This window comes from Cavia porcellus, unplaced genomic scaffold (assembly GCF_034190915.1).
Source record: "Cavia porcellus strain 051 isolate PalLab524CR breed Dunkin Hartley unplaced genomic scaffold, mCavPor4.1 scaffold_32, whole genome shotgun sequence".
NCBI lineage: Eukaryota > Metazoa > Chordata > Mammalia > Rodentia > Caviidae > Cavia > Cavia porcellus.
The window spans coordinates 42,439,857-42,584,035 of record NW_026947515.1 but is presented as its reverse complement, the minus strand read 5'-3'; the positions used below and the strand labels follow the sequence as shown (position 1 = coordinate 42,584,035).

At 38.6% G+C, this 144,179-nt stretch overlaps 1 protein-coding gene and 1 non-coding gene across 2 annotated transcripts; both read left to right on the top strand.

Moving 5' to 3' along the window:
- Window positions 1-38,473: 38,473 nt before the first annotated feature.
- Window positions 38,474-139,764, top strand: Hs3st3a1 (heparan sulfate-glucosamine 3-sulfotransferase 3A1). Its single transcript, XM_003466211.5, has 2 exons — window positions 38,474-39,352; window positions 137,063-139,764. Exons 1-2 carry the CDS (start codon window positions 38,748-38,750, stop codon window positions 137,682-137,684), a joined length of 1,227 nt encoding a protein of 408 aa, XP_003466259.2. The 5' UTR covers window positions 38,474-38,747; the 3' UTR covers window positions 137,685-139,764.
- On the top strand, window positions 122,857-122,963 carry LOC111755762 (U6 spliceosomal RNA). Its single transcript, XR_002790324.2, has one exon. It is a non-coding gene; the product is annotated as a U6 spliceosomal RNA (small nuclear RNA).
- Window positions 139,765-144,179: the final 4,415 nt, after the last annotated feature.

Here is a 144,179-nt window from a genome sequence, read left to right as displayed (position 1 = left end):
CTTTTCCATGTGCATTGTTTCCATTCATGTTTCTCTTTTCTTCCATCCTTCTTAGATTTCATAGGTTTTCATAAAGCTCTCCCTTGCCTCTTCCTTAAATTCTCTTTTACTTCACACTATTAGTTTGTATAATTTCTCCTTGATTGGTCCCAAAGTTTGATCTATTTCGGCCTGCACGCGAGCACCTAAACATGGTGCAAGAAAATGTATCTGTATCCATTTGTTTTACTTTGAGTTCGTGACCACGGATGCCAGGCGAGCTATCTGTGTGCCCTGTTTCTTGGTAAATTTGCTCTCCCCCCAGCAGCGAACACAGTGTCTTGCCTTTTTCCCCCAATTTGTCTTCTTTACCAATCCACCCAGTCTGCATTGAGAAAAGAAAAAATGAGTAAAGAAAGAAAAAATGCAATGGAGACCCTGATGACAGATTAAAATGGTTTTACCTGAAAAAGTGAGTTTGAGTATAGAAATAGGTTAATGGTCAGAGAATAATCACTTGAAAAAAAATCTCACTAAGCTTCATCCTCCTTTAACTGAATATGAGGTTTCTTGTACCTGTTCCCAGACATTCTGCTTTAAGTTATGCTTCTGCTCAGTTCCTCCACATAGATACAAGACTCCTTCACCTCTCGCCAACACAAGGACTTGGTTCCTATAATTATTTCTCTCTCCTAAAGATTAAATCATACTCAAAAACATAAAATATACCTCTCTAATTTCACAAAAAACTTTCCTGCATCCCCCATCAATTTTCAGTCCATTTCTTTGCTCTCCATTGTTTGTTAAACTTTTCTTAAAGGTTACCTACATTTGTCTTCTGCACTGAATCATTTCCATCAACAAATAAACATATTACACATGCATACTTACCATCTGCAAAAGATAAAGCTTTCGCTGGGGCTCACCAGGAAACTGCAACTATTTTTGTCAAGTTCAAGACTTAATTACCTCTTGCCAAACTCTGGCCGATTCACACTCCTGCTTGATAAGATATTGATCAACAGCATTATTTTATCCAGGTAACACAACAGATTCATTTTGAAACAAGTTGTTCCTCCACCTCATTATGCTAGTGATTTTCCTCCAAGTTCACTGGCGGTTTCTTCCTGTGTGTCTTTTCCACCTCCACACTATGGTTCCAGTGATCTCCCTCAAACACCAGGCACTGCCAATATGAGAGTATCCAAAGGTAGAAACATTCCAACGTGATTAGGCTGTGAGGAGCTTCCTTCACGAATGGGATTAAGATCCTACTAAAAAGAATTCACACAGTATTTGAATGACTTTTCCCTCTATCTTGTCCAATGTGAGGACACAGTATTAATCTGGAGGATGAAGCATGTAATACACTGTCTTGGAAGCAGAGGTTGATGCTTGTCAAACGGGGACCCCTACCAGTGACTTGACCTCAGACTTCCTGGCTTCTAGAACTGTAACAAAGCATATCTAGTTTTCATAAATTACCCACTCACATATTTTGTTACAGCAGCACATACAGACTCAGATATTCTTCTTCTTTTTTCTCATCATAGTATGAAAATCTACTAGGTCTCTGAACTTGACCCCCTTCACTCTCATTTATTCTGTGTCCTCAAAACAAAACTAAAATTTTTTTCACATGTTAAATACATTCAGTTAGCTGGTAGATTCACATTTGCATCTCTAATCCCATTTCCACATAGAAATCTATCAAGCAAATTTAGTATGAGCAAAGACTCTATTTTGATTTGTGCTCCTCAGCTATTGTCTTCTAAGTCATTCATTACATTAGGCACTATGAGCTGACTAGCTCTCTGGGTTTCCCTAAATATGTTTATAGAAGACACAATCATTCTAATGAGTTGCTTAGTTCAAGCACTGGATCCATCCTCACTGATTATTTTACCTTTGTTCCTCACACTGGGTCCATCAGCAGATTCATTAGCTCTGTCTCCACAATACATCTCAAATATCTCTGGGGTTCTTTTTTGGGGGGGTGTAGGGCAGGGTCTTCTTATGTAGTTCATGCTAGTCTTGAACTCACTATGTAGCCCAAACTGATTTCAGACTCAAGGCAATTGTCCTGCCCCAGCCTCCTGAGGGCTGGGTTTACAGGCATGTACCATCACGCCTGGTTTATATATCTCTTTTTATCAGTACCTACATCACTTACAGGCCAGATCAGGAGAACATGGTTTCTCTTATGATGCATTCAACCGCCCTTTCACTGGTATCCCTCCACCTTCTGTCTCCATAGAGTTTATGCTCTATGCAACGCTACAATAAACTTTAAAGTATATAACATTAATTTTTTTTTCAAACTTCTTAAATGCTTTCCTGTCGCAGCTAAATGATCCCTATATTCTTTGTCTTGCTGGAGACTCTGAATGACCTAGCCTATGTTACATCAATGTCATACATGTTCAATGGATAAATGACTAACAGTAAGTGAATAAAAGTAATAGAACTTTAAACTCTGGTCCTATATGGCCTGGGGCATATTTTAAATCCACAAATAAATAGTTAATGTGACCTCCAAGATTCAACTCTCTAAAGATTGGATTCTAAGTGACAGGAAAACATCTCAACTTGCCTAAGTCAAAAATAAAACGTATTGGCTTACATAACCAGGAAACTTAGGGGATGATTCTGGTTTCATGAACTTTTTGCTATTGGTGCCTGGATGGTTTTACTAGGGATTCATTTTATTTGCTCCATAAATCATACCAAGTATCCACTGTTTGTCTCCCACCTTGGGCAAACACTATTTACGATAGTGAAAGGACTTTTGCCTCTGTTTTGTTTTATAAGTAGAGGTTCTATGGCAAATATTTTTGTTTGTTTATTTGTCTTTCCTATAAGTTTCAGCCAAAGTCTTATGGGGGACTTTAGTTGATTGTGTTTGAGTCACTTAACTTGTCTTGAACTAATCGGTGTGGCTAAGGAAAGATACTTTTGGTTCAGTATCCAGTCACCCTTGTAATCAGGCTGAAACCTTGATTCCCAAGCTGCAGTAGCTATCAGCAGAGGCTTGCTGACTCCATGAAGAGCTGTTAATAGTTCTGCTCATAGTTCTCTGAGCTGTCATGATGATTAAATGAGATGTTATGTATTGGGATCATGGCACAGAGCTTTGCATATATTTAGCAAATCATCCATTAGTATTAGTTAAATACACACAATGCAAAGAAAGGAATGGAGATGATTAAAGCTATATACTGATAGAAAGTTATAAACTTACAGGCTCCCAGCATTAAACAAAAAATAAAAATGAATATTCTTTTATTTTTCTTCAAATTCTAGGATTGCACAGCACAGTGCATCTGATGAAAGTAGAGAGAGAACATAGGGAAGCCAGAAGCCAAATAAATTAATAAACGAATTGGAATATAAGATGTTAGTTGTAATTCTCAGTTTCACTTTTGAACAAAATAAGTAAATAGCCACAATATTGGCATGGTCTTAAACACAAAGTAAAAAACCAATATAATAAGTAAGAATTGGAATTGCCATATAGATATGCATGTAATGCTTTTAAAATTATAATTGAACACCAATTGAATAGGCACACTTTCAATATTCATTAAGTAATTATTATACAAATTAAATATAGGTATACTATCACAGAAGAAAGTCAGACAGTTAATTACAGGAAAAAAAAGAATGCTCACCTTTCCATGCCCTGTCCCTTTTCACTCCTTAATGATCACCACTGCCAAGAGTTAAAGGTGCACTGCTTTTCTCTGTTTAGGTATTTACATAAGTGTGTATTTAAATCTTCCAAGTCACATGAGGAAGACCGATGTGTGAGGTCATTTGGCACACATTGCACACAAGCAAGTAAGTTGTTGATGAACCTCATTCAATTTTGTACCCTCACAGTTTTTCTCAGCAAGGCTGTGTTTCATATTATTTAACCTCTTTTTTGTTGTTGGATACTTAGGATTTCAGCAATTTTGTCACTGCAATTAACATGTAAACTGACCACATTTGTTTATACATTTTTGGAGGAAAAGTGTATTTCCCGTGTTAAGTTCCTGTAGGGATTTATCATTTCTGCGTTAGAGTGACAACTTATCATCCTAAAGGTCCTGAAAGGTTTTCTCCATGTTCTTAGAAATGTCCTCTAGTTACAGTCTTTTTGCTCTAGTTATGGAGGCTACCCAGAAATTTATTCACATATGTTACTGCTTTTCAGCAGCAATTTTTACTACCAATATTAAAACAGTCACACAATGCTCCTATGTTTTTTTTTGTTTCTCTAGACTAGGGAATCATAAAACTTCTCAGAAATTCTTCAGAATGTCTTTTGGAGATAGCATAATTCTACTCCTCTCTGATTAGATTAAATTTATCACTTTTTAAATTGATGGACTTTGGTATGGTAGTAAGTTGCCCATCTTTTTCTCTCATTGTGTCATATTGGACAAGATTTTCAATTAAGACATTGCAATTTTATGGTACATGTCTCTTTGATTATTTTTAGAAATATAGCATTCTCTTTACTTTCACCAATATGAATCCATCAGTTAACTTTCTGATTGCTAGGGCCATTTAAAGAGATGTGTTTTGTTTTGGCTCATGGTTTCAGTGGTTTCTGCCCATGGCTGTCTAGTTCCAAGCTGAAATGATGTGGTAGAAGTATCTGTCAGAAGAAAGCCATTTATCCTGTTTCGGCCAAGAAGCAGAGAGAGAAAGGAGGTGTCCAGGATGAGAAAACACTGGTCCTGTGTCATGCTCCCAGTGTTCCTACCTCTGAATATGAGAATTTCAGGAGACATTTTAGTTCTAAATTGTAATATTCAGCCTCGCAGCCCCAGATGGCTGATGCCCATTTCATTATGCAAGATACATTTAGACCATCTCTAAGAGTCCCCAAAATATTAAATCTTCCAGCTATGATGAAAGTCTACACTGAGACTCAAGGAAAACTCTCAACTGCAATCCTTTGTAAAAATCAGAAAGAAAGTTAAATGCTTCCATCATACAGTGGCACAAGATAAACATTCTAGTCTAAAAGGAAGGAATTCAGATATAGGAAGAAATGAACCAATATAAGACTCAAACCCAGCGGGGTAAACATTAAATCCTGTAGGTCTGTGTCAAGCACCCAGGGACAGGATGTGGCAAAGTATAAACTCCAAAGATCTTGAGTAGCCCCACCCCTATGGCTTGCTTGTGTAGCCCATATGACCTCTCTCTTGAGCTAACTCAATCCCTGCTTGTGGCTTTATTCAGCGTACATTCTGTGTTCCTGCCAACTCTAACTTTCTGGGTTCCCCCGCACCTTCACTCTCAGCCTCTTGTATTGCTTTCTAAGGGGCACATTTCATGGCCTTCTGGATCACCCTTTGAAATCTAGGTGGAATCAAAGAATGATACTTCAGCGCTTGCTTTTTGCATGCCTATAAAGCCAACACCACATGGATGGCACCAAAGTCTGCTGCCAGCTCAGGCAGTAGCATGGTCACCTTGGAACTTGGCTTTGGTCGCTTTGTAACTCTCAGATGATTTAACTTGTGGAAATATTTCACTCTGCAACCCTGAAGAAGAAGGGTGCCCTGGGACTTTCTTTTTAAAGCAAAGACTTTTGATTTCATTTACCTTTTATCACCCTTCCCTTGTGAAAAATGGGCTCTATACTATTCCTGAGATGCCTAAGTCATCTTTTCTATTGCAGGTACATGAAGTACTTGGCTCCTTTTTAATGATTATCTTTTCGGCAAAATTGCTTTCCTGGGAAACTGAAAACTTTTCAATCATTCAAGTATGGATGTTTATCTGATTGTAACTGTAGACCTGGTGAAAACCAGCCACAGTATCCATACCACAGCCTGGACATCGTACAGTTTTGAAATTTCTCCCATAAGGTTAATTTGTCCCTGGGCCTTAATTCAAGTCTCCTGCATTCTCAAGACATGGCACATGGAGGCAAATTTTCTATAAGAAGCTAACACATACGGATTGTAGTCCAACTACAAATGGAATATTTGTTCCCATTTGAAAGTTCATTTACTCTTTACATGCCTATCAGCATTCTGGACTTTTGAACTCCAATCAGAATTTTTCATCAAGTCTCCACTTACAGGAAGCTAGAATTTCTCTAGCCTATTTCCCCAAACTTTCTAAGCTCCTCTCACAAAGATACTCCAAAGGCTTCTAAACTTTTGGTCAGGTGTAGACACAGCAATGGCTTCATTTTTGGTATCAAATCCCCAACACTTGACATTTATGTTAGCCCACAGTTTCAGTTTATTTAGCCCATGGCTTGTTGGCTCTGGCAGAAATGGCATAGCAGAATGTATGGCAGAGAAAAATCTTCACTGCACAGTGGCAAAGAGGTAGACGGAGAAAGAAGGATCCATGGATAAAACTACACGCTTCTAAATTATCCCTCAGGAACATGTACCTTCTGATCAGGTTCCACCTCTGAACTTAAAACATTTGGTTGTCATTTTAGGTCTGAACCATAAACCAATTTTCCTTACTGGAGGTGTTTTCTGGTGATTTATCCTCTGTTACCTATTTTATCTACCAGTGCTCTTTTAATTTAATTAAATAGTGCTCTTTTAATTTAATTAAATATTTCTTGTGGAATAAAGATATGCTGCATGGATGTAATAACTATAAACACGATGTACTGCACACATGTACTAATAAACTAAAATTCAAAAAAATAAGTAGAGGGCTGGGGATATAGTTCAGCAGCATAAGTGCCTGCTTGGCAAGCTCAAGGTCCTGAGTTCAATTCTCAGTTCCAAAAAAGTAAAAAATCAAGAAAAAGTAGAACCAACTCTTATCACTGATATTTATTTTGTAATGGGCAAAATTTACAATTTCACATGGTTCACTCTACTATTTGGCATGTCTGATAATAACTTTCATTTTTCTACCTCTGCTTTTCTAGGGAATTTTGTCCGTGTGATAGGGCAGGATTTTTTTCAGGCTGAAGCCTATGGACCAGGATTTCTGAGGCTGTTTGTGACTGTGACACACAAACAGACAGGGCAGATGGAAGGGTCAAGGAAGAGAATTCAGCACCGCTTTCCAACTCATCATCTGGTGAAATATCTCTGTGCTTTCTCAACAGATTTCACCTATTAACTGTGGCATTGGAAAAATCTTGGGACCACTCTCAAGTCTAACATGGATTTCTCCTAGGCAGAAGTTACTCCAGATACCTAATTTATCCTTCTCTAATGCTAGAGTGCATTCTGCAACATTTCTAATCTACTTTTTTCTCATTTTTCTCTTTTTCACCATAACTTAATGTTTTCATGCAGAAAGGATGTGAACATAGATGAGTGCCTTGGTTCTCTCATTGCTGGAGTAAAATGCTAGGCACCCACCACTTAATTTATTTTGATTTATGTGTCAGTCCATGATCAACTAACTTCTATGCAGGAAGGCATGGCAGAGGGGCATGCTAGAAGCTGGTTCCTCAGTGTGGAGGACACAAAGCATGGAGAGCCAGTGGAGGAGACTGGGGGAGAGATGTAACCTTCTAGCTCATGGTCACAGTGACCTGCCACCTCTGAACTACTCCACCTTCTAAAAGGAAGTCAGCTCTAGCACCCCATAATCCAGTTACTTTTAAAAGCCCCACCTTTGAGTGCATGAGATTTTGGGAAGACATCTAGATATAAACTGTATCATTCCACCCCAGCCCCGCCAAAGACCTATGTGTCTCTTTATATTCAATATATGCTACTAATAATGTACTTGTTCAGCCTAACTTTAAGTGGGGCATTTATTTTTCTTTGTAATATGGAGTCTTTATCTTAGTAAGGAATTAGCTAACTTTATTTCTAGTATTTGCTTATTTTTTATTTTGATTTTTTATTTAAAAGAGAAAATAATAGACAATAAAAAAGACAAACAACAACAAACCAAAAACAATAGCAATATAGGCTTTCAGAACAAGGTGATAGGAATTTAACAATGGTTGTTATATTGTATATTGTTATCTTCAAGAGTTGCATAGATTACCAGATACAGATATGCAAAATTGATCCAATCATATGAGTATTAACTGTTCTTTTCCAAGAACTAATATAGTAGCATAGTCATCTATATATATATACATACACACACTTGTATATTTATATACACACACTTATATATTTTTCCTTCTTTCCTCCTTTCTCCTGTCCCAGTTACTTTTCCCTTTGAGTAGTTTCTTAACTCTCACACAATATTTACTGTAGATTTTGGAACTTACTCGCTTTTTCAGTTTCTTACACTAGGGAAGCAATGTGATATTTACACATGTGAGTTTGATTTATTTCATTTATGAGCATTGTCTTAAGTCACATCCATTTGTCTATAAAAGCCTCAATGCAATCCGTCCTTATAGCTGAGTAGCACTCCATTGTATAAAAATACCACATCTTTTTATCCATTATTCAGTTAATGGGCATTTGGGTTGTTTTCAAGATGTGGTTATTACAAATTGTGCTGCTATAAACAGAGGTGCACACATATCACGGTGATAGGATGTTTTCATTTCTTCTGAGAAAATGCCCAGAAGTGGGATAGATGGATCAAATAGAACCGTTCGTCCTAGGTTTTTGAGGAATCTCCATACTGATTTCCACAGTGGCTGTACCAGTCTACACTCCCACAACAGTGGAGAAGTGTTCCTTTTTCCCCACAGTCCCTCCAGCATGTCTATTGGTTGATTTCTTGATAATAGCCATTTTTTTCTGGAATGAGATAAAATCTTACTGTTGTTTAATTTGCATTTCTCTAATAGCCAAGAATGCTGACCATTTTTCATGCATTTATTTAACATTTCTAATGTTTAAAGCATGTATTTATAATAACTGATAATTGAGTTTTGTTAAAAAATTTTTACAAATACTAAAGGTCTTCTCATTTTTGTTTGTTTTCTGTGGTCTAATAATATTTTTATTACATCATTTTATTTTAATATTGAACTGTCTTTAAGATATCTATTTGGTTGTGTGGTACTATTATATTTTATTTGTTTATTAAATATATTTTATTATAAAATTTTTGTTTAAGGTAAATAAAAGAGAACTTAATGTGTATTCAATTATTGCAGTTTTTATTGCGATAAATACAAGTTTGTGAAATTATATGAAAACATTCAACTTTCTTTGTTATTGCTGGTTATATTTTTTCTTTTCTAATAGAGACTACAACTCTCAGATTATTCATGTCTTAAAAATTGTATCAAATTATGCATTAAAAATTCAGGCCTGGAAATTTAATTGGTCAAAAATATTCATTGATAGTTGACATTTTTATGATTATTATACATTTAGATTTTCTACTACTTCTCAAACAAACAATTATTTCTTTAAAACAATTCATGAAAAGTAAGAACAAGATGACAAACTGAACACACTCATCTTTATGGTTTGAATCTAAAATGTTGCCCAAATCTCGTCTTTCATAGGTAAGGGTTTTAAAAGGTGATTGGATTATTGGGGTTTAGAGATGGATTGCTACTAGGGGGCAAGGCATGGAAGAGACAGGTCAATGGGCACGTGGCCTGGAAGGGTTTCTAATCCTCCCTGCAGCTTTCTTTCATTGTCTCTACTGCCTGTCCACTATACCATGAGCAGCTCTTCTGCATCATGCCTGTGTGCCATCCCTTCCTACTTTGGACTAAAATAAGAGTGGAAATAAATGACCCTTCCTATTAAATTCCAGAGTTCAGTTATTTCATCCTAGTGATTATGAAATTAACTAAGATTCTCGAGAAACTTTCTGAACAAGTTCATGGGAGGGGTTTATAAAGGTTTAGAGATGCTAACTGGACAATCAGTCCTAGAATGCTATAAATTGAGCTTGATGAGAGATTCTAGTTGGGATTCAGAAGACCAGAATTTTGGTTTAAAATGTTATAAAGGCAAGGCTCATGAAGGTTCAGTTGAAAACAAGATCTCTATTGGCACTGGACTCCAGCCCACCCGTTTTTTGCTCTGGAAGAAAACTTTCTATATTTTACTTCTATCTAAATATTTTGTGGGAGACAGATTAAGTGTTTCAGTGAAGCTCAGCCTTCTTACTGTTTACTGCTTTTAATCAGATCTACTTTCACTGAAACCTTTGTAGCGTAAGACTAGTTTTGGCAGACCTACATTTATTCTTCCGAATATTTCTATTGATGAATCATTAATTTTAATTTTATGAGTTTAATTACACTAAACAATGATTACTTAACATGAACAGATATCACAAAAATACAGTATTGGATTTTTAATATTTATTGTTTATAAAAAAGCATTAAAATTTTCAACATTGAATGTTTTTTGGTGTACAAAGTCTAAAAAAGAGCATTAGAATTAAATTCTCAATTGAACTATAGTGAAAATATCAATATCACTCTAAATAAAATATCAATAGCACGCTAAATAAAAATTTTCCCATTACTTATAACTTCTAAGACAATCTGCACACAAGACAACAGCATATTTCATACATGTGCATCACTTATACAGACAACACATGTCTTTTGCTTTCTTGGTCTTTTTGTAGAACATACTTGACATCTCACTAGTTTTTCTGTTGTATTAGGGTTCTTACTATATTACAGTGTGTAGTTAGCAGGAATAGACAATGTTAATATAATAAATTATTAAATTCTTAATATGCATTGTGTGTTTAGAAGGTACCTCAGCTTTTTCACCTCAGCTGCGTACTTTCTTGCAAAAACCTAAAAGATAACATTGCAAGTAAATTCCTGTGAAAGACACCATGAAAATACCAATATAAGTCTACCACAACAGTAAGCTTTGCTTCAGTTGTCACATCCAAGGCGGTCTTCACACGTGACGATTACATGTTCCGTGCACACATCTTGCTTACATTGGAAGTATGTGTGCTTAGCTTTTCATTCCTCTGGGGCAGTCTTGCCACTTCTCTTCTCTGATTGTTTTGTCAGAAGCTTCCTACAACATGCATTTAGCAGGGAAATAAGATATGGATAGAAGCAAATATCAAATACGTAATGAATGCTTAGAACATACATCAAGAATTTCACATCAGCTGTTTACTCGCTTACAAAATCTAAAACATCAAAAATAAAACTACATGAATAATGTAAACACAAATCAAAGTCAAAATAGAAATAAGCTTGCCTTTAAATTTCACACCCAAGACAGTTTTCACCCATGACAACTGCATATTCCATACGCAGTTATCTTACACTAACAGTATACATGTTTTGTTTTTCTTTACTTTCTTGCATGGCACAGTTGAGATCTTTTGTGTTTCACTATTTTAGTAGTCTTTGTCATGATGTGCTTGCCTCTTCACCTATCAGCTTACCAGTGTTCTCCACAATATTCTGCATCATTGCCTGGGTGAAAACACTTTTTCCTCTGCTGTAATGATCATTACGAGTTCCAGTCCCAATACTCTAAGAAAATTTCTCCGTGATATTTTGAACTTGCTATTTTCTTTGTAAACAAACTATAGGATGTATGTTTAAGATCCAGTAAAATACAACCATTGGTCAATGGTTTGTGCTTCATGTGACATCATGGGTGATGCATAACTCATCAACATCATCTCCTGCATGTTTGTTTTTATTTTTAAAGTTTTCATCTCAGGCTTCCATTATTTCAAGGCTTTCCGATCAGTAGTTCCATCATGGTGCAATCTAGACATCAGAAGAAACAGTATGCTTTATTTTACCATATATGAAGCCAATGTTATAGCTTTCTGAAATTCAAAGATTGTACTATACAGTTCATGGTTTGAAATTGCAACTTTTCAAAATTTCTGTTTTGTTCCTGTGTACAGTTCTGTATTTGCCAACTTGTTCTCTGTTAGCAAGCATAATTTCAATTGAAAACTGGTAAACTCATAGTCAAATGTCATACTCCAATTAGTTTAGACCATGAGGACAATGAGTCTGTTCACATCATTTGGTATATTACTATTATAAGAACATCTGTAACTCCAACCACTATTTGATTTTTTTAGCCTTTTCTTTCCTTCAAATCCTATTCTTGAAAACTTCACTTATTTTATGACCAATGATTATAGTTAAGATGCTTAGTTAGCAGCCAGACTTCAAATAGTGAATAAACTTTGGCCAAACTCCCAAAAGGCCTCCTCCTTTCCCTTAATTGGCTATAAAAACCACAAAAAGGGAATAAATGGGTTTGTTCTCAAGGTGATTAAACTGCTTGGTGCCCACTTTCTGTGCGTCAATTAACTAGATGTGTAAGAAAGTTTTGTAACTTTCCAAAGCAATGATAGTGCTGTAAAAAGGTAGTATCCATGATAGCTCCCAACCGTGTGAATTTATACAGGAGTATATTAAAAAAAAAAAAAAAACAAATTGGTGCCAACCAGCCAGTATCAGAAATTTCAATGATCTACACTAAATGACTACTATGGCTTTAATAAACCTCACTTGTTTCTCAAATCTCTGTACCAAGGCTAAATTTCTTGAGTGCACCATTACATTTTAGAGGGCCCAGAGAGATTTATCCATGAGGACACCTTCATTTGAAGGGGCCCCAGGGTTTCCTTGCATGGCCACAAACTCCTGGGCAATAGAGTGCCCCAGCTGAGTTCAGCCAGCCTCTAAGGCTTGGTTGAAAGAATGGACACCTATGGCCATGAGACAGAAACAACAGTGCCTACCCTGATCAAAGTAAGTGCTCCTAATTTGATTTTGGCTTCCCAGTTAGGCAAAGAGCACTTATCACACTCAGGAATTTGTTTTATTCTGTGGTAGCATCTGGTTGTTTGCTGAACTTAGGGAAAGCCCCACATATCAGATGTGGTTTTTTGTTATTGTTTTGTTTTGTTTTCTTTTTGGCTTGTTAGAGAATTGCTACTCCCAGGACTGTGTGTTCTTTGGGTATGCCTCTGTGTCAAGTCCATGTTTTTCTAGCCAGCTTCCAGTGGAAGATGCTGTCACTATCCTTTCAAGCTTTTCTAGCCTTGAATTTTCACTTTTGTCTCTAGACAGTCTGGATGAGAGAAAAAAAGGAAGAGGAGAACACTGGCTACTACAGACTGCAGGATTCATGGGTCTGTTAGCATTGGTCATAATGGGATACACTGGCAGCCAACCAACTGTACTGGGATGCATGCTCAGCTATACTGATAAATTCAAGTGTGGTGGAGATTATAAGATTAAAATTTTTAAAAACTTCAGAACATTTTGTGAAATTAAGTGACCTACTCTTGAGGCTAGTGTAGGGAATACCCAACCTTCAAAGGGCCAAGAGGATATGAAATGTAGTTATCAGGAACCCAGGACATCCAGATCAATTTCTATATATTGATTCCTGGATATGAGTGGTTCAACTGTCCCCTCCTTGGCTTAAACTATGTGTTTGGAGTCTTCCTGAACAGGCACTGGTAATTCAACAAAAGCCATCTAAAGCAAAACCACCTGTATTGCCCCCATCCTCAGAGGAGGAACACTTGACACCTTCTGCACCACCTCTGCTTTGAAGGGCATCCTTCTGCCAACCTCTCCAGGGACCTGCACTGAAATGTGCAAGCCTGGATTCCAGAGGGGCTAAGTTCCTATTAGTGGGTCCTAATGTGTGAGAGAACATGGGCCCTACAGCAGGGGAAGACAGTACATCACCTGCTATAGAGGGAGTGTCATCTTCCTTCCCAGTTTCTGTTTTGTCTCTTCAGGAAACAGTGGTGCTAGGACCTGAAGGGACAATTCTGACCATTTTTGTACACACCTCTTTTAGCTCAAGTGACCTGTATAACTGAAAAACTCAAAATCCTCCATTCTCTGAACAGCTACACACTGATTAATTTGGGGCAATCAGTATGTAATATTTCTTGTCCCACTTGGATTGATGGTCAGCAATTGCTCTATACTTTATTTACATCAGATGAGAGAAAAAATGCATAAAAGATGTCAAACAATTGTGTGAAAACAAAGGTCTCCACAATAAACTACAAATATGATGAGATTTGTGCTGCCCCAGGAAGAGCCAAATTAGAATCCCAATTCAGACTATGGGATTAAGAGTTTAAATGATCACCATGTGGCTTTGTTAAAAAGGTTTGATGTGGCAGTATGACAACCTAGAAATTCACAAAGGGTAGCAGAGGTATGCCAGGTGGCCAGAGAGCCTCTCTGCTTTCCTCAAGTGCCTGTAAGAAGCTTAGTGCACATTCACACCATATCACCACCTACAGACTGGAAATGCTTGCATGGCTAACATGTCTTTTGTTAATCGATGCCAGATATTTTCTGTAAACTACAGAAGTCAGGTGGATTTGCTGAAATGACTATAACTCAGTTAGTAGAGGTGACTCAAAAGACTTTTAACAATTGAGAGGATGGAAAGTGAAGAGCTCAGGAGAAACAGATGAGGGTGGTGTTAGGACCTCATAAAAGAAAACACAGGTAGGGGCAAGAAATAAGAAGTAGGACAAGAAGTGGTCCCAACAGGGAGGAAGATGTGTTCCACTGGATCCAAATCAATGTGCCTGATGTGAGATGGGACACCTTAAGTAAGCATGCCCAAACTTTCTAAAGAAAAAGGGAAAAAAGTGAATGCAGGAAAAGTTTCAGACTAACAGGGTCATGGGTCCCTGTCTCTCCACCCTAGGGAATCCATGTTCACTGCTACTGTTAGGGGAAAGGCTGTTAAATTCCTCATGGATAAGGGAGCTGATGTATCCACAGTTACTCAGTCAATGATCCCACTTCTAAACAAAACAAACAAACAAATAGCATATACAGAGGGTAAGTGGCCAGATCTTTTCTTATTCTTTTTTTTTTTTTGCAAGCCTCAACACAACACACCTGGTTCAGACAGCAAATCACTCTTTTTTGATTATCCCTTCTGAGTTGAGACTTACTTCGCAAGCTCCAAGCTTGCAATTCCTTTCACCCTCTCGGAAACCATTCTGACTAAAACAGGAGAGCTTCCCTCTGTTGATGTTCATGTTTTGGTTGTACATTTACAGTATGAGAGTCACTTTATGGAGCTAGATAAAAAATGATCAGTGGGGGGCCATGAACGCTCCTCTTGCACTCACCAATTTCTTTGGTTTGAGCAGAAGACATCTTCCTGGGTTTGCTGCCTACATACATTCCCACAGTGGTAAAATTTGTGAACTATAGTAAACCATTGAACTTCAGATAACATCCTATGACATTGGAGACACAAAAGGGGATGAAATCCCATGCACAGAAGTTATTTGAGGCAAAAATATTAAAAGAATGTCAATACCTTTTTAATACACTTTTCCTGCTCGTCCAAAAGCTTGATAACAATGAATACAGACTGGTCCAGGATCTTAGGACTGTAAACAATGCAGTCAAAACTCTTTACCCTACTGTTCCAGTCTCCTTCTACCTAATTGAATTTGGTATACCATATTAGATTTGAAAGTGTCTTCTTTTGTATTCCTTTGTCAACAGGTTCCCCAAATATATTTGTTTTTGAAGAGGAGGAACCTGGGGGGGGGATGAAAATATCAGTTAACTTGGACAAGACTTCCCCACGGATTGAAGAACTCACCAACAATATTTGGGGAAGCCTAGTCGAGAGACTATCCCTTTCAGCCCAGAAAACCCTGAAGTCTCCCTATTATAGTTTGTAGATGACTTGTTTTTGGCTGTTAAAACATGAACTATGCTAAGAATGGACAACAAAGTTGCCAGAACTTCTCCAGGAAAAGAGGTAATGGATTTCAAAGAAAAAAGCTCAAATTTGTATACAAACTGTAAAATTTCTGGGGTTTATGTTAAATAATGAAACATGGGCCCTGTCAACTTCATGGATTCAGGCCATCCAGAGCCTGAAGGTACCCATTACCCAAAGGCAATTTAGGGCATACCTATCAGCTTTGGGTCCTTAATTTTGCAGCTATTGCAACTTAAAAGGCAGGACTACCCACTCAAGGAGATGAAAGCCTGAATGATGGGTGGCCTTATAGGACTTTAAAAAATAACTGAAAAGCACTTCTACCCCAGCACAGCCTGACATCACAAAACCTTTCCAGTTATTCATTCGTGAATAAATGGCATTGCTCAGGGGGGTTCTTATAAATTTTGGGATCTTGAAAGAGGCTTGTGGTATACTTGTCAAAAAGTCTGGACCCAGTATCAATAGAATGGCTCTTGTGTCTATGCTGCCACAGTGATACTAGTAATGAAAACAGACAAATTGACTCTGGGACAAAATTTGAATATATTTGTACCATATATAGAAGAGACTTTGCTAAGAGAGCTTGATGATAACTGGCTCTCGGGAACCAGATTAACTATCAGAGGGTCTTGTTAGAAGATCTTAGACTCATCGTTAGGATCATTCAAGCCATGAATCCTGCCTTTCTTTGGTCCTCCTCCTTGGAGTGCCCTGAGAATGACTGCATTAGAGTTGTAAAAATGGTACATTTGGCTCTGCCAAATCTATAAAATACCCCCCTCCAGGATTTCAATTAGACATTATTCTCTAATAGCAGCAGCATAATCAATGGGGTCAGAAGAGTGAAGGTAGCAATCATAACCTTGTATCAAATGGTCTGATCAGGGGCATTGCCCCCTGGGACTTCAGCACAATGGGCCAAGCTAATAGCACTTACATGTGCTTTGGAGGAAAGGTGAGACAAAAAGGTGAACATATACACGGACTCTCATTATGCATTTGCTACTTTACATGTGCATGACATGGTGGTGATACAGAGGGTCTATGGACAGCTTCCCTACATGTAAGGTACAAAAAAGGGCACTTATTAGATATAATCAAAATGGCGACATGGACCTGGTGGATTATATATGTGCCCAAAGTTACAAAAGAGAAATTGTAACAATAAAAAAGCACACTGTCCACACTGGAGTTGTGAGACCATAGGACTCTGGGAAAGATGTTATTATGCATCAGACTTAATAATTAGGAAAAAGATCCAAATTCTTTGACCCTCTGGTGGGCCCAGAATCATAATTTCATCCAGGTATATAGAGAAAAACAATAATGTTGTGAAACTGGTACTCACACAAGTTCTGTTTGCAGGTTAAAATCATCCTCAAGGATATTAATAATCTAGTTTGGGCAACAGGGCTTATTTGGGACATTCATGTGCACATGCAAAAGAGAGAGGTATAGATCACCCCAGGGATTCTTATCCACATATCAAGGATGAAACTAATGCCCTGGAAGACTGCTGTCCCTTTCTTGCCTGCTCCCATGAGCCGTATGGTTTGAAGCCCCAAGACCAAAGGTTTTGCCTAAGCCCCTCCAAAAAAATAATGTCTCATTCTTGGTAGAATTCAAATTGGTCTAGACAAGATAAGTATTAAACTCAGGAGTTACTAGATACATAAGGAGACTCACTACCTTCTAAATATGTCAGTTTCCACCATAATAAGTTGCTTTCAGGTGTGTATAATGTTGAGTCAATCTCTATATAGTTACAGCTTCCTCAACCATAGTTTTATCCAGTCAGACACTCTGCTCCACAGAAGAAGAAAATTCTCTACCTTTACTCATGATAGAGATTGTCTATGGACAGAGATTTTGTGTGGGACAGGGTAACAACCTGGTTGCATGCATCCAAAACAGGATTTCACCTATCAGGTACCTCAGGGGTTCTGGATTTTCTGTACTAGTGGATTATTCAAATGCCCAAAACATAGACAAAAATTTACTCAAATAGGCCCTTGCCTCCTGACTATGCTTATCCCCAGAGTGACAGCTATCCAGGGAGGACCCAAAGACCTGATGCCTATTGGTCAACCATCAGACATGACACAGGCAGGCTGCTGTCTTGCCAATGCTGACTGGGGCAAACATAGCCAAGGTGCTTGGGATGATTACAGGAGAAATAACCCACTCAGAAACAGGTTTCCAGAGGCTTCATAAAATAACCCACAACATAGAGCAGAGCATGATGGGGGTTTGGAAAGTAGTTAAACAACTTCGTAACCAGTGAACTCTCTGGAAAAAGTAGTTTAACAAAACAGAAGAAGACTTAAACTGTATTTCATAAAACAGGAAAGACTTTGTGCTATACTAGGAAAAGTGTTGCTTTATACAAGAAACTCAGGGGTGATCATAGAAATTCTAGACAAATTGAACAAAAAAAAAAACCAAACCAATGGGAATAATTAGATTATGATATTCAAAGATGACATGATAAACTATTCAATTGGAACCCAGGATCACAGGGCCGATAATCATGACATTTGTCCTCAGCTTTGGGCATGCCTGGTTAACTGGATAAGATATGAAATACAAAACATGTAAATCGGGTACAAATGATGATACTGGTTGACACTGTTACCAGTCAGCACAAATATGACCCACCACTTTTTGAAGTACTATATATCCTAGAGAGGAAAAATAAGACCTTTGGGGAGGGGGGATGTGGGGACACCCATAACCCCCATCATGATTTGATTCCTTTTCCTTTCCCCTTTTCTCCCTTTGGGGCTCCCAAACTTTAGTCTTGAAAACTTCACTGATTTTACAGCCTATAGGTTGTAATTTAGATGCTTAGCTAGCAGTTAGCCTTCAAACAGTGAGTAGATTTTGGTCTAACCCCCAAAAGGCTTTCTCTTCTCTCTTAATTGGCCATAATATGAAAATGGGAACACACTTTTATCTCAAGGTGACCAAACTGCCTGATACCCACATTCTGTGTATGAATTAACCAGATATGTAAGAAATTCTTGCAGCACTCACAATGATAGTTCTATAAGAAGGTGGTATCTGTGGTAACCCCTGATCTTGTGAACTCATACAGGAGTATATAAAAAATAGTACCAGCCAGCCAGTAGCCAGCAGTTTCAATGGCTTAAACTGACTGACCACAGCAGTTTTAATAAATCTAATTTTTTTTCGCAAATCTTGGTGTGCCAGGTGTAAATTTCATAAGCACAATGTGACACTATGTGAATAATAACCTAGTGACTCGGTTTGAGGATAAATGTGTAAATTGTAAGAACAATAAGTCTTTGTATCCAAAAGGGAATACATTTTTATGCCATATTTGGACCCATCGCTTTTCCATAAGTCTTTTACATTTCTTCAATCACCATGAGAAATCAGTGCTAAGCACAGCAGCCCTATGAATGTGTTCCATTCAGCAATTGAGATGCCATAATGAATACATTTTTATTATGGCTATTGGTGCATCCAGAATATTTTACTTGCATTTCAGCCTTTGTCTATTTCATAGCATCGTGTAACATTTTGTCTGTCACAATTTCCAGCACTGAATGGCAGTGTTGCCATTCTGTCTATTACATTTTACCCCTGCCAAACCCTCACTATATTTTAAGACCTACTTCTAACATTGGATTGTTCCATTTGGTTGAGTGGCCATTTTTCCACATTTTGATTAGTCAAATATGTACTCACGTTGCTGTTTTTATAATTAACTGAATCAAAGAGGCTGGCATTCTGTATGTCTGTATCAGTTAATTCTTGCTCCATTTCACTGTCACAAGAACTTTGACTCATCTGGCCAATGTCAAAGTCATCACCATCATCATCATCATCACCCACCTCCACCACGCTTCTGTTATGAATATGCATATTTTATCATAATTAAGCATCTTCATCATTCATGCATCAGGAATCTGATGATTCATTTTTTACCTCCTCCAAAACTTGCAAATCTGGTTTTGCATGTGCCATCGTACTAAATTTGGCTGCTACTACTACCAGAAAAATGAGAAGAAAATATGTTTTTTAACAAATGGAATGGCATGGTCTAAAAGGCCCCCTGTGGTGTTTGGGTAAACATATGCAAAAACAGTTAGATGAAGCATAAATGTAGGTCCAAATCCTGTATTTACACTTTTGCACACTCTTTAGTGCTCATCAGACTAAGTGGGTAAACACATAGATTGCTCCATTTAACCCTTATGGAAAGTACTGAGATATACAACTGATACTGTAACACTAAAATGCAAATTTACAGTAGAAAAATTAAGAAATGGGTCAACTGCACTGAGGCTTACACTCACTTAAAAGTTCTCAATTTTGCCAAAATATGTGACCACAAAGAGGGAGCAAAGAAGAGTAACACTATAAGACAGCCAGATACTTTGGATCAGAACACTAGGAAAAATGGCTTACAGGCATGCCAGGAATCTCCCTTTCAAGGCTCAAGGGAATGAAACTATAAAGCTTTCATTTGGAAAGAGAGCTCAGGAGTACCATGCAAAAGACGGATCGTACAACAAATTGGTTCCCCATAATTTGGCTCGCAGTGTTAGCCATCCAGGCACTCAAAGATCTCTGCAACCATAATTTAAAGTGGTTTGATTACTGCTAGAACTTCTGGAAGACCTTAGCATCGACCATAGAGTGCAGGTTTTAATACAGAATGATGGAACCATGAAAACCTTCACCTAGATTTCAGAAGAGGTACCGGGAGGCCAAGTAGTGTTCCTCTAAGAGGCAATGTGTGAAGCCATAAGAGTAAAATCAAAAATGCAGGGGAGAAAGCTGGTGAAGCTAGGAACATGTTATGTGTTGGGAAAGCTTCAAGGAATGAGAACACCATCCCAAGACAGAAGTCATGAGGACTGCAACCATCAGCCATGCCAATGTACTGGAGCCACCGAACGACTTTGAAATTTCCATCTGTTGACAGCTTGCCCTGGATGCAGTTCTCCAAGCTATAGAATTTAATTTTGGCCTTCCTGGATTTTGTCTTGCTTTGGTTCTATTGATTTCCATTTCCCTATTTCTCTATTTTAGAATGAGAATGGTTACCATGTGTCATGGTCAGTGATATTTAACTGTCCTTTTGATTTTTTACAGGAGCTCACAGCTAAGAGCTTGTCATAAGTCTCATGGAAAATTTCAGAATTTTCTGCAATGCCACAGCTCTTAGGATACTGGCAACCTATTTACTCTTGCTATACTTTGCATTATGTTCACATTTATAACTAATGTAGCATGACAAGAAAAATGACTGATTTTCACTTTTTTGGTAGAGTTTAAATTTCAGTCATATTTATAGGCTAGATGATTGTCTCTATAAAACAATGAAACTAATGTTAGTGCCTGGTAAGGTTGGTGGCTATTGAACATATAATGGAAAAGTTAATAACTTGCTTACCTGTCAGAGGAAATCATGAAAAATATCATGGAAAAGAGGTTCATTCACAACCAATCATATATATAGATCATTTAGGAATATCATAAGAAATGATACAGGAATCTTATGAAGACAGAAAAAGGTTCCCTCTGTGATAACACAGAAAAATCGAACAGGGAGAAAAAAATACCATGTTCTTGGAAAGGACTGTATAATAGATACATGAATTCCTCCCCAGCAATCAATAAATACAACAAAATTGAAATGAAAATGTAAATAGCTTATTTTGTGGTTATTGATCTAATATGACAAAAATTTCTGGGAAAATAACGTGAAAAAAGTTAAGTCGGTTTGAAGTGATTGTGTCTTAGTTCAGATTTATGCAATGAATGTTTACCTCTCACACGTCCAGAGTCAGAAAGTCCAAGTCAAGGGGCCTGCTTCCTAAGATTGCACCTCCTCCCCACCCGATCCTGCCAAAATTCAGGCCAAACAAGGAAATGAGCAGGCTACTCTGAACTCGGAAATCAGTCCCTATGTAATGTGTAACCACCCTGTTTCAGGGGCTGACACTCTGAATTCTGTGTTGGGCGTCATCTGCGGGCTAATAAAGCTTGTTTGCTTATTCCCAGCCTCCGTAGATGATTCTTCGAATGCACCACAGGGTCACGGGGCCTTGCCCTCAGAAAGGGGTTAATGTTGTCCTAGTATGTGCCAGCTATTTAACAAGCAGGTTGTATAAAGCACCTGACCCCCCGCCTCTTCTGTGTTTTGGTCATGCCCACTTGCCTGTCTGCTTTGTGAGTGAATTGCTACCTGAGCCCCTCATCCAAATTTAAGAAGATATCAGCAGCAAAATCCTAGCAGATACTCTTAGCCTTCCAGAAAAGGGAGCCCAGATAAACCTTTTGTCCTTTATAAAGTGCCCAGTTCCAGAGATTCTGTTTCCGTAACAAAAAATGAAGCAGGACTTTATTTGGAATCTGTCTCAATAACTATCCCTACCGTTTCTCCTTTTCTTGAATTGCTTAGTAATAATACTTGGATTTTTCTTGTTTATGACCAAAAAGGCCTAATTATATGTAAGTGAAGTAGGGAATTTTTTAAAGTAATAATACAACCTTGTCATAAAATGTTATTTTACCCTGTTAAGTGGCTTTTAAAAGTCACTTTCTTAAACAGTCTGTAGGTTCGAGTTATCCTGAGTCATTTAAAGTGTGAGGCTTGTGTCAGAGGTCAAGCTATAAAAGGCTGAAAGGTGAACTTGGGGTTTTAGTGCTTAATTAATAAAGTTAAGCATTATCTTCTTAGCCTCAGTAAACAGCATCCCAACAGTTAAATGACAGGACTCTAAAGAGCAGAGGCAATCAGATCACAGAAATGCAACTGTTTATTGAAAATAAAAAGGTATCTTTAGAGAAGTAACTGTCAAATCTCTTCTTCCTCGTCCTCTTTCTCTTCCTTTTTCTGTCTCTCCTTTCCTCCCTCCCTGCCTCCATCCCTCCTTCTTCTCCTCTTACTCATCCTCCCAAGTATTAAGAAAGATGGTCAACTCTAAAATAAACTAACTGCAAGTCTTTCTTAAGAAATGACAAAAGTAAGCATAAATATCATGGATATTTTTATGTCAGAGAACCCTCGTATTTGCTCTACAAATGCAAGATACAGGAAGGAACTGAAGATTGACTTGCAAAAGTGTGATTCATTAATGTTTAATAAAATTAGAGTGCGTTTTAAAAAGCTGTTTAGAGAGATGTCTAACATAATGGTTAAGTAAGGCCCTTGGCTTTGGAAACAGAACAAGGTGCAGAAGAGCTTGATCCCTGTCATTTACTAATTGTGCAATTCTGATCATGATTATATCCTCTTTAAGCCTCAATTTCCTTATCTGTCATTGGAATAATAAAACCTACTCTTATAAAGTCATACGAATACCGAATGAGACAGTTGTTTTGCACATAGTAAGAGCTAAAAGATATTTGATATTATTGCTAAGCTAATTACATGGATACATGTGTGTTATGGGTTCAATTTTGTCCTCTTAACACATAACCCTGAGTGCCTGTGAGCGCAAACTTACCTGGAAATATTGTCTTTGCAAATTAAGCTATAAACTAAAAATGAGGTTACACTGGAATAGGGTGAGCCCTACATCTAATCCCTGTGACCTTGTAAGAAGAGACCCAGATATCACCAACAGACCATTGGCATAGGAACCTGGAGATAGGAATTGGAGTGTTGCATCTGCAGGTGAAGAATTGGTAAGGGAATTCAACAGCTGTATGAAGCTTGGAGGAGGCAAGGAAATGCTGTTTGCTTAGGCCTGTGGAGCGGCACGGTCCTATCAACACCTGGATTTAGGGCTTTAAACCTCTAGATCGATGAGAAAATAAATTTCTTTTAAGTCACCCAGTGTGTTATAATTTGCTATGGCAGCTCTAAAGAAATTAATAAAAAATGTATTCAATCCTGCACTTTGAATTGTGACATAATATGCCTGAAAATTGTGTAGAAAATAAAAATCATACCTGAAAAATATGTAATTCTTTTTCTATTGTACTACCTCCTATAAGTCTTTATTTTTTTTAAGTAGCAAGTTGATGCAGTCATTCTGGATCAGAAGTTCTTTGAAATGGACAGCTTTTGGATCTTGATCTTTGACGACAAAAAATGCAATGGACAATGAGGGAAGGGAAGAGTTTGCTAAACAATATTGTAAGTGCACGTAAGTGAGTCTGTATCTGGGCTGGAAATATATCCAGGGTAGGGACAGAAAATAAAGTTCTTCTTGATAGACAGCCACTACATATTTTCTTTCAATTGTGTACCACACCATGCATTTTTTTGGTGATTTTTTCAGGTAACAGCAATAGTTTGTATTACCTCCATGTTTTCTGTGCTTTGTGAACTACGGTGCTGAAAATATATTAATACCTTGGATCCTGAATGCTTTCCAAAGTGTGTTAAAAGCTTATTCTTCATCAGGAAGTACAGTAGTGGGGGGGGTGGAGAAACCTTTAAAAGGTGGAGCCAAGTGCTAGGAATCTGGAATTATGATGGTCTCACCCTAGAAGGGATATTAAGATACCAGCCTCTTACCATCTCTCTGTTTCTCAGCTACTGCAAGGTGGATGGTTCTCCTCCTCTCCACACTTCTCCTGTGTTGCACTGTGCTGCTACAGGCCAAAAACAACCCAGCCAACCAACTTTTGAAAGTAAGAGCCCAAATAAACCTTTTTTCTTTTTTTAGTTAATTGTGTCAGCTGCTTTGTGACAGTCATGAAAAACTAAGGTAATTTGAAATTTGTTTAAGTGAAATACTGAGTGATCTGTGGAACGGGTTCTAATTCCAGTTAATATTCACACTCAGCTGTATTCATTATCTTTTCTGTTAAAAAATGAATCACCAGAAGTGGATCCTAAGAGGACAATCAGTCCAAATTTCTGGCAGTAAGTGTGAAGTCATATGTATGTGTATTTATTTGTATTTAAGTGTGTCTTTCTCCTTATACATGATGTGATCTGTTTGCTAGGTATTCCAGAGAATAATGAAAAGGAGATTATTTTGGCAGAGGGTAAAAGAGATCATTTGCCTTAGAAATATCTAAATTCTGCAAAGTCTATGATATTTAATAACATTATCAAATAAGAGCTAGACTGTAGATCAAACCATCCAAATTTTAATTTAACGTTATTAAACCCAGAAGTAATTAATCCTGAATTTTGTGTTTAAATAATATTGCTAAAATCTATACTGATGTAAAGAAAATAATAATCAGAAGTAAAAAATATTAAAATTATTAGGTGTTTGTTATGGTTTGTATCTACAACGTCCTCAAAGGATACCTGATGGGTTGTTGGGAAGTGATGAATCATGAGGATACTAACCTCATTGAGGGAGTAATCCATTGATAAGTTAGTGTTGTATGAAATATTAGGAGGTGGACATTAGTCAGAGGATGTTTTTCTATATATTCTTGACTGTTGCTCCCGCTTCCTGTCTCTATCACTGTCTGTCTCTGCCTCTCTCTGTCTCTCTGTCTCTCTCTCTCCTTCCTTCCCTCCAATTTACCACTATGCAAACTGGTTTGCTCCTCTGTGTGCTCCCTGATGTGGTGACTCTGCCTCACCACAGGACCAGAAGCACCTGAGCCAAGAATTCATGAACTGAAACCTCTCCAAGTAATGACAATAGATTCATGCTAAGGAGACAAAATAAACTTTTCCTCCTATAAGTTGATTTTCTTGAGTATTTTGTCACAGTGACAGAAAGTTGGCTAACACAGTAATGACAGATGTTTTAAGACACACTTTATAAATTTTCGTAACTAAACTCATTTAGTATACAACTTCCATGTTACAAAAATCTCAGGCTGGGTAACCAGATACACGAAAAACTATAGTTTTTTGAAGACTGAAATAAATTTACATTCTTTGGTCTTAAAATGACAATGTATTACTTCTCCTGGTGTATGTGTGTTGTTGTTGTTTCTTTATTAAATTCACAGAGTGGTACATCATCTGGCTCCAGTAAAATAGCAGTAGTAAGTCAAGTTTTCTGAATGATCTTTTAGACAGGGTGCCCAAACTAGACTCTATGCTCATCTCTGACCTCTCAGTGGGCGTAGCTGAAACATTTGGGGGATAGCTGGGTACCTCCTCTCTATACAGCCTCGCCATAGGCATCCTTAATCACAGAGATCTCATGGTTGTTGGACTTGATGAATGTTAACTGCCTCTGATCAAGAGTACTAAATTTCTACTTCGGGGGAATTCTATAATCCACTTTCTTTTGGTAAGTCGATTAATTTTTTAAAAGAAGTTTATTTTGGCTCAAGATTTTAGTCCAGGGGTTAAGGGCAAAATCTAGTGAAGCCCTTTTTGGCTGGCAGAGTTCCAATATGGAACAGAGCATCACATGGTAGAGAGAGGGAGAGAGAGAGAGAGAGAGAGAGAGAGAAGGAGGGAGGGAAGGAGAGAGAGAAGAGGTCACATGGCAAAAAAGAAAACAAAAAAAGAAGCTGAAAAGCTGAATTAGCCAAATTGCTTTTAAAATAACCTCTCTCACAGTAATTAATCCAATCCTCACTACTTGAGACAAGTATTAATTCCTCTTAAAAACCTGATCAGCTGTTTAAACAGATGCCACCTCCACACTGTTTGCTGAAGGATTAAGTCTCACCATGAGATTTGGTAGAAATAAACCACATTCCGAAAATAGCCAGAGCCCATTTTTCTTGGTTCATTTTGGGTCATCTTGACATCCATATTCCACTCAGTTTTACTCCCAGTGCTCTGGCAGTTCCGCTAAGTGGTCTAAGAGAGCATAAAGCATCCTAGACAGTGAGAGTTTTGGTCCTTGTTGTATATCCTTGGCACCTGATGAAGGGCACTCTGTCTTTTCTGGTCCTTGGTCATCTGTCCATAGCTCTGCCAGTCATGCTCACTGCAGATGCCCTGGGCTCTCTAGATGCCTTGATTTGTTCATCATTTCTGGCCTTGTTCTCATGTTTCTGGAGTTTTAAAGGATTCCTGGAGACTTGTTCCACGTTCTTCTTGCTGGGATCTTTTTCAAGCTTGCCCCTCCCTTGACCCTGTCTTGAGGTCCAAACACAGGTCTCACTCACTGTCAGATTCCCTCAGGCTCTCAGAGGGCCCATGCCTCTCCGTCTCCTGCTAGATTCCTGGCTTAAAGCAGTTCCAGCTCAGGATCCATCAAAAGCTCAGACTTTCTTACTTTTTAGGTTTATTATTTGTACCCCACATCCTTCAACAGTTGGCCTAAAAAATTAACTTTTTAATCTTCTGTCAAAAGTATATAATATCTTCGAAATAAAAAATACTATTACTATAGCAAAAAAGAGAATTATGGGCTGGGGATTTAGCTCAGTGGCACAGCACTGCTTGGCAAGCACAAAGTCCTTTAGTTCAACTTGATTCCTTGTATCCAAATAAATTAATTAATTAACAAATTAAAATATTTTTAAAAGACAGTTATGGGCTCAGTGTTTCCTCCTTTCAAAAAATAAACTAAGAAGAGAATAAATGAAAGAGCTACGCGATTGTAATTGGATCTATTTTTATCACCTGATGCCTATTATTTTTACCATAGTCAAATTTGAAAGCCTAGAATGAGTTACTAAAAATATATCTTGACTCACTTGCATGCTTATCCATTTCCTGAAAGGTGTCTTTCAAAAAACCTATAGGGCCTTTTGACTGTCACAGAGTATAAAAGAATTGAATCAGAAAGCAGAAATAAACATGTGGAAATCTCTGTGTAATTATCAACCTTTCCAATTATTTTGGCTGAATCAATAATTCATGAAAATTACCATTTGTCGAGCTCTTAGTTAAGGACCATTCCCTTGAGGGAAGTTGTTCCCCAGATACATAACAGAACAAAGAAAATCCTAGGTACTTGGTAAAATATTCCCACCTGGTATCAAACTAAACCAAACCTTCACTTTTTGCAGCTGGGGCTCCAATATGTTTAGAAACATTTATCCTCTGAGGTCCTGACAATAGCAAGTCCTCCATTGCTTAGGCACATGTTCTGTGCTCCTCAGAACGATGGGTATTACTAGATAAGCCATCAGTGAAGGGAATCTGTAGTTCAAAGGCTTAGAAAACAGCATCAAGCAAAAGATAATTTCTTTACCACAGTGTCATCTCAGAGAGCATCATATGCTAATCTTTATCAGGAATATTAAACTCGTAGGGCTTGATTTCCCAAATTTATTTTAGTGCAGAATATTGTTTGTTGGATGTTTCCCAGTATGAGAATTACATCTGGGAAGCTGTAATCTCGTCAAATATGGGAAAATGGCAATAAAAGACCAGCACATTCACTAAGAGAGAATTGCTGAGAACAACTGATGGTACTTAACATAATCTATAGCCTTCTATGAATATCAGCCCTTTGATGATTCTCTCCTGCTCATCTTTTCTCCTCCAACTACAAAGAACTTTGCTCACAAATACTGCTAAAACTCTTATAATTGTCTTGCAAATTTTTTGTTGATTTCTCAATCTAGAACACCCACCCACTCATTTCTATCTCCCCAAATTTTATTTCTACAGGGTCCTAAATTTCATTTATTTTGGGGATCTATTTTTTAACTTATTCTTTGTTATGGTTTGTGTCTGGATGTACCCCCAAAGCCTCATGTCACCACAGGTGGGGATTTTTCAGAGGTATCTCTATCTAAAACATGTGTTGCTGGGATTAGGGTGTGAGTGGTTACTATACAAGCCAGCTGATTGGTTTGGCATAGTTCTGAGTGTGGATAACAGAAAGGCCTGCCACGGGCGCGAGTGCTACCTGCCCCAAAGCCACGTGGCCTGCAGAGAATACCAGAGGCAAAAAGAGGGCTGCTGTGGCTGCCAGCTCCTGGCTTCCTCGCTACTTTGGTGCTTTGATGACTTCCTGTTTTATGCCTGCCACAAAGTATTTTCCTCTAGTGCCCTTCGGCAGAGGGGCCACCCTGCCTTGGAGCTAGCCAGCTGTGAAATGAAACCTCCACAAGCTGTGAACTCAATAAACCTTTCCTCCCTTAACTTGGGGGCTTGAGGCATTTTGTCTTAGCAATGAGAACAGTAACTAGGACACTCTTTGTAAGTTATGGTGTAGCAGTGAGAACATTTTCAATCCCCATCTCATCTAAGATAAGAAAACACTTTGTCTCCCAACACGGAATTAGAATTGAGTATGGTTTACATAGTGTTTGAAACAGTCACTGAGCCTTTTAATAGATCTGTTTTGTATGGTGGTGAGAACTAACTTGCAACCAAGACTGTAGCTTCAAGACTGATAGTGACTTGGCCCAGATCTGTCCTTGCTTAGCTACTTATGTGCTATCCATGAGCCTCCTGGTCCAGTCCTGCAGGAATGTCTACAAGATGGTTAGAGCAGGGCACCATCATGCCTGTTTGCAAAAATAGTTGCCAAAATCAAGCTCACACCAGACCAGCTGTGGAACGACCAATGAACTTTTTCTTCGCCTGCTATATCTACCCAATCTAAATGTTTTCTGTTTACAACTTCTATTTATAACTTCTTTACAACCTATCTTTGATTTGTCTCTGTTTGTTCCCTCTCCTAACACTGTTATTTGAGATCATATGATTTCACGGCTGGCATCTAACTTTAGCTTTACCACTGAGTGGTCCACTTTAAGCTTTTCTAATCTACGGAGCATATGCTTCTCCAAGCAATTTTGTAAAATTCTGTTTTGATGTTCCTAACACTGAGAACAAGAGATCAGACACTTGAAGATTCTAATTGTTTTATCTGATTGTTTTTGTTGCTCTTACCTATAAATACTTGCTTTGAGAACAAGTAGCTTTATATTCAAGAAGAAAGGGAACAGAATCCTGATTTCTTAATTCTGCTGTAACTGAAATAAATTCAGAAAAGCAAATATTTTGCATTCATGAGTAATAAGGCATTTAAAGATATACTGGAGTAATATGCACACTAATTCAAAGTGTATTTGCTGTATAGGAATAATCAATTGGGTTACAAAAGCAAAGGCTTTCATTATAATAAATAATTTCGTTGTGTGTTAAACCCTTCATAGAATAAATGGGAAGGCAGTTCACAGTGTCAAAATTAACTATTTTCATTTGGGCTGGGTTCTCTCTAATCAGGTGGCTAGATTTCAGGTCGGGTTGGTGTGCTGGAGGACGGAGCAGAGAGACAAACAGGTAAGAGCAGCTGGCTCCTGGGGAGTAGAAAGCAGTGTAGGGTGATATCATTAATAAGGTCACAGCAGGAGTATCTTCCCAGGCAGGCAAGGAAGCCCAAGTGTGGAACAGAAAACTATATCTGATGAAAATAAAGAGACACGACATTCTAGTATCCTAATAAATACTGAAACACACATGCACACACATACACACACACACACACACACACACACACACAATGACAACAGGATTTATCAGTGTGCGTGTGCTTCCAGATAGAAATTATCCCAGGGCCACAGATCAAATTTCTTTGAGTTTCTCTTTCTGCCTTGCTCATCTCTTCATGCCTGTATTGACTCGGTCACCAAGGAAAGTACGACTTTCAGCACTCAAGCATATATCCCACCAGCCTGGCACATCTAGGGAAAAGAGCACATTTTTTCCAGCAGTTCCAGGAAAATTCTGTAATTGAATTTCTGGTTTTATATACTTGTATATTGTAAACCAGGAAGAGAGACTATTCTGAAACCTAATGCCAAAAAGTAGCATTATTAGGAATTTGTGTTAGGAGTGTGGTAAAGAATGGATGCCTAGAAGAAAATCTGGATGTTGGTATGAGAAGGAGAGGAGATAAAAACTAAAGATCTTCACTGTAACAATTTTCTATCCCTGTCCTTTGTCTCAACACATAGCAGAAAGGACCTTGTCCTCGGGGCCCTCACACTTGTCAGGGGTAAACATCATCTAGGAAGGTGTTAGATACCTTGTGAGTCTGCCCTTCAGCACTGTGCAAATTAGATCAAGGTGCTGCCTCCTCAAAACATTTTACTGCCGTCTGACAGTAAATTCTCAACAGATTTCTGAACATTAGAAACGTGCAATAGCTACTCTATGGTTTGTAAGTTTGTTTCCCGAACTCATGTGTTGGACACTGAACACCCAAATTCACACATTAATAGTATTTGAGGTAATTACTAACTGGGATCTCATCTTGTTAAAAAGTATTTGCATGTCAAAACACATCTCCAGCAGAGTGAAAAGAAAACCAATGAATTGGGAAAATATGTTAGTCAATTGTCTTTCAGATAAAGGACTTCTATCTAGAACATATAAAGAATTTTTAAAAAATCAGGCCCCCCAAATTGAAAGACTTAATCCAAAAATGGACATCTGAGATGAATACGTATTTTTAGATGAAGAAATACAAATAGCAAATAAATATATGAAAAAAAGGTTCAACATCAATGGTCATTTGAGAAATGCAAATTAAAACAACACTAAGATTTCATCTCACTCCAGAAAATGGCCAAGATCAAGAAATAAACCAATAACAAATGCTGGAGGGGTTGTGGGGAAAAAGGAACTCTTTTCCATTGTTGGTGGGAGTGTAGGCTGGTGCAACCACTGTGGAAATCAGTTTGGAGATTCCTCAAAAAGCTAAGATTACAGATTCCATTTGACCCAATCATTCCCCTTCTGGAAAAATAGAAAACATCATACCACAGTGATATATGTGCATTCATGTTTATAGCAGCACAATTTGTAACAGTGAAGTTCTGGAAACAACCCAAGTGCCCATCACCTGAGGAATGGATAAAAAAGATTTGCTATTTTTATACAATGGAGTACTACTCAGCTATAAAGACAGATTGCATTGAGACTTTTATAAGTAAATGGGTGCAACTTGAGACCATACTCATAAGTGAAATAACTCAAACTACTATATTGTCTCCCTAGTATAAGAGACTGAAAGAGTATATATGATCCAAAATCTACAATAAATACTGTGCGAGGTAAGAAACTGCTCAAAGATGCAAAGTAACTGGGATGGAGGAAAGAAGGAAGGGAAAAGGAAAAAGACATAAATTTAGAGAGCTAAAATTTGTACTAATGGTAAGAGAATAATTGTCTTAGAGAACTTCTCACAAAGCAAGTTACACAAGCTATTGAAAGAATTAGGTGTGGGCAGTGTCCTAGGTACCTCTGGTTGTAACAATAACAGTGAACCTACTTAGTACAACAGTGAAGTTCCTTGCTGCAAGAGTATCTCCCTGCCTATTTCCTGTGGTCACACAGTCAATAAAATTATCTGTAAATTTCCTTGGACACTTATTAAAAAGGGAATCACTATGTGGTATCTTTTGACTTTTTTCACTTATCATAATAATTTTAAATTTATTAATACAAATAGCATGTATCAGTACTTAATTCGTTCTATAGCCAGAAAATATCCAATTGTATGGATACATCACATTTTGTTTTTCCACACATCTCCTTAACAAAACAGTGGAAGTGGCACAGGACTTCAAAACAGGATAATAGGGAATCAACAATGGCTACCGTAATGCCGCTTATCATCATTAAAATAGCCGCCCATATCATCAGATATAATAAAATCAAACAAAACAGAACAAAATAAAACCAATCAAAACAGAATATTGAATAAAACAAAACAATAAAATGAAACACAAAAAAGTGAGGACAGTATTAGATTTCAAAAATAAGACAGAAGGAAATCCCCCATATTTGCTGTATTGCATGCTGCTATCCTCTTAATAGAGGCTCAGACTATGGCGTCAGACCTGAAAATCAATCAAACAGTACAAGCATTAAGTCACTGTTGTACCTCAGTTGCTACCAACTCAGCCTGCCCTCCACTTTCCTATGGGGTGGTGGGGGTGGGCGTGTTTTGTCTCACAGGCAGCACACTGGTCACCTCCCAAGAGGGGTGAATTGGCTGCTTGTTTCTCCTCCCAGCCCAGCATGGCTTCCACTGACCCAGGAGGGGTGAATTGGCTTGCTTCTCCCGCTGAGCCCTGCATGGCTTGCCCTGGCTCATGAGAAGGGTAAATTGGCTTGTTGTTACTCTTTCCAGGCCTGGTACAGCTTCTACTGACTCATGGGGAGGGCAAATTGGCTTGATTCTCCTCTTAGACCCAGGATAGCTTCCACCAACTCACAGGAAGGGGGAATTGGCTTGCTTCTCCTCCTGAAGCCTGTATGGTTTGTGCTGGCTCATAAAGGGTGAACTGGCTTTTTCTTACTTCTCTCAGGCCCTTTGTGGCTTGCCCTGGCTCACAGGAAGGGCCTCTTTTTCTCTCTCCCACTGAAATTCTCCACTTTTCCAGCTCTTTTCCTGCTCCATTATTCATTTGTCACATTTTTATTGAACATTTGGTTGCATCAGGTAATATCCTAGATCTTCCAAGTGCACCAATCAATGACGAATGTGGGCCCCTTGGGATGCTTGTAGTCTAAGAGGGATGCATAGCTCTACAATTATGAACTCTCACTGAAGTTATGTACTAGCAGCTTTCATCCAATATAGGCAGAAAGTGAACAGGGATGTTATTATTGAAGATGAGTTCTGAGCTGGTATTTGTAGAACAGGCTGAGAAGGGTACATCTTAGGTTAAAAAACAAAACAAAACTATATGTCTAGACACAGGGAAGAATAGGATACATCTGACCATGGAATGTTGAACCCAAAGTCTTGTAATTGGTTGACTATAATATGAATTGGAATTTTCAAATAGCATGTGTATATTTTGGCTCATTAAGATTATAAACTCTTAAAACTTATGTTTCCCCATACTGTTTGCACGCCCAGATCTACTTTCCTCCCATTCCTTTTGCAATTTGTTGGTATGGTATCAGTGGACTCCTGAGTACTCTGGCTTCCATGTTGGCTTAGCCAGTGGAGCGCCCTGGTTAAGAGACTAAGGCAGTGGTGAAACTAGGGGACAGGTGTAAGAACAGCACAGCAGAGGACCATGACATTTGTTTCTACAGTATACTAGTCTCTTGGCAAAAGGAGAAATGAACAATCTCAATGAAGCATTATAAATTTTTTCAACAAAATTATCTAACTACCTCTATATTTTTCTATATTTCTTTCTCTCTGTGTAGGTCTTTCTATTATATATATATATATATATATATATATATATATATATATATCATATATCAATTTCTATCTTACACATACAGCAATGCACATGGCTATACACACATATATTTAATTTAAAGGTAACTAATCAACACATTACGTGGTTTTCTTTGGACTATGAAATTCATGCTATAAAAAGTTTTATTATTTATATGCTATCATATATAAGCCTGTTGTCATTGCTGTTGGTATGATGGACATGAATTATTGGTATTTGGTGTTGCAGTTTGGATCCAGAATGTGCTGAAGACATAGTTCCCAGTATAACAATGTTTGGGCACTCTGGAGGAGTGACTGGATCACAAGGACTCTGACTTCATCAATGGGTTGAACTATTGATGGGTCCAAATTTGATGGACTGTTTGACAGTGATGGAAACAGGATGTGGGGTGTCGTTGAAGGGACTGGGTTCTGCAGGAACTATATCTTATTGTTAGCCACTTCTTGTCGCTGGCTCTGTTCACAGATTGCCGTGAGGTGAGCAACTTTGCTCAAGTACATGCTACCACCATGATGATTCTGCCTCCTGAAGAACAAGAGTCTTCATGGAAACAACAGTCTATGATCATGGAGTGAATCCTCTGAAACCTTAAGCCAAAATAAATCCTCCTCTTTTTAAGTTATTTTCCTTAGGTATTTGGTCAAAGTAATGGAAATCTGGGGAACATACTTAGACAGTTGGGAAATTTAAAAATTATTTTTGCAATGTAAACCCCATGTGGTAGGATATAACAAAATATAAGGAGTACTGCAACGATTTAGAAGATCTAGACCTAGGAAAAAATAGGCATTTAAATGACTTGGCGAACACATAGTGGCATCTCAAGTGTCAGCATTGTATTAAAGGAAGAGGGTATGAGAGCAAATCCACAGGTCACTGAACACAGATGATACTTGACTTACCAAGGAGTGGAAGACCTAATTCTATAATAACAAAAGAAATCTAGAGCTTTGCCTAGGCAATGCCTTCCAGGACTGATACATATTTTAACACGGGATGACAGAGAAAAGGAGACAGGGAAATAAATTGTAATAAACTGGATTTTACTATCTGATATTTGAGTAAGCAAATACTACTGTGAAATTTTTTTTTCACAGTGCTCTAAGGATTTTAAGTCTACTGTGATTCTATTCTAATCAATGCTTGGAAAGTATCATTTTTCTAGATAATGGCTTAACAATTCAATTCCTAGTATAATCATAAAACTTTAACCATGCTTCTTGGCTTTTGTCATGCTTAGATGGAATGCCATACTCCTATCCCCTACTATCTTGTCAGTAACGTTAATTTTCCCAACTCATTCCCTCGGAGGTTGACTTGGATGGTATCTTATTTTCCCCTCACTGGACAAAATACCAAATACCCACAATTTAAAAAAGAAATGTTTATTTTTGGCTCATGTCTTCAGTCCATGATCAGCTGGTTCCAAGGCAGGAAACAGCATGGCCGAACAATATGGTGGAGGAAAACTGTTCAACCATGATGGACAAAGAGCAGAGAAAGAAGGGAGGAGCTGGGGAGAAAATACACCCCCAAACCAGCTCCTCAAACCAGGTCCCACCTCCTAGAAGCACACTGAGGTATGACCTCATCAGTGGATGGATCCACCAATGAATATAGCACCCCCATAGCCCAGTTACCTTCCAAACACATGAGGCATTGCAGATATTCTAGATCTGAGCCATAATGAGCAGGTTGTGTCTTACTAGTAAAGTATACTGCCTCTTTCCTCTTCCTCTATTTTTATAATTTTCCCTTTCTCTCATTCTACTAAATGCAAGACTGTTAACTCCTCCAATGCTATTAGCCTAGTATTACTGCATCATGCTCAGCCTTTATCTATTACTCTTTTGTAAGCAAATTGTCCACCAATTATGCTGATTTGTTTATTCAGTGTGGCTCCTGTAGAGGCCCTAACAGATATATGCCTCGCACCAAAACAACATGCTCATATATGCTGTCTTCTGTGACACTACTGCCCACAAGTAGGTATTGAGCATCTGAAATGTTCAAAGTATAAAATGCATATTGGAATCCACAGGTTTGGGATGAAAAGAAAGAATGTGTCTTGTCCACTGTCAAAATGGGTTTGAATCATGGTTTTGGAGACTGGAAAGTCCAATTGCATGCGTGAGTGAAGGTGAGTGCTCAGCTGGAGAGAGACGGGACCTAATGTCCCCTTTTACAATTAAAAGTTCTTATTCATTCACAAAGGCAGAATCCCATGATGTACTCATCTCCTAAAGATTCTACCTCCTAATGCTGTCACAATGGTGATTAAATTTTAACATGGGGTTTGGAGAGGACAGTCAAAACATAGCAGAACACAAATGACCTCAATAATTTTTAGACTGATCACATTTTTAAAAATCACAGTTTTAGATATATTGGAGTGTCACAAAAACATAATTTTATCTGTTCTTTTTTTAAACTTGTTTTTGTGATTCAGTTTAATTAAACTATACAGGGTTGCGGTGGGAGGATTTTTGTTTTTCCTACTTTTGATGTCAATACTCACATACAAGAAATATTTAAGTTTTCCAGGAGAAAGCACAAAGTGGACTCTCCTAGCTTAGTGGAGCTAGAAGTGAGCTTGAACCTTAACATTTTCCAAATGAAGAAACTGAGGCATGTTTGCAAGCATTTATGGGATTGCATGCTCATAACATCTTGAAAAGTCTTTAGATAGTTTTCCTTCTGCAAACCACACTGAAACACTTAGAAAAGTTTTGAAGTATATTAAACTTTTAAATTAGTATTAAAGTTCAACTGATGGGTCAATATTCGACTTCAGGGCATAGAGGGGCATTAAAGCCTGTCCACTCTTGCAGTTGATCTTTGTGAAAATCTAGAGCTTTATGGCATCAGAATCTGACAACCTTTTTATTGGTTATAGAATCAGCTAGGATTGTTAGTTTATAAACATGAAACCTTTCCCAGCAGTACTTATTTAATAGGGCTTAAATACATCAATTTGGTCCAAACACAGAGTTAGAACTACTCTGTCCCCTTTGGAAGCCAAAAAAGGGGCTTCCCTGACCTTCACTCCCAAAGGCACAGGAGCGAAAGACCAAGGGAAACTTCAAGCCTTGACCCTGGGCTCTAGCCATTCCTAGTGTATTTCCAGGGACATAAACACTGCGTCTGCTATAGGCCCTTGTTAGTATCCTCAGCGGACTGATGTAGCTGCCAGGCCACCTCCCACATTGCCAGAAGTCCTGTGGAGACAATGAAACCCAGAAATAAGAGATAAATAGGACAGGAACAAAATACCACCTCATGCAGGTTCCACGGGCCACCTCCCACCATTAAACAGCAAGGCAGGTTTGTATCCCTTCCTGACCTGCTCTCCAGGGAGCTCATGGAGAGGCTATAAGGTCAGGGAAAGCAAGGGGAAGAGGAAATCGCTGTTTATAAAGGGACACTTAACCCCTTGGAGTGCGCCTAGGCGCATACACGGACAGGGTACGCGCGCGAGGACACACACACACACACATACACGCGTGCGCGCGAGTACAAACATTAAAACACTTGAGAAGCCGGGCATGTGGATTTGGAGTCTGAGCTGAATTTTCTTACATTTTTAATTTGTGTGTTTGATTTATTTATTGGCTCATTTCCTAAGAAGTTATTTCTTTCTAGGCCCTGGGGGGCTCTTGATCATTCTAAACAAATTTAAGGGAAACCATAAGAAGAAGAAAAATCTGTACGGGAAGAAAGGGCTTCGCTCCAGGGCCAGCGACTGGCTGCAGGCGGTGGAAGTCAGAGCCCCTTCGCGGAATTCCGTCGCTGCAGACAAACGGGGGCGTGGCGGGCAGCGCGTTGCTGGGAACCGCTGTAAACTAAACTTCCGAGGGCTCGGGGGTGGGAACGAGGTTCCAGGCAAAGCGAGAAGTGGGGAACAATGTGGAAGCGGAGACAGCAGAGGAGGAGAAGACAGAGGTCATGGAAGGGGTCAAGGCTGCCAAGGCATGACCCGAACTGGCGAGGTCTGGGCGTCCCTAAAGGAGCGAGGGGCTCCCCAGCTCTCCAAGATCCGGCGGACCCTGCGTGCAGACCAGGAGCCGCAGCTGCAGCTCCGGGATCTGCGCGTCCGGGGCGAGGCGACCGGGAGGGAGGGGAAGAGTGGGGAAGGGGCGTCGCCCTGCCACCCCCGCCCTCTCCAGTGCCATTGGGCCGCGGCTGCAGCTCCCGCGCCACCTTTCCTCCATCGCACCCCGCCCGCGCGCTGGCCCGGCCCCTGCGCCCTGCGGGTCCGCGCCCCGCCGAGCTGGTCCCCGCGCTGGTCCGGCCCGGGCCGTTGACGTCACCGCCAAGTTTGCTGCCCTCGGCGGCCCACGTGTGGCAGCGCTGCCCAGGAGGCGGCGGGGGAGCCGGGGAGCTGCGCGGCGGGTGACAGGTCTCCAGCCCGGCGCCGCCACGCCGCTCACAGGTGGGGCCGGGGAACAGTTTGGGATCGCCCCAAGAGGGGTGGCGGCGACTCGGGGTGCGGCTTTCTGGGTCCCACTTGGACGGAAAACCAGGAGGGCGCCTCGTACAGCGGCCGAGAGGATCTGAGTCCGGACGGAGAGGGCGCACCGGGAGGGCACCGCCGCTCGCGGCTGCCTGGAGCGCACACAGCTGAGCCGCCCCGCAGCCGCGCGTCCCCGCCACCGGGACGACACGGCCATGCAGGGTCACTGAGACGGGATCGGCGACGAGCCGACGCTCGGGCCCGGGGCTGAGCAGCCCAGCTTTGCACCGCCACCGAGAGTCCCAGTCCGGTGACTCTTGGGGAACTGGGGCACAGGGGGCTGCCCGCAGGCTGAGGTCTTGAGCGACTCCAAGACCTAAGACGATGGTTTCTTAAGCACGGCACCGCGTCCCCTTTCTCGACCCTTGACTGCAGGCTGGGATTCGGCACAGGGGTCCCGGGACTCCGTCCCCTGGAGGAGTCCCAGCCGCCACCTCCCGGGGAAGCTTGCACCGTTGCAGGGGCGCACGGGCCATGTGGCCACCGTCCGGCGCGCTGGTCCGCCCAGAGGACATGGTGGCACCTGGCGGAGTCCTGGCCTAGCATGGCCCGAGCTCGGACGGACGTCGCCTCCGGCTAGGATGGCCCCTCCGGACCCGGCTGGTGCGCACCCCACCTCGGCCGAGCCGCTGTCCCGCAGCATCTTCCGGAAGTTCCTGCTGATGCTCTGCTCGCTGCTCACGTCCCTGTACGTCTTCTACTGCCTGGCCGAGCGCTGTCAGACCCTGTCCGGCCCCGCCGTGGTCGTGGGGCTGTCGGGTGGCGGCGAGGAGGCGGGGACCCCGAGTCGCGGCGTCCTGGCCGGTGGCCCGAGCGAGCTGGCCGAGTGGCCCGCGGCGGCGCGGAGAAAGCGGCTTCTGCAGTCGCAGCAGTGGAGGAGGCACCGGCCACCCACCCCGAGCAACGACGGTGACCAGGCGGCCTGGGAAGAGGACACCCTGGGCCTGGCCGCGGGACTTGGCGGCTCCGGGGCTGGCAGCAGCGTGGCCGAGGCCCCGCCGGGGACCCTGGCCCTGCTCCTGGACGAAGGCAGCAAGCAGCTGCCGCAGGCCATCATCATCGGCGTGAAGAAGGGCGGCACGCGGGCGCTGCTGGAGTTCCTGCGCGTGCACCCCGACGTGCGCGCCGTGGGCGCGGAGCCCCACTTCTTCGACCGCAGCTACGACAAGGGCCTCGCCTGGTACCGGTGAGCGGGTGCGGGTCTGGGTGGGGGCAGCCACATCCTGGAGTGCAGGGCAAGGGGACCCTTGGCAGAGACCTTGGTGATGACCCTTAGTCCCCTCCCTCAAAGGCCAAGCGTCATCAGCAACTTGGTCCCTAACTTGAGAAGTTTTTGTTTCCAACTGTGCCTTCTCTTGGGGGGAAGAGGTCATGCTTAGGAACGCGGAGTGGGAGGGAATTTTTTGTTTTAATGATTTTAGTCCTTGGGATTTTCTTTCTCAGCAACAACCAGCCTCATCCCTTTTTCTTACCCTGGGAAGGTACTCAGTATTCAGCTAAAAGTGGAGAAGGGTCACATCTCCTAAATTAGAACCCATTTATCATGACCAGGTTACCTCTCCTCAGGAAACCTGTTTTTCTTTCTTCTTTATCTTTTAGGCGATTCCCTGGCTAACACAGTCTTTGCCATCAGGTATTTATTTACCTTGAAGCTTTGCCAAATAGTTGTCCTAGGTGGTACTGTAGAGACTGAGAAAAGTGGCAAGCCAGAACCTGGGGAGTTTGAATAATTTTCCAACAAACAGACACCACACTTTAAAGAATGCTTTTTGGTAAGAAGTTGTGACTGGGTGAAGGAATGGATTTGGTAAAGTGCTTTTGATACTTGCAAGGAGAAAATTTTATGTCTGCACTGACCAACTTTTTAAAAGATCTTTGTGCAATCTTCTTTACAAAAGAAGGTAGCTCATTTTTTTTTTTAAGAGAAAAATGAAGAGGGAGAAAATCCACAGTTCAGGAATTGAGACTCATTTAGATGTTAATCTTAAACTTGTCAGTCTCAAAGGCAGGACACATTTAGTAATGGAATGGGCTACACTCTAATAAATTCTGTTGTTTGCTGTTTGCCATAAAATACTGACTTTTTCTTTCTTCCAAGTGCAGTGGAAAATCATGTGAGTGTAACTTTCCATTTTATAGTTTATCATGTTTTTCAAATATTAATTCTATTATTTGCAGTGAAACAATATCATAAAAGTTACAACATAATTGAAATAGACCACAAAAACTGAATAAATCAACCATTTATTTCTGAAACAGAGATAGAACGTAATTCGACAAGTTTATTTACTTGAGAGGTCAAGCATGACCATTGGTTGATTTTGGGACCCAAATTTATAGTAATTCAACTCAGAAGGAAAAGTTTGGCCCTAAAAACCTAATTCAAACATTAAACACTTTAAAAACAATAATTCACCATTGGTTGGAAAGAAAAACAAACAACCTTCCCTTAATATAAAATATGTAACATTTAAAATCATCAGCCACTTAAAATATCCCCATGTGTTTCTGTCATGTATGTTATGTCTTCTGGGAAGTTCTTATAAAAATGACCTGTTGAATCTGGAAACAACAGGTCCTTCTTTTTAGCACAAAGGGAGTTCTGTTTTTTTCATCAAGGACACAAGAAAGAAGTGATTAAGGACCCCTAAAACTCTTATCTATAGGGGCTTGCATTGAATTCGGCCTCCATACAGTGCTAGAAGGGAACACATTTCAAGCTGTCTGTCTGAATTATCTAAGGCAACCCTGGGCTCTGAGGTGCTATTAAATGTGGTGAAATATTTAGTACTAAAATCTTTTATTTCTGTTTTGCCATATAAACTTTATTTTCACAAAGTAAGATTGTTTCTTCTTATTTCTGCAGTAAGTATTTGAGGGCATAATATCTGCGGACCTGGATCTTATTTTCTCTGGAACTTTCTGAACTCATGCAAGAACAGAATAGGTTAATAGGTTTCAAGGTAACTAGAAACACAAGGAGAGAGAGAGAGACAGAGAGGGAGAGAGAGACAGACAGACAGACAGAGAGACAGAGAGACAGAGACAGACAGAGACAGAGACAGCCAGACGGGGGGGGGGAGGGAGAGAGAGAGAAGAGAGAGAGAGAGAGAGAGAGAGAGAGAGAGAGAGAGAGAGAGAGAGAGAGAGAAAGAGAACTATAAACTTTTAGAGACCACTCTCTGTTTTGGAAGCTGGATGCATGCTGTAAAGTAAATCTCTCTCTGGATTGTTTACTCCGGCAGAGGAGTTTCTATAAAACAATTTATGGTGGTTACAAAAATAACTGCACAGTAGACTTCATGGTTTGGTGAATTTAATTTTCTAAGTGTTGGAGCAATATCTTTGTTTTACCATTTGCAGTGTGTTTTTTTAATTAAATGCATAAATTTAAGCTTAACTCAATTACGTAGAAAACTTTTTATTAAAAAAATCCAACCTATGGAGCCTGGGTTATGTGATCATTTAATGAAATTTCCCCACAGTTCTCTTTTATCTTGGCTCTGAACTTGGGAGTTTGATGTTTGTTAGAGAGACTGAAGATTTCAATATATGTGTATTTCAAAGCCCACACAGAATACCTCTTTCGTATTGAGTGCATATTAGATACTTGTATTAGCTAAAGTCCTAGAACAGAAGATTCTTTTTGGCTTTCCTCCATGGCCTAAAAATTGCAATATAGGATTTCTGCCATAAGCTTAAGACCACACACACACACACACACACACACACACACAAAGACACACCAAAAAAACCCAGTGTTTGTACCTCAAAGTGAATTATGGAAGAAAAAAATCTGTTAAGTATTTTTAGGTGCTCTTTAATGTAGGAAAATCCTATGTCTAGCCTTGTGGAGTTTTGCTTTTTTCTTTTCTTTTTTTTTTTCCTCCTTTTTTTTTCTTAATAGACACTCTTTTTTGCTTTAATAGTTTTCTGTGCCAGTGCCCCCTACTGTCTTAACAAAGGGAGAAATCTGTTGCTGTTAGTAGTTTGAAGAAAATCTCTTAGAGTGTGTCTGACAGAAACGTCTGTTGCTAAGATATTCCAATACATTGCCCCAGCTAACATGACATAAAATTTTGCACAAACTAAATCTCAAGTGTAAAATAATAAACCTTCGTTTAAATAAATTTGGAAAAACGATACAATGAAGTTGGCATTCAAAATCTCTAAAATTTTCTTGTTGATTTAAAATGTTTTAATATCTTTAACAAACCTCCTGGCCAATTTTTATATGTGGAGATTTGTTCATAATTCTGGACCTTTCAGTGGAGTTCACTGGATAGGCAACTGCACCCTGATGGGGTTTAGAAACATTCCGCATTACTTAATTTAGCAGACAGGGTATCAGGACAACAAATGTTTGCAGCTCTTGTGTTGTGAGAGAACAATCCTTTGCAGTGAATCGTCTCTAGTTCCATTGTATGTAAGCTGAGTTCATAAAGGAAAATGGAAAATTGTTTCTCCAGCTTCAAATTGTTGGAATCTTCATTGGCAGTCCAGACTAATTGAATTTAGTTCAAAGTTTAACACGAAGTCCCTTTCTCTATGACAAAAGACATCTCTATTTCTAAGGTATAGTATTTGAATAAAAATATTAAGATAAATAAAAGGAATATATATATATATATATATATATATATATATATATATATGCAGTCAATTGTCCCTTGATATCTATGAGGGACTGATCCACAGGACCTGTTTAGATCAAATTACTCAGACACACAAATCTCTTCTATAAAATGGTATAATATACTTTCCAGGAGCATATGTTTCGGTTATATGTGAATATCATGCTATTTTATAATCCTAACACTCTGGGAGGCTGAGGCAGAGGGATTTCAAATTTGAACCCAGCCTGACCAATTTATCAATTTCGTGAGATCTTGTCCCAAAATAAAAAGGCTGGGGATATAGATCGGTGTGAAGATTCTGGGTTATATCTATCAATGTAAATGCAATATAAATAATTGTACTATATAGTTTAGGGAATATTTATATATAGAAACACACATATATAAGTGGTTTCTGTACTTCAGTTTTGTATTTTGATACAAAATAGGAAGCACTCCAGTCTCTTACGTTTGCATGTCTATTTCCTACATCTTCATTCCTTTCTTTAATCAATTTGGACAGTTTCAGCAGAAAAGAGTGTTACTAGAATCACTTTATAATATACAGAAAGATCAAAGTTACAGAGCTTAGAGTTTTGGAGTTAGTACTATCCTGACCATCAAAATTTGATATTTTTTAATCTTTAATGATTATGGCCTTGTTTTTCTGGGTCATGCAAAGGCAGACTGAACAGTGGTGCTTTCGGTTCTTGGGAGGAGGAATCTGCGTTCCAGAGCAGCTGGGAGCAGCTGCAGGGTACCTCCATGAGCAGAGCAGTTTCCCAGCCTCCTGCGCTGGGAGCTCCTTCTGCGTGATGGGTTTGAAATGAAATCTGAGCCAAGGGAACTGCAGAGCCTGGCCACCCATGCAAGGTCACAAAGACTCAAGTCCAAAGGCTCTATCCTTACAGCCAGCGAGCAACATTGGAAGCCATGAGGCCTGAGGACAGAGTGGGCAGAAGTTGCTTTAGGGCTTGAATCTACAATCCTTGTCTATGGAGAAGGAGGGCGCACTGCTTTTCATGTGTATAGTCCCCAGGAGCTGAAAGACTGGAAACTTCTCACCTAGTGAGAAGTTAAGGAGCCAAAGTGCTGTCATTTTGTTTGCTGAATGTCTGAACTCTGGACTTATTCCCAACAGATGGCACCAGCAATGCAAGTCAGTTGGCCTAGTGCCTCTCCCTGTGTGTGTGTGTGAGCCCTGACACACATGCACGTGTGTGTAAGAGGAGATGACCAGTAGGTAGGGTGCAACGTGAGGTTCCAGTGACAAGAGGAAAGTAGTTAAGGAGCTGGGAAACTTCTGAGCCAATTCAGACACGATGGCTATGGGACAGGCTTTAAGCACCAGTTTGGGTGACTCTTGGAATAGATTGTGAGACCAACGTGCTGATATATGAAAATGCACAGCAGTCCACGCACAGCAGTCCACTGAGACGCTGTGATCTGTCTGCTCCTTACAACAAAACACTGGACAAAGTATTTGCCTCACATAGCATAAATCTCTTGATTGGCTCAGAAAGAATAAGTGCCAAATTTGTATTTCTGAACTGCAATTACTGACAACAGAGTCTAACCTTACATAGAACAGATGCTCGTCATGAGGGGAAGAGTGTCAGTCTCAGAGCAAACAAACCCCCTTGATATAAACAACAAAAAGGGCTCCGTATCTCCACGGGACACATTTGAACAACTGCAAATTGCAGTTATCAGTCCAATTGCTTGGTCATTTGAAAACTTCGCTTTTTTCCTTCTGGGGAGATCTTCTTCCACCAAATAATAATAACCTGGCTGATTAAAAACAACTGTATTTTCTTCTTCAGTGTTTCTAAGTGACATTTGAGCCCAAGGTATTAGAAAAGTTGTTTCTGCTTAAGTGATAAGTTGTAATTGAAGATCTAAAATTTTTTAAATCAAATACATGCCTTCCATAGGTAATCAGAGGAAATTGTACCAAAGTAATAAGTAATTGAAACACAATTCTCTAGTGTTTATGGGTAAGAGTGCCCTAAAATATTTGCCAGTACTTTTAAACCTTTGTTAATTTAAAACAGTTCAAACATCTTTATGGGGGATATTAAGATAGTAAATAAATAAACGTTGCCAAAACGTAGAAACTGAGAGAACCCTGAGTTCAGTGATTCAGGGAATCTCTCCTAATTTTCTCTTCCAATGATTCCATCCTTGGATGTTTATATTTCTCATTACTCTTCAGCTGACCTGAAAATTTACAAGTAGACCTCAGGTGACTTCAGTACCCTTGTATATCTGCATTCAGATTTGCCCTGTTTCAGAAGTTGTACGATGACAATAAACTTGAAAAAAAAAGAAGGGTAAATGTTTATGAAGGATGCTTTTAAGTATTTGCCATTAGGATTGCACGACAGATTTTGACACAGTTTATAAACATAATCCCAATATTGAACACAACCTCCTTCCACTGCGATGTGTAGCACCACCTAGTGGTAGAAGATGCTGTAAAGCCCTCCCCCACATAATTTTGAATTCCTCCTCCTGATATTTGCAGTGTCATTAACAACAACAACCACAAAAAGAAAATAATAACAAGAAACTGTGCCTACGTAGCTGATGACTGTGTGACTTGTAGAAAGTTCACTTCTTTTAGGGAGTTTATTCTTTGGAGAGAAATAAAAGACACGACTTTGACAATAAACCTGAAAACCAAGATATAAGTGATTAGAGGATTTGTATTAGAAAAGTATATGACTAACAGGAATGCCATATGCCCCAGATTACTTCTGTTAGTGTGTTTTGCCTCTGTTTCTGAAAGCCGGCTTCAGATGAAAATACTTCCAGATGATTTTATTCTGACATCAGTAATGCAGGCTTACTCTTTCCCCTGTGTGGTACAGGCTTTGGAGGATGGTCCAGTCCCTGGATTCTTACAGGAAACACACCAAAGGCTGTTTAACCCTTAACGCTCCTAGATAGACTTGGTACATCCTGCCCACCACGCACAGGACCGCTTGCAGGAAGCTCTCAGAGTTGGTCCAGCGTCTGTGTCTGCAGAAGGGTGGACAGATGATAGGCTGGGGACAACTTAAAGGCAAGAAGAAAGGGATACTTTACTTTGGGGAAACCTGCTGGGCATCACTTACTAATTTATCAAGGTTAATGTCTCCTTGTTTTGCTGAGATCATGTTCCCTGACAATGCTGTGAAAATCATAACTCCTCTGCTGGGTATTCTTTACCCAAATACAAAATCCTAGTCCAACCATTAGAAACATTAGAAAATTCGAGAAGTATTGTACAACGTTATAAGCAGTACACTTTAAAAATATTAAGATTAAGCAAAATGAAAGTTAGGTTGATAAACTGCTAGGCATGGGAGGAGACAAAGCGAATTCATCACTAATAAAAATAAATTGAGGGAGTACTTTTTTTTTCTTGTGCAGATCTTTAGAGAAAGAGAAAAAAGGGGGTTTGTGAAAACACTGGGGAAATGGGAATAATGCATATTTTTATTGAGAACACTTGACAGTAGTCTCTTTCTATCTGAGGCTCTGTTATCCAAGGTTTCAGTTCTCTATTGTCAACGACAGTGTGAAAATATTAAGTGTAAAGTTCCAGCAGTAAACAATTCCTAAGTTTAATCACATACAGTTCTGAGTAGTATGGTGAAACCTACTGATGTCCCCCATAGGATGTGCCTCCCCCCTTATCCAGCATGGCCATGTTTATATGCTGCCCATCCATTGGTCACTCGCTTCTCAGTTCCACTGGGAAAGAGCTGGTGTTCAAATACCCCTTAGTAACTTAAAAGTGGCCCCAAGTACATGAACAGTGGCAGTGGCAGTTTGGATATGCCAAAAAAAGTAGCCATAAAGTAATTAAGTTAGAAGTTCAAGTGTTTCAACTTAATTTTTGAAAAATTATATATGTGACTGGCTAAGATCTGGGGTAAGAACAGAGCTTCCATCTGTGAAATTGTGAAAAAAGAGAAGAATGAAGAATTCATGCTAGTTTTTCTGTCATTCCTTAAACTTCAAGGTATGGCCATGGTATGTATGAACTCCTGGCTAACATGAAAAAATCTTTAAATTTGTGTGTACATGTGTAGGGAGAAATATATATGTACAAGGATTTGATACCAGCTATGGTATCAGCATCTGCTGGGGATACTGGAACTTAGCCCTCATGGACAAGGACAGAGAGACTATTACCAAAGTTCTGATTTCTTGGTTTTGATCATTACATTTACCAAGTCCTAGAGGATTCTGGGTAAAGGGGGTATGACCATTTGATGTGCTGTTTTTTGGTAATTTTAATACCTAAAGTTCTTCTAAAACTAAAAAGGAAAACATGACACAAACCATGAAGAGTGCAACGGCTTCAGAAAAGGAGGGCATCTCTTCCTCTCCCGACAGTATTTGGTGCTCTGGGCACGCTGACTCTGTCTTTCATAATGAAAATGGCTCCTGGTTTCCCTTTTACGTTTTTGTTCCTGAATCAGTAGAGACAACTTTGTTATCCTTTCTTCTCCTTTCCACGGCTGGTAAAATGAAGTGAAAGGTCCACATCCCTGAAGAAAATCATCCTGAGCTAGACAACAAAGATCTGGATGTAAATGGCAGGTCTTGGAGGATAGAAGGAGCTGGCTAGGAGTCAGAGGAAAGGGGATGCTTATGGATGAAGAGGTGGGACATAATTGTAGGTGCTCCTCTGACAGCATGGCCTAGGTTTTCCAGATCAGTCTCAGTGTACTGTTGCATTACTGGCCCTGATGTTTCTTTTTGTATTTTTGTATTTTTACCGGTACCAGGGATCGAACTCACAACCACACGCTTAAAGGCAGGCGATTATGCCGCTGAGCTAAATCCCCAACCCCAACTGGCCCTGATGTTTAATCTTTGGTATATGCATTGTACTTCACAGTACCAGCTGGAGTAACAAAACAGACCTGTAGTAATTAGTATTATTAGTGTGAAGAGGGAAGAAGTCCCAGGTCTCAAGTCCCCAGGATTGGCACATCCTGTAACTCGGAGTGGTTTGTCCCACTGGAACTGCTATCCCAACTGCCAGCACTGGCGACTCAAATTGCTGTCTAGGTGGCCTGGCATGATGGAATTTGCTGCTTCTCTTTTTAAACACACACTTTCATATCTGGAGTTCTGGTTTAATAGAGTAGTGAAAATCTCTCTCGAAACATTTCTCCTTTGATATTTATAACAACTGTAAAAACAGTTTTACCTACATTATGTTTTTACTTAAGCAAAAACAAAACAATAACCAATCCATCTGGAGACTCCAAGGAGCTAGCAATATTTCCTTTTATTAGTTGATTCGCTTATCTTTATTGAATCTGTTTTATAAATCTCTTTCATGCAAGGAATAGGCTGTGAATGCTTATGTAGCTCAAATAATTTCTGTGTCTAATACTACCCTGCACTTACTGTTGGCATTTCTTTCCACTTTAGTGAATATATAGTTTTCTTTGTACATTTTGAACCATTCTTAAAACACAAAAATATTTGAACCGTGTAATATACATTTGCTAAAATCCATCATTTTAGAAGTAAAGTGATAATAACTAAATGTGTGGACCCAGCACAGCATGCTGAAAGCCACTGAATGGTCTTCTGGGCATAATCTGAAAGACATTAGTAGTGGTATTAATATTTTGAGTAGATTCTATTATTTTCTGCAATTTCCATCAGAAATCAGAAACTCTGAAAGGTAAAGTAGTTTGTTCAAAGTAAGTTGACCACAGAGCTAAGTAAATAGGGCTGGTGCATAAACTCAGTCTCCCCCCTGTAATGTGCCAGTGCTTCCCCGGTACAGTAATAAGGTTCTCTGACAGATTTGCCTTTACACAGTTCCTGCCAAGTACCAGGCCATCTGGTAGCTACTGAAGCCTTCCTTGGGCCGGAGAGTGACTGGAACATGCACCCTTCTGATCTCTGCACCTTTAGTTAGAGAACTGAGCTGCACAACAATTCTAGTTTCAAAAGTCAGCTTTAGAAAGCTATTTAAATATCTATTTTAATCTCTTTGTTTATAATGGGATAACTGAAGCCACCTCTGTTTGTAATTCATTGTGTGTCCTATTCCCATGCCCCCATCTATTCACACAGTGCATCTTATTGAGCACATCAGAAATCTTAGGCCATCAACTTTCTCTTACTGCACACACACACACACACACACACACACACACACACACACACACACATTAATGCACTGAAAAAACTCTTCTATAAAACGAATGAACAATTTTATTGTGCTTCACATGAGGAAGCCCAAGTACTGTCAGAAATTGAAAGTTGCGTGCTGCTCCTGCCACTGGCCAATGTGAGTTGGTAGCCTGTGTCCAGTGGCCGCTAACACCAAGCAATCCTGTGGTCCCATTGGCCCTTTAGGGATTTGGCAACCGGGCATTCTCCTAGTATATTGCAGAGTCATTGTCAAAGGCTGTCTTTCTCTTTTGTATATTTTCTTTTTTGGGTTTTAATTGTCATTATTAATTAATTCTTAATTATTAATTAATTTTAATTATTCTTTAGGTATGCGAGCATCCACACTCATAGCACGATTCAGTTGTTATGTCAGGCACTGTTCTGTCTTCTTTATGACTGTTATCAATAATGCTCACTTAAGTGATTTCCTACTAGCTGATCATTATTAACAACAAATTCATACCATGGTGACCAGAGACACATCCTGGCTACTGATGTCAACTTCCCTTAGTGAGATAAAAGTACACACAGGTAGGATGTCGGAAGCAATAAGTTTCCTAAAGACTGACTTTCGCATATGGAGAGAGGAATGCCTTGCCAAAGCTCAAAAGACTGAGCTTGAGAATGTAATTTGGGAAAAAAAATTGCATCTGTAAATTATATACACTTAGTTTTGGAGGATTGTTGCAATCATAGAAATATTCCTTGAATGGAACCAGTTGTAGTATTTTTTTTTTCTGCTCTCAGAACTGTGAATTAAACTGAATTGAATTGAATCTATTTGTGTTTAGATTTCTGCTCTTTGTCTCCGATGTTTTCCTAGATATTTTGATGCCTATAGATTTTGGGACACAGCTAGTCTGATTGGTCTTTGGATCCTTGTAAGTAATTTGTGTTTTATGGTTGTTGCCTGCTTGTAAAAGATTAGTGGGAGAAATCTGAGTACAGACAGGAAAAAGTTTGCTTTTATTCTCTTGAGTGTTCAGAGTAGGAAGTAATCAATCAAATTAGAGGAATAAAATTCTTTTTCCCTTTTCAGAGTTCTTACTTGGATTAGATCTCTTTCACTAGGAAATATCAAAGTTGCCAGGCTGGTTTGAATGACTAAGTAAAAAATGATGTGTTTGTTACGGTCATAAATCTCTGCAGATTCTCATTAAGTTCAGGTATTTAACAAAGAGAACTGGATCAAGCCACAACTAAAATTACATCCCAGAGTTAACTGCTCCCCTCATCACCTTTCCTAGTTGAGACATGTTTGCACTAACTTCATGTTTTGAAGTGTCCTGTCTGCAGTGATTTTATGTCACAAACAAAGCTTTCATGTAAACAAAAACTAACACATGTTTTCTCTTCTTTTTTAAAAATAATTTCCCAATGGACTCTAATTATCCTTGTAGTTTCTTTCATCAAATGTTGTGGGTTTGCTTTTTCTTCTTTCTATGAAATAAAGTCCATTTGTTTTTCTTTCTTACGGGGTCTTACTTCATCTCTTTGGTGTAAGAAACCTTGAAATTACAGTAGTATCTGTCAAACAGGCTTTTTCTGAAGCCATAGGCTTTACTCCAATGCCCTGCAAAAGATTTAATGATGGAAAAAAAAAAAACAAGTGGATCTGTTTTATATTTGTATTGAGGGAGAAGATCATAGGGAACTAATTTCTGTGAAGAAAATTCTTGGGATTTTCAGGTGCAATTGCCCTGTGGTGAGTAGTGGCAATTTATATAGCAAGTGTTGGAGAAATCACTTCTCAGCTCCACCTGATCAGTGCCAGGTAGAAAAGTGAACTCATGTGCTCTGATTGTTTAAAACATGTCACAAAATAGCATATATAGTAAAAACCAAAGTGTAACCTAAGCAAAATCAAATTCAACATAGATGGAGCAAATTCATGTCAAGTGAAACATTGCAAAACCTGTGACTTATGAGAAAACCAGATTTAGACAGTAAATAGCTATCATCTACCCACAGATTTTCAACTGTGAATCATTAAACATTATTGTTTAATAAAATGAGACTAATTCTCAGATGAAACTACCGCACAGACAAAATGGACCATAAAAGGATAAGCATAGAACCCAAGTAGTAAGCAAGACAAGCATTATTTTGGCACCTGAGTTCTGTTTGTTTCTGCTCATATAGTGTCCAAGAAAATGTAAAAGGTACTTGTTACAGTAGATATTAATTTGGAAAAAAAATTGAAAAATTCTGGTTATTGTAAATAAAACTTCTGATTGTGGGACAAAGATGAATGCACTTCAAGGTCCCTTGAGTGTCTAAGTATGAGTGTTCTATAGGATGGAGACATTTTTTTCACACTTACATGTCCAGAGACTGCAACTATACTATTTGTTTCATGATAGGTTCAATACTTTTTTAATGAAAAGTAAATTTAAAAATGAGCCCTTAGGCCAGGAATCACCATTTTTTCATTTTCTGGAAAGGGCCATGTAGTCAACACTTTGGGCTGTGTGGGTGTTTCTGTCTAGTCTCTGGCATAACCACACAAGCACAAAAGCATCCATATAATGTAGAAATGAATGGTGTGGCTGTATTCCAGTAAAGCTTTGTATATAAAATGATAAAACCACTTGCTGTACTTTGCAGATCTCTGGGCTAATCTTGAGGATCCACAAGACCCATTCAGGGGAGCTGTGACAAATGATTCCTTTGTAGTTCAAGATCCAGCCTCGTCACAGCAGAACTCCCTGCTGCTGTGCAAAAGTTGGAATCCTCCATCCTGGAACTGCAGGACAGTAGAGTAGGGGAACTTCTTGAACAGCAAAGTTGTTTGAGATGATGCTGTTTTCTAGAAATGTAAATACTGGCTCAGCTATAAACATTCTAATATTTTAGTAGAAACATATAATCACCAAAATAGTTGGTGCTTGTTTCTTTGGACAGCTTAGTAACCCCATTTTTAGCTTTCCTTGACTTGATACTTGGGTGTTTTTAGTGTAAAATCTTTCCCTATTCTTTTCCTATTTTTCATGTTTATTTATTTACTTATGAATGCCCGGGCATCATAGAAAGCATTTAGGAGAAATAAAGAATACAAGGAGGTGCTACTCACTGTCACCTGACTTCGCTGCTGAGAAACAAGGCCACAGTGTGGTTTAATTCAGCACCCTGTCCCTGTGGGGGATGACATGTTAAGTTAGGAACAGAGGTTGGGGATTATTAGATGACGCATTTGAGGAGTTTGGACTTTATCATAAGGTGACATTATCATAGAGAAACACATAAATGTAACTTGAAGATTTCTAACACAAAGTAATGATGCATGTTTAAGGAACTGGGAAGCTTATTTGGATCATTACACATGGTACAAAGTTTCAGATCATTACACTGTGTTTCTCAAATATTACAATTATTGTATGAATAAAAACGTTTCAAAAAGTAATGTAATGGAAAATACACATGTAAATTTCAACTTTCTAGTAGCCACCATAAGATGGTAAGAATAAAGAAGTGAAATTGATTTTAGCAATATTATCTTTTAAGCGAGTATGTCTAAAATATAATTCTATATACAATCAAAATAAAATGCAATTAATGAAATAGCTTGCATTTTTATACTAAGCCTTAAGAATCAATTATGCATTTTACATTTGCAACACATCCCAGTTCAAATTAGCAACCTTTTAAGATCTCGGTAGTCCTATGAGGGTCAACTGCTACTGTGTATTTACTGCAGCTTCAGAGACAGGGTTAAGGGAGAGGAGATTGAAGGCTTTCAGTGGAAGATTGATTGCACAAATGTCTTCTGTTCATCTTTGGAAACTTATCTGCAGACAGTGGTGTAAGTCAGGTGGGTGGTTTTGAGATAGCTGGAGAACATATATTGGAGCAGTTCAGTGGCCGGAGGACATCAGGAAATATTCGGTAGATGCTCTGTTAGTGGGAATACTATATCTTTATGTGGGATGGTAATAGATATGAGGGAAAAGAGCGAAAATGTAGACTATTTGATGATTTTTATTTTGGGAGTAAATACAACTGTGCTTGTGAGCATAGAAGAATAACATATCAGAAAGAAAAAAGTCAACTTCATTGAGACATGATAAAAAGTGCTAGGGGTGCTCTGGAGTTCATGAATAGGGTCAGACATGGGAGCCATTCTCAGGGCACAACCCACCAACTTGTGCCAATCAGCACAGCTAGGAAGTGAACATATGTCATCTGGAGAAGAAAAAAGACTTCATATCTGGCTTCTGAGAGGGTTAATTTCTGCAGTTAGTGTCACGCATGCAGAATTGTTTAAAAGGAACTGTGCTGTTGACTGTAATTTGGTTTGAAACGCATCATTTTTAAGAAAATGAATGGGTGGGTTTCTTGAAAATTTTTGATAGAAGAATGGATAGTTATGTGTCAATTAAAGGCAAAATGCAGATTTAGAATTCAGTTCATGGGTAGAGGAGTTTTGGTGTTCAATCCTCTCGAGATTCAACTATAATTAAAATTTTATAGTTAAATATTTTTATATTGGTTTCAGGTTCAGCAACATCAAATGATATTTAAAAAGTTGAATAGAAGTTTGAGGGGGATTTGGTTAGTTGCTTAGAAAGTCAGGCCAGGTGGGCTTTTGTGAGCCCACCTGGCCTGACTTTCTAAGTCAGTGAGAAATGAGACCGCCCTGAGTTGGTTGATAAGCAAATAGAAATCCATCATAAGAGACACAGAATGTAATGAACTTCACCCACCTATCGGTCTAATATCTGGCTCCTCTCTTCTGTCTTGGACTTGAGTTGACAATGAGGTTTTTTTTTTTTTTTTTTTTTAACTTGGTTTCATGACTATTCATCCATGGAAATCAAACTCCTCGAGTTGAAAGAGGTTTGAAATACATTTGGTGTTTCCATACTGGTTGCTTCACTGATGTGGTTACTAATGCCTGGTGATTTAATCAGCAGTTATTAGAAGATTTTAACTAGGTCTTTCTAAGATCATGGGTTTTTCTCTTTGAATGAATGCTCTTGGTTTTCACTATTGATTATTGAACACATGATAGATCTGATATGCCTATATAATTTTCATGAATATTGTTGTAGAATGATAGCAGATGCTTTTCCAAGCTTTGATACATGAGACTGTCCTAAACTTCATTGGCAAGTATGAAAAGAAAAATCAACTTTCTTTAAGAATCTTCAACTTTTAAATGCTCACTTCAGAGTTCCATGAAATAATGAAGCTTAAATATTTTATGTTTTCTGTCACCAACACTTGAAAAAAAAACCTCTGTTCAAGTTTCAGCCATTAACTATTTTTGTGTAAGTTATAAATTTTTATTTCTTCAATATGAATACCAGATATCAGACAACATTTAGAACTTTTCTGATAATTCTTTTGTCTCTTCTGAATGATGATGGTGAAGATCAGAAAACATTTAACACAAAAAGAAAACAAACGTAAAAAAAAACCTGAGCGTAAGGACACCAAGGCAATTTATTTCTTTGTCATCTGACTCACAAATATGTTGCTTGTAACCAAAACAAAAACTTTGTCATAGTGTTTAATTTCCGACTTAACTGATGATGCTGACTTCTCCTAGAGGAACAGAGGAAAAACTGGAAAAATATTCCAGGCTGAGCATTGTTTAAACCAACTGGAGTTGTCATGTATAAATTCAGCAATTTTTCCACAATATCTCTCTCGATTTAATATGGAATGGTGCAAATAAGTATTTTAGTATTTCACCATGAGTGCTCTTCTAGCCTTAGAAATCTATGGGGGTTCTGTTACCAAGTTAAGGACAGAATAAATAGAATTTACTACTAGATAAGGGAGTTGGGAAGGAGGCAGTTTAAGGGAAAGATGTAGAAAATAGAAGAAATAAGAACCTGATGGCTTAAATTTAAAATAAGTTCATCTCTACTTCCCAAATATCACGATGAAAATAAAACCAGCCAGCGTGTGACCGTGTGTGTGTATGTGACAAGACTTTAAAGTTTTCATTGCATGCATGTTATAGTTGGAGTAGAGGAGAATGCCAAAACCTAGAAAAGCGGAGAAAAGAGAAAGTAGCTTGAATCAGGTGCTTCACAGTCACCCTGTGAAAGGGCAAAGAGGTTCGCGTGAAGGGGAATTGGCTTAAAAGCAGTTTCGGATTTTCTTATTGGTCAACCTGGATATTTTCAAGAGATAACTGCAGAGACTTTTATGAGCCCTGACGTCTGCAGTTGTTAAGATGTGTATGCTTGGTCCACCTGGTCTTCCCGGTCTCATGCATCTCTGTAATCATGGGTTTTAGTAAATGTCTTCATACTTTTTATTAACTTTTCAGTTTCTACTGTAATTTTATTGATAAACAAGCATTTCCCCCATTTCTGAAGAATGAATGGCTGTTGTATCTGCACAGGAATTCAAATGCTTTACCATTTGGATAATGCATAAAATTAACAAATGGCTGAATCGTATAAATTGTGCAGGCTACTTACACAAATGCAAATGCCAGTCTGTGAGTACCAAGATTACCCTGCTAGATTGTGTTTTAGAAAGACATGACAGTACTTCAGATCTGGTTTTAGTGGGTTATTGATTTGTCATGGAAATCATTCATCAAACTATGTAGTGAATGAGACAGAAGTGCTTTGCAATATAAACACATTTTATGAAATGTTTATAAATGCATAGGATAGGAAATTATTTTTCTATTTGCAATTCTTTATTCCTTTAATAATAATGAATACCTTGCATTTTGCATCCATTTTTGCAAGCATGTTTCCTTTTTGTTTATAAAAAAATAATAGCTCATTTAAACAGCATTATGTATATATTGATTTAGATATCTTATGTGTATATATTTATTATCATAATATACTATCACAGTTTTAATAGTTTGAGCAAAATCCTTGGCCTTTAAAATTGACAGTTCCAAAAATAAATGAACAATTGGATATTTAAGCAACTTCAATATATTGATTTGGACATCTGGCTGGTACTGTTATCATACTTTTAGTGTTATCAGAATTTTTATAGAGTAAGCTAGCTCAGGTTTGAAGGTTCAGGCAAAATAATTTTCCTTGAAAACAGAAAGTTCTTTTACTTCCTCCCCAAGGCCTCTAAACATTTGAACTGTTGAACTCAGATTTGAGTGATGATGCACTATACTTTGCCATGTGAGTTGTTTCCCCTTTTCTAACATCTATCACGAAAAATAGGAAGTGTTTAGTTGGACTATTTCCCAGGAAAGAGTCTTTTCGTGTTTGTTTATTTAAGTTAAGGTAATTTTAAAATGTGAAGAACACTTCACACTATCTTCTCAGGTAACATTTAGGTCACAAAAGGTATGAGTCCGTGGATTATGTTTCATTGGCCCAGAAATGCCCTGACAATAGTTCAAGAAAATAGATGTCCCCTCTAGAAAGAAAAAAAAAAAAAGTATCCTTTTTAATAGCAGTAAAGAAGTAATGGTAGAAATAAAAGATGTTTTACATATTTGCAGAATTTTTCATACAAGAACAAACTGTAAAGCAGCACATTTTAAACTTCTCTCTGTAAATCAGAAATATTTAAGTTCACAATAATGTGAATGAGCTTAATCGTATTATATTTAATTCCTATTTGAAAAGTCACAGTTTGTACTACATCTCCCAGTTCCTCTGGGGACTGAAGTCTTGATTAGCATTTGAAATGACCTCGGGGTCATTTAGTCTAATACTTATCTGATAGATCAAAGTTTATTAAAACAGCTCCATAGCTATTCCAGCCATCAAACGATGTCTTTAAGGGAAGTTGTCAAAATACCGATCGAATATAACTAACTCTGATAGTAGGGCATTTATTTGGTCCACTGCCTGTTTCCCCTGCTTATGTCAAGCAGATTCTTTATTGATGGGACTAGCTGTTTTGAGATGATAACAGTCTGTAACTACACTGTTGTGTTTGGGGACAATTTTAGAAGTATTATTTTATTAACTCATATTGCATTTAATTTATTGCTGGCATTGCGGCACACACCTATGATCTCAGCAATTGGAAGGTTGAGGCTGGACGATCAAAAGCTCAATCAAGGTCAGCCTGTGAAAACTGGTGGCTTAGTGAGACCCTGTTTCAAATGGAACACAAAAAGATCTGGGGACACAGCTCCATGCATAGGTCCGAGATTCCATCAGCAAGATTAAAAACAAGAAAGTTTTACATTTGTTGATGTTCATGTTTGCTTCCAGCACAGACTAGATGAATACAGAGAACTGCAGCCAGGTAAATGTAGCCACACAGAACACACAAACAAAATCTAGGTGCCTCAGCCGCTGCCTCATTTCCTTCCATGATGCTACAATCACTCCACAAGCTTCCACAACAAAATACGAGGGCTTTTTGAAAAGTACGGTGTCATACTTATTTATAGATTTCTTAACCATTTGACATGTAAAATCTGCTGCCATTACTAATAAACATTTTTGCCAAGGATTTAGCTCAGCGACATAAGCACCTGCCTGGTAAGCATGTGGTCGTGAGTTCGATCCTCGGTACCAAAACAAAACAAACAAACAAACAAAAAACTATTAGATATTTTTGTTTGCTTTTAGTGTGCCCGTGAAGAAATTTTTTGAGTGTCTTACTCTAGTTGTATTTTCCCCTATAGGCTCTGTATTTCGGAGGCAATAATTTTATGCATCAGTGATTTTAAGAATGAGTGTGTTGGCATTGTCACAAAACTGATTGTATTTGCTCAGCTTTTACTGTGGCAAATACAAAATAAGACAACCTTTGCAACAACTTTAATTTAGTTCCTCCCAAGCATTTTAGTATGTACCTTGTTGTGTGTTTGTGTGTGTCTATGGTATATTTAACGTAACTAAAATAATATCATGAGTACAATCATTTACAGTGATTTTATCATTTAAGGGTGGAACACAAATATTTCTATTTCTTTATGAACACTGTCATGACTTTTAAATACCCTTTTCAGTACATATCGTAATTTACCATTAGGATATTTCATAATTTGGAGCTACTATATATAGTACTTTTGTTGGAAATCTTTGTTTGTAATGCTGCTTCTAATACTGGATTGATTAGAAGGTATTTCTAGAAGTATAACCATGAGGTCAAGGCTGAGAACATTTGACACATAGTGCTAAATGTATTTTCCAAATGATTTTATAAATTTTCATTCCCGTGTGTTATACAAGTGAGAGTTTTCATGTCTTTATGCTGTAAAAACAGCAAAGATGAAAAGTTTCACTTGGACAGAATGAGTCTAAAAATGAGTCTAATTATAAGAATGTTTTAATTATCTTTTAAAAAAGAAGATATATTAGGCATCCAGATACTTTAAAAAACACATGTAGCTGTATCAAAAATGTTATCAATTAATAAAAATATTTTTCTAGATATCTGGACATCAGTCAGCTACTAATTGCTTGCCTATGTTGTATATTCTTACAAATAACAAATTTGTATTTAGCTAGCAATGGGTGGTCAGTGTCTGTTTTCAACATGTGAAATAATTTAAGTTCGAATAACTGTCACATTTACAAATAGTTGTTTATAATGACAGTCTCTGTATTTCCTCTTAGTCAGGTAAGATTGCTATTAGATACATCTGATATCATACTAAGAATCTATCATTTGTTTATTCTTTCATTAGACACAATCAGCTCCACTTCTTGTTTTAAAAAATTTTTTTTTATTTTAAAGAGAATAAAAAACAAAACAGAACAAAGCAAATCAGAACAGAACAATGCAAGCAACACAGGACTTCACAACAAGACACCAGGACATCAACGGTGGCTACCATAATGTTCCTTGTTTTCTTTGAAATACTTGACCATACCTGTAGGGAGCCGAGTGACAGGCATTGCTGCCTCCATGCCTCTCTCTATGGGCACTGCGTCTGCCTACATTAACCATAATCCTCTCCTGCTTACGTCACATATCCGGATGTGACGGTGACCCTGTTGTAGATCACATACCTTCACATACATTAATATCAAACATAACAAAACAGTATAAAACCAATCAAAAGAATAAAATTGAGATGAGTTATACTTCTAGAAATACATTCTAGAATACAGGACTTCAAAACCAGATAATAAGAAATGAATAATGGCTACTATAATATCTCATTTTTCTCAAAAACGTTGTCCATATCATTACACATAATATAATCAAATAAAACACAACAGGATAGAACCAATCAAAACAGAAGAACAAAAGCATGATAGGAATTCAAAACAAAATGATAGGAAATCATCCATGGCTACCATAATGTCTCGTTTTCTTCGAAATAGCTGTTCATATTGTCACACGTAATAAAATCAAACTAAACAGGTGAAAACTACTGTTAATTTCTTATTGTCTTGTCTTGAATTTTTGTATTGTTTTCATATTTTTGTTAGGTTTGCCTTCATTTGGTCTTGTTTTGTTATATTTTGCTCTGTCAGATGGTAGGGGAAGCTATTTTGAATATAATGTGATACATTATGGTAATCATGGTTTCCTATTATATTGTTTTGAAGTCTTATAACGTTTTCATTCATTTGTTTAATTGGCTTTATCTACTTTTGTTTAAAGTACTAAGATATGCTTAGAAGGAGACACCGAGGGGCCCAGCCTCCAGATTGTGTTAAGTAAACCTTTAAGCACCTCTGTGAAAATAGATTTTAAAGATTTATTTTTAAAAAATTTAAATATCACATTGATTATCATGTGCTATAAATCGCTTCAGTAATCCTTACAGGTCAACCTTTAACTTTATTCCAGTATTTCATGATGACAGATAAAACTGTAGTGGACTCCTTGTAATTGAATCTTTGGTGTTCACCCAGGTTTATTTTCTTACAGTAATGTTTCAGGAGAAAAATGGTTGATGAAAATTATACATACATCTTCAAGTCTTTTGTCAGATGCTGCAAAATAGCTCTTTGGAAAAGTTCTATCAAATTCTCACTGGCATTGTGAGAAAGGGCATATGACTGGGTTCTAGATGAGCTAATTCTGAGACCACATGGGTGTGTGTGTGTGTGTGTGTGTGTGGTGTACCTGCCTCCTCAGAGCATCTGTATGTGTGCACCACACTTACCATGTCTGACTTGTCCTTTTTTACTTTACAATACTGAAAAGGTAACTGGCACTTAGGAGGATCTGTACTTTGCATTGTGAATTTATATCTGTTTCCAGGCTTGATATATGTGGTTTGATCCTTTCCTGTAAGGCTGTGCAGCAGCCGTAAGCCACAGTCCCAGCAGCTCTGGATTGAGGTAGGGGAAACTCAGGAGACTACCACCTCATGTCTGAAAAATGCTCATCTGTCCATGCAAGAGATATCCGCCATGCTCTTGTAAAATGGCCTTGTTGATTCTGCTTAATCAGCCTCATGTATCTTGAGTATCTTAAATATAGTGTATCAGGTAGGTAAAGCTTTGATGTTTGGTAGGTTAGGTATATTCAATGCATTTTTGATTGACCTTAGATTTAATTTATGATAGGTATATTAGGACATAACTCTTTCATAAGTTGAGAAGAATCTATATGTATTGTATATTTGGTTATAAAATCTATAACAAGAACTGCTATCAAAAGTGTTGATTCCCTTAGGTTGGTCATCACATAAAGTTTGGAACTTGTCTGAACTTGATGCAAAGCTCAGGCATCTTGATTGTGGCTGTAGAGTACTTTCTACTAAGGATCTAAGCCCGGCTCTGTCATAAGTTATTAAGACAAAGCATGAGATCTTTCTTTGACTGAATTTTTTATTTTTATTTTTTGTTTTTGATCTTCCAAATAAGATAGCCAAATCTGGTGATTTCTGATGGTTCCCTCTAAGCCTGAGATTGTACTGTTTTATATGCATTCTGTATTGGGCTGAAGGAATATGGATTAAGAAAAGTGTGCATGTGACTGTGATTGAGAAACCTCAACCTCTCATTCTTGTTCTATCCCAAGAAGTAGAGTTAGTTTTGTGGGTTCTTTGCCAGGCCTAAAGGCTTGACAGACTGGAAAAGTCTCTAGTGAGGCCGATAGAAAACAACACCAGGAGCCTGTAGACAACTGAGAAGTGATAGTCATGAACAAGGTTAAGGCTGTCATACAATAAATTTATAGAAACCTTATTTCCATGAATTAACATCATACTGGATAGGTCATCATGCAAAACGCATACCTGTTCTACTATTAATGCTAGGAATGAACATTGTAATTAATGCATCAATCTACTAGCCAAAATGAACAATTCTTTAGTTATTTGTACCAGGAACAAAGAACTAATTTTGAGGATGTCTCCTGCTCTCTTATGGTGTGGAGATGTTAATTAAAAAGGAACAGTTCAAGTTCTGAGTGATATTAAAGGTTCTAGGACACCCTCAACACTACCCTGGTGGTTTTAAGGATATGTGACATGTCAATAGATTACTTGCTACACCTTATTTCAAGAGGTGAAGCTTAATCTTCCTCTTCTTACCTGTGTGCTGAACCTAGTGACCTTAATAAAAAATTAAATATGGCAGAAGTGATGGAATATTTATTTCCAGGATGGCTAATAATGTAGTAGGGTCTTGGTTATAGTTCTGTCTTGGGATACCCAAAGAGGGGGGAATAAGGTGCTGTATTTTCTGAGCAGCTCAAGGGGGGGCCCAACTAAGCCTCCTCCCAGGATCCCGTGTGTGAGCTAGAGTGGAAGTCACACTTTCATGTGACCGAACCCCAGCTGGCAACTCTACTAGAATCTCAAGACATACACTGAGCCAGAATTCCTCATACTCCACAATGGTAGAACATAATGTTTGTGCAAGTTATTAAGATTTAGTTTTTTCCTGTATCTTTTGATATATCCACCCCATCATTTACTCACACCGTGGTTATCAAAGCTTAGTGTGCACCTGAATTACCTATAGTCCTCACTAAGGTACAGATTTCTGGAACTTATCCCCAGAGATCCTGATTCAGAGGCTTCAGGTGAGGCATGGGTGTCTGCATCTCGAGCAGGCTCCCAAGTGACCCTGGTGCTGATAGTTTGGGGACCATCTTGTGAGTGTTAAATCCTTTATCTGCTTCCTGGAAAATGTTACTACGAATATGCTCTCCATAGAAGGTAAAGCTTTTACATGGAACTTTCCTGGGAAATTTTTCTAGCTTTCCCAGGTCACTTTAGAGCTTTTGTTTGCTGTCCAGCATCAAAGGGAACGTTGTGTAAGGTGAGAGTGGATAGTTCTGTGACATTCAAACCTACTGGGTTTTTGATAGCTATTCCATTGACGAGTTTATTTTACCCTTATTCTTTATCAATAAAATTCTCTTTTCTACCTCTTCAGCTTCTGTTGACTGACTTCTTGTTAACTTTTTGCATCATCTTATGATGTCTTGGAATCTCTTAGACAAGCACAAAAAAGTCTAATACTTTTGAGTGATAAGAAAGGTGTAAGAGCTTTATAAGACAGGTATAATAACTGGAAGCTGAATAGTTTTCCCTTTTTTTCTGATAAACATCATCACAGCTAGAATTGATATAAAAAATTCTAGATGGAAATAAGAGTCAACAGCATAGAGACTTGTGAGTCCTGAGTCCATCTAGTTTCTTCAAATAATATTTGCTTTTATGTGACTAGTGAAATCTCATTTACAATGTCTTATAAACCTGGAAATTACGGAGTTCCAATAGGATCTGAGAATTTCATTCCTTGTTAACTTCAAACATCAGCTTTAAAGCCTCTAAAAGGCATGTTTTTCCTTTTTACATAGTGTAGGAGCTTGTAATTTACAGAGGGATCTGGGAAGAATTTAGTGTAGAGGAACGTGTAATGTCAGGTAATGGGTATAGATCAGATCAGGAAATTTCAAAAGTAAGATAGCCTGGAAAGGACTGAGCAATTTGGGGAGAAGCATTCTATAGAAATAAAGTCCTTAAAGATGGACAAGAGTTAGACAGATATTGGGAAGAAATTCCAGATGATAAAATTGCAAAATCATAGGAAGGGCAGGGGATGATAAAGAATTAATTTGACTATAATGGATATTTTTTCTATGAGGAATTTTCAAGATAAAATAAGGAAGTCAGTTTACGATGTTTAGAATTTTTCTTTGGAAATGAAACCACACACATGTAATTGTAGAGTCTGAGATACATCAGATGTGTCAGAAGATCTGGTCAGATAAGGGCACAGCTCTTGTTTTCAACCTTTACCTTCTCTATGTGGTCTCACATGAACACAAAGAAAGCAATACTTAAGCTCCAGTCCTCACACACCTATCCATGACCTTACCAAAGTATAATTACAGTGGCTTGCAAAGACTCAGCCTCCTGACTCTATCATATTGAGGCTTAGACATTCGTACATATGCATTTGGGGGAATGCAACTATTGGATAGCAACTGGACAGGCATTGGGTTTAAGGGTGGGGTGTGCCAATGGTGGGTGCTCCACTCAGGGGAGGACAACAATCTTTTTGGCTTGAGGTAATGAAGATCTGGATCAGGAAAGATTAGACAGAGGAAACTCATCAGATGTGGGTGTCTGGCTTGGAAAAATAAAGGGAAGTTTTTGGTGTGTGAGTGTGGAAACGAGTGAGATTGAAGGGTTACAGAGATGTGGTGGCTCTTGATGGAGAGACAGGATGTTGTGGTTGATGATGAGCTCCAGGTAGAACCTCCCATCACATAGGCAGAGGACCACACATGTCTTAGCGTGATCTTGAAAGGGAGAGGAAAACCCACCGAAGAACAATTTTAAAAGTTGAAAAGTAAAAGGCCTTGGGAGAAACCTTGTATTTTTTAAATAAATTCAGTTAAATTGAATGAGAAACATGGCTGCTGTAATGCCATGGAGGTAAAGGCAGTGTCTTCCCTAAATATGAACAGAAAGGAAGTTGGAGACAACCAGGAACATTAAAAATAAGAACAGACTTGGCAGTTTGGAAGTCAGAGTGAACGATCTCATGGATGTTCCATGTTTTGACTGAAATCTAAATACAAGAGCAAAACGCTTCAGTGGATTTGATTGCAGTATTTCTCTAGGATCTCAACGAGTCCTTTCTGGCTATTGGGATCAAGCTATTAAATAAGCAGGATCTTAAGGTTAGGAAAGGTCATCTGTTTTTACCAACTCAATATACACAAATTTAACTTATTTTCATGTCTCCCATATTCCTAATGGGATGCCTCGTTCCTTGAGTCTGGGTTTTGCACATTTTTTTTTTTTATTTTCCTGTGGTTTCTGGCACAGTGCCTTACACATGGTGGAAACTTAGAAAATAACTGTTGAATTCCCCATATCCTTAATCCTGTAAAAAAAAAGTTTGAGTCTGAAGATCAGGCAGGGAAAATGACCTTAGCAAATTAAAATCCAACCAGGACTCCTCCTCTGGGGAGCCCAGCCTCTGTGAAAAGAAGCCAGAGATTCAACAACAGCCAATTCAGAGACCAGCTCTGTGGCATCCTCAGGTTTTAACCCCTGTAGCAGGTCTCACAGCTTCTGTTCTGTTCGCCTCAAGACTATTCTTTACTCAGAATCTTCAACATCAAAATTAGTTCAGAATGTCCACTTCAGATTTACAAGTGCAGAAATTGCCTAGACTTTTCAGGTAAGGTCACAGATGAAAGGGATTCAAGAAGGAATAGGTCTTGGATCTGAATCTCGGAGTCAAGGGGCTGAACTTCTGCTCTGAACCTGCCATGTGAGCACTCAACTTAGAGCAAGTCAGCTGCTTTGTTCAGGAATCAAGTTTGCCATCTCAGATGGATTGACTCCATGTTTTCTGACCACATTCCAACATGTTTAGAGAAACATGCCTGAGCAATTCACAGAGGTAAAAAGATTACAGCAAGAGCTGAGATGAAGTCAAAAAAGGGAAAGAATCTATCTAGGAGCATTTTGTTACTCAGAAAAGCATTCTCCTTTAGAGTCTCTTTCTGTTGTTTCTTTAAAACTACTACTTTGAAAATTTCATTATGTAGAAAAGGTGAAATAATTTTGTATGAACACCCATGTACCCATTTCCTAGATTCTATTATTAAATACATTTTGTTCACTCTTTTCTTTCTTTCTTTCTTTCTTTCTATACCTTCCCATCTGGTCATCTTCCATCCGGGGTGAATTCTCTTGTTTTCTTCATCCCTTCGAACATTTCCCCCTCAGACACCACAGAGAATGTTACCATTTATTCATTGAGACAATAGCAAATTCGGAATCCACGCCGACTTCTGAGTGGGATTGTATTCCTACAGTATTGAAATAGATTATCTTCAAAAAGCTTATATCCACTAAATAATGTAAAGTATTAAAAGAGAAAGATGGAATCAAAAAAACAAAGCGTTTGTGGATTCAGATCAATGATATCCACCGAAGTAGTCTCTGGCAGAGGTTTATGCTTATTTCCTATTGTTATCGCAATAGTATTTGGGGGATATTTTTCTTCTAGAATTTCCCTCAGAAGTGTGTCACAAGAAAACAGGCGGCCTTGCTCCTGGACAGGCCACACACTGATCGGACTTGTCATCAACACTTCTCAAGGCCACCTTCTCCCACCTTTCTCCAGTCATTGCATCTGTGCTCTATTTTTACCAGCCACGAGTTTGTGTGGGCTGAAGCAGCAGGTGTGGATTCTCTGGGGTTGCAGATGTTTAAGAAGAGACTGTCAGTGACCACCAGCTTTTCCTGTCTCACTCTGTGGCGCCGAGCAGCTCACTGGCAGGTACCCTGCCTCAGTTTCCTCTTCTGGAAAACATGGTCAAGCATTTTACCCTGTTGTGAACTTTTGTGATTAAAGTGAAAGAGAAGAGAGAAAGAGAGAGAGTGAAAAAGGAGGAGGAGTAAAAAAGGAAGAAAAGGAGGAGAGAAAGGGAGAAGAGAAGGGAGGGAAGGAAGGGGAGGAGAAGAGAGGAGAGGAGGGGAGGGGAGGGGAGGGGAGGGGAGAGGAGAGGAGGGGAGGGGAGGAGAGGGGAGAGGAGAGGAGGGGAGGGGAGGGGAGGGGAGAGGAGGGGAGGGGAGGGGAGGGGAGGGAAGGAAAGGAAAATGACAGGGGGATCTTTAAGAATATAAAACCCTTGTAAATACTGTATATGAAATAGGTGGGCAGTATGATTCTAACTATGTTTAAATAAAAAGTAAAAGAAAAAGACCAGAAAGTAGTGCATTAAAGCAGTAGTCTACTGCAATTATAATTACATAATTTATTTTTCTTGTTTCCAAAGTCTTTTATAATATAATATTATCTTTATCATGGAAGAGTGTGTTGGAACTGAGAATTTCGTGTTTTTATAATTTTAGGACAGAAAGCAAGAAGTAGGGTTTTTTGGGGGGTTGTTTTGTTTTGTTTTTGTTTTTGTCTTTTTGAGACTGTTTTTCACTATATAGTTTAGGTCTTGAACTCACTTTGTAGCCCAAACTGGTCTTGAACTAGAAGCGATCCTGCTGCTTCAGCCTCCTGAGAGCTGGGGTTACAAGTGTGTGCCATCACTCCTGGAGTCAAGAAACAGTTTTTGAAGTACTTGATTGAAGCAATAGACAGCCAGCCATTTGGGAGAGAATAGAAAATATCATGAGATGTGATGCTGTTTCTAATAGTACAGCTGAGTCTTGATCTCTACCCCCCCTACCCTAAGATCACTCAGTCACTTTGCATCTCTGGGTAACAGCTGGGATTTCTCCGATGTAGTGAGGCTATCTAAATGTCAATGATTCTTGATGATCTTATCACATTTGAGCTATAGAAGATTTCAGGAGGTTGGAACGACTGTTTGTCAACCTGCTAACACCTATCATCAGCACAGTGCCCTCTCCCCGCAGGATTAATGGTGAGTCCCAGAATAGAATTTCCAGCCTACACATGGAGGACGCAGCTTATTTGAGCAGGAAAGTGGGTGGAGGGTGGAATGGCAAGAGACCCAGTTTAAACGAACAGAGAGGTCACAGCCAGTGTTGACGATAAGCAAGCTCCAAAATGACGCAGCTATTAGACGCTTTGGCTGAGTTACATGTTTCTCTTTTAACATTTTTCTCCACTACCCTTTTGCATGGATTGAATATAACGTGGGAATTTTATTTCTAAGCTAGTTCTCCTACAAGAAAGTTTCAGAATTTGATAGTTATAAGAAATGAGTATCTTAGAAATTGTTTGGACCAAGTCACAGGAGTGGAGCAAGCTGGCAGATCTTGGCTTGGGGACCCTGGTAATGAAACACCACCTGTTTCATTCAGTTTTGTGCACTTATAATATCATGGCACACTCCTCTGTGTGTATTGACTGTCTCTTAACAGCAATCCATGGAGTGCCGAATGCTTACCTGCTAGAAGCATGTGATGTGGTACCAGTGCAGGCTCATGCTAAAACTTTTATTTCATGTCGGTGTCGCTCCCGGCCGGCAGGAAGAACACGCGACAGGGTTTCGTGGTGGACAAGCTTTTCTTTATTTGTCTTCCTCACAGTCTGCCCCGGGATCCTACCCGGCCGAAGCCTCAACCGGTCCGCTCCCCGCGGCTCCTTCTGTGCTTCTCCCTCTGGCGGGAGAGGCACTCACTTTTATAAGGTTACAGTGGCCAATCAGTTCAAAGCGCGTGATGCGGGCTGATTGGCTAACATCAGTTGTTGCTAGGCAGACTATCTTACAGAGCGGGTTGTTTACCAAGCAGGAAGCAGGAGACAAGCGCCATCTTAGCACACTCGATGGGAGGGGTAATCTAGCTCAGGCTTTGCTTTTTCCTACAGGCCTCACTTCCGCCAAGTAAGGCGACCGGGCTCGGCCGCGGCTCCCAACAATTTCAGAAATATGTCCAGCAATGATATGGACCAAGGCTGAAGAAAGAAGTGATCTGCCCCCTCTCTCCCTCTGCTTACTCACAATAAGCATCTAGGAATAAGTACTCCTAGCCAGCCAAAAAGAAAAAAGATCAATAGGGCGCTGACTGGAGACTGAGGCAGCACAGCCCACAAAGGGTGACTGAGACCAACAGTCTGGGGCTGGAGCCTGGAGTCCTGGATTATCTACAGCCTACCTTGGTCCCGAGTGACAGAACAGTCCTCTTCCCCTGCCCAGGCATAAAGACAAATGCTTTGACAAATCCCATGCTGCTTGACCTCGCAGATTAGAAAACTCTACTTCTCAGATTTAGAAAATGTTTAAAGGAAACTTGCCTTCCCTGTAGATTTTTGGACAAAACAGAACAAAAAGTCACCCACAGGAATGCAAACCGCAGGTCTGAGCTGTGTGCTTGCGTGTGGCTTCAGTTCATGCTTCCTGCAAGTGTGTGATAACCACAAGCTAGGAACTCAACTTAAGAACTAGCCTCGGGATCACTGAAACCCTTGGTGTCCTTGGCAGAGGGAAAACTCAAAATGCTTGGGATGAATTTTCACAACTTAGTTCTCAGGAGACTTCACCAGAATGATCCACCACAGCCGAGGACAAGCTCACAACTAGACATTTCAATCATGTGCGGAAAGGCACCAACCATAAGAGAGAATCAGCCGACCCAGCAAACCCCAAGGCAGACCTCAGAAACACAACACTTTGAAAGACACTCAAATGTTTGTTTAAATTTCTGAAGAAATAAAATCTGAAACTCATAGTGAAGAAGCAGGGGTGCATTTAAAAGATTTGAGAATGAACTAGAAATAGAACACATACAATGCTGAAATTGAAAACTCAGTAGATGGAATAAACTGCAGATTAAAATAGCAGCATAATCTAGCAAGATCTGAGGAGTAGGTGATTGTTATGGTTTATGTCTAGAGCTGCCCCTAAAGTCTCATGTGCTTATTGGTGGGGCTTTAGGGAGGTTGGGGCTGGGGGCTAAATGACAGTTGGCAGGTGGAACCTGGTCAGAGGAAGTGGGTCACTAGGGCTGAGATATAACTGCCTTTTATCTTCTGCTATCTTGTGTTCTTGCTTGAAGATGCTTTTCCTCTATCATGCTGCACTGTCTTGGAGCTGCAGACCATGGACTGTAACCTCCACAAACATAGAACCAAAATAAACTTCCCTCTCCTCCTTTAAATTGAGGGTGTAGGGTATTTCGTGCTGGAAACAGGGAAAGTCTCACCAAAAAGCAGAGCAACACAGCTGAAGATGAAAGACAGTAAGATTTGAGAAACTTACCAAAGAGATAAAGACATAGAAACTATACAGGGCTGATTTGGATATAGAGAAAATGGGCAAACTAGATCCAGGGTGTGCTTACTAAGACTTCCAAAGCACAGAACACGGAGACCTTTTAGATACATAGAAGAGAAAATTAACTACACTCGACCTTACTGAAACAACTACTAAATGATATGCTATAGCAGAAACAGTTCACTCCAGAAGGAAAGTGTGATGTGATGAAAGCAAATTTGGGCCAAGGAATTGGGGAACATGCTCATAGATCTAAATAAGCAGTTGTGATAAAATTAATAAAAGTAATATGTTAGCTGGATTAACACCAACCTTATTGGTGGTAAAATTAAAATCAGAGAAAAATGAGGTAGAAGCTTTTCAACCCTTAAGTTGACAGGAGCATTTTAACATTAATCTCAGATTTTCTTAAGCTGATTATCATGCCAAAAATGCAGATGTAACCACTTAAAAGAATAAGGTAATTTCTAAGCTGGAGGCTAATTAATACAAAATGGAAATAAATTTGATCACTCCCATGGAAGAAACAAAGAAACAAACACAAAAAAGAAGCATCAAATAAGGTGATAGGAAACATGGTCATAGTAATAAATAATCAAGATATTGTAAGTGCAGTAAAATCCAGTATTAAATTATTCTAACCTTATGTAATTTTTCTGAGAAAATAAATACTTATCCAAAGTACTTATCTGAACCTCTTGAAAACCTGCCTTCAAACCTCTTCAAGACAGATCATTTCTGTTATCTTTTAAATTAATCAGTAAAATGTTGCTGTGGCCAGGGAGAAGAAAATTCAGTGTGTATAAAAACTATTTTAATCCACGTCATGGGGCACTGCTGATGGAAGTGAAAATATTTTCTTGGATTAAGAGGAAAGACTTGCTAAAAGTTATCTAAGCCTTTTAGATTTCCAAAAAAAGCAATGGTAATTCAATTTTGGGGTCCATGGGATTAATTCAAATGTTTTATTGTGTAATTGGCCAACTCATGCAACAATTATTAAGAAAAAATTTATGCCTGGCACCAGTCATAGTTGCAATTTTCTGTTCTTGAAGTCACACTCTCATAGCTACTTAGCAGTGTAAAAAGTGACGTGCCTGTAGTCCCTGTTACCCAGAGGCTGAGCCTAAGTCCCAGCTTGAAGAGGATCCGCTAAGTCCAAGGACTCAAGATCAGCCTGGGCAACACTATGAGACTGTCTCAAGAGACATAAATAACCAAACCAAAGCAGTGTTCAGGAGCATGCACTGGGAGAAAAAAGACCTGTATAAACAAATTTCATTGCCCCAAAGAGCGGGAAGAGCAGCCGTCAGTCCTGTGTTTGGGATTTGTGACCCTCGCCTGGGTTTTGGTACTTTGACGAACTTCTCTGTCCACTGCTGTCCATCCATTTAGTGATTGCTAGAGTCAGAATGTCAGAGCTGAAAGAACTGGCGGGCTTTCCAACCCATCAAACAGTTGTTGAGGCCACAGTAACTAACTGCCCCCCACGCACACCTGGGGGCCAGCCTTACAGAGTCGCAGGACATTGCTAACATTTTCTCAGTCTCCCTATATTCCTAATCATGGGTTACCTACAGAAATTCTATTCCATTTCTCCTGGCCCCGGCTGACTTAGAGTCCACATGCATGATTTAAGTGAGATGAAACACAGGCAGCAGTGCACACAAGGGCCCTTCAGGTGACCGGAAGCAGAAAAATAGTCCTCAGGGTCCCCCTGGCTCTCAGCGGCAGGGAGTTCTCTGTTAAATCTCTCCACACATGTGCACGCCCAATTCAGTTTCCTTCAATCTGAAGAGGAGATTTTGCCCTTCCCAAGTATGTGATGGGACATTTGAGAGCCCCATCCTTTCCTCCTTTCTAAGTGGGATTGCCTATCCTCAGAAAGCAGGATCTGAGGAGGTCAGACAACATGTTGCTTCATCCCATCTGAGACATATAAGATAACAGCTACGTGTTTTTTCCACCTTGAAGTGCACCCCTAAGCATCTATGGGATCCTTTTTAGTGACCCTTTAGGTATGACTGAATGCTTTTAGCCCAAAATAGGGAATGTACGGCAGTTGGCTGACCTGGTTTTTCAGATTTTGCATCTGGATCGGATACACAATCCCCTTGTAAAAAAGAAGCCAGGGCCTTTCAGGCAACTCAAGTTAGACAAAAATCATCTTTTTATGAACTCAAATACTATGCTGTCATAGTAAATATAAGGTGGTTTACGGTCACAGGGCACATGGATTGGCTTCATAAATGCAGACTCCTGGAGCTCAGCTGGGTGCCTTGATATTTGACTCTTTGGATGGAGTTTGGCCCCGTGGAAGTGTTCGCCAGTGATTTCCATCAGTGTAGAAAAACAGGACTTACAGCTCATAAATTCTCTCCATGGCCATGTGTGGGAGTCTCAGGCAGCTATGGTAGGATCTGGGGGAAGGGCCAGAAGACACAGGGCAGAGGATGCTAAAGGATTTCCATCAGGATAATGTTTCTTCGGTTTTCGAATCTGTCTTTCACACTGGACATTTTTATAGGGGCATTCGATCCCAGGATGTAATGGAGATCAGAGCTGGGAAGGAGAAGGCTGCCATGTCAGGAATTGGATAGGGTTACTGTCCCCCTCCTCCCACTGTCCCTCATGTGTGCTCTGGCGCCCAAGCCGGTGACAGGATGTGAAATGTTTGCAGGATAGACCAGGTTGTTTGCTTATAGAAAACACGTTTGTCTTTGCCTCCTCTGTCCTGTCCAGCTGAGGCCATGTCTGACACGTCACCTTGAGCAGGACAGGAGCTCAGTAAACATGCAAGTGGCAGGAGCTCCTTTTTTACTAGAGACAGAGCCAAAGTTACCACTTATTTCCAGAAACAAAGGGTGGGAAAGGTTAATGAAGAAAAGGGAAAGGGTGAAGTCAAATCTGTTATTAATTTGAATTTTTAGGTATTTTGAAAAGGTACAAACAATGGTTTTTTCTGGAGGATTTACTGTTGGTAAGGACATTTGCAGCGTAAGTTTGTCAGCTGTGGGCTTCTCCTGCAGCTGAGCTCTCTGTCCCAGTGAGAGCTCATGCCCCTGAGCTCTGCTTCAGAGGTAACCGCCTTCCTTTGTCACTATCCAGACAGGGTAACCACATCCTCTTTGTGCTCTCTGTGCACCCTCTCCCCAGCCCCACTGGAGACGGTCAGACTGGCAAAGTTCACAGCTCTGTCTTTCTGCTGCTTGCATGAGTGAAATGCCTGCTTTTTGATGTAGTTTCCCCTCTTCTGTCGGAATTCTTCAGTGGCTCCAAGCTGGTGGGGTGTCTGATATGATGTAGCTAATGCATTGGGAAATGATTCTGGTCTGGCTGATTCTCAAGGAGAAAACTTGAAAGAAAATTAACCCCAGAGGAAAAGAACGTTGCAGTCTAGTGTTACCTCCCAAGACTGCTTGAAGAAACATACAGCTGCACCCCAAGTTCAACCTTCCCTGCAAGAGGGCAATGGGTCCCCATGTTGGCTGCTCATTAGAATTATCTGGGGAGCTTGTAAATACCACTGAGCCTCCTTAGTCCCCTGAGATTTGTATTTTATTGGCCTAAAGTGGGATCCAAGGCATCTGTGCATCATTTAAAAGCTCCCAAGATGATTCTATGGCACATGGAGAAACGGGCACCTCTGTCTGAGATATGTTATAAGCAGGAATGGAGGAGAGAAAAGCAATTTGGTTTTAGTTTCTTAGTTGGTCTTTTATATCTCTCCCTTACCTCCATGGTCTAAACATTTTACGGTTTTGTACTTTACTGGATAACGTGAGTAGAACTGAAGTTTGAATTTCATTCATATTTCCTTGGGGTATAAATGTGAGAACTATTTTTTACTTTTGGTTTCTCTATCTTACAAGAAAATATTTTAAAATGGGTTCCTGAGGTGCTAAGTTATTTTAGCTTAAAACTGTATTTTACAGTAGGCAATTATACTTTGAATAGAGTAGAAATATAATATCTAGTTATTTAATGATACTTTTCAGGATATTTAGCAATGCAGTTATACTGTTGTTTTTCCCAAACAAAGCCAGTTCACTTCATAATGGGCATAATCTGCAAGTGGACACCCGTGTTGCAATAAAAAACATTTTTTCGTCTCATTGTTAAGAGTCCTGAGTGCGATCATTGTATCATGACTATTAGGAGGATGTTTGCTCTAGGGAAAAATACCCATGGAGGTATTTAGGGGTGAGAGGTCACTCCACCTCCCTCTGAAGTTCTTTAAGAGGACTATCTGTGCACAGAAGCAAAAGCAGCAAAACTGGGATTCTTGGTAAAGAATATCCTATTGCGAGTGTGACTTTACTGTCACTTTGAAGTTGTTCAAAATAAGAATTTAAGGACATAGAGAAATACTAAGGAAAAAGTTGGCAGTCAAGCTGTAAGAAACTAACAAACAGCTCTGAGCACAGGAGAACAGCACGCCTGTAATGCTAGGCTACTAAGAACCCTGCAGGAGGATCCTAAGTTTGAGCCAGGACTGGTCAATTTAACAAGACTCTTTGTCAAAATAAGGAATAAGGGCTAGGGATGTAATTCAGTGGTAGAGTACCTTTGGGTTCAATCCCCAGGATGAATGAACAAGAAGCACTCAATGGTCCGGAGAACATTAATTGCAAGAGAGCTACACTAGCCTTCATTCCTATGGGAAACCTACCAGGGAACTGAGAGTTAAAGCTCTGGTCTTCAAGGCTGTGGAATGAGGAGAAGACACCTGGAAACAGGGAGATGAGGAGTCAGCTCACCCGTCAGACTATATGGATGTGCCAGGGCCAAATAACAATAAGACAAAAATCAAGATTCCTTAAATTAAAACCCAAAGAGTGATCTGTCCAGTTCCAAAATCCCATTAGAAATTCTCCCAAATGATAAAGGCAAATTGAGATGGCGAGAGACAAACATAGGTATAGAATAGTCACTAAAATAGCATATAAATTGCACTATTAGCATGGTGAAATCACACCCTGAGGTGGAGGTGTAACTCCGCGATGAGAATGGGTGCATGAAGACACCCAATCAAGTCAGCCATTGCAGCTAAAACCACCTCTGCATCTGATGACCCTGACAGACACACTCCATGAAAGTGACATAAAACTTGAACCCCTTTATCCATTATTTGATCAGCCTTCCATTCCTGTCTTTTACAGCTTTTTCCTTTGTGCTCCAGAATAAGAACAGCAGGCTTATTTTCTGTGCCATGATGTTTGTGATGACACAAGAACTCACCGTGTTGGTAACAGTTGTGCAACCCCAGCCAAAATCGATCAATCAATCAATTTCCATATTGTCACTCAGTTTCAATTACTTGTTTTTGTGTTGTTGTTGTTTTTGGTTGTTTTGTTTGTTTTTGCAGTCCTGGGGGTTGAACTCAGTGCCCTCATACTGAGCTACATGCCCAGTCTGTTTTTTAATTTAACACAAGGTCTCATAAAGTTTCCCAAGCTGGGCTTAAGTTTGCAATCTCCCTGCCTTAGATGCACATCTTCAGAATGTGGAGAGTAAAACACTAGTTGCTGTCAGCTGTGTATTGAAATTGTTAATGGATCATTTTAGAATTTTATAGAGAAGGATGTCTTAAAGACGATACATGGCTTAAGATTTTAATAATAATTTTAAATGTTCAATAAAAGTTTAAAACTATATAATAAATATAAAAGTATAAATAAAATGCTATTGTTTATATTATATAGTAACATATCAAATACATAATTATGTTTTGTATTTTTTTTGTTTCAATTTTAAGTGTAGTCTGTAAAGTCTGAGCATATATATGTTCAAATTCCTAGGTGATTTGGGAGCAACAGTTTTTTCTAGGAAGGGGCCTATATTACATCCTGCCCTGAGACCTCTGCATTGCCCACAGGTTGGGAAATTTTTCAGTTTCGCATAAAAGAAAAGTAAGAATTTTTGACCCACATTCTTATTTAATGTCTTTAACCATACATTTTCTTTTGTTTTCTTTTAGTGGTATTCTTGTTTTTATTAAAAAAATTAAAAGAAAGAAGGAGATTAAGATAAAAGAGGACATAACAACATAGTAACACAGGTCAGAACAGAACAATTTAAGCAACATAGTGTTTCACCACACGATAACCCAACATAACAGTAGCCAGCATAGTGTGTCTTTCCTTGAAATATTTGAGTATAACTTCGTATATTATAGCATCAAACACAACATGACAGTGTAAAGCCATTCAAGAGAATGAAAGTATTACAGGGTATTTAGAACCAACTTACAGAAAGCGAACAATGGTTTCTATATTATCTCCTGGTCTATAAAAAATTTTGTTTGTACTGTCACATATAATAAAATCCAGTAATATACAACATGTTAAGACTGATGGAGACAGAAGAACAAAAGCTTGATGGGACTTCACAACAAGATGACATTAAATCAGCACTAGCTATTATAGTGTCTTGTTTTCTTCAAAATAACCGTTCATACCATCACAGACAATAAAATCAAACAATCCATTATAAAACCATCCAAATAATGAATGAAAACATTATAAGACTTCAAACCAATATAATGGGGAATCATGTTTACCACATTCTTTTATGTACTCTTATCATTTCTTACACTAGGGAAACTATTCGGTATTTATACATGTGAGTTTGATTTATTTCACTTATGAATATGGTCTCAAGCTGCACCCATTTACTGATAAATATCTCAATGTGATCATTCTTTATAGCTGAGTAGTACTCAATTGTATAAAAATACCACAACTTTTTTATCCATTCCTCAGTTGATGGACACTTAGGTTGTTTCCAAGATCTGGCAATTACAAATTGTGTTGCTATAAACATAGTTGAGCATATATTACTGTGGTATGATATTTTCAGTTTTTCTGGGAATATGCCTAGAAGTGGAATAGCTGGAACAAATGGGACTTTCAATCCCAGCTTTTTGAGAAATCTCCAGACTGACCTCCACAATGGTTGCACCAGTCTACACTCCCACCAACAGTGCAGGAGAGTTTCTTTTTCCCCACAGCCTCTCCAGCATTTGTTGTTGGTAGTTTTCTTGATCTTGACCATTCGTTCAGGAGTGAGATGAAATCTCAATGTGGTTTTAATTTGCATTTCTCTAGTGAGTAATGATGATGAACATTTTTTATGTATCTATTTGCCATTTGTATTTCTTCATCTGAGAAATGTGTATTCATCTCAGATGCCCATTTTTGGATTGGATCTTTGAATTTTGGGGGTCTGATTTTTCAATTCTTTATATGTTTTAGATAGAAGTCCTTTGTCTGAGGGACAGTTCACTAAGATTTTTTTCCCAGTTTGTGGGTTTTCTTTTCGCTATGCTGGAGATTCCTTATGACATGCAGAAACTTTTTAGTAAGAGGTGATGCCAGTTATTGATTCTGGGAAGTATTTCCCATGTGGTTTGATTCCCGTTGATGAATTCTCTACTTACCCCTATGTCTTCAAGGTTTTTACCCAATTTCTCTCCCAATAAATTTAGTGTTTCTGTTTTAATATTCATATCTTTGATCCATTTAGATTTTAATTTAGTGTATGGTGATAGGCATGGGTCTAGTTTTAGTTTTTGGCATGTGGACTTTGAGTGGTATATTCTTACATTTTTTTAACTCATATTTTGCTTGTCCAACTTTTACTCATTAGTTTGTGTTTTGAAAAAAATTTTTATTTTGAAGGTAGTAAAATACATCAAAACAAGACAGACAATGCAGTGAAATTGGTACAGAAGTCCTGGGCAGGGTACTGGGAAAACAGTAATAGGTTCCATAGTTTATCTCGTTATCTTCACAATAGTTGTCCATTCAATCAGGTTTAGCAAAATCACACCAAATACAGAACAACATAAAACCTATCAAAATACAGTATTGAATACAGCAAAACACTGAAAACAACATTTGCCTTCAAACAGAAGATAGAGGGAAATCCCCCATATTTGCTGTATTGCGTAGCAAATCCCAAGAAATGCTCAGACCTCTGGCCCCAGCTCAGCATAATCAACCTAGCAATACAAGCATTTAGTCGCTTTATGTGCCTTAGTTGCTATCAACTCGGGCTGTCCTTGACACCATCCTGTTGGCTAATGGACGGAGGGAAAATTGGGAATGGGGTTTTTGATTCTTAGCCCCGAGAGCTCATGGGAGACACAGACTTTCTCTGCCTGGCCTGGTGTGCCTGCTGCTTATCAGGAAGGAGGGCGTGTCACTTTCTTGTTCATCCCACCAAATTCCAACATTTTATTTTATTTTGGCTTTTTGAGACAGGGTCTTTCTATGCAGTTCAAGCTGAATTTGAGCTCACTTTGTAGCCCACGCTGGTCTTAAACTCATAGTCATAGCACTGAAATTATAGGTGTGTGCCCCCAACCCCAGCCTTATAACTTTTTAAAACTACTCAAGGATATCTTATCGGTCAGGTCTCCACAAAGGAGCATGCTGTTGGATTTGTATATACTACTCTGATGGGTTCAATCTCTCATAGATGAAGTTCAAACTTCATCTATGTCCCTGTAAGTGATATATTTTGTCAGCTATCATACTTTATGGCTTTGTTGTTATTTGTTAAAAAAAATTTTCCTCTTACATTTCTACATATATGTATGATATTGTTAAGCAAAGGTTTCACTTCCCAGTGAATTGTGATTAAATACTAAAAATGCTTCCTAAGCTCTGTGAGTACATGGATAAAATAAAAATTTCAAACGCTTTATTTAACAATTAAAGTCAAGTGCAGAAGTTAGTAATGAAAAATCCAAGCGTGCACCTAAACGGTTAAGAACAAAAAGCAAGTTCAGGACAGTGGTCACCATGAAGGGAGGAGAGAAGGATAGAGAGGATCCTAAGAAGACTTTCTTATAATGATAGCAATTTCTTCATTTAACAGATATCTCCGTCTAACTGCATGTGTGTCTGAAGTCAATATGGAAGAATATCGAGTCTAGTACGTAAGAGGTTATCGATATCATTTGTTTGATGGATATATCACACATATATCTAGAAATGCAAGAGAGGGAAAAAGTTTTAACCTCTCAAGGATCTGCCTTTCAGCCCATCCTTACCCTTAGTATTATCTGCAATTTCATCTCTGATTTCAGAAAGCACATGCTTTGGTTTTATGAGCATGTCAGACAAGTATTTCTTAAAACGTACTTGAGATTTTGTTTGTTTAACTTTTCCTCCAAAATAAGCCTTTGTCATCTCTTCCTATTTAGGGCCTATTCATTTTCTTTAATTGTTTGGTGTTATTTTAGAAATGATGCTGATTGTTTTCTGTTGACTCATTCTTGAGGGTTCCAGGTTTTACTTGGGCTTTTAATTTGCTGAAAAATGAGTGTCTGACTCACCTCGAAGAAACAGGAGGTCCAGCTAATGAAAAATCCATTCAAATTAAGTGATTCAGCAACTTTCGGAGAGGAGAGAGGTCAGATCTCAGTGTACCCACTGGGGAAACATTTTTGGGCAACCTCTGACCCCTGCTCACTCTTGCAAATGTGCTAGGTTACCTGGCTGCTTCCTAAGCACGCTTTTGTTTGTCGGGAGTTTCTTGCGTTTGATTGTTTTAGCTTGGGTTAGCAATGCCCTTGCTTTGGATATGCCATTTATATCTGACTTACCGTTTACACTGCTGCCTTTCTTTGAGGGAGAATTAGCATGTCCTGTGTGTTTTCCACGGATGCAAACATGGCTGTGATTGACTTTCTCAGAGGTTATCATTGTGTTCCATGATTTTTATTTTCCCTAAATCTTAGGAGATTTAAATTCTGATGTGCCTCTGGTTCATCATACCACACTATTTTAAGAAACTTACCTATTTTATATCCCTAGTTACCACCCCTTAATAGGAGTCATATTTTCTATATCCACCATAGTATCTGGAACCAGAACCTGCCTGTCACTCTCACTCATGACCCTTGCTGAAGGAAGGCTTCCCATTTCTTCCTCTTGGGATCATTTTGCATGAGATTACAGAATGGACATGAGAAGGAGGAAGTCTAACAAAGACAAAGGCATTGTTTACTTTGTCATTTCACCCTTGACTTTTATGCTTATTAAATACCTCTGTGTTAATTACTATTACGTATCTGGCTCTGTTTTCTGCAGCACATTTAACTCTTTATAGATCTAAATCTACTGCAGACCCTAGTTTCAACAGTGACACTTTGCTTACCTCAGTTAAATGTTTGTTGCAGCACCTTGTGCTGAATGTAAATATATTTCTTGTTTTCATCTTTTTTCTGTAAAGTTACTATATTTATTGGTAGAAGAATCATGTCTTGTTTGATGGCAGGCCAGAAAAATCCATGTCTCACTCTGTGTTCTGTTACAATAATAAAATACCCGACTGAGTGACTTATAAAGAATAGAGATTTATTTAGCTCATAGTGCTGGAGCTGGAAACCCAGGATTGATGACACCAGCATCTGCTTAGAATCTGATAAGTTATCGATGTAACAGGAGACAGAGGATATCATAGAATGAGACACACCAAGCCAACTAGGTCAGGCCTGTCTTTTTATAAAGCCACCAATGTCATTACAGGGCCTTACACCCATGACCTCATATAATCCTAACTATGTCCTAAAGACCTCAACTTAAATACAGCCCACATACAAACTTGAAGATTAACTTTCTACTGTAGGAAACTTGGGGAGACATATTCAAACCATTGCAGTCCACCTGTAAGTAAGTTCTCATATAGTCAACCATCAACCTTAGAAATCTTTTAATAAGATCTAGAGTACTTTGAGCTAAGACGCTTCCTGTGTGAAATGCATGAACAGGAAGGAGACAGGAAAATCTTAGGGAACACGCCATCAGGCAAACACCAGACACATAGCCTACACTCTTCCTCTTGAGCTCTTTTCTCTCAGTCGTCAAGCAAAATCTGTGTAAGTGAAGTGAATTTAGAGTTTAATGAGACGCCCCTCTAAACAGAGCAGGTTAGGTTTCTCATTGCCTCTCTTTGTGAACCACATGGGGGGTTTCTATGAGCCAAGGGTTTGGGTCTGTCTTCCTGGAGTACAGTGAAGACAAAATAAGGCAGACAGCAGGCCCAGTAAAGAGACACAAGGATTCATTCTGTGCTCAGGAAGCCGTAAGTGTTTTGGATCAGCAGCAGTGCAGATCACAAGCTGGGGAGATGTGGACGATGATGATGGAGAGGCAGGTACCCCGAGACCAATTGAAGATAGCTGAGAATTCCAGACTGCAACATTTGTACATTATTTGCAGAGCAGCTGGGTGCCATTGAACGGATTTAAGTAACGCTGCTTCATGGGCCTTGGAGAAGAGGAATTTGGCACACTCAGAAGCAGGATGACATGGAGCAGGGAAAGATTATTTATGAGGATGTTTCCACAGGTTAGTTTCAAGAGAATAAAGTGCAGAGGAGATGCAAGTGGAAAGGATGGTGCAGGAAGTGTCTTTTGTACATTCCAACAGATTTTGAAAATCTGAATCAGCATTTTATTTTCCTACATGAAAAACAAAACCATTCCCTTTGGAGAGAAGGCTGAGCGTGGTTCTAAGTAGATTTCCCTAGAAGGTTTGGGAACTTGACAGTTCCTAAGCCAGCCCCCCTCGGTGCGGAAGCCAGTAATCAGCTCTGTGCCACACGGGGGTTTGCACAGATCCACAGTGAGCAGCCATCCTGTGACAGCGTCACAGAGATAACAGCACTACACAGGGCTTGGTGGCTGTCAAATGTCAGCTTCGATAATGACTGTATCTTGTAAAACTTCGCAAATGTTCTGTTCCCCTTGTGAGGACTTCTATTTTCTCATGTTTTATTTCTTAATAAGCTTGGTACATTATAAGTTGCTCATTTGCTACTAAAATTGGAACCAGAAGAGCGATAACTGGCAATTACCTCCCCAGTGCTATGAATTTTCCTGCTACTTTTCTGGAACTGGTGGAAACCTCACAGCTTTTCAAACCAAGCAGACTTTGGCCTGGAACTTTCAACTGGACTGACAGATTGCTAAGCCTCTGTCTGTTTTGGCGCGTAGTCTGGCCACTCAATAGAAACTCTCAGGAAAGTAAAAACAATCCTGTGGTCAACTTCTCATAATTTCCTGTTTATGAAGATTCATTTTCTTTTGAACCTGATTTTTCTTTGTGCTTTCATATATCCTGGTGATGATATCGGTGGCCCTGCTCCTTTAGGTTGTTGACTAATTTTTTTTAATTTTAGGCTCCTCTCTGGAGCTCTGAAATTCCTACCTATAAGGGATATCAAGGGAATAAAATTCTTTCTAAATATCATTTTAGGGAAGCTGGTAAAATGCAATGAAGCCAGCAGCCAACTAAGAGTTTCAAAGGGATGTATCTGAGAGAGCGAAAGAAGTTAAGAATGAAGAACCTTCAAGTGAATAACCACTGTCTCTGCCCTCTCTGATGACTCCTTCACATTCTGTTTCATTCTTTCCTGTGTCCTCTAGTTTCCCAAAACTTGGGTGATCATCCTTTGACCTCCAGCCTTGGCTCAACTATATCTGCTCTTATGCATCACTTTAACCTGTCCCTTACCCATCTTAACCCCCCCTACCCTCCCAGAAGGGTAAAATCAATCCACTAAGGGGAAAGTCACTGCACACAGGTGCGCAGCACATGTTCTGTGTGGTCACATAATTTTAGAGTTTGCTCCTGTGGGCAGAAGTTGCAGGTTTAATGGTCACCATAGTTTGTCAGTAGTTAAGCTGTACTTGAAAGTATTGTTATTACTGAATGTACTCCTTTAACCAGATGTCACGTGTTATAAACAGTTTCTTCCTCCTCCACCCCCCAAGAAAATGAAGAACTTCAAAACTGATTTTGAGAACTTAGTATTATTTCATGTGTCTAGGTCAAATTCTAGAAGTAGTGACAAAGGAGTCAAATAGTTGGTCAGGTATATGTTGAAAGAAAATTATTTAAAGCAAGGAGTTATGTGCAAAAGTATGAGGGGAATTTGAACATTCATTCACAATTTTAAGATATAGATTTTAAGATCTATAATGTGATCTGATCTGTACATGTTTAGAGAACTCTGAACGAGCCAAGGGTACAGAAGATCTTAGGCTTTTTTTGACCAAGAGAGAAAGCAAAATAGTGTCACCACGATGGTGCTTGTGATGCCATTGTGAGGCCCACTGATACGCTGTGCATCATGAGTGAGCACACTTTGGAGATGCACACTTCCCTTCCCTGTGGGTTCTTTCAAAGTGATGTCCTTGACCATCCTAGTGCCACGTCTGTCACCTGCTCAGCATGTTCCTTGCTGCTAAGGCATTACAAGCAGAAGCTACTCTAGGTCCAAGCTCGAAGTCCATCAACCTAGTCCTGTATTTCAAAGGAACCAAAGCAGGTGTGTGCAAAATCTGCTTCTCGTGCCTAAAGCTTTCATTCCTTGTCTTCATCATAATTTACCCTTGTCAGTTAAGGGCTGTCTTCCTCACCACTGTGACAAGACACCTGACACCCTTAAAAAAATCTGATACCCAAAGTTAAAGGAGGAAAGGTTTATTTGGCTCATAGTTTGTACAGGTTTCAGCGCATTGGTGGCTGCCTCCAAGGCAGGATGACATGGCACAGGGGTATCACAGAGAAAAAACAGTTCATGGCAGGCAGAAGGCAGAAAGCATCAAGCAACCAGCAGAGACCTTCTTTCTGTCACTTGTATCCTCTCCAGGCTACCCAGTGACAGGGCATAGAGCATCTATACCCAGGGCAGGGCAGCCTTAATTTTAGTGTCACACTGTAAACCAACCCCAGCATAACATCCTTGATCTCAGGATCACATACCCTAGATCTTTCCACCTCCAAAAAGCCCCCTTTTGGCTGTAGGAACCTTTGAGGGGATATCTGGACACAAGCCATAGCAAGGGCCAAAGATCTGTTTCATTTAACTTTACCAATAAGATCTATATTACCTATATTTAGTATTTCCTTTGAAAGTCCCTTTTTCCTTATTATCTAATTTAAAGATTCCTATGCACCATTGCAGGTATCAGACTTGTCTACCCAACTCAGCTGCATGCTTTGCCAAAGTAGAAATTCTATCTTAATCTTCTTTTTATTTATATGCACAAAGGAACCGGTTGATGGGCACTTATGATTCATTTATACTTAATTTTACTGCTGTCTCATTGGCACTTGCTGTATTATGTTCTTAATAATTTAAATTTTCCTTCGGCTGACCAAGGCACTTATAAACTAAGCAGCATGCCTGGGGTGGCAAAATATCATTGCAGCATCCACCATCCTGGCTTCTTTCCGAAAGCATTTTCAAGGCAATGCATGTCAAAAATGGTTTAGAGAGGCTCTCTGCTACTTCGGTCTCAGTGGTTATTTTTTATATTCTTACCTCCTCAGTAAATTTATTTGTAAATACAGTCCCAATCTATAAATTATTGAAACGTATCATCTCTGCAGTAGTCTACCTGTTGGTTAAAGAAACAGTGCTAAACCCAAATGAGTCCATCAGGGAGATCTAAGGAGCTTTTCCAAGTATAAACAGAGACAGGGAAAGGTACAACTCACACTTCTCCTCACCCTGCATCAAACACTGTTGTGTTTGAGAAGCAAAATTGGATGCAGTGGATTGGGCTAAACGTTTCCAGTTCTTTACATTTGTCTTTGCCTGAAAAGAATTTTTGCATTGAGCAAACCTAGTCAGAGTCTCTCTGTTTTTGGAAGGTAACCTATAGTTTTTCCCTTTAGCAGCAAAGAGGATTAGAATAAATTGCCTTTCTAGACAAAGAGCCTGTTAGTGCCATGTGGATTTCTGGTCCTCTGGGTCCAGTGTTGGTTCCTTGTTTTTCTTTTTCTTTTTTTTTCTTCTCTCTCTCTCTCTCTCTCTTTTTTTTTTGTAGTACCAGGATCGAACTTGCCAGGCAGACACTGTGCTGCTTGAGCTATATTCCCTGGTTTAGTTCCTGATTTTTCTTTCTTTCTTTCTTTCTTTCTTTCTTTCTTTCTTTCTTTCTTTCTTTCTTTCATTCTTCCTTTCTTTCTTTCTTTCTTTCTTTCTTTCTTTCTTTCTTTCTTTCTTTCTTTCTTTCTTTCTCTTCTTTCTTTCTTTCCCAGAAATCGAACTCAGGACCTCATGCTTGCCAGGCAGGCGCTTATCCCATGAGCTAAATCCCCAGCCATAGTTCCTGATTTTTCTATGGTCAAATAAATTTAAATTACATAAAGCCATCAGTGTGGGGCTCTCCGATGACATTGGTGGCTTTAAAAGAAGAAAAGAGGTCTGAGCTCTGTAGCTGTGTAGCTCACTTGCTCTGTCTCCTCTGTGATGCTCTCTGCCCCGTGACAATGCAGTGAGGACTTCACTGGGTTCTAAAATAATTTATTCAACAAAACATTTTTTAAACTAGCACTTTCCCCCCTATAGAATGAAATTATTTTTAGAGGGAAAATAGTTTGCACCCTGGAATTAAAAGGCTCTGGCGGAGCAGTTTAGAGTCATTAAGGTCTTTTCAGCAGAGCACAATGCAATGCCAGGAGGGTTAATCTACTGCCATGTGCATGACACAACCTCTGCCAGTTTGGATATGGCTTCAGTAGAAAACAGCTGCTTAGCTTGTGTGTGTCTAATACACTGGTGATGGACTTTTTCTGTATTTATTTGGATTTTAAAATTATTTCATGACTTTCTGTGCTCATTTTGACTTTGGCAAAGAGCCGGGAGTTAGATAGCACCAGGTCTAATGAATGAGTGGATGAGGACCTCAGTCTTTTCCAAACCTTCCCCTCTGTGTGAGGGCTCTGCAGCAACACTCACCCTGATTTTGATCATACCTCATAAAGACAAGAGTTCCTGGATTTCTTCAGAAAGTGACAAGAATGATAGGATACGTGTTAACCAGAGAAAGAGAATGTTCTGAGGGGATTCAAGGCATTGTGTCTTCACAGCAATAACTTTTAAAAGTTAAACATTCACCTTGTATTTTGATTACAGCATGTATCTATGAACATGGAATCTCTTTGCATTGACCATCAAGTAATATCCTGTGGGGATGATGGAAAATTATAGATATAAAGGAAAGGGAAACTGTGAGGTCAATAACAAATGAGTAAAGGGTCCTGTGAGTAGTTGTTAATAATTCAGTTATGTAAGTTAGAGTGGAGACCATTAATGGAGCCTAGAAATAAGATAGACTGAAAGTCAAATTTATTTGTTATTCTCAATTTTATCCAGACTACTAAGAAGATCAATGGGTATACACTGTGGACTAAATGTTTGCTCCCCTCAATTCTTAAGTTTGAATCCTTGATCTCTAGTATGACTGTATTTAGAGGGGGGGCTTTGGGAGATAATTAGGTTAAAGTAAGAATGGAGGACTAGAGCTCTTATGATGAGATTAATGCCCTCATAACAAGAGGACGTGACCAGAGTTTTCTCTGTCCCCTTCTATGAGGACACCTCAACCAGAAAGCTATCTGCAAACCACAAAGAGGCAGTGAATTTGGCCATACTATGATCTTGGGTCTCCTACATTCCAGAACTATGAGAAATAAATGTTGTCTAAATCACCCAATCTGTGGTATCTTGCTACAGCTACTCAAACTATAACAATATAAAAGGCATTAAATGTACAAAAGCCCAGTATACCTATAAAGTTACTAAGAACAATAAAAGTGGTTACTATAAAGCATAACTTCAGTGATGTGTTTACCTGACACATGACATTAATACATGTCATTTTTTTCTTACAATAACCAATTCTCCAGCTTTCTCAGCACCAACTAAGTGTCCTACAACTTCATCCAATTCTGGTATCTTCTGCTTGAGGTTAGTATTAGACCTCAGGAGTTGAGGGCTCAGTCCAAAAGAACGTTCCCACTACACATATAAACTGCAAGTTGTAGGCATCCTGTATTTGTTACAAGGATTTTGTGACTCCTTTCTTAAGGCTCAGTAATATGCTAGAACAATGCACAGGACTCAGGAGAAATCTTTACTGATCAATACAAGTTTATTTTAATGGCTATGCTTCAGGAGCAGCCAAATGAAAGAGATGCTCAAAACAAGGCAGGAGGGAGAAAGGATACATGCTACTGCCAGGGCCTCAATATGTTCACCATATCATGAGAAAGCTCTCCAAACCTTAGCTTAGAGATTCTTTTTTTGTTGTTAATGGTAGTTTCATTATGCAGACATGATTTAGTAAATTATTGGTCTTTGGCATTTAATTAAGTCTCCAGCTCCTCTCCTCTCCCCAAGGTTGGAAAGTAGGGCTGAAAGATCCAACACTCTAATCATGCCTCGGTGTTTCTGATAGCCAGCTCCATTCTGAAACTACCCAGCAGCCTCAGTCAAATCATCCTATTAGTGCATCAAAGACACTGTCTTCATTCCAGAGCTTCCAAGGAATTTAGAACTGCATGCCAGGAAGAGCAGATAAAGACCAAATATTTATTTTTTAAAGATAATGGGACTTCCAAAGACAAGCCCCAGTGCTCTATTAGATGCTAGGGGAAGACATCAAGTTGAGGACACTTTTTTCCCCCTGAGATACATGGGCGTGAGGGCCTCCGTATAAGAAACACAGTCATAGAATTTAATAACCAGAAGAAAATTTACTGATCATTATGTCTATTGTACATTCTGTGTGAGATTCATAGGTAACCTGCAAAACATGAATTCCATGGCTAAATAAGTCTGTTCAGTGTCACATCCCATATAGTCTTGAGGTTTCATATTGCTTGTTAGCACATTAGAGATATGAAGAGTAACAATTAATCACATTTGACTCCTTTGAAAAGTTGTCTACAGAATTTATTTTTTCAGGTCCATATATTTTCACACATACAACAAATATTTTTTGAACAACCACCACTTGGCACTGTAATAGGAAAGGTTATTACTTAAGAGAAAACACAATTTGAGAACTGATGACCTTGCCAAACATCTTCTCTTTCCATGTGAAGAAATTAAGCTTACAAATCATCAGATTTCAGGAAATAAGAGAAGATCAAAGGGGGGTGAAAAGAGGGTGGCATGACTTGTATCCAGGTATCTCCCCAAAGCCTTCTGTGGTCATAGGTGAAGTTGCTTGGAGGTGATTAGATCTAGGGTGTGGAGTGCTAGGATCAAGGATATAATGCTGGGATTGACTCATGGTGTCATGCCAGGATTAAAACTGCCCTACCCTGGACTTGAAAGCTCCTCACCCTGAGCCTGGGAAGCGTGGATAGGACCAAAGGACAGAATGGAGTTCTTTCCTGGTCATTTCTCACTTTCTGCTTTCTGTCTTCTGCTTGCCATGAACTATTTCTCCTCTATGATGCTCCTCTGCCATATGCCACCCTGCCTTGGAGGCATCCAACTTTGAACTGAAATTTCTACAGACTGTGAACTGAGTAAACCTGTTCTCTTTTGACTTTGGGTTCAAGTATTTTGTTTCAGCAACAAGAAAAATAGCCAACACAGAGGGTATCATCTCCTTAGAGAGATCTATGGGGGAAATCCACTGCCGCAGAGACGTAGCTTCATATTCCAGCAACCCCTAAAACTAGCAAGAGGCAAGAGATAAAGATACACCAGCTACAGTTTGAGTGTTGTGCTGAGTGTTCTGGGATGCAGTTTATGAGCAACCCAGTTTTCTTCCATGGCATCATTGGAAGAGGTGGTGTGCTCTCTGCTCCAGGGCTCACAATTATTCATGTTCCAAGGCCAGTTGAGTTATTTCAGAGATCATATTACTAAAACCCAATGGAATGTGACAGAACCTCTTCCTTACAGAGAGGTACTTGTCTCCCAAGTATTGCCAGGGAAAGGGAAGAGAAGGCTTCTTAGATGAAGATGGAAGGTCATTGGAACAGAAAAAGCTCTAGCATGATGATAACAAATTCTGCAGCAAGTTGTTTGGGGAAATGGTCCTAAGAGGGAGCGTTGATATCTCCATTCATTGGGCACACACACCGCTCTCAGGCTTTCATTACTTGAACACTATCTGGTGTCATTAAGATATCAATTTTATTTAGGTATATCTGCATTGGCAGTTTAATTATGTCTGGGCAAAGCTCTCAGTATTTATTCATGGGCGATCTTCGGTAGTTGTCAGACACCAGCCTGGAGATAAAGGCGTAGTGCCTGAGGAATGCTAATGCTCCCCCGCCTGCCACTCGACAAACACACATGCCAGTTATTACCACACTGATTATTTCAATCATTAACAACACATCCATCAGCCTCCTTCACCCGAGATGGCCACATGCATTCGTCTTTTCATAAACAATTATCTGACAAGGGCACTGAGAATTGATGTTCTTGGGGGAATTGCTCCACTTGGGTTAGCCACAGGATTCAGCAAGCTGAACAGCCTGGATTAGCATCACCATTTCATTAATCAGATTAGGACAATCACTCGGCCAGTGAGTACCATGTTTATAAACAATAACCACTCAGGATGCATTTGTGTTGGGCAAGGCTGTCTTCATTTCTCTCCATAAGATGCTGTTTTGTAGATCCTCCTGCAAAACCTGGATCTTTGCTCAGCCTATCACCCATCCCATTTATAATAATCACATATTCCAAGCAGCAGCGTGTATGAGAGCCTGTGCCTTTGTGAAGGCACCATCTGCTCTTTACAGCTCACCTGAGTCACAGCCTCCTGACATTACTTCTCCACAGTAACGGGAGCCATACTGAGCTCACAAAGGCTGGGCTGCACTGGAGCTCACAGGCCTGAAAAGTGAGGGATGAAAGGAATGGGAGGATTCCTCTTTGGCCAAGATCCCTTTTTCCAAGGCAAACACAGAAATGGCAGCTTCATCTCAGTTAGAAAGGGCTTTCCAACCCTTAGATGGAAGGGATGGCTTGTGATTTGGGGCTTGTTCTGGTATTATCTAACTCATTTTGAAAAAGAGAACCAACCCTCTGTCCAACTTCTTTCAGACTTTGTGTCGCTCTTTTGTTGTGCAAACTTAGAGTTTGAGTTTTGAATGATTCTATGTGATTGCCTTTTCAAGTGGCACAAATTTGTATTGATATTTTTAAATCAAACCCAAACTAAAAAGAAATACTACTTATATATTTTCACTGTATGAGTGGAAATTGTCTTATAGGGGAAACTGTAGATATTTTAATCTTTGGGATGTTTCCATCTGATGCCGAACAGAAACAGAGCGTGATTGTGACAATAAGCATGCTGATGCAGATGATGGTGATGGTGACAATAGAGATAATGGCATTGCGGAGATGATCACAGTGAGAGTGACAGTGGCAATGACAGTGATGGTGATGCTTCTTCATAGAATACTTAGCTAATGCATTATTTTTTGACTTTCACAATAATGATGCTTTAAAGAAGGATTTTGAAAACTGAGACTCAAGAGATTTTATATAATTTGTCAAAGATTCAAAGATCAAGACCTGGTTAATAGTAACCCTCTGTAAAATGTCTCCTTAATCTTACTTTTACACCTTAAAATCTTCATAGAGGCACAGTACCCTAAAATTCCACTCGATGTCTCAAAATCCTGACAAATGGTTATATATCTGAGAGGATCATTGTTTCGTATGTAATTCATTTTCATTCTGATTTGGAAAGCTCCAACACTCTGTGTGTTTTATAATTGGACCAAGATAACTATATTTATAATTTCCAACCTGTTCTAGATTTCCTTCTAGATATACACAGAACAAATATAATTCTCCATGAAGCATCCTCTATTTTCAGATATTTAAAGACATCCATAATATCTCCTGGAAACTTCAGACTAATTTCAGATATCTAAGCTATGCGATGATATTGTTAGACAATTAGGTCCGTACACGCAGGTTCACCTGCTGGCTTCTGGAAAACAAGAATTTAACCAAAGCTAGATCTGAAAAGTTGGCAAGGGCTTCGTCATCCAAATTACACATGTGTGTTAGAATCTTTTACAGTAAGGAACAGTGTGGGGAGGAATACAGTGGGATAAGAAGCATGTTCAGGTTTGCTTCCTGCCTTCCTGGACTCGGATCTCACCTCTCTTCTCTGTGGAAATGAAGCTGAATTTGACCTTGTGGTGCCAACCTCTGCATATTCTATTGGTTCATCTGGGCAGAGGAGAGACAAAGGAGGAATTTTATACTCTGGGTCTGAAGAGGATGGAGGACCCACTCGTCTTTAAAGAAAAGAATTTTAGGCTGGGGATGTAGCTCAGTGGCACAGTGGCTGCCTGGGAAGTTTGACTCCCAGTGCCAAATAAATAAATAAGTAAATAAATAACTGTATGAGATAAGAAAAAAATCTGAATTTTATAGATCCATTTTGCAGACCAGTCATACTAATGCATTAGTCTTCTCAGACTCTGTTAGGAGGAACACAGTAGCTTTTTGTCTGTAGTCTCACACTATACTCAGTGCTTCGGACACTAAATTCTCCAGCCAACCCCAGCTGAATGCTTTTTTAGTCAACTCATTTTTGATGGTGTCTACCTGAAGATAGCATCGGACCCCAGAAATTAAGTGTGCAGTACCTTACAAGTCACCCTGTTCCCTCCGCACCTCAGATGCCAGGCTTCAGTAGTGGTATAGGTTGTCACTACACTTCTGACCCTAGCGCTATGAAGAGAGGTTTCCCGTTGCCCCATTTATGGGTTCAATTAATTTTTTTCATGGAACTCTGAATTACCATTTCTCTTTAACCCTCTGTTATAACGGATGTTACAGAAGATCTAGAAGAATGGCCAGATGGAAGAGATGTACAGGAAAAAGTATGGAAGGAAATGAAGTTCCTCTGTCCATGCTAGGTGTGCCATGCCCCAGGCATCCCCATATCTTTGAACCTAGTTGTTATGCTTTTATAGGGATTTCATTATGTAGGTGTGGCTGATTACATTATTAGCTATTGCTGAAGAGCTCATCTCTCAGCTCTTCTCCCTTCCCTGGTAAGGTGTGTGTGTTTTGGAGTGAGACAGTGAAAGAGTTGACCCTGAGATCATATGATTTGTTCTTCTAGCAAACAGCCTCCACATCCTGAGGCCATCTAGGCTCTCCAGCCAATAGTCTTCTCATGAGTACACAAAATGACACATCCCTTTAGAGCTTCCAAGGGTTTGGGGAACTGTGACCTAAAAATAAGAGTGTATTTCAATAATAAAATGCTGTAAACTCAGTGATGTAAGCAACAGAAATCCATTTTGTTGCAATTTTGAGGGCAGAAAATCCATGATCAGGGTTCCAGAGGTTGGTCTTTCTTGTCTACTCTTTCCTTGGTTTGCAGATGATCATCTTTGTGCTGTGTGACCTCATGGCCTTTGCTCCGAGCATGTGGGCATGGTGTTTCTTCCTCTGAGACAAGCTTCATTTTCATTGAATTAGTATCTTAGTCTTAGGACTTAATTTGACCATCACTTTTAAGACCTTACATTAAATACAGTCACATTGGGATGATAGTGAAGGAGATGGGGCTTAAATATATCAAATTGGGGAGGCACACTTTGTCTGTGACAGGTACCCAGAAAGTTAAGGTCTCCATTCTTTCAGAACACTTTATTAACTGTCCAGAAAATGGACAAAGTCAATACCATTCCCAGGTATGAGAAGTTGAGGATATGCATGTGAATTCTGACTCCTTTTTTTTTTTTTTAAGTGGCTGGTCGGGATGTATGTCCTCGGAATAAAGTCTGTACAAACAGTAAGGAGATGATTCTTTAGCAAGGATGTATAAAGGCATTACCACAAATGACATTGAAAACTGCAAAGCCAAAGGCCAGGAATCTGATCCAATTAAAGAGAGTTCTTCAGGGGCACAAGTCTCTTGGAACTGACTATTCTACAGCATAAATTGTAATGCCCCTTAAAATCTCAGAGAAACTGGACTCAGGATTTGTTCACTTAGAATATGGTTGCAAGTGGAGATGGTGATTATACAAACCAGCCCTCGCATTTCCAACGTGTATACCAAGAACAAGAGAGACAGTGATGAATTACCCAGGATGAGGTTAGAATAATTTAATAAAAAGAGGTGAAAATGGGGTCTTTAATTCCTAACCTTTGGAGTTGTGGCTAAATCCATTAATAGAACATGAATTAAGAAATCCAAAGTAAGATTACTCAGCATCACCTGCCAGTGAATCACCCAGGCACTTGGGTCAGAATTAATATCTGTGAATTCTTTGAAACTTTATTGCTGAGAATTTCCCCTACTCTGGTTCACTTTCTTAGATTCTTTAGCCCAGAAGGTAGGAAACCTTTGGCATCTACTCAAAACTCATTCAAACCACAGGTTAGGACCTTACCGGGGACCTTTGGGGAGAAACAGGGTCAGTCTGAATAGCTTATATCATAACTTTCAGTTTTAAAAAATTCCTTTGCAGTAGGGAGAATTATATCACAACCAATCAGTAGGGAGAATTATATCACAACCAATAAACAGATTTAGTGGGATTTATAAATCCATATGTGGTCCTGTAAGCAGTAGTTTTCAAACATTTGCTGACCTTAGAACTCTTAGTTCAAATTAAATTTTACACTAAAGTAAAAATGAACAAGACTGATAAAAGGGGGTTGGTCTGTTTAAATAAGAATGTGGGGGTCATTGTGACCCCTGTCTTTTCATTTCATTCACTGGAGTACCCCTTCAGGAGAATGAATGCCTGCTCTTCCTAGAAGATATATTGAATGCTTTCCCCCCCCAGGAGTCTGATCTTCTATAGTACATTTCTCTCAATGACTACAGAAATGTTTGAATGAAAGCTGGTGGTAAATAGAAGTCCACTGCTCATGATGTTTTGAAAACTATTTTGAAAATGGCACGTTGTTTTCCAGTATAAATCAGACAAAAGGATGCGGAGTTTTCTTCCCAGAGGAGCATGTAAAACTCTCTGTTTAAAACGAGCTGTTGAATAAAGTGTATTTTATTAGTACAGCATGCATTTTTAATCCTTCGCCCCATATCATGTTGAACATGGGATGGATCTTGGAAATTGAAATTAAAAAGTTCTTTATGACCTATTAAATATTTTACAAGATTAGACATTGACGATGATAATGTGCAACTCTTTGTTTTAGCAAGAGCCCATTACTGTGCCTTTAAATTTCAACCCTAAACACTTTATTAGGAACTCTGAAAATGAAAAACTACCTGTCTCTGTGTCAAGCGATTAACGAGTGACAATTTTAACAGTAGAACATCACAGAATGTTGCCTGAAGATCCTACTATCAGATATAAAAGCCTGGTAATCAGAGATCAATTAAAAATGAAAAAGAAATGCTACATATTTTTCTTGTATAAAAACATGGTTCATCTATATCTAAACTGACTCCAAAGAAATATTTTTTGTTAGAACTTAAAGAATATATCTATCAGGCTAGGCCTGCAAGCCTAAAAGACAGTTTTTGGAGAGAATTTAGGTTTATTTACTAAGCTAGCCCAAACTGAGAAGCAGAGCACACTATATTTTATTTACTTATTTTAGTGTATTTTATTTTATTTTAAAGAAAAAAAAAACAACAACAATCAAAGCAACATAGGATTTCAAAACAAAGTGGTAGGGAGTTAACAATGGTTATTATATTGCATATTGTTATTTTCAAAATAGCTGCTCAGATTACCAGAAATAGGCATGCAAAATTGATCACACAACATAAGTACTAACTGCTCCTGCTCCATCCCATGAACTACTAGAATTCGTAGTATAATTATGTTAGCTGTCTCATACATGTGATGTATATCTATATATATGTATATAATTATACTATATGACATATATATACATATTGTACATATTTGTACATATTGACATATATGTCCATATTTGTACATAATTGTACATATATATGTTAAAGAAGCAAAGAGAAAAAAGAATAAAAATAAACATAACCATAAAACCAAGTTTCAAAACAGGTTAGTTGGATCATAGCAACAGTTAATACAGTATGTATTGTCTTCGTAGTTGCTGTTCAGAGTATAAGATATAGGCATGAGATCTTGTCCTGACAATATTAGCACAAACCATTCTTTCAAGGAACTAAAATAAGCTAGTTGTAGAAGTATCTTAATATCTTGTGTATGCATGTATTTTTCCTCTTCCCTTTCTTCTTTTTCCTTTTCCCCATCATAGGTTTTTTTTAATATATATATATATATATATATATATATATATATATATATAATGGAGTACTACTCAACCATAAAGAAAGATAAACTTGAGACTTTTTAGGTAAATGGATGCAACTTGAGACCATTTTCGTAAATGACATTAATCAGACCAATATGTGTAAATATAGTGTCTCATTAGTATGAAAAATGTCCAAGTAAATAGGGTGTAAATGTACAAAAGATATTCTGAATTGGGAAGAAACTATTCAAAAGAAAAGACAAACTGATGGAGACACTCTATAACATTACACTAGTAAGTTTGGGTCATTACAGAGTGCAAGCTCATCTTATATGGTTGGTGAGTAACTTTTGAAATTAGGATAGTCAGGCACGGTGGCATATGCCTTTAAGCCCAGCACTTTGTGAAGCTATGGCAGAGGATTATAAATTCAAGTCCTCTCCAAGCCTTAGTAAGATCCTGTCTCAAAAGAGAATAAAGCACCAGCTCTGGGGTACAGTGACAGAACATCCTGGGTTTGATCCCCGGTGCCACAGTGATAACAATTCATTAACTGATAAAATAATAAAGTAGAATCAGACATCTGGGTCTGGTGCACACCTGTAATCCAGCCCTAGGGAGACTGAGGCAGGAGGATTCCCATGAGTTCCAGACCAGCCTCGGCTATATAGTGAGTGCAAAATCAGCCTGAACTGCTTAGTGAAACCCTGTCTCAAAAAACCAATTCCCAAATGAAACCGCCCCCAGTGAGCACGCAGACATAATCAAACAGAAGGTAAAGATCATGCAAGATGAATCCTTCAGAAGCTCAGAAGCTTAAAGAAAAAAATTACATACTAATAGAAATTTGTCTAATGTATTTCTATTGTTTTGGTATCAGAAGCAAAAGACCTTTTGAATTAAGGGCAGCATAAACAAGGGAGAATTTTGTCTTTTTTGAGTTTGACAGATTAGCTGTATTGCAGAATTATATGTGATGGATTCCTATACAAGTTACCTGTTTTATCTGCAGCTGATTCATCGTGGTAGTACACACTTGAAACTCAGATCAATTTAAAATGAGGATATAATAACAAATATGTAGTGATGCCTACAAGAAAGAGATGTTTTTCAATCACTCTAACTTGTGTTGTTAAGTAATGGAAGATGACTGCTAGCTTGTCAAACTGAGCATTAGTACTTGCATCCATGCTAGAATTTGAGATAGAAAGATATGGAGAGTTATTCTGGCTGACTTCCCCCCACGCCCCAACCACACAAAGAAGATTATTCAACAGTTTCTCCTATCTATACCTGCACACTCCACTTCTCCCATTAGGATACAGGACCTAATTATCCCCCCTTCCCTTGCATCTGAGGTAGACTGTCACTTGTGTTGGTTAGTAGGTTGCAGCAGAGTTGTTATTGTGACTTTTCCAGATTTAGGGCTTTAGAAGCTTGACAGCTTCTGCTGTGGCTCCTTGGGAATCCTGAGCCACTGTGTAAGGAGTCTAACAACATTGTTGAAGCAGTAGGCTTTCCCAGTCTCCTGATGTGTACTCACTAAAGCTGACTACCTAGGTGTGTGAGTGAAGCCACTCTGGTTGGTCCAGCCTAAAGCTGAGCTCTCAGCCAGATAATCAAGAGAGTGACAGAGTCCAGCTCACATCCCAGGGAACAGAACACTTAACTAAATCCTTTCTACATTTCTGAGTCATGCACAAGTAAATGCTTTGTACTTTCTTAAGCATTAGTTTTGGGGGCTTTGCTATATACAGAGCATTAACTAGAAGAGTTCTAATAGGTTCTGTTTCTTCCAAATAGCCTCTTCTGCTTGAAATCCCCTGGTATTACCCAGAAAGTTGATTTAGAAAATAGAAAAAGAAAAAAACCAGAGGCTTCCTCAGGGTTAGACTCTCAATACAGTTACTGTTCCTGAATGAGTAATTATCCGGAGGAACTGGCCTAAGTCTCTTGATTCAGTTCTTGATTTTGCAGAAGTGGTCACGAATGCATATAATGATTCACCAATTTCATGTTTCAGAATATTTCACTATTGTTTGGTTTTCAAGTCCCATTATGAAGAAAGACAGTGCTAGATGGCACATAATTGCTTTCCAAAGGATTCAGAGCCACGGGGAGAAAGGCACAGTGGTAAGAATCAGAAATTGGAGATGAAACAATTAGAAGCTAAACAAAGTAAACAAATAAATTACCGTGACAAATAGCAAGCTACAATTTCCAAGACTAGCAAAATGTCGGGTGCACTTCTGCGGAAAATGTGGGTGGCTTAGAGTCAGCAATAAAGCCATTTCTGTCGACTGTAAAATAAATCTGTTTAGAAAAATTAAATCTTGGTCTTTATTTTGTATGATTTTATATTTTATATGTTCTTAGAGTCAGCAATAAAGCCATGTCTGTCACTTTTATATTTTATATAGCCCTATGTGATTCATAGGACTGCCGTTGATCATGCAAAGCATATTTTGCCATCTAGTCCCATCGTGAACTTCATTCCCTGAAACACAGTTGCTGAATGTAATTGTGGCCATGGAGTGATAAGTTCTACCTCTGGTGGTCTGAAAACCACTACTAAAGTTGTAGATCAGTGAAAATACACAAATGCATCCCTGACAGACTAAATAGATATTTCTTGACCGAAATCACCTTCTAAAACCTTGGCAAGGCAAAACATTCTTCTAAAGATTATTTATTGTATGAGTTGAAAACTAAATTCAGTGACATTGTTACCTAAGCCCATATTCTAACTTTACACAAATATCAATAGCGTAGAGCAGAAGCGGATAAAATAAAGAATTTTTATTGCTTTTGGTGCTTTGAAATAACCTTCTATCGGTGCACTATAGGAAAATACTTTGCCGTTACCATCTCCTGCCCTCCCCTGCTCTAACAAATCTTGTCAAGAGTCTGGTAGAAATTTTATAAGAGTTCTCACAGAGACATCAGTTGTCTTTAATACTTGAAAGAAAATTGAATGGAAGGATTCAATTACTCATGTGAAAAATGAACCGTCTACCCAAGGTTTAGCCACTGTTACTATCCTTGTTTTAAAACTGAATTATAGTAGCAATGCATTTGCTAGAGACAGGAGCATTAATTTCTCTCAAACCATTCAAGATTGGGAGGACAGAGTAGGAGACAGCAGGGAGAAAATAAGATAATAAGAGCTTCATGTTGATTTATTCACCTTGTGCAAAGCCATGGGGACAGGCAGGAGAAGGATGCCTCGGAGACCCTGAAGGGAAAGATCGCAGGGCAGCCTTCCAAGTGCAAAGTTAGACCGTTGTTCCTAGATGATATAAGATCACTTTGTTTTTCTAACTGTTTGTACAAACACACGTGCAGAAAGTATGCCACATGATTCATCAAGAATGAGTGAAGGCCACTCTGTTTATTCAGGAAAGGGTTAGTCCTGTCTAGATGTTAGCTCATTCCATGAGTAAAGGTAAACTGAACCTGTGCATCATGAAGCCGACACTATAATTCCAGCATGTTTGATTCTGGTAGTGTGTGAGTGATTGGCTGACAGCCTGCCTCGGCAGATGGATGAATCTGGGGGTGCAAGACTGACCGCACACAGAAGTCTGTGTACATGAGCTATCAAAGTTCCGAGGGAGATCCTGTCTCTTACAGATGTAGTGTCAGGTCATTTAGTATAGAAGAATTGAATGGAGAATCTATGTAATCTACCATGAGGTCATAATGAGCTCCATTGAGATCAGGATAATAATTTCAGGATGCAGTGCAGTGTCCTAAAACTTTTCTTGATTTATTGATTGTAAGCAAGAAAGTTGTGTGTGTGTGTGTGTGTGTGTGTGTGCGCGTGCGTGTGCGTGTGTGTGTGTGTGTGTGTGCATGTGCATGTGCGTGTGTGTGTGTGTGTGTGTGTGTTAAAATAAGCCAAGTGATCAGCTCCTTTTGATCTAGAGGTATGAAGTATTAGTGGGGCCAGTTAACAATGCTGTTGATAAAACTGAACTTTCTTCATATTGTGGAATTGGACCTTAATTCCACAATTCTTCCATTCCTACGTTTGGAACCATGAATCTGTATGAAGAGGATCATGTCCCACTTTTCGTACCAGCAGGTGGAGAACAGAAATCTCCTGGCTGTTCTTTCATGGAGCAAAAGAAAAGTTATATTAAAAAGAAAGAATAGATTTTCCCTTATCTACAGTAGGGAATCAGGTCCTTTCTGTACATTATGAATTAGTCATTGTATCTTCCTGTCCATAAGTAAAAATTTTTTTAAAAAAATAGTATAACCTTATTCATTTAGGTTTTGAAATGCAACTTCTAGGAGAACAAGTCCCAGGCATATCACTTTGGCTCATAACTTCTGAAAAATATAACTCTCTGGTCAACAGCTCCAAAATGTATGACTTTGGTTCTCTGTATCATTTAGCAAAGATCCTCAAGTTCCCAGAGAAACTTGCTGATATTATATTTTTCTGGTCTAAAGGAGAGAATCTAGTATAATCCTATAAATTTTCTCTTTTACCTTTATATCTGGCCCAAGGAGAAACCAGTGCATCAGGAAACCTAGAACCATTCATTAGCACAGAGAAATACAAGAACTAGACATTTTTCATTGACCTACTGTCCTGGCTTGTGTCTGGATGTCCTCCCAAAGCCTCAAGTGATCATAGGTGAGGTTTTTTCACAGGTGGCTGAATCTAGAGTGTGTATTGCTGGGATTAAGGGTGTGTGATTATTAAATTAACCCACTGATTGGCTAAGCCTGGTTCTGAGCATGGATAATGGGAAGCCCTGCACCAGATAAGAGTGTTACCAGACCTAAGGGCATGAAGACTGGGCATAATAAAGGGACAGAAACAGGGCTACTGTGGTCACTGGCTCCTTCTTCACTGCTTTGCTCCTTGGCTGCTTTCTGCCTGGACTATTTCTCCTCACTGATGCTCTTCTGCTGTGCCCATCTGTCTTGGAATCAGCTGACTATGGACTGAGAGAACTCTGAGGCACCTGATCCTATGGGAGCAACGGTTCAATATTCCACAGTTAAAGACTGATGTGACTTTACAGTCTTACAAGATACAGACGTGTTACTTTCATGGAAACACTTTCTTAAACCTTGTTTAGGGTCTATATTTGCTAAAACAGTATAATAACAACCCAACAAAAACAAAATCAACCCCAACATTGTATTTATTGCAGTACACGGTCGTAGGGTATAAAGTTCTTTTCTTGCTCACTTAAAATTGCTGCCTTTTATTTAAAGCAACAAAACAAAAGGCTGAACACATTAAGGACTGTAAATACCAGAAGAGCTGGTATGAGAGCATTTCTAAAGATGTCTTGAAGCAAGTTAAAAAAAGTAATTTGAGTACACTTGAGAAAACTATCTAAGTACATTTTCCTCCCGAATTCATTAGACCCAGAGACAATCACATGCATTAGTCTTGTTATGAATACCAGCACACATTCTTCTTGATTGTGTGTATAAAAGAGCACAAAGATGGATGTGGTGGTGTGGGCTGCACAAAGCACAGTTGAATCCTGGCTGTGGTGCGTGGTTGTTCTAACTTAGGTCTTTGTATCTATAAACAGGGTTTACATCTGACTTAGAGAGTTGTTGAGAGAATTAGAACATAGAAAACATGGAGTATGCACTCAAAATGTATTATAAAACCATTTCTCAAAGAGATAATATATTCTCCTGAGCTTCAGATTCCGGGGGTTTCGAGCAGAGTGGATTCCAACATATAAGGTCTGTTCTAGCTGGTTACGTTCCATAAAGCCACACCAATCTTTAACTGTGGAATACTGAACCAATGCCCTCATAGGATTCTCTTATTTTTCCTTATTCTGATTTAAACTGTTTGGCAGAGATTAGCCATGTTAAATGGCAGATACAGTACATACATGTTGCCATGAAAGCAACTTTTCAGTTTATAAGAATTTTGTGTGTATTTTTTTTTGTTGTCTTCTCTTTAAAGATCCGAGAATTCTAAACCAGTGTCTGTGTTGTAGCCCTTTTCTTCAAAGCAGAGCTTAAGACAGTAATTATTTTCTCCCATTCTTTTACGTTTGCTGTGAGGATAAAGAGAGATCATTCATAAAACTCACCCTAAGCAATATCTGGATTGTAGCAGATACTCGTTAAATATCAATTCCTTTCTATTCCCCTTATAAAGAAGTTTAATTTTTGTTTAGTTCTTTAGGCCATTTATAAAGTTACTATATAAATGAGGAAGTCTGACTTGTATAGACATTACTATATATAATAATCTTATTACTGTAGAATTCTTTACAGTTTATAGAGCCTCCAATCTATTTTATTCAAATTAATCCTTATGAAAAGTACATACTAAACACTACTGGCTTTTGTGTGTGTTTGTGTGTGTGTGTGTGTGTGTGTGTGTGTGTGTGTGTGTGTGTATAAGACGGTGAAATTAACTTTTGGAGGCAATGATATAATTTAGTAATCAATAAAGAAGTTAGCTATATTTACTAGATGGATTCTTTTTGGCTCTGAATGTGTGTTCATATATATAATGCTATAGTATAAAGTACACATACACATAATGTTTTATGTATGATATATGTATTTATTATATATGTATGCTTTGACTAATGATAAAAATAGAGGAAATAAAATAGGTTATATTGCTTGGAAATACTCAACAGAGATGATTACACACACACACACACACACACACACACACACACACACACACACACCCTAGAACACCAGATCCTGGCTTCTGTATGCTGCCTTAAAATGATTCTATTTCAAATTTTCACCTGATAAGACTGTAGACAGTGGTTGCTTTTCCCATACTGGTGTTCTATCAACAGATATGAAAGACCTTTTGCAAACTCCAAAATGCAAATTCTTGTTCTGTATTGATCTTTTTTTTCTTTATTTTACTTCCATTCAGAGACCCTTCAGTCCTTGGATTCTTTTGGAAAACTTAGTTATGCCTCTGTTGTTTGGATCTCCTTACCAGATCTTAGCTTGCTCCTGAAGAGCTGGACTTTATGTTCTGATTTCTGGAACCTGACTTCCTCTTTTGAACTTGTTTATTGCTCTTGTCAATTTTAGGATTGTTCTTCCCAGTGTGAACCCTGAACACCCCGTTGGCCAAGCCCCGAACTTCCCAGTGTACCTCAGCTAATCAGGATGACTCTGTGATCCTTTGTGTTCATGGCAACAATCACTTTTCAAATGCAATTGAAAATGAACAAGTGTGCAGCCAGTACTTAGGAGGCCCTGAGAGGTCTCTCTGTGTGCAAGGGATCCTATGTTGGAGATTAATGGCTCTTTCCTTACCCTTAATAGCAGTTGCCAGTGAAGTCTCTAATAATCTACGTCCCTGGCTCTTCTACCTAGAGTGGGTGGCTTCAACTCATCTGGCTGACTCTGCTTGCAAAGAGGCTTGATTCTCAACACTAATTACCAGCCGTTAATTCAAGCCTGGTCTTCTGATCATTCATCTTTTAAGTGTTCAGCTCCTGAATCCCATTTGGTTCCCTGTCCCCACTCTTTTTTACCACCTCCTCCTGATGTGGCCAGAATAGTTAACTTGAACAATTAGTAAATGCTGAATCATTGAGTCACTGAATGAAGCCAAGTGTCTGTGTGAGGTATACAACTTCCTGAGTGGGTTTAATGGAAGCCTAAAGAGATTTTTCACAGATTCATGGGTTTTCAAAGGAGAAATTTGCATATTAATAAGAAGCTGTTCAGACTGATTCGCTTAATGTGTTTGGAGTAAGTATAATTAAATGTCAAGGGAGATATATCATGAAGTAATGAAGCTGAAGCCAATTTATCAAAAATAAGGTCTGGAGAGAGACATTTCAAATAATAAACAGTTCTCTAACCTTCCTTTTTAAGGTGATTTGCTTAGTCTGGGCCAAGATTTACATGTTTTTTGAGACAGTTCAAACAAAGATGCTGGGAATGAGGTGGGGATGGGGAAGAGAATGAATATTTTTCCTATTCAAGTTTATAACATTCAAGGAGGTCTTTCCTGTCTGAACCACTTTAAAGGACACAAAACCTATTTAGTTTTCCCCTCTCAGATATTCGGGATGTGGTTTGGATAAGCAACCCAGCCAACCCCACAAACACAGCTGCCATTGGCAGACTTCTGAACCAACAAGATGGAGGTTAATATTTAAGGCTGGCCGGTCACTCAGAAATTGCATCTATGAGAAACACCAATGCAAAGTTTGCTCAGGTTTCTTAATACTGAAGAGTGAGCTCTTTATGAATGAGCACGTATAAAGCACTGACTCTTTGAACGGGTTTAATTAATGCTTTGTTTTGAATTCATTTAGAAGTAACTATAAATTTTCAAAAAACATCCTTATTAAAGGATTAGCTTACTCCTAAGTGTTAGATTGAATTGACGGAGAAATCCAGGCACATGAACTGAGATGGCTGCTCTTAGATTAGGGACACTAAGTTGACCTCAGGAAAAGTTGCCTGACTTGATCAAATGGAAACACTCAATAGCACCTTGATTCTGTTTACTAGAATAGAAGAGTCACGTGTTCCTCTCTAGATGGAGTAGAGCGATCAGAACACTTATTACCTCCCCTTAAGGACAAAGGAAGACCATTTATAAAAATCACTTTATATAGCTGGATTATAGCAGATTGTTATTTAATATTAGTTCCTTTTCTGTTCCCCTTATAAAGGACTTTAATTTTTGTTTAGTGCTTGGGGACATTTATAAAGCCACTGTGTAAATGAGGAAGTCTAACTTGTCTTAGCGGAAGAGAGAACCAAGCCAAGTCAATGTCATGAAACTGCTGGGTAGAAGGTGGGGGGATGCTTGTCTTTTGCTCATTCATCACACTCACAAAGTTAGAAGCTGCAAACACAAATGGGGAAATTGAATGCTGATTACATTGTCTTGACTCTGGAAGGATTAAGCTTAGAAAGGTCATATTTCAGGGATGTAATTTAACTAAAATTTCACTTGCTAACAGATTTCCTGCATGGGGTTATGGAGAAGTGTTGAGATAATGTATTTGTCCCATGTTCTAAAAGATTGTTTATATATGCTTATATATTTCTTTTAAGGTGAGCATGGTCCCCTGACTTTTTCAAATACTGCTTTGGAAACTGTCTGAGTTGGGTTTAAGCTTTATCATAGTGCTCCTCTGAAGTTGACCTTGGATTCAGATTTCGACACTGTGCTTTCCTTCCTATCTGGATGACTATTGGCAAGTCAGAAAGTGATCATCATGGTATCTTGATGGCTTGGCCTTTGTCAGCATTAATGTGTGTGTGTGTGTGTGTGTGTGTGTGTGTGTGTGTGTGTGTGTGTGTGTTATGCTGTCTTGTTTTATTGTCTTTGTGATTTTTATCATTCAACCCATGACCTCATGAAGCCATCTCTTGGAAGCTTATCATTTGTGGAGATTCTATACTTTGAACTCTGAAATTTCTTCTCCACTTCATTCAAAGCTGAGAAGAAGAGCTTGATTTCAGATGAGATTGTGCATATCCAAACAAAACAGTCTTTTAGGAACTTTGTGTGATATCTATTTAGATCAATGAGATTTCTGAGCTCAAGCTCTGTCTACTTCATTCCTTTCTTCCTGATGTCTGACCGTCTCCCACCATAGGTCTGAGGAGTGGGGAGTTACAGCTTCAAGTGTAATTCTAGAACTTTCCTCCTTCTTCAAAAAAAGCTGTTTCTAGTTCTTTGCTACCTTTCCCTTCCTCTTCCTCTTCCTCTTTCTCTTTCTCTCTTTCCCTCTTCTTTTCTCTTCTATCTCTGTCTCTGTCTGTCTGTCTGTCTGTCTCTGTCTCTCTCTCTCTGGCCTGGGGATTAAATTCAGGATGTTTGCTCTGAACTACAACCCTACTTCCCTAACTTTTTAAATTTTTAATTTTGAGACAGAATTTTGCTTAGCTGCAATGTTTCCAGGCTGGCCTCCAACTTGGCAATTCTCCTGCCTCAGTTTCCCAGTGTGCTTTTAATGTATAATATAATTCAGGCTGACTGAATGGAGGAAGGGTTCTAATACCAACTGATGTAGGAAATCGAAATTCATGACTATATGTTCAGTTCAAGTTCCTGGTTCTCCTATATCAAAGAATGAATTTTAAGAACATGGAGGTTAAGCGCAGAAATATTTTTTGAAAGAAAGAAAGCTTCTGTCTGAGAGAGAATCAGAATAAGTCCCTCGTGGGTTTCCAAAGCCTCTGTCTTTTCTAGGGATTTTTATAGAGTAAAACCATGAGGTGAGGCAGCTCTAAGGTTGGGAAAACTGGGAACTCAAAAGGCAGATGGGCATAAAGTGGGACAGAATTATGGACAATCAGTAAGTTTCATTGTTCAGGTGAAATTGACCAAATGAAGGACAAATGGAGAAGCCTGTCTCATAGCAAGAAAACATTCTTATGGATCAGTGACTTCTCCTGTAGGGGACTGGAACTGTGACTCCTGGCTTCTCAAGGTAATCCATACCTAATCCCTAATGTTTATACATAAAGGTATGGTTGGGTTTGTTTTGTCTTCTGTCTTGAGATCTGGCCCCCAGCAAGAGGTGTGTGTCTCCTCCAAGGTGACAAGACATTTGGTCCCTTGTACAGGCTTCCTCGAGGGCCTATCCCTGTCTGACTGCCTATAATATTTCTAACTAGCTCAGCTGCCTGTAACACAGCTGCTCAGTGTCTCTCACCTCATGAGGTCGCCCTCCAGGCTTTCCAAGAAACCTCTAGGGCTCTGTTAAGCTAGTTCCAATGTAAAGCTCAATGGCTTGCATTTTTCTCTAGCTGTGCTGAAGAGGTTTCATGCATTGTTTTAGCCATACAATTTCAATCTTATCTCTAAAACATATAAGGTACACAAGAATATTGCACTGTTATCTGAACACTGGAACAACTTTATATACATGCTCCTGAGTTTTATCACATAGGAAGATCTTTCCATAAACAGTTGACAGTCTAGCAAACCATAGCTTTGAAATTTTTTTCTGTATTGAAACGTGTGTTCCTAATTGTGCACTTTTCTCCTTAGAAACAGCAGAATGAAAACTCTTGGTCCCAAGACTGACAAGATCCTCCAAAGGCTGCCCAGTTGGGAAAGTTCTCCATGTACCCTATTGAGAACGCAAGCCAGTCTTCAACTTTATTGTTGAAGTTAAAGCCAGAAAGCTCAAGAATAAAAGATGGAGTTTTGTGAAGCTAAAGGCTGCTCCTTTGCTTACGACAGTCAAATTGAGTGTGAAATACTTTTGAATTCCTCAAAGTCAGCCCACAACATGTTTTCGCTAGAGTGTTAGTTCCAAAATGTTCATAAAACTGATGAAACTAGGAAGATTTTGTGTTCCACTATGAATGAGAGATGAATCTAACAAATATATAAATATATACATATATGTATATATTTACAGTGGGTTTTTAGGGGTTGCTTCTGGGGTTCACCAGAAGTCAAATGGGGTTTTTCTTACACAGTGTTCTCCACAGCACAATGATTAGAGAATATCCTGAAAACCTCATATCATACTATGTGTTCCTTGGCACATATTTGGGGGATGAATTTTTATTGTTTTTTGTTTCACTAAACCAAATTATTATTTATACAATGAAAGTTCCTTAGGTTGGATGGTCTTCACTGTTAGAATTTGATTCTAAAGGAAGGTTTTAGGACCCCACAAGCAAATCTCTTTTTCTATCCTATTTAAATATACCATCAATTTCTTTCCTGAAAATGTGAGCCCAGAGAGTGGATTTTACTTGACAGATTGATGTTATGATGTGATTGATTTTACTGTATCTTGGGACAATCAATTCATTTTCTCTTTCACATATAGCAGATGCTATTCGTTCAAGGAAACCACCTACATAGAAGTAAAATATCTCTTTCCAGGCCTGTCAAAAGGAGTATGCACGTGATTCTCCATATTTTATTGCTTTGGGTAGCTCATTATTCTCCCAGGGCTGCCATTTTCATTTTTCAGAACCTACAAGGCAATAGGAATGTATGCATAGAGCATTTATGCGAGCTGTTTGTCTTGGACACTGTAACTCCCTTCCCCATTCCACCCTTACCACTGCGTGCATTCTCACCCTGCTTGTACATTCCATTCAAGACCCCACATATGCATCTCTCTCTCATTGGTTCACTGTGCCTGTGTTCCCTATCTGCTTGAAATGCCTGGTTTCTTCTTTTCAAGCCATTAACTCCTATGCATTCTTGAAAGGTAAACACTAATATCACTTCCTTCCTGACTTTGTCTTCTTCACCCTCCCCAGAGATTGGAGTCATCACACCATCTTCTGGGTTGCGTGTCCACTTCTTCACAACTCATAGTGTCATTGTGTGATTTCTCTAGGAGATAGATCTCAAGATGGAGTTACAAGCAAAGAAGGCATCTTGCTAGGACATCTGTAAAGGATATTGGAAAGAAGCTTGACTAGGCAAGGCCTTTGCAGACCTTATAGTCTCGCTGAGCCAAACAAAAGACTCTGAAAGTGGCTCATGGTAGCTGACCCAATGCTACAGTAAGCCTTGATGTTCTTACTTTCTTCTGTCACTGATCAAGGCATACCTCAGGTATGTGCTGAGATGGATCTAAGGCTCTAACAGCTAAATCTGATGGCCGATATTATGTCACACAGCTGGAAAACCTTTCCAAAAGAGTTCTGAGTAGCTAGTCCATTTCTGTGTTGGCTGTATTTCCTTTCTTTTTATTGTCTGGTGGATTCTTATTTGTTGACCTACAAATCAAGTAGGTTGTATATAGAAGGGACTTTGAGCATCTTACAATCCAGCCTCCACATTTTATAGATGAGAAAGCAGAGACATGTTTTGTTCATGCTGGGTTATAACTTCCTTGATTATATGATCTTTACTAAACTGAATCCCAAATCAGAATCTAGGAGCGTGATCCAAACATTTCCACTTCTACTCCCTTATTCTAGTGGTATGTGCCAATATTCAATTATCTTGCTGGTACAGGGGCCTTATCTTTTCCAGGGTGTCAAAATGAATAAGTATCATTAGAAAAGGATCATAAGAAAATGAGAAAATTAGTAGTGATATCTGCACCAGGTCATGGTTACTCAGTTTCATATTTTTCAAAACTCAACAGTATTTATTTGCACTAAATATTAGGCATTTATGAATTCCCCAGACTATTATAGGTAATGAAAGGGAGCTCAAAGCCACAAAGACAGATAAGCCATAGCGCAAATTTTTGTTCATACAAGGAAGAAAACCTTGGAGCAGAATCTGAATAAACATCAGCAGAGTTGGTTTCCACTTCTGTGGATCAGTCACTCTTCACAGAAGCTGCCTGGCTGTGAGGTTATCTTCAATGCACTGACAAGACTTTGCCTCGCTGGACTCTGCACTGTATGCTGAGCCATTTCTGTGCTGGTGGCCAGAGGCCTGCACCCCCCACCCGGAGTCTGCCCCACTCTAGTGGTGACTGATAATGCTTTAATTACCAAACCCAAAGCAGGTGATGTCTGTCTGCTTGGTCCTGAGGGCTCTTGATTACTTAACTCCCTCCCTAAAAGGAAACATTTTCCACATCAATAATTAAACAAAGCAATTAGGAGAATTTGAAAAGTATAATTAGACTGTATCAACTCTGTGTCCCTTGAGCACTCTATCTCTTTTTCTTCTTTATGCTCTGTGCCCCCCCTCCCCTTTCCCTAAAGGATCATTGTGTGGATACAGCAGGCCTCTGTTCTATGTCTGTAAAGCCCTGGTGAGAGAGAAAAAAATCAATTTAAAAGGATAGACGTGAAGAATGGAAGGTAAGAACAGACCCAGTCTGTCTGTTTTTAGTCCCGACACTTGCTTTTTCTGAAATACAGACAGCGTCTGCTCCTGGGCCTGGCACATGCACTGGTGCAGAAAGTCTCTGGCACAGGGTTTCTGTCCATGAAATAATGCCAGGCAGCAGCACAGTGTGTAGAGCCTGCAAGGACACAGTAAAAGGTGAACTCTACTAGTCCCTGTCACCTCACTTCACTCATCTGTCTAGTACTCTTGGATGGGGAGAATCTGGTTTTCATTTCTAGTTCAAGGAAATTAAAAGCAATCTTGGGCTACTTAGTCAGTGGGGTATAGCTATAACTAAATACCCAAAGCTGGGTTTCAGCAAAGAGGCTTATTGAGCTCACAATTTTAGTGATTAGAGGGTTTCAGCAGCACAGAGAACATCATGATGAAGGATCCCTGATTGCTTCACAACATGGAAAAGAAACAGGAAAAAAAGGCTACATGTAGAAAGGAGCCAGGAGGCCAGGGTGCTCCTGTGTTACAGCAGCTCCTCTCATGAGAACTAAATCAGTCTTCAGGACCCAGCTCACTCCATGAAATAAACATTAATTCATTCATGAGGTGGGCGCTCCTGTGACATAATTGTCTTCTGTTCTCTACCTCTTAAAGGTTCTACTCCACTGAGAACTAAGTGTCCAGTACAGAGACCCGTGGGGACAAACCACATCCAAAGCGTACCACAGATCATATAAAAAATATGACAATTAAAAACGAACCCTAGTTTTGTATGGGAAGAGGAACTTTGTTGTGTAAATCACACCTTCTCCCAAGTCCTCTGGCTCATCACCATCGAGATAGTATCAACAAGGGTAAAGCATTTTCAGTAGTGGTACAAGAGGGATCTCCATCTACACAACAAAGAATTCGTGTACTTTTTTAAGACATGACCCAAAGAGGTCTAGATTGAGGAACTGGTCAGTTAAGTCAGGAGCCAGGAAGGAAAAAACTTGCCCTGGAAGGAAGCTGAAGTGCCATCAGGAAACTGTGACCATCAGCTCCTTGTGGCTGAGGGAGGGAAGGCTGTCACAGAGTGACCAAGGGCTGGCTGGACTTCCCCGAGGAAGCACCCACGGCACAGTTGAATAAACATCATTCAACGCTGCAGGTGGTGAGGTTGGGGATCTGTGGCGCTGAGCCCAGACTCTGTAAGGAGGTCACTTAAGGGTCCAGTGGCTCAGTTCAGCTCCTCTGAAGACCACACTTTGGCATAGTTGACCTGTACTTGTTTCTTACCCACTACTCATAGGATAGAGATTTAATTTTTAATTTCATAAGGGGAATCAAGTAGAAAGGTCATACTTCTCTCTCCCTCAATTCTTGACCAACTTTCATAGGAATTTCAAAAAATAGAAGCCTTTTCAGGCCCCACTATGCATACCTATAGATCTACCTCTGGATTTCTGCGTGGCCAGAAAGGAGAAATGTGATCAAACATAAGTCTCAGTCCTTTAGAAGAATAGAAGGGGAAGAAGCAGAGAGAAATGTCCTCATTTTCCATCTCTCTGCGATCTAGTTTCAGTAGAGAATGAGAGAAATTTGAGAAAAGATTTCAGCCTACAGTTTTTTTTTTGTCTTTTTCATTTTTATTGGTACCAAGGATCGAACTCATGACCACCTGCTTGCAAGGCAGGTGCTTATGCTGCTGAGCTAAATCCCCAGGCCCTCAGCCTACAGTTTTAAAAGGTTAATTGAATGCCTTGTGAAAATAATGATAATAATTTGAAAGTAAAAAAATTCCAAAAGGAAAAAATATATAATCAAACAGTTAAAAGGAAACAAACAGACAAAAAAAAAAAAAAACCCTTAAGGTCAACTAAATAACCAAAACAGGATGCCTAAAAAAAGAAGAGAAATAATGTTGATGCTAGATGTCTCCCTCAAAATATTATGTCTGGAAACATTAGCCTAAGGTTGCAATTTTAAAATGTGTATGACTTAAAAATTTTAATCATTCAAATGATCTCAAATGGTCAAGGTTAGGTAAGGAAAGTTAAGAAATTGCAATAAAAATGAACAACTAAAATTATATATTAAAAATGAGATAATATAATCTGAGTTATTTTATAGCAGACATATAAAAATATTAATGAGATTTAAACTAATAAATAATAAGCATTGTTAAGGACAACTTACCAGATTCATGGGTATGCACACCCACACTCAACCAGGTGAAAGAAAGTAAAATTTAACGAGATGAGGTAACACAATTACATCAGAAATTTAAGGTAAAAGACTTCAAATGAAGCAGAAAAATCCAGTTTTTACAAATAATGAATACAATTTATAGGTTAGTATTCATGAATCTGTATTACTAGGTAACATATCATTTAACATCAAAATTATGAAGTAAAGCTATTAGAAATAAGTACAAGCAAAATTACTTTAATTTTTTGTTTTGAAACAGTTGTAGATTTACAGGATTTTAGATGAGTGTAAAGCAAATTCCTGTTACTCTTCATCCAGCCTCACATGGTGTCACCATCTTGTGTAACTGGGATACAGTATCAAAACCAGGAAATTGATATGGGTACCATCTACAAAGGAGCAGAGGTTTTTCCTAAACCATCACTATATTTGATGGGATGTTTTAATGTATCCATTTAAATTTTGCTGCGTAATTGGAATATTGTAAATAAAAGTACGGAACTCTCAAAAACACACTAATTTTTGAGCTAGTGTGTAGCTATCAGAAGGCTATGCAGCCTACAGACAAAATATACAGTGCTCTCAGACATCTGTGAATTTATAAAATGTTGGTATAGTTGCACACGAAAAAGTATATTAAGTTTTCTGAAAGTTTAATGCTAAGCTCACATTGTGAGTAAATGTGAGTAAAAGTTATTGCAAGTAATAGTAACAATAAAGGGAAAGCCAAACTAATAAAATCAATATAATCTTCAAAACTATTTTCTTTAAAATCCTTGACTTAAAACCAAATGTGCGACCAGAGATGGTCTGAAAACCAAAAGGTAACACTATGCGCTTGCCCTGTCTGTATGGTCCCTGGTATAAATAGACTTAATTCATAGCCTTAAATATTTCATTTCAAGCTAGAAAAATCAAATATGGGTAAAATTGGCATTAAAATCTAAAAACCGAGAAAGGGAGCAATAACAACAATAAAAAAGAACAGATTGGACTAGGTATAGCCAAAACTTAAATTAGAAAACATATATGATGTCACTGTAATAATGAATTTAAAATAGAAATAAGTTTCTGTAGAAGAATTCAATCTCGAACTATAGGAAACGAAAGCAAATATCAGTTATTGAAAGGCAACTTAAGTTAGAAATAGTCATCTGAAACCAAGTCAGTCCTTACTAAAGAGAAAAGCATGAGCAGTTTCTCTCTGCAAAACTAAGTTTATTTTATTATTTGCAGCAGTAAGAAATCTGTCTTACTGCGCATGGCAGACTCTAAGCGATGTTTTCTCACTGGGCTGCCTGATGTACCACCCTTCAGCATCCTAACTCTTGTCTTTGCAGTGTTTGACGTCTGATGATGTTTCTCAATGACTTCCTGCATCCCCTTGGTTTACTGGCCATATAATACCCTCGTTTCTTATGGACTTTCCTTCCTAAGTGTACTCCACACCTGAACACCCAAGAGATCTAGACTCCGTGTCAGTTACTTAAAGCAGTTTCCTTCTCAAGAAGGAATCCAGACCAGCCACATTTTCTTTATTATTAAGTTTACTGGTACAACTGAGATATATATAATGGTCATATTCATCACAAGAAATTTGTACTTGTATATGAGATACTGTGATGCTTTTTCCCCTAACTCCCTCTCTTCCCATCAACACTTCTCCTATGTATTTACAAAACTTTGTTTCCATTTTATTTTTATTGTTTTATCCTTTTTATTTTCTTCCTTTCCCCTTCCTCTTCCCTTGTTCCTCTCTCCTTTTGAACAATTTTTTCCTGTTTTACAATATCTATTTTGTTTTATTGGTACCAGGGATCGAACTCACGACTGCCTGCTTGCAAGGCAGGCGCTTATGCCGCCGAGCTAAATCCCCAGCCCCACAATATCTATTGTATGTTTGGGTCCTTATTTACTCTTTCAGATTCTTACACCGGGGAGATAATGTTATATTTATATAACATTTTATATTTCACATAATGGTACGGTCTCAAGATACATGCATTTACCTAGAAACATCTCCAGTTTATCTTTGTTTACAGCGGAGTGGAACCCTATTGTATTAAAAAAGAAAAAAAAAAAAAACATCTTTTTCATCCATTCCTTGGTTGATGGGCATTTGGATTATTTCCACAATTTACCTATTTCATCCACTTTTCTATACAAAAAAATAAAGACCAGATTGTTAAACCACTTCGTTTTTAGCAAGTAACTATATAAGAAGAAAATGGACAAAACGTCACTTGCTGTTTTGCTGGACTTTTGAGCCTCCAAATGCTAGACTCCTTTGCCATACAGCTCCTCCTCTCGCTTTAATTAACTATGCCTTGCTTATATGACATTTCCTATAGTGCCTGCCTCTGGTTCTTATCTTGAACCACCTCTGTTTTATTTCAAACTCACCACAGCTCGCTATTTTAGCCTGAGCACCTGCTTTACCAATCCCTATAAAACCAAGAATGGTTTTGAATGTCTATTGAATGTCTATAAGCAACTTAATGGAGCACACTTATGGCCACAAATGAGAGCTTCATCGTATCTTCTGTGCTTGCTTCTGTGTGTGTGTGTGTGTGTGTGTGTGTGTGTGTGTGTGTGTGTGTGTGTTTATAAAGCTTGACTTGAAATGGCTTTGCTAGTCTGAAACATTTTGCTATAGTTTGGATAAGTGTCCCCCAAAGGCCTATGTGTAAAGTGCTCGGTTTTACGCACTTGGTATTGGGGTGTGGTGGAACATTAAAGAAGTGGGGCGGGTTGGAGGAAGTTAGTTCACTAGGACAGGTCCTTGAAGGGGATATTGGGATTTCAGCACCTTCCTGCCTTTCTTCCATCTGGTGGCCTGCATGAGCTCTGTAGCTGTGCTCCACCATGATGTACTGCCTCAGCACAAGCTCAAAAGCAACCTGGCAACTGATCATGGACAGAGACCTCTAAACACGTGAGCCAAAAGTAAACTTTCTGCCTAATAAATTGAGTGCATCAGATTTTTTTCACAGTGATGAAAAGTGTACTAATATACATTATTTTATCATATGCATTCCTCTCAGTTTTTATGTGCTCATGTTACGTGTCCCAAGCTGACAGCAGATGTCTTTTCTCATATGACTTGATGATCATTAATCAAATCAGTGTCCTCTGTCTAGAAAGTGAAACTGAAATAAACATTGTATAATAGCTGTCTTTTGAAATAGATGCTAAGTCCAAAGCTAGCAGCGTTTGATGTGTTCACAAATCTTTGTTCTTTCTCTCAGAGACTATAAAATTCATTTCTTTGGAATATGCAGATAAATAATTGGTTTATTGTGATTCAATGCCTGTTGCCAGCATTGGAACTGTTTCACTGGGATCCGTGTTGCTTGTGTAGACACACAAATAAACATGAGATTTATATTTAGGGAGCAATATGTCCTTTTATCTTGTAGCGTGCTATCTGATGTTTTCTATCCAATACTTTCAAATATTTTATATTATACTTTATATTACATTTGACTTTTTAAAATATTGGCTATATTAGTCACTAGCAGTTTTCAATCAGGAAACAGTTCTGACCCACAAGGCATTTGTTCAGAGATATTTCCGGTTCTTGCCATACTTGGGAGTGCTTGGAGAGGAAGACGGGAAGCTGATGGTATTGGTTAAGTAAACCAAGGATACTGTCCAAATCCTACAGTGCACAGGATGGTCCTTCAACAAAGAATTATCCACTATTAAGATGTCAAAGGAAACCCAGCTTCAATAATGGCATGCATGGGTCTCAAGCAGCTCTCAACATACTACAAAAAGGAGAGGAGCTGTGCCTACAGTCATATCCTAAGGTTCTTCCAGAACAACAGTTAGAGCACATTTGTCTCAATGAGGACCTCACAAAGTAAGCCCCTTTGCCATAATTATAGTGCTTGGTATACTCTTTCATACAGTTTATGTCAATTTGGGAGTTAGGTCGTCAAGGCCATGCGGGGCACTCTAAGGTTAAAACATAAATGAATGCCTCTCTAAATGTCTGCAAAGGCTGATTCATCACTGGGGTGATTAGCTGTGTTGGGGTAGAGCTAATGAGCTTTGAGTGCCAGTAGTTGGTATTTGCACTTAGTGGGGCATTGAGGCTTGAGAGCACTCAACTTCTTTCCGACCTGCCTGGGTCTCTATTACTTCAAAACCCAGCAGTGAGAAACTGCTATAATAGCTGTTTATTCCCCATCAGGCTAATTACTTCTTTTCCCAAGATCAAGACTGTATTAGGAAGGACAGAAACATCGAAAAGCAGAGGACATCCTGCTTAGTGGGCAGGGAAACTCAGGCAGCTTTTGTACCCCTGAAAAGAAATGGACTATTAGCAATGAATCTAAGAGCAGAAGACAAAGCGGAGGGACTTCTAAAGCAGTGTAAAGACCAGCTCGGCCAAGAGGCAAATTGTAACTAAGACTGAGAAGCAGAAGTGTGGGAGGTCTGCCACCACAGACAGCTGCTGACATGGAGAAAGAATGGTGGCAGAGAGACAGGGAAAGCCCAGAAGAACATCGTACGTGATAAAGGACTTGAAACTATGCATATGGACTTGCATTTGGTTGGAAGGTTAAGGTGTCACAGCAAGCACAAGCCAACTGGACGCACAGGAGGGCTGTTCTTGTCTCTTATGAATAATTTTTTAAAAATCTATGGAAATATTTGCATATTTTTAGGATTTCTAGGTATTATCATTTGGAATTGGTTCCACAAACATACACCGGTTGGGAAAAGTTTAAGACGTTTCTCTGGCCTAGAGGGTTTGTTATAGAAAAGCAAAAGTTCAAAATGAACAAGTTTATTGAGTTGAGTACGTGGAAAGGAGCACATAACCCATGGTGGCTTGGCTGTCTCCTTCAACTAGATGCAGAGAGGCAGAGAGGTTTTATGAGCTCTGATTGAAGTGGCGCATGGGGCGGATATTGATGATGTGTGAGGAACAGATTGGAGTTCTCTATGTGTGCGAACAGGAAGAGGAATTGTATTTGGGGCTGAAGAGGAAGCAGGAAGTGATAAGCATCCCGCTTTGGCCTTCCGCCATGTTAGAGCACCGCCATAATTGTACAGTAATTTATAGGAGGGCAAGAACTTTTCAGAGTTGAGCCACAGAATTTTGTTCCTGTTTGGTTGTTTCAAAGTTAAACAAATTACTTCATGTCTCCTAGCAAAGGTATAATAATATGTACATTATTGTGATAGGACTGATCTAATCTCTAAAGGTCCTTAACTATAGGTTCAAGAGAATTGGTTAATAATGGAATTGCCTAAAATGCAGTACATCAGATCTTATTTTATAATATCACTGAAGCAGAAAGTAAAAGCATACCAGAGAAAGTTAATATGAGTTAAAATTGTGGTTAAAAGAGATACGGAGAGTGTCGATCACAATAACACACCAATTCTTCACTGCTCCCTAACTTGAGGGTAGAGGTAAGGATGTGGTACCATGTAACCCATTTTGATTTCCATAGTAAAGATATCTTCATTATGTCTATTAGATGTCCGAGGAGAGTTAGAGAAATTAAGATATTATTTTTCACATAATTATTAGGAAATAGAACCAGAGCATACTGGTCCTCAAACAGGATCTGTTTTCATGCTTTTTTCTATTTACTCTGTCTAACAAATTCTGTACTTCATACCAGTTGATCTTAAACAGATCCAGGAACTTTGGAAAACTGGAAGACACTCATTTACCAGTTCGGAAATTAGAATAAAATTAATAATAAGTCCTGAGTTAGTGAATGACCCTCTATTATATTAGATGTCTATCAATATTTTAAATGTCTTGCATGCAGTTAGAGTGTTTCTCAAAATTTAATGTAAGCAATTTAACTGAATTCATAGCAAATTGTAATAACATTTTTTTCTAGACCTTGAGAAGTTAAACAATAGCCTTGTCTTCTCTCAGAAAATTGGGGCACAAGAAAGAAATACCTATACACATCACAGTCTAGCTATTTGTAAAATAACCGACCAATCTTTGCCATCTAATCTTTGCCATATCAGGCTTGTGAAGTTTACTAGATCCTATGGCAACTTGCTGTTACAGTGGCTAAAAATAAGTATCATCATCTTTCTCCTCTTCTTCTCAACAGCATCACCACCACCACCACTATCATCCCTCTCGTAAGCACTTTCAGTTTAAAATGCATTTATGCAGTATTGTGGGTACTTGTATAGGTTTCTTACTATGACTTTTCTATTTGTAGTAGCCAGAATCATTAACTCTGAAGGAGCCCCTAGGATCTGTATGAAGGCACAATAGGTTAACTAGGTAGAGGTTAAAAGGATCATTTACTGATGCTCAGTTTATCACTCTTACAGACAAAAAGAAAAGCTGACTATCCTAAAACTTTGGACAAACAATATCAGTACTATATTTTTAAGGCCCTAGGCAGCTAACAAAATTAATATTTTTTCACCTAATCTAATCTATTTTGGAACTTTAAGAACAAGTTAAGGAAGGAAAATGGATCAAATTTGCTATTATTTTTTGGGGGGAGATACCGGGAATCAAACTCATGACCTCATGCTTACTAGGCAGGTGCTTGTACCACTGAGCTATACCTCCAGCCCTCTCTTTCTTAATATACAATGAAAAACTTTCATTGTCTAGAAATACTATGGTGCCTCTACTCCCATTCCTAGGAGGTTACCATTTTAACAGTTTGATATGACCTGTCCATATTTTTATAAATTTATATTGTATGTAAATAGAGCACATCAGTTATCTATGGTTGAAATAATGCTTTACGATAATACCACAAAACCTTAGCCACATATGACAGTTATTTTACAAGTCCACAGGGTTAGTTGAGTCACATGTTGGTTAGTGTCTCAGCTGGTCTTGCTCAAATGTCTCTCATCAGCCATGGATCAGCCAGTGGCTCTGCTGATGCTGGCCGGGCTGGGAATCAGCTTCTGAAGACTGATCCATGAAGGCTTTTTCTTGTAGGCTCCATAACAAGCCAACTCAGCTTTGTTGCATGTGTCATTTATCTTCCAAAAGATGAGTAATCTAGGCATGTTAGTACAAGAATGGCAAGGTACAATACCATGACTGAGTAGGAGATTCTCCAGTCCTATTTTTGTATCAAATTTCTGATGTTCCCTTGACCCAGGCAAGCCACACAGAAAAACTAAGTACTGTATACAGGAGTGGAAAAATGGATTCTCCAACATTGAAAAGGATTCAAACATAGAAAGGGGCAGAAATAAAGAAATGAAGAATTGGAGCTATTAATGCGCTCTAACACTCACTGAGACACACTTTAAGAAAATACATTTTTTTACTGTTTAATTTTTTAAAATGTAAGATAATATCTCCATATCTTATCCTTCTAGTGGCTTATTTTGTAATGAAGGAGCTTCTTCACGTCTTTCTAAGTCATTGAAACAGATGTGACTCAATCTTTCTAATGGTACAAATTGTTCCATTACAGCATACCAAGAGTTTATTTTTTTTTTTTTTACCAATTTTCTAATGATGCATTAAGTGAATTATGATTAAAATGTTCTCTGTGTTGGGAACTTTACTAACAATGGACAGTATTCTATGTAAATATTTATTATTTACCCTCCAGCAAGACAGAGGCTCCTGTATTTCCCTAAATATGCTATACCTTCTCCAACTCCACTTTTGCAAACACTATTTTCTCTAAAATCCTGCCTCCTCTAGTTGACTGTGTTAAACTACAATGGAAACTCAAGATAAAATGAATTTACATGCGACATACTCGGAGATTAGCTCCCATCCTCCTTCCCCAACTCACTCTGCATTATCTCAAGGTCATACCCCATCTAATCAAACCATGTGAAGGTCACTGTACCTCCACTATAGCTATGAGTTCATCTTCACACAAGCACTGATTTGTAACCTGCTTTAAATTCATCACATAGATTTAACACTCCTTCTGTGAATGTAAGAAGCGTTATTACTATAATTCTTCCACTGAAATCCATTCACTATTATATCTAATTTCTCTATCAGAGGGCATGCTCTTTAAAGACAAAAACATTGCCCTACTGTCCTCGTAGCTCTATTTGCTAATAGGATGCTTGGTCAAAGTAGGTGCAGAGTCAATGTTTGCTAAGTGAAAATCTTGTACTGGTGGTCAAATCTTGTTAACTATGTGACAACCATTCATGAGCCTTTATCCCTCAGTCAACAAATATTTATTGAACATGTGCAGTTAATTACATATTCAAACAGTCTCAAAGTTGTTACTTAGCAATGTCTGACATTACGATGGTGGAAAATCAGTAGAAACTATATTTCAGGTTCTGAAATCTGACCTTTTCCCAGTTTATGGATACACTGTGCAGTGCTCTTATGATGATGGACATTGTGCAAGTCACCGCTTCCAGACAGCCACAGGGACCATAGGGTGAATGATAGATATTCTGCAGGGTACACTGTTAGCAAGCTGTGTTTGCCTGTAGGTTAGGCGTATCCAGTGAATCCTTCACTTATGGTGTTTTTCAACATACAGTGGGCTTCTCATGACATAGTCCTAAATCAAGGAGAATCTGCATTTGAACTGAGTTAAACAGAATGTGAATCTGCCTTACTGAAAAGTAATTTTATTGCTATTTGATTAAATTTCAGTTTCTGCCCTCAGAAAGATGCATATATGTTCCTTTTCACATCTTTGCATATACTTATTGGAAGTTCACTGGTTCCCAATACTCGCTATTGGAATTCAGGAAATTCGGAAATTCTCCAGTAAGTTAATAGGGGCACAGCCCATCATGAGACGTAGCTAGCAAACACAGATTTGGGGTGCTGGAGGTTAGACTATCTGCCTTGATATACTCACTATCATCCATCACTTTTACCTCACAATAAACATACACAGATCAGAATATTGATTCTGTCACATCTACATCATCATCTAGATTTTAGATATCTTTCCTAATCCCTAAAGCATTTTTGAGTTTCACATATTGCGACACATTTTCTACAAAGATGTCTCATGACTCACTTTACTTAATTCAAGGTCTGTTGATATATTTTTTTTAAAAAATCATGAGGCAATATGATGCATACGTTCTAAAAAATACTTTAGATATATTTAGACAACATAAAGCATTAAGATCTCATTCATAAGAACAGCAAAAATAGAAATTATTTTTGCAATAACCTCAAAAAGAGATGTAGTTAACTTGCCTGTAAAATTCTTTCCTGAGGGTTTGCAATGAGGCTTGTCAAAGAAGTCTTATATATATGCATATGAAAACATAAGCCAGAGAATAAACTGATAAATGGAACTTCATCAATATTAAAAACTCTTACTGAAGCAAAGACTTCTAAAATAATGAAAAGAGAAACTACAAATGGTAAAAATATTTCTGAACCTCACATTTAATAAATACTTCTATTTAGGTTCATTATATATTTATGGTAGAGATACATCTTATTTTAAAAATTATAATTGACAAATGCACATATATGTAAATTTTTATATGTGAAACTTTAAAACGCAACTCTGAAAATAAACATCTGAATTTGAAAATGAACAAAGAACTTTAATAAATATTTCAATAGAAGCAATTAAACATTTAAAAGATGCTGAACATCATTAAAAAAAAGTCTGAAAACTGCCGTGTGATACCACGGCAGAAATATACAATACCTGAAGTTCTTAAAGTTCAAAATGAAAAGCACCTGCCAAGGATGTGGAGCAAATGAAATCCTCAGACTTGCACTGGAGAATTAAAAATGACACATCCATTCCTTGACCCCTTTGGTGGCTTCTTGTTAAGTTTAAATACACAGTCATCATATGACCCAGCAATCCTGCTCCTAGCAATTTACCCTTAGAGAAAAACTTTCATTCGCACAAAAACATGTACTAGAAGTTTATAACCATTATAATTACTGAAAACTAGAACCAATCCAAAGGTCTCCCAACAGGTAAGACCACAAATGGCAGTGCATCTGCACAAGAGAAGTATTACTCAGACATAAAAAGGAACAAATCATTGATAAATTCAGCAACTTCAATGGCTCTACAAGGGATTTTGTGCAGGGAAGGAAGCCAGTCTCATAAGGTTCGTATTATGTTATATCACTTATATGGCATTCGCAAATTAACAAAACTATGGTTACCAAGAACAGATAAATATTTGCCAGGATTATGCGAACGATAAGAATACAAAGCAATTAGATGATATTGAAGTCATGGGACTGTTCACATTCTGAGTGTGATAGTGGTCACACAAATGTACATCCACACTTGTTTTTCTCCAATAAAGTCAATTGGATCATATGTTAATCTAATTATAAATAGAAGCCCTACTAATAAACATAAAGCAAATCTACACTGTATGAAAGCCATGTCATATCTCTAAATTATGAAAAATAAGTGCAGCAGAAGGGTCATTCATTCTAAATTAGTCTGTACATTTTATGAAATTCCAATTTTAAAGAAAGTAAAGAGTGGATTGAAAAATAAAAATTTTTCAATCTGTTTGGAAAGTAACACATTCAATAAGTTGTGTGCAAGAGTAGAGTGGATAGGAAATTTCATATTGGATTGGAGTCACACAAAATTTCAGTGCTTTAGGGTGCTCTGTTTGTATCAGAATAAACACTGAACACAGTATAAACATATTGCACAGAAATGAGGATAACATAGAAACTTAGCACATGACATATGTGACATATCCATACAGTCAATAAGATAGCTACCTGTTTATTATTTTAAAAGTTCTTAGGATTCAGCCTCAACCAAAATTTAGTGGGAATTCCAACACGAACAAAGTTAAAATCTAATACAGCTATTTATTTAATATTGTATTAAGATACACATTACTTAGAAAATATCATAAAGAAAACCAAAGATCATGGGAGGAAAAATCTGATAGACTTTAAACATAAAAATGAAAACAATATAAATAAAATGCTTAATATCTAGCAAAAAAATCATCCCAATAGAAATAATAGGCAATAAAAAAGTAAGAAATGTCTCTTTAAAAATCACATATTTGATCTACTGATCAGGAATCTGTTCACTAGTTTAAAACAAGCGTTAACATAGTTTTAAAAAAACTCCTCTGTTTATTGGCAGCAAGCATGCAATATGACAATATTCAACATTTTTGAGTGCATGAGGACATGTACACTTTAATATACTGAAGCAAAAGTATTTAAAAATTTACAAATATGTTAAAATCCAAAACAAAAACACCTTTATAAACGATAACTTTACAATATGATGCAAGAGCCCTTAAATATATGTACTTTCATTTTCAAGAAAAGAATTAGATATATGGATAAAAATACTTGATTTTGAAAATAACATAGTGTACATTAATATTGGATGTGCTTAGTATTTTATTGGCATTTAATGTATACGAACCTGAACACTCACTTGGAATGAAATAAATGTATATTTAACAGCAGGAATGGTGTTTCCTACTTATCCTTATGTGGAGAAAATAATACTTGGATAATATATTGCATGTAAATAAATTGCAATGTTCTACATAGTTGAGGTTTGAGGGATGTTTTTAAAATGTTACATCGGAGAGATGGAAAGTGATTTTTTTAGAATTCAATGCTTTTGATTTTTCTAAGATTTTTATCCCACGCCTTTTAAACTTACGTCTTATTTACCTTTCAAAGACTCAAGAGAAAGCCCATTGGGAACCCAGTTGTATTCTTGGGGGTCTCACCCCAGAGCCCATGAGCTTTCGTTTTCCCGTGCCTAGGTAAGGAGCGCACAGATGCCAGCCCTGGGTGCCACCTCCACCCTGCACCCTGAACATGTGACTCAGTTCCTTGGAAAGCTCGGTGCCTGACAGCCCTCGGGCTTACTTGGAATCAAGAGCCCTGTCCATCTGCCTTGTTTTCTTCGTAATGACTTCTCTGAGTCCTGGTACATGTTCTTCTGTTCCACTTGAACTTGTTCAAGTCCCTGGACAAGATTACAAATGAAGGCCCGCAGACCATGTGTCTAAACATTTAAAAAGTTGTAAATCAAGCCAATAAACTACTAGATGAAATATATTCTATTGTCCTATGTTGACAAATAATCTTTCATGACAATGAAACAGAGACGTAGACTTCAATCTATTGTTTTTTGTTTTTTGTTTTTTTTTTGTACATCCGAGAGTTGGCAGAACACCAAAGATGACTTAATTTAATTATTATGGCTCATTTGGGTATTCTACTGATGGCCGGCAATGTTTGGGTGAATAATAAAATAAAGATGTGCATAAATCATGACCTGCACTGCACTTACACAGTACAATTTTTTTAATCCTTCAATTTCAGCTAAATATTAATTACATTACAATCAAACCTTTACATTAATTTTATTCTATGCTACTAAAGATCTAAAGCAGGGATTGAGAAATGTTTTCTGACAAGGTTCAGACAATAAAACTTTTCAACTCTGCAGGCCATGTGTTCTCTGTCATAAGTTCTCAATCCCACTATTGTAGTTCAAAAGATACATGGGGAATATATCAGCAAGTAGATACGGCTTTGTTTCAGTAAAAGATTACTTATTAAAATTGTTAACTGTCAATATCTATTTTCAGACTATATTGATGTCCCGTAGGTCCCTGTTAAGCAGTTTTACGTTCCAATCCCCCCTGTCTCTAGCTCCTGGCAACAACTAGTCTGCTTTCTGTCACTATTGATTTGCTTCTTTTAGATGTTTCACATAAATGCTGTCATAAATAAAGCTAAAAATATTTAGTTTTAGTTAATAGGTCACAGTTTGGTGACCCTTGATATAAAGAATTTCTGGATTGCAAGTGTAGAGATTGGAATATATTCTGAACAGAAATGCAAATTAAACATAAGACTTACATTGTTTTCACGTCTTTAAAAGTTAGCTTTTTGTGCTCACTTTGGAAACACATATACTAAAATTGGAATGCTTCAGAGAAAATTAGCATGAGCCCTGTGCAAAGATGAGATGCAAATTCATGAAGCATCTCATATTTACCAAAAAAGATAGCTTTTCTTCTAAAGCATCCCCATTTATCTATAAAATCCAAAGACAACATACAAACTATCTATATAATCTGTATAAACTTTGAAATAAAATTATTTAAATTCACTTTTTATTATTCTTTTAATTGTGACAAAATCAGATAGAGCATTTTACAGGATGAAAGTTGCTTTTTCTTCTGGCTTTCCACATCCATCTAGGGCCCATAGAAAGAATCAACGCCTTGTTTGCCTGATTCCCCTGGACCTATCTACTTACAAATTTCAGAACAGCATTTGTTACCTCATCGTATTAAATGCCCTTCGGCCCCTGGGTGCAAATGTTGTGAGTACCACAGTGATATATAAATTCTTCCAGCCCCATTAGCAGGTATAGGAAGAGAATAAAAGAAAGGATCACTCAGTGATACTAAGAAAAAAATATTAAGACACTGTCTCATCTGTCTGATACAAAGCATTTGGCAAGTTTACTTTTTTTGTGGTATCTTCCTTATTCACATCATGCTCCAAATTAGAAGGCATGCACATTCCATGAATTCGGAACTTTTACTCAGAAAATACAGAGTAAGAATTCTGGAGAAGAATTTCCCCAGTCCTGAACAGTGTTAGCTCCAACTGTGGGTGTTTAGGGGTTATACTGCAAATGCAGGAAGGGCACTTTCTGTAATAAATTTGCACACGAGCATGTGATTGGTACTGAACTTTCTAAATTGGAGAATTTAAAGTTGGAGCCCTTCTGTCTGTGTGCCTGTGGATAGGTGGTTTTTATTCCCTCCTGGAGGCCACCTTGGTGGATTATATAAAATGTGTACACACTGATTGCTTTCCTGAAGTTCATTTTGTTTGCCTGCCTCATTTTGCGATCAAGCCATTAATTTGGAGGTTTGTTTTATATCATGAATAACATTATTCTATAAGTACTGCTTTGATCTCAGGGAGACAAAATATGTGTTATATTCTGTTGCTGGACATTAACAAAGATGAGATATTCACACAAGGGTGCTGATGACAAATTTTAGGCAGAATATAGTAATTCAACCCCCAGACTTCTGTTAAAATCATAGCTTCAAGCCACTTGCCCTGTTTCAAAATTTAAAAGTCCTACGGATCTTCACCAACCCTAAGTCCAGAACCTAACAAATAAGATAAAACAAGCAGGGAAAAAAAAAAAAAAAAAAAGTCATGAATGAGTAAAACCCCACCATTGCCAAAATGTAACAAAGGACCTTTCTAAAATTTTAGGTTTTTCCTCCTATATGCTTCTCATGTTCCTCGCACAGCTTGTCCTTGTCCCTGTGCTCAGATTGTCAATTTCAAGTAGGCAGTGTGCTTCTGGCCTTATCTCTAGCCACACATATGCAAAGACCTGATAATTCCAGGCTGAGGAGAGCTGTCTTCTGAAGCAGCTGTCCAGCAGTAGCACAAAAGCCGATAGTACAGCTCTCAAAATAATCATTTGTAAAACTCTTGTCAAGAGCCAAGATGAGCCCCAGCGAGCTGTTCTGTGGCAGCTGCCGTGGACCTAAGCAAGCGCTCACCCTTGCCATGGTCTCCCTGCTTCAGTGAAGGATTCTGTTTTCCTCTTCTGCATTGTTGAATATATTACAGGGCATGGTTATACATACCAGGAATGCTGGAGAAAAAACAAATTCTCCCTTTTATGAGAATCCATGATTACTATAACTTTCCTGATTCTGAAACACATGGGAGAGTTCTCTCCTCAGAGGAATTTTCTTTATTAGGAGCTTGAAGGACAGGCCAAACTCTGGGCATGTTACATTTCTGAGCAAAGAGACAGAGGGAGAAAGAAGAGAGGGGGATAGAAAAGGGAATAAGATGTGTTATATACAGAGACAAATCCAGACGAGGAATGTAAACATTGCATACTACAGCAATGCTCATAAAAATAAAAAAGAAAAATTGTAAACTAAGAGTCAAGAGACACAGAATCTGGGGCCAGCTCTATATCTATGTAACTGAAGATGTACTACAGGCCAGTTCTCAGATCTTCCCACATCTGTGGAATAAAGTTCCTCTCAGTTCTTAAGGTCAGTGGAGCTGCTTAAGAATTCATAGCCTCTGAATTTTTCTGTCTCTGGATTAATCCATTTTTTTCTCTTGCCTTCCTAATCTCTTTTCTATCCATCCAATTCATCCACTTGAATTCCTCCCCACCCCTTTTTCTCATGCGTACATATTTAAGGATTTACAAATATCAGGCTTAAGATCTCAGATTCTTACTAATATAGTTATATTTTACTTCTTCTATTTGTAGTCATTTTCTAGCTACGTTACAAATAATTCTTTGAGACTTTTTATAATTTATTTATATTTTGAGTAAATTAAAGAAGATAAAGATATATAGATTTCTAAGGTATATATTTATTCCCTTAAATGAGTACAATTTTATGTACCATGAACATATACCAATTCCAATTACTTGTATCAGACTGATTTTGGCTATACCTTATTTTTTAAAACAATACACATACTTTACATACTTCTTTACTCTTAGCTTTGCATATCTAAAAAATGTCATTTTGAGAATATTACAAATGAAATAAACCTTTGTTAAGCATAAAAGTCCTTTTCCTTTAAACTTTGCTGTCTTTGGCATTTAACCCTGAAGTCTAAAGTTAACTTCCCATTTCCTTCATTTGTCAGTAGCCTGATTGTGTTATGTTGTTTCCCTGATGTGTGATTATATATGAAATCTTTATTCTCAAACTCTATCAATTGCTACCATTTTTCAAAATGAGTTATCTGTTAGGGCAGGACTAGGGTGAGTCTTGGGCAGCACCTAAGATAATAAGGTGGGCGGGAGTAGCGTTTCCTGAGCTAGGAGAGGCCCTGGGTTCAATTCCCACCACCACCACCATCAGAGCAGACAAAGAACAAGGAGGGGGAGGGAGAGGGGGGAGGGAAGAGGGGGGAGGAGGGAGAAGAGGAGGAGGAGGAAGAGGAGGAGGAGGAGGAAGAGGAGGAGGAGGATGAGGAGAAGAAGAAGAAGAAGAAGAAGAAGAAGAAGAAGAAGAAGAAGAAGAAGAAGAAGAAGAAGAAGAAGAAGAAGAAGGAGAAATTGCTTAGTCTCAGAATAGAGAAAGTGGGTTGCAAAGTAACTGCTTTTTCTGTATGGTTCAGAACGAATGTCTTCAATCTGAAGACAGCCCCCCTAGAGAGAGGCATGACATGGTCCTACCTTTCCCAGGTGGGATCTCTGACTCTTTTTAGACTAAAGATGGCACATTCATTGTTGTGAGAAACAGATTTTGGAAGAATGTATCCAGAATTAGAAATCATTTTAAATTTTACAAATGTATAAGTGTCCCGAGGATGTAAATGGAGATGGTATTGGAAGTGAAGCAAGGAGTGCTGGGATATGCTGGTCTACTTTTTAGCATCTCTCAGAGTCCGTGAATGAGATAAGGAGCAGAACCACTTGAGAAACTCCAAGGACCAACATGAACATAAGTGATAATTTGTTGAATGTATGATCTACAATAACTCCTGTCCCTTCCCATTCAGGAAAAACTCTGCCGTCTGACTTTAAAATACATATCTTTTCTGTCCTTTTGTGAAGTCTTCCAAAATTAGCAATCAAGAATCTTATACTTACAGGCTGAGGATTTAGCTCAGTGGAATGAGTGCCTGTCTGGCATGTGCAAGGTCATGAGTTCAATCCCCAGAAGACTCCTAGACCTTTCTCTCCTAGCAGGGTCAAAAAAAAAAAGTTACACTATTTTGTTGAAAGAACATTCTGTCTCATAAATCCTGATCAGAGTCAGAGTCAGTTAATTTCCCTTTTGCCACTACTCAGAGTTTTAGAAGCAGTCTACACTCCACAGCACAACCAAATATCGCAACTTCCAAATTTGCTGTGGAGCTTGACCATGCTTTGATGCTCAGGATCATACATCCAGGTCAGTGAGGGAGCCACTCCAGAAACATCCATCTTCCTCTCCCCCAGAATCCAGCTCAAGCATCACCTCAGTGCAGTGTACTTTCCAGCCTTACAAGTCACGTTTTGAGTGGAGGTCTCACATAACAACAGCATGAAAAGAAATATTAATGTGCTTGGGCCTTGACCTGAGGGACAGCAGCTTGACAGCCCCAATTTTACAGAAGTTTCCTCCACTCCCAGACGAGGCCATAAGGGACCCACAGGAACTACCTTTGTGCCGTGGCCATGAAAAGAGCATGTTCTTCCTGGTATTTTCTGGTATGGAGACTCACAAAAACAGACGTGAGGTTTTGTTAGAGGTTCAGACAAAACTTTTAAAAAAAGTATGTGTGGATAGACCAGATTTATTCATTCTTCAAGGTAAATTACCTTTCCATTACAGCAGGGGCTTTCTTTTGTATATTTTGCTCTCTTATAGGAGACAGTTTCGAAAAACATATTATGTGTATTACATGTATGCAGGATTCAGGGAAATGTGATTTATACTCTGAGATGATATGATATAAGGAATGCATTTGTTGCTCTCATACCTTGCCAAAATGTCAAAGACAGTGGGTAACATCAAAGGGAGGAGGAGTTTTGTTAATGGTCCCTGCTGTATGGGAATGGTGAAAGAATATACACTTTAAAACTAGAAAGACCAGGGCTGGGGATTTAGCTCAGCAGCATAAGAGTCTGCCTTGCAAGCAGGCAGTCATGAGTTTGATCCCCGGTACCAATAAAAAGGAAAAAGACAAAAAAACAAAACAAACAACAACAACAACAAAAAAAAAAACAACTAAAAAGACCTAGATTTTCATTGTATCCTATCTGTCTCTAGACATGCACCATTATTTCTCTGAGTCTGTGTCTTTGTCTGTGAAAGTAGGATAATAATTTCAGCTTTTGACTGTTGTCACAACGAATAATGCATTCGATGTTGGTCCATGGTAAATGCTCATCTCTATGCATTTGTTTCTGTCCTTGATGCCTTCTTCCTAAGTCCCCTGACCTTGAGCTCCTGACTGCCCTGGATCTTTTATTTTTAATATTGCACAATCCATGAACTTCATCTTCTAGCCCTGATATCTTATTTTCATGTTAAAGGTGCGGAGGAAGCCTGGGACAGACAGGAGTCTCTTTCACTAAAAAACTATCTTTTCATATGCAATGAGACCACTCTGCTTAAGGAGTTCCTGGTGTTTAGGCTGCTGCCCAGCATCAGGGAAATGCCACTGCAGCTGTCCTGCGGACTAACCTCAGCATTGTCTCTTGACATCTATTATTTTAAATTCATTCTTTCAGAATGTATTGATTTTGAAATCAATTCTGGTGGTGTAGAATTGCCCTGCCTAATTATTTATACAAATTGTTGGTTTGATGGGCAGAGCCACATTTTATAACAGAATGGTAGGAACATTTGCAGAGCTTTGCATTTGAAATATTAATAATGAATTAAAGTCCAAGCCATAAGTAGACTCTTAGAGTGGAAAGTCCTAGAGACTTTAAGCTTTGTGGCTTTGTTTTGTTCATGAAGAAACTGAGGTTCAAAAAACTAAAGTGACTCAACCAAGATCACACAGCTCTTTCAAACCAGAAAAAGATTGGTATAAATGTTCCTTTTTCCAGCTTTGAGTGTCCTATAAAGCCATGTTGCCTTCATAGGAATATGTGATGTAGCTGAGAAATATTTTAGACAATAATGTTTTGTCTCCACGATTCAGTTCAGAGTTTAGATCTTTCAGGATCTTGCCAGATAGTTCTTGAGTAAATCTCTCAGATTCTCATGTTCTCTGTCTGTTGAATCTATTTCATCCAAGCCACCGTCTCTATTTTCTTTTTCTAAGCCTTGTTGACTACTTATTTTATCTTGCCTGATGATTGCTTCACACTGGGTATGAGGATAGGAGGAATCGCCCATCATGTTCTGACTTTGAAGATTTCTCTCTGAATCTGAGCTTCTTGGCCCGAAAAACTGGGGCAATCCTAACATCTCTCTTCTCAATGTTGTAGCCATGTAAGAATTAAATGAGACAGTCACTGATGGACTGTTTTATAAAATGTTTGCCTCAATCATTTTGCAGCTACCCATAGACTTACGCCTACCTTCTTGAGATGTGTCCTTTGTGATACACACCTACGTGTACAGTCATGGAGATGAGTGGCCCAGGTGTGAGCCAGAGGTCAAGCAGCTCTCATTCATTGATGTGGAGCAAGAGTAGATTGGTCATAGAAAGGAGTCCTGGTCCTTCTCCTTTTCCTATGTGATCAGAATTTCCACAAACTGAAAATACATTTGATTTAGCATATACCTTTTATGTTTGTTTCATTTTTACAAAATGCTTATTTTCCTGGCATCTTATAGGAAACCGGCCATTCATGGTTTGTAATCATAGTGATATCATCGTTCAAGCATAGCCTAGATTTTAAGCAATGAAAAGCCACAAATCATATGATACAGCTAATCAATTTTCACAAACCAGATGCACTTACATAACCAGCATCCAAAGCTTACAAGTTTCCATCACTCCAGAAGCGCTCAATTACTTGTTCAGATTCTAATTCCCCAAAGCTAACTGCTATTTTGATATCTAACGGGAGGATCTATTTTACCTGTTTATGAGCTTTTATGTGTGTGCGCGAGATCTCATACAGTGTGTCCGTTCTTGTGATTAACTATATTTTTTAACATTTTTCTCGGGCTCGTCCACGCAGACAGGTGTAAACATCAGGTCTGAAGTCATTCCTTCTTATCGCTACATGGTATTTCACTGTTTTTGCTGTACATTTGGGTACCTTGAATTTGGGACTATTACAATTATCTGTGAAAACTGTTAACTGTGTTCTTTGGTGAACAGATGTGCAGTATCTACTGAGTACAGTCTTGGGAGTGAAGTTGTTGGGCCATAATATATACACATGCTCCACTCTGAGACACGTTGCCAAGTAGTTCTCTGTAAGTCATTGTGCAGATTTAATATCCAATCAGCAAAGTGCCACTTACATTCTTGGAAACACTCAGAATTCTCACTTTTTACTCAGGTATTCAAGTGGGTATGTTATAGCAGGATGCTGATATCTGCTTTGCATGTGCATTTCCCTGATAACTAATTTATTCATCATCTTTTCACAAATGTATTCACATATGGATACCGTCTTTTGTATGATATGATTATTCAAGTTTGTGTTCATATTTTTTTATGCTGTTTAGGTTTTCTTTAATTTATTGATTTGTAGGAGCTCTATATATATTATGAATATGACACTTGTCACATATATGCATTTTAAATATTTTCTGTTTCTATGGGTTTGTTTTTTAACTCACTTAATGATGTCATTTAGTAAACAAATGTGTTTATTTGTAAGACAGGCCAGTTGCTGAATGCTACAGAAGGCTCTCCTTAGATGGTGCTCCTGATCAGAGGGGTGGTCGGGGTGCAGGCAGTGCTATAGCACTGGCTACTTTTTGCACAGAGAAGCTCTGCCTCTCAGGCAGTCCTTGAACCCAACCATGGAGGCAGCTCTGTCACAACAGCAGTGGGGAGGCCCCTGGGTCCCTTTACTACTCCAAGCATAAACTGATAACTTGGACTAAGAACAATTTATTTAGCATGACTGTCACAGTTCCTGCTTGAATGTAACATAACCCACACCACTGATGGACAGTTACACAAACAACTCTAGACCACGGAGATTACCTATCGTGACTGATCAGACGAAAAATGAAATCTCCATCACAGCATCACAGCCATGTCATAGTTTATGTCTGTGGCTCCAGGCCTCATGCATTTGTATTGTGCATTTGTGATTGGTTCATTGTCTAGTGCTTGGATTGATGGTGTCAGTGCTCCACCCACATAGGGGTGGAGCCAGGATGTGATGTAATGGCAGGAAGAAGGCCTGTCTTGCTCTTTGCTGGTTCCTGCTTGCTGTTTGCAGCCGCCATGAACTGCGGCCCAGCCATGCCCGCCTGCCTGGGAGCCAACTGAGTGTGGACTGAAACCTCCAAAAACTGTAAGAAATAAACCTTTCCTTTCCCAACTTGGGCTTCAGGAATTTTGTCTCAGCGATGAATAAAAAGTAACTAAGACAGTGGCAAAACATCTGAATCATATGAAAGTGCATGGAAAAAAACAGTATTCCTTTAGAAAATGAGGTGATCTCTTTCAGACCATAAAAACCAGGCTCTGTCCTTGAAAAGAAAAGGTGGTCAGCTCATGGCCTCCAAGCCAGACATTCACTGTGTAAATATCAAATGGGCAGATGTTGGAATGCCCCTGGATCATAATGGAGAGGTCTTTCTGGATCCTTATTATTTGGACCGAATGGTGTTTTCTCAGCAACAAGGAAATCATAAGGACGGTGCTTACTCCTTTAAGAATGATGTGGCGTATTGTTTTTTACAATGGTCATTCTTGCACGCTACTACAGTACAGGGGTGTGATGTTTGGAGATTTTGGCTTGAATTTTTTTGGTGAGAGGAATAAACTGAGCCTAAGAATATTAAATTACTAACTCATGGTCACTTTGCCTGCAATGCCTATTGGCTACAAACCTAATTTTCTGATTTTAGATCAGCTCTATGGAATATCATAAATTATATTATTCCCCTTTGGTCTAACAAGAGGAAATCAAAACCACATCCTTCCTCAGCATCTTCTTCTAATGTTTAATTAGCAGTAAAGTCAAAAGATACTTTGCTTTACCTAAATTCATTCAATGCTATTGAAAGCTTTGTCTTCTCTTTGAGTTTGTCTTTTTAAACAGAATTATAGTATACATAACATAAAATTTACTTTCTTGACCATTTTTAGGTTCAGTGGTTTATGTACATATATATGACTGTGTCATAAATTTCCAGAACTCTTGGTGTTAGAAAATTGAAACTAGCCATTAAACTAGTAACCTCCCAGCTCACCCCAGTCCTGGCCATCAAGCTGTACTGTCTGTCTCTAGGAATGTGGCTACTCTAAGTTCTTCATTAAAGTGAAACTGTGAAGCATTTATTCTTTGTGATTGCCTTATTTCATTTTTATGAAATGTTCCCAAACTTTATCCATGCTGGAGCATATGATAGAATTTCTTTCCTTTTTATAACTGAATAATGTTTCACTGGAAATTCAATGCATGGATATTCTTCATGTTTATATGTATTCATCCATTCATGGGAACTTGAGTTACTTTTTTTTTTTTTGAGACAGGCTGCCACTATGCAGTTCAGGCTGACTTAGAACTCACTTTGTAGCCCAGGCTAGCCTCAAACTCACAGTGATCCTCTTACCTCAGCCTTCTAAGTGCTAGGATTACAGGCATGCGACACCATTCCTGGCTTCCATTTATCTTTTGACTACTATATCACGAATATTGGTTGAGTTCTTTGGAGAGAAAAAAAAGAAATGTGAATAATCCACTTGGTGTGGTCCTTATTTTCCTTGTGAAATCCTTTACTACTCGTATTTTCTTTAGGACACTCAACTAAATCATTCTAACTTTTCCTATAATTTTTTCTGTGTTGCTCCCCATACTCATACCCACTAAACAGTCTGCAAAATAGGTTCACAATTCATAGGGCAAGTTATAATGGTTTACATTATTTAGGTTGGAATTAATTCTTCTAAGAACCTACCTCTCCCCTACCCAGTTGAATGCTTCCCTCACCCCCTAATGCTGTCTTTAGGAAAATCTCATGTGTCTTCTCATAGCATAATCACATAATCTTTTGGGGGGGGGAATGTACCGGAGATCGAACTCACAACCATGCATTTGTAAGGCAGGTGCTTATGCCGCTGAGCTAAATCCCCAGCTGAATCTTAGCATACATCTTTGTGCTCACATGACCTGTCTGGTATTTCCTCAAACTTTCTTATTACTGAAATAAATCTTTTCTGCCCTTCTCAGGTCCACATTCTTATACAGATTAGAATCACAGCATAACATTATTCAGGCAAGGAAAGACAATTTCCAAATCCTCTTGGACACTTAAACTGTGTCCCAATTTACATGTGCATTTTGTTTTATGTGAAAGACAAGAGCTTGTTTATGAACTTTATTATTTATCTGTTTGTTCATTTAAGTTTTGAGACAGGGTCTCTCTGTATAGTTCAGGCTGACCTTGAGTTCACTATGTATCCTCGGCTGGGCTCAAACTTGTCAGTGATTCTCCTGCCTCAGCCTCCCCATTGCTGGGATTGCAGGCACATGTCAAAGCACCTGACTTCTTTTGAACTTTAAAATTCAACCTGCAATAAGAGAATGAAATAAAAAATGAAAAAGATGTTGAAATTTATGCTGTTATTCCTTTTATGAAGTAACTATTCTTTACATTTAAACTTTTTCTGGGATTTACTTACACGATTGCTCCTTCTTCTCTGCAAAAAGGAGCTTGCAGACAGCGTGTAGCTAAGCCTGACTTCTTTCCCCACTGTGGATAGTCAGTACTGTTTCTCCCATTTGTTGCTGTTTTATCTTCGAAGTCCTATTTTGTATTATTTTTCGCCCTACTCTGTTGGGATATTTGGAACCCATCTAGGGGTCTGATTAACGCTCTTCCATTCCCACCATAATCTTTAACTTCAGTCTTCTTGAAAGGCTTTTGTAGGTCTTCACTCACCTACCAGAAACAAGACAGTCAGGAGATCCTAGGTGAAGTCTTCTATCTCTAGTTTAGATTTTGGCCAAAATTAAAAATAAAATAGTTAAAAGTCAGGGATTATAGGAAAGGAGACAGAAATGCTGAATGTTGTCTTTTAATCAACAAGCACTCTTTCTTATCACTTCCGTGTGTTTGATGTTTGTTTTCAAAGCCTGAAACTTCTCCACGTGGTTGATAAATGTGTTTCATTGGGAATCTCCAACCATCTCTAGGTTAATCTTGTATAAAGGTAACCTAAGCTTCCAGAATGTTTCGTATGGGCCAACTCTCAGTTCTACAAAAGGAGTTATATGGGAGAATTAGCCTTGTGTAAGTTGTAAAGGATCATATACACCTCCTCCTGGACTCCCTAAGTGGTGCTCCTTCATACCCAGGCCTTCAAGCGTGTGTAGTGGGTGGGTAATAAGCGATGTCAACAGTTATTTTGAAAAAGAAAGTATAAATATCTCTTAAATTTTTAAAAAGTAACATATCAAATATGTATTCCTCCACCTTCAACTAAAAAATGATAGATAACTTGATCACAATCTCTGTCAAAGGAAGTTAAAATAGAAGAAAACCTGAGAGAATATTAGTTATAGACTTTCATAAAAGTTGAGGAGTTTGTCCAGCTATAATACAAATTGAAATGAGAAAATTTATAATACACTGATACGTCTATGATTGACATTAAAATAAACCAGTGAAGGTAAGGATTTAGCTCAGTGGCGTAACTGCCAGCCTGAGAAGCACAACATTGCAAGTTCAATCCCCAGTACCAAAATAATAATAATAATAATCAGTTACTATGATGGGAAATAGAAATGAAGGAATTTATAAATAAGTTTGACCACAAGTTTTTAAATTTTGAAGTTGACTCTATTCATTTTATGATATTCTTTACTTTTATACTTCTACAGTGTATAGGTAGAAAATAGTGTAAATAGGATGAAATTATAAGCCATCTAATGGCTTATAATTATAATGAAATTATAAGCATCTAATGACAAAACACCAAATAATGTAAAATCTGTACTTTTATTACAAATGTAAGATATAAATTAATTATAATTAATTATAAAGTTATCAGAACAACTAACAATATAAGAATTAAAAATAAGCATACCTTTACATAACGCCAAATTCAAAAGATAAAACTATCACATGTAAATACTAAGTATTGACAAAATTTTGATGATGACAATAGTACAAATTAGAACTTAATGAAATTTGAACAAATCTGTCCTTTGAGGGAAAATAATTCCAAAATTTCTCTATTACTTACAAATAAAAAGAAATGAAGTAAATACTTAATTCAGTAAATTTGAAGAAAATAAAACATAATTTAAAAAATAGGTAAAGGGAGGCATTAAAAATGCTAAACTGCAGATCAGCAGATTACAAATGTAAGGTAACCAACAAGCCAGAAAATGTAGAATTGTTATTAAGGATGTAATTGTACTTATTCATGGAATAATTTTTAGAAAAATATTACTTTCCAGAGTTCACTTAGACAAGGCAGAGGACACCAACAGATCAACACTTGTGCTGTACAATAAAGAGAAAATATTTTTAATAATGTACTTTCCTCCCTACCCTCATTTTAAAATGTCAAGACTAAATGGCTTTGTATGTCATTTCCATCAAACTTTAAAGGAAAAGAAAATTTTTGTTACTTAAAATTCTCCAGAATATAGAAAAATATGAGATGTCTTAACCCATGTTATTTGTGAAAGAACCATTTTCTAACAAATAATTAAAGTGTTGAACAGAAGAAAAGTGCAGGAAAATCTCATTAATGAATGGATGGAAACTCTTAAACAAAACAATGACAAGTCAACTAGGGTTGTATCAAAAGAACATTGCATCTTGAAATGGGACTTTCTTCAGGAATAAAAGTAAATCCAATACAAGGATATTTATAAGTTTGATTCTTCTTGTCACTATATCTAAGGACAATATGTATTTAATCACAGCAATAAGTTTTAAAAATTTATGTAAGCTAACAGTGATTGGATCAACATCTAATTATTATAAAAACAGAATTAGCAAAGCAATGCTTTAATACTGAAATGGATATATACATGCATTTATTTTTCAAATAAAGGGTGCATTAAATGGCATATAGTTAAAATGGAGGAAATTGATTGATTTGATTTCCCTCACTTACACTTTTGATTGTTTAGAAATCTATCAATTCTCAGCTGGAAAATGTCTTTGAACCAGCCAGCAATATCTGCTTTCTCCAAACTCCAGTGGAATTTTAGTTTTTAATATGACCATGTGATTCTACTATTCATCAGGAAGCACAAACAGACAAAAAACAATCAAGAACCTGAATAGAGAACGAGAGTTTACTTTGGCATAAATAAAAATGTATTACAATAAGCTAATAGCTTGCAATTGAGTCTATGTTGACATGGATCGAGATGTTTAGACTATGATGATTTTAGCATTTCAAATCATTAGATAACATGAGTTATTTAATAAGTCTTGTTTGTCACAAACAACATTCCTCAGGGATTAAGATGACAATACAGTAGTCTACTCCCCCACAACTTGTTAAGGAATATGTGACATATTTCCACCAGACACCTGAATCTAAGGATAATACTGAATTGTGTACATTATGTACATGCTTTTTTTTCCTTGTATGCCTTGAAGCTTTGCCGTCTCGTCAGAATTAGTAGATACCTTGCTGCCTCTACTATTAAATAGCATTGGAGCTTTACTTGAACACAGGCAAAGTGATACTGTGGCAGGAGACCTAATAACCAAGTTAGTTCCCAAGTGCTTAACAGGTGAGTTGCATATACAGGGTGAAAACATTGGACCAAAGAACGATTCAGAATGTAGGCGGGATGCAGTAGACCGGAGCAGAATTCCATCATCAAAATGGTACCTGATTTAAAACTTACAAGTCATTTCTGGAATTTTCTATTTGTAGATCATGGTTGGAAGCAGGTGACTGAAACAGGAGAGTGAAACCATGGATGAGAAGGACAATTGTACATTATATGCTAAATGTAATTATGTATACAAAATCCATCCTCAAGCGGTTATTGAATTCTTTTCGTTAGAATAGGACAAGATGTAAACAAAGACCCTAGATATTTAATGCCATACCGTGCGTGCCAGTGTGAATGTATTTATGATAATATTCTGAGTCACTGAAAGGATTTGATAAAGTTGGCTTCCTACAGCTTAGTAGATGACTGATAATAAAAATAAATTTACATATTTATTTTGTGCATGGTACATCAATCAACCATGACAGTCCCCATGAAAAAGGCACCATCCCTGTTCTATGCAGGACGAGTCTGCAGTGTGGAGTGGCGATTTCGACTTTGGGGAACCAGGAGAGCTGGAAATGCAACCAGAAATCTGGCTCCAGGGCGTGCATCTGGCTGCTCCAGAGCGCGCATCAGGCTGCCTGTCCTTGGCACTGGAAGCCAGCTCTCTAGGGCCACCAGGGGTAACCCCTCTTTCTTCAGGTTCTCATCTGCCCTTCCTCTTTCCTCAGGGACCTGATGCCCAGGACGCTGGAGGGTCAGATCACCATGGAGAAGACGCCCAGCTACTTCGTCACGCGCGAGGCGCCCGCGCGCATCTCGGCCATGTCCAAGGACACCAAGCTCATCGTGGTGGTGCGGGACCCGGTGACCAGGGCCATCTCGGACTACACGCAGACGCTGTCCAAGCGGCCGGACATCCCCACCTTCGAGAGCCTGACGTTCAGAAACAGGAGCGCGGGCCTGATCGACACGTCGTGGAGCGCCATCCAGATCGGCATCTACGCCAAGCACCTGGAGCACTGGCTGCGCCACTTCCCCGCGCGCCAGATGCTCTTCGTGAGCGGAGAGCGGCTCATCCGCGACCCGGCCGGCGAGCTGGGCCGCGTGCAGGACTTCCTGGGCCTCAAGCGCATCATCACGGACAAGCACTTCTACTTCAACAAGACCAAGGGCTTCCCCTGCCTCAAGAAGGCGGAGGGCAGCAGCAAACCCCACTGCCTGGGCAAAACCAAGGGCAGGACCCACCCCGAGATCGACCCCGAGGTGGTGCAGAGACTGCGCGAATTCTACCGGCCCTTCAACCTCAAGTTCTACCAGATGACCGGGCACGACTTTGGCTGGGATGGATGACAAAATGTAATTTAAAAAGAAAAAAAAAAAAAAATTATCCAAATATAATATATTTTTTTACCACTCGGTAGAGAAAAGGCAGTTTAATATTTGTGATGAAAATACTCGTTTTAGTATTTTTCCAATGAATGTTCCTGCCTCCAACCCCATCTTGATGGATAACTGAGCCCGAACATTTGGGTAAACACGAAAGGAAAACTTATCTCGTTTAAATAATTTCAATTTTCAGTTTTATTTTGTGTTCTATAGACGCAGGCGTGAAGGAGAAGCATCAATGGTCATTAAAGTTTTTAAGAAAATTCTGACGTTAAGCATTTCTTTAAAAAAAAAAAAAAGACCCTGGTAAAGTTGATTTCTGTCCTTAATATTTCTCTCCTTTTTTCCTGTGCCATTTTTCATAAATCATTTCCTAACTTGGCAATAATGCTGTATGTGTGGATCCCTTTTCACAGCTTTTGTATTTCACTCAAATATGGTTTTCGATTCTTACACTATACGTGGTGCAAAAGTATGCTGTTATACATAGAGATGTTATCCCCATTTTACAGATAAGGAAAACAGACTCAGGGAGATTAAATGACTCATAGGTGATAGATCCTGACAAAACCTCATCTTGCACTTGTGTCCATGTCTCTTTTTTGGGGGTACGATGAAAAATAAAAATAATTGCACCTTCATTAGCTGGTTTCAAGATGATCCAAAATGGGATAGAGGATTTCTTAAATTGTTTCCTGAGTTCCAGACTTGACTTGTGGCATCCGGTTTCATTGCAAAATTGTCTAAGGAAGCCACTAAGATCTGGATCAAACCTCTTGGGTGATTAACATACCCAGAGATATGGAGATTGGATTGAATCATTGGATTCTTGTATCCAGGGCAAGATGGACAGCGGTAACCCGGCAGGAGTGGTGATAGATGAGATGGGAGGGTTACTTAAGAGTCCCTGGATTTGGCTGCTTTATTTTTTTTTTAAAGAAAAATTCATTTGCATTGGATTTTATCAGCACGAAACCCATTTTTCTTCACATTATTTTGAAGAAAATCTACTTTCCTTTGTAACAGCTCAGGTCTAATCTTGTCGCTAGTTCTAAAATAGCTACCAATTGACGGCTCATTGCAATGCCTTTGCTGATTCATGGGTGGAGGATTGTCACTTTGTCACTTTATTTTTCCAATTTCCTAGTCACACCATGTATTATTACGTGGAAAATGTTCAAAGAAATGCAGTTGTGAGTAAAGTAGCTACTTTTTCTTTTCTCTAGTCTGTTCCCGCCCATTCCCCCAGTGAAATCAAGTAAATAAATCAGTAGTTTATTATGAGTACTCCTTTGCATTCTGGGACAATATTAACAAGATTAGCATTAATGGGAGTTAAATTGCTTTAGAGGGGAGCACATATGCACAAAATACATAAAATGTTTATAATTAGTCTGTGAGCAACATTTTATTACAGGTTTAGACCCAAGGGCAAAATGGCTCTTTTGGTTGGGAAAGTGTTCTTATCTGCCAAAATTTAAAGGACCAGACACCCTACTATACTAAATATTCTATTTGTTCTCCAATGGTATCAATAAAAAGAAACTAAAATCATTTTAAAATATACATTATAATGATACCTTGATCGTAATCACCATACTAGGGGTGTAAATATGTCTCAAGAAATCTAGCACAGGATTAAAGTGGGGAAAAGTATCCTCTAATTTTTAAGATATTTTTTAGACATATTTTCAAAACTTTCTGTTTGTTACTATCCCATTCATGGAAATTAAGTTAAACCCAAAGCTGGGTCATCTTTTTCTGGTTGATCTCTGTCACTTTTGTGCCCTCAATTTTCCAGGCCACAGTCTGTTTTTGTTCTACTTGAATTGTTACTACCGACGACATGAGATTCATTTTAACCCTTCTCATCTTTTCTCCTAACTCATGTTGTTTCTGTTTCTGAGTCTTTTGTAAGCATTCGTCTGCTTGGCATTATGCAAAATTGGCTTGCACAAAGAAACAATTACATCTAATAATTACGCTCAGTAACCTTAGCTTTTTTGTGTGTGTGGAAGAAATAAAGAACCAAATTAAGTGCCAAGAGTCTCTTATTGCACATAGGTGTTTTTGTTAGTCTTATTTTAAAAACTGAATGGTTACAGAACCTCCAGGAAAACCTTTATCATTCTAAGATCTCCTAAGAGTGTTTGAAGTTAAGATCCCAGCACAAAGTATAAAGTAATAGTCACTATTCTCTAAATTTTGCCCAGGACAGGAATATTTGGTTTCTGTCTGCACTGTGATATTCACTTATGCAGTGCATGCAGTTGAATTCACATTTATTTGCCTTTTTAACTAAAACAAATAGTAGACTTTGACCAGCTGAGCCTTTGCGCCTCAGCTGTCTTCTCCAAAGCCATGCCTACCAAGCCCTCCTTGGTTCTTACACGTAGAAAAAGGACTTTGTAAGAGAATATTCAGAAATGACTGACAGCCTCGTGCTGAGCAGTTTCTTTCCAGGACCACAGCCATAGTACATACGTTCTCCAGATAAATTTAATCACTTTTAAGGCAAATTAATTTTACCCTAATGACTACGTATTAGTAAGATTCTCAATACTTAGTATCCTAGGAGTCATCCCACCCTAATTTTCTTCTTTTCATAGAGGATCTTCAAATGTAGAAGAAACCTCCATGGTATTTTGGATCAAATCTCCAGCCGACGTACAAAACTCAGGTTTTAAAATGTCAATGAAAAGCAAAGCAGATGTGTCTGTATATTCTCAACTCTTGGTTTTGCAGTTGGAAATGGGAGATAGTTTTCCTGTAGGGATCCTGTAGAACCTTCATTGTGCTCTGCCAGTAGAGACTTACCAAATCTCTGTCACCTATGAAAACATCATAAGTGCAATGTGTCAATAAATAGCTATATATCTCAAATAATCAGTATTCACATAACATACTACTCTTTCATATGCATCTACACAAACCAATAGCAGCTGATAACTCTCATTAATGACATTTTGCTGATGTGGAAACTGATGTTTAAGATTGTGTATCTTAAAAAAGATTTTGGATCCCAGAGCAATGCTTGGGGATATTCTTTTTGTTGATTCAAGTACTGAGAGTGGAATGGCACTGGTATCTCATGGGTAGTGGTTAAGGATGCCTAGGATGTGCATACAAATATCTATGCATCAGAAATATCTCCACCAAAATGTCATTCATGCTAAAATTACTGGTTTAACAGGAAGTATATCGTTGTATCAATCACACAGCTAAGAGTGTGTGTGATCTAAAAGCCAGATTATGAGTAACACTTGACTAGAAAAATTTTTCAACCTCCATTCTAGTTTTTCTCTTGGAAATCATATTAAAGAGATCAACACTTAATGTTGTGCTTTGCCGTATGACAGGCTAAAAAAAACTGAACTAGATTTTTATAATGGGTAGGCAGGAGCAGCTTGTGAAAAAGGACAACTACATTCTGGGAAATAGGCTCAGTCATCCTCAGGTGGAAAAATAACAAACTAATAAAACATCTCTAATGTTTCACTCAAGTTCAAGTCTTATGCTTACTTTTTTCCTCTAAGACAATGCTGTGAGAATATTTTTTGTCACTTGACAAAGTCTGTGAAGTAATAAAGCAAATCAAATTCTTATTACCACATATCCTAGAAACCTACAATTTTGTGCATAATTTCTGTAGCTTCAGAAAAGACAAGAGGTTATGGCTCCCGAATATATGGAGTTTGTTTCTGAAATTCTGTTCAATGCAAACCTCAGTGCAGAAATAAAATTGGCTCCTACAATTGTTGAAGAAGAAAGAAAATCCCAAACCCCAAGCCCTGTTAGAAAATCATTACTGTAATTTGTAATTTGTGGCCCATCAGAAATATCATCAGATGCAAATAGATTTCCATTCAAAATCCCAACTTCATAGGAGAAGAATTTGAATATAGCGTTAATAAACCTGTGTGGTACAAAATGGAATGTTGGAAAGGCAGAACTTCCCTTTAAGACTTGAAAAAGGATGAACTTGAGAGATTATGAGGCAATGCAACATTATACACAAAGCAGTAAGATAAAACGGAGTTTAGTTATGCCAGAAGGAAATAAAACTGAAAACAGAAATTGCTTCTAATATATGGACCCATTGTGGGCTATTAGGAAGTATTAGTATGTTTCGGAATATAACTTGAATTTTTTTCTATTTCCAACTGTCTGTGGCGTTCTTTTAATAGTTATACTCTCATCAAATTATTCTCTTGTTTTGCTGTCAAAATAAATGGCCATAAGAAATGGGAAGCCCACATTCTTTTGTGAGTTCTTTTCACCCCCGAATGTCTGGGTATGGTATTGGAAGGGTCAAATATGGTAATTCATGCTCTTTACCTCTGTTGGATGGTGTATTGAGTCTAGATTTCTAACATGGTGCTGACTTTGGCTATTCCTAAGGTATTAATATTGGAAAAATATAGCCCACACACTGCAGGTTCTCTCAGATTTACTTCTCAGTAAACCTAGGTTGTTTAGCACCCCTGAGGTCCTACCTCCATTGCAGATGCTGTGATGCACTATTTTGCCTCCCATTTCCTCTCTCCATATTTGCCTTAATTTCTCATTCCATTCAACTCATGTCCATTGATACTTCATATTCAAGCATCTTCTGACCTATGTACTTCCCTCTCTCTAAATGCACCACGCCCAGTGATATTCACTTCCTGCACAAATTCCCAGGTAAAAAACCCCACAGTCCACCTTGGGTAGGTGCTCTCAGCCTCAGCTCTAGCAAAGCAGGCTGGGTAACTGATTTCAGTACCTATGGAGACAAACGTCAAGTAGATGTATGTTTCTTTGTTAGGTAAAATGTCCCAAAGGAAGATGGACAAGTCAAGATGTAAAAATAGGAGGCCCATTTCAGGCAGAAGATGAGGATGCTACCAGAAAGGAACTTACCTGGTTTCCAGTGGCAGTCTTTGTACCAGTGACCTCAGGGGCCAGGGCCAAAGCTTGGCATTCTGCTTTCAAGAAGTCGCCTCTGGTCTAGGCAGTGGCATTGTTCACCCACCTGTTTTCTCAGAAAGCCTTATCGAAGCTCAGATTTCTTTATTTCAAGCCCACAACAGCTGGCCAAGCAGAGAACAGTAGGAAGAAAAGAAACTTTATAGTCATTGGACTGCAATTTCTCAGAAGGAGCAAGGATCTTGATTAAGTACCATCAACTGACACTTTTACAGTCAAATCTAATTCTTGTTTCAGATTGTTTGATCTTACTCTTAAATATTATTCTCAAATCAGTTGTTCTGTTATAAAAAGCCCAACTAAATATTTTATAGTAGTAATACCTGATTTTTACATAAAATGATTAAAAATATATTTATATCCTACTTCAGAGTTGAAATTTTTTTTCATTTTATCTTTTTGCTAGATGATCTAGTATATCTCATTTCTGTTTCCAAAAAGCCACACATATGTCCTCTAGCTGAATTACTTTCTGAAATCTTTCCTGCACCTTTTTTTGCTTGCATTCCATTTTTCTTCTGAATGCACTTATCTTTTAGTATTTTCCTATATCAAAACCTTTTACCAAAAGTATCTTACTTTTTTTTTTTTTGCATTCTCCATTTCTTTTGAACAAGATCTTTAATGGTCACTTTTCTCTTCTTGTAACCATCTGGGTCCAACATTACACCTTATTTTTGCATCTTGAACTACTTGGCCTTTATACTACTTTTTTTCATCTTATCTTTACTCAGATTGTGTCTTTCCATTTTAGGAAAAGTTCTCTTTAGAGAAAATCCCTTTCCCAGTAGACTTCAACCACATGGAATCTGAAACTTTCTTGTAAATGTAGCTTTCTTATCCCCGCCACACTGAAATGAAGAAGTATCGAAGAGCTGGCTTCCAACCACACAGATGATGCAGTAAAACTATCCGACTCTTCTTACACCTCGGCATACATAATCAACTCTTTTCCAGACTTGCAGGACCCTGCTATGTGATGAGACCATTAATAAAAAAAAAAAGTTTAGTATCAATGGAATGATACATGAATATACACAAAAATTGAAAGCAGATCTGTTTTGACCAGCTTTGCCCTTTCTATTTCAGATTATAAATCTTCCACACAGTAACAGTGCCTGTGGTCTCTTTTGTTTCTTATTCCTTCCATGTTCGTCCTGAGAGATCTCACTAATTTAGTCTCTGATTCTCTATTTCCATTTATTCCCATTTCCTTAATTATTTAATTGATGCTTATTCCAATGTCTCCGGGCCAACCTTCATCACTTTTACTATTGACATACGCTGTGACTTTGTTCTAAGTACTTACAGTTGTACTAATCTGCCTGTCCATTATTGAAGTGAATGGACCAACTTTCATTTTTTTTCACTTACCTTTTGAGTCCAGGATTATAGCTATACTTGTGAACACCAGCAGGCAAGCCCAGCCTGGGAACCAGCAGCAAGTGTGTGTTGCCACCAGATTGGAACAGCCAAACTCCAACCCCTTCC

Bases quoted from the DNA above. Each gene is read 5' to 3' on its own strand.
- Hs3st3a1 (XM_003466211.5), top strand. From the start codon at position 38,748: ATGGCCCCTCCGGACCCGGCTGGTGCGCACCCCACCTCGGCCGAGCCG. The intron at 39,353-137,062 runs GTGAGCGGGTGC...CTCTTTCCTCAG, and splicing joins AAGGGCCTCGCCTGGTACCG to GGACCTGATGCCCAGGACGC.